The 144179-nt window shown below is 38.5% G+C and overlaps 9 protein-coding genes across 12 annotated transcripts in view; 5 read left to right on the top strand and 4 right to left on the bottom strand.

The window, feature by feature from the left end:
* The first annotated feature begins 34551 nt into the window (after positions 1 to 34551).
* On the top strand, positions 34552 to 45848 carry LOC121995771 (tRNAse Z TRZ4, mitochondrial-like). Of its 2 annotated transcripts, none has more exons than XM_042549537.1 (4): positions 34552 to 35275; positions 36006 to 36095; positions 37133 to 37178; positions 45629 to 45848. In XM_042549537.1, the coding sequence occupies exons 1-4, from the start codon at positions 35105 to 35107 to the stop codon at positions 45637 to 45639; spliced, it is 318 nt and encodes a 105-aa protein (XP_042405471.1). In that variant the 5' UTR covers positions 34552 to 35104; the 3' UTR covers positions 45640 to 45848. The 2 variants fall into 2 exon arrangements, with proteins under 2 accessions (XP_042405471.1, XP_042405470.1); XM_042549536.1 differs by lacking the exon at positions 45629 to 45848 and adding an exon at positions 37342 to 37607.
* An 11412-nt stretch (positions 45849 to 57260) lies between these two features.
* Positions 57261 to 60361, top strand: LOC121993713 (phosphatidylcholine:diacylglycerol cholinephosphotransferase 1-like). Its single transcript, XM_042548059.1, has 3 exons — positions 57261 to 57702; positions 58454 to 58591; positions 59797 to 60361. Exons 1-3 carry the CDS (start codon positions 57319 to 57321, stop codon positions 60121 to 60123), a joined length of 849 nt encoding a protein of 282 aa, XP_042403993.1. The 5' UTR covers positions 57261 to 57318; the 3' UTR covers positions 60124 to 60361.
* Positions 60362 to 62606: 2245 nt separating this feature from the next.
* LOC121995770 (probable serine/threonine protein kinase IREH1) lies at positions 62607 to 85223 on the top strand. Its single transcript, XM_042549535.1, has 18 exons — positions 62607 to 63466; positions 65331 to 65401; positions 65544 to 65726; positions 65846 to 67213; positions 68003 to 68175; positions 68345 to 68594; positions 69378 to 69470; positions 69557 to 69697; positions 69777 to 69869; positions 73073 to 73283; positions 73364 to 73449; positions 76356 to 76444; positions 81501 to 81552; positions 81646 to 81702; positions 81778 to 81951; positions 82092 to 82169; positions 84530 to 84695; positions 84772 to 85223. Exons 1-17 carry the CDS (start codon positions 62770 to 62772, stop codon positions 84611 to 84613), a joined length of 3900 nt encoding a protein of 1299 aa, XP_042405469.1. The 5' UTR covers positions 62607 to 62769; the 3' UTR covers positions 84614 to 84695; positions 84772 to 85223.
* Positions 85224 to 87768: 2545 nt separating this feature from the next.
* On the top strand, positions 87769 to 88518 carry LOC121994601 (ubiquitin domain-containing protein 7SL RNA2-like). The gene has a single exon (XM_042548582.1). It carries the CDS (start codon positions 87769 to 87771, stop codon positions 88516 to 88518), a length of 750 nt encoding a protein of 249 aa, XP_042404516.1.
* Positions 88519 to 88726: 208 nt separating this feature from the next.
* On the top strand, positions 88727 to 91246 carry LOC121993712 (ACD11 homolog protein-like). The gene is made up of 4 exons (XM_042548058.1): positions 88727 to 89212; positions 90111 to 90283; positions 90466 to 90611; positions 90953 to 91246. The coding sequence occupies exons 1-4, from the start codon at positions 88979 to 88981 to the stop codon at positions 91057 to 91059; spliced, it is 660 nt and encodes a 219-aa protein (XP_042403992.1). The 5' UTR covers positions 88727 to 88978; the 3' UTR covers positions 91060 to 91246.
* Positions 91247 to 91595: 349 nt separating this feature from the next.
* LOC121995769 (DNA repair RAD52-like protein 2, chloroplastic) lies at positions 91596 to 94084 on the bottom strand. Its single transcript, XM_042549534.1, has 4 exons — positions 93651 to 94084; positions 93404 to 93441; positions 92211 to 92302; positions 91596 to 91837 (listed from the first exon to the last, which is right to left on the bottom strand). The coding sequence occupies exons 1-4, from the start codon at positions 93944 to 93946 to the stop codon at positions 91700 to 91702; spliced, it is 564 nt and encodes a 187-aa protein (XP_042405468.1). The 5' UTR covers positions 93947 to 94084; the 3' UTR covers positions 91596 to 91699.
* A 12431-nt stretch (positions 94085 to 106515) lies between these two features.
* LOC121995767 (equilibrative nucleotide transporter 1-like) lies at positions 106516 to 110903 on the bottom strand. The gene is made up of 2 exons (XM_042549533.1): positions 110302 to 110903; positions 106516 to 107357 (listed from the first exon to the last, which is right to left on the bottom strand). The coding sequence occupies exons 1-2, from the start codon at positions 110849 to 110851 to the stop codon at positions 106627 to 106629; spliced, it is 1281 nt and encodes a 426-aa protein (XP_042405467.1). The 5' UTR covers positions 110852 to 110903; the 3' UTR covers positions 106516 to 106626.
* A 27341-nt stretch (positions 110904 to 138244) lies between these two features.
* Positions 138245 to 139697, bottom strand: LOC121995766 (two-component response regulator-like PRR37). The gene is made up of 3 exons (XM_042549532.1): positions 138966 to 139697; positions 138719 to 138865; positions 138245 to 138647 (listed from the first exon to the last, which is right to left on the bottom strand). Exons 1-3 carry the CDS (start codon positions 139311 to 139313, stop codon positions 138402 to 138404), a joined length of 741 nt encoding a protein of 246 aa, XP_042405466.1. The 5' UTR covers positions 139314 to 139697; the 3' UTR covers positions 138245 to 138401.
* Positions 139698 to 140817: 1120 nt separating this feature from the next.
* LOC121995765 overlaps positions 140818 to 144179 on the bottom strand; it is a 9971-nt gene continuing 6609 nt past the window's right edge. For 2 of the 3 annotated variants that reach the window (XR_006115905.1, XR_006115904.1), the window contains exons 7-9: positions 141782 to 144179; positions 141403 to 141689; positions 140818 to 141233 (exon numbers count right to left, since the gene is read on the bottom strand). The exon at positions 141782 to 144179 is cut by the window's right edge and continues 83 nt beyond it. The gene's annotated coding sequence lies outside the window, so the exon portion shown is untranslated. The remainder of the gene's footprint in view (positions 141234 to 141402; positions 141690 to 141781) is intronic. The other variant, XR_006115906.1, reaches the window with a different exon arrangement.

Below are 144179 nucleotides of genomic sequence, written 5' to 3'. Positions count from 1 at the left end.
AACGTCCGAGGTTAGAAGAGGAATACGGTAGAAGATCAAGAGGTTTTTTCTACAAGGTATAACTAGTAATTTTTCTTTCCGCATCATACTAGTTATTTATGGAAATAATACCAAATACAAGAGGCTTACGTTCTAGTATTTCGAATATGTTTTTCGAAGTTGTGTTCTTTTGTTTTATTTTTTCCTTGTGATTTGATTGTTCTTTTTGGTTAACCTAAAGTTATTTTAGGAAATTAAATATTAGCTTTCTATAAAAGGTTTTGTCTAGTCGGTGGTGGTTGCTCCCATATCCAAGAAGGTCATGTGCCTCGCCACGTCAGTACTGGGAACCAATTATGGAAATTAATATTTAATAGAATTAATAACTTAAAGTGATTTGGGTCGAACGTGTTAAGTTCCTCAGGAGACCCAAGTCAAAACCTAAAAGAACGAATAGATTAAGTTTTGGATCAAACGTGTTAAGTTCTGCAGGCGATCTAAAATTTAATTTAAAAGAACACATGGTAGCTAGGAAAAGGTTCAGACCTTTGTACAAAATTTTTGTACAGTGGAACCTCTAGGTTTTCCGAGTAGCAACCAACAAAAGTCTTAGCTGGAGGCACCTTCCATGGAAGTTAAAGGCGCCTTCAACAGCCTATATAAGGCTGGTTCGAGCAGATGCACCACAACACTTAATCTTCACATTCTTTCTACTGCGCGCTGCTCAAAAGACGATCCGACAAAGCCGTAACGCGACTCCGACAGTCGAAAGCCCGAAATTCCTTATTCTTAGTTGTCGCTATACTTTCAATTGTATTTAATTATTGTACTTGTAATTTCTGAATTGATTAGTGGATTGTCCATCGAAAGAAATCTCATGTGCGAGCCTTAGAGTAGAAGTCACTACAAGCTCTCAACCAAGTAAAAGAAAAGTGTTAGCGCTTGTGTTGTTTTGCTTCCGCTCTATTTCTATCTTTCGCTTCGTTATTCTGTGCTTTCCAAAAAGCGTAAAAAAGTTACGAGCGCTATTCACCCCCCTCTAGCGCATCTCGATCCTACAATTGGTATCAGAGCGGGATTGCTCTGAAATGGTACAACTACCGTTCGAGCATTTATTCGTAGCTTTTTCGTTCGTTTTTGGTAAAAATAAATTCTTACGCATTTCATTTTTTTCCCTCTAAATTTTTTGAAAAAATCCATTCTCAAATTTTCACCATTAGTTAGAATTGGTAAAATATTTCATTTAACAAAATTCGTCACAATATTTTTTTAATATTATTTTATTACTTTTTCTCGAAGTTCTTGAAACACTCTTATTTTATCTTCTCCAACACTACTAATCCAAGACTAAGTCTTTGAACAAGTTTTATTGATCTCGTCTTTAAAAGATTTTTCTAATAGCTCACCAAGAAGGGTATAGCACTGCACACCCTCCCCTCTTCTCTGACGAAGACTTCGGATACTAGAAGAGCCGAATGGAGTACCACCTGAAAACTCAAGTGGAAATATGGATAATAATCCAGACGGGATTCAAATATCCAACCCCTTCAACAGGTCGGCCCCTTCAACAGTGCCAAGGAGTTATGAGAGAAGTTGATCGAACTACATGAGAGAACATCCAACCCCAAGGCAAGTAAGCGTGGTTTGATCTAAAATAAATTATATAATATTAAAATGCAGAATGATGAGTTGGCAAGTCAACTACACGCGCAAATTCGAGACCTGCTCAACGACCTCCATGCAATCGGTCAAAAGGTGGAAAACCGTGATGTTATCAGGTATGCACTCAACGCCTTTCCGAGGAATACTTTGTGGCCATCCATGGTAGATACTTACAAAGTATCCAAGGATATATCCTTAATAAAATTAGACGAATTATTTTCAGAATTCGAATAGCATGAATATACTAATACACCCTCGGCCGAGAAAAGTATTACTCTTGTTGTAGGTACAAACAGAACAAAGAAACCAAAAGTCAAGCGTCGAACTGAACCTGAACCTAAAGATGAGTCAGATTCAGAGGATGATGATGAGATCACCGTCGAACTCGTCAACCTTGTACGAAAATTGTACAAGAAAAAGAAGGGCTTCACAAAATGGGAAATCAAAAAGGTGATTCAGTCAAAGACGACACAACCAAGCCCAAGCTCTAAAATGAAGTTTGAAGTCACCTGCTATGGCTGCAACAAGAAGGGACACATCAGTGTGAATTGTCCAAATCAGAAGGAAGTGAAGAAGCAATAAAGAAAGAAGGCGTTACAAGTAATATGGGATGAATTATCATCAAAAAACTCCGATGAAGATGTCGAACAAACACGTTTTCTTGCATTTCCTGTCCGAGAGCAAGTCGTCAAATCTGAGTCCAAGACAGAATCGGAAGCTGAATCTGAGCGAAGCCACGGATCCGTATCCGATTCAGAAGGTTCCCAAACCAAAGTAAGTATCTCTTTAATTAGATCACATAACTTGATTTCTTACCTATAGAGAAAATTAGCTAAGTCCAACCTCCGGGTCAAGTCGCACCAAGAGGAGGTCAAAGCCCTCAAGGAAGTGACTATCCCAAGCTCCTTGACAGAATCAGTTCAGACTGAAACTTTAACTCAAGTCCAAAAACTTGAGGAAGAAAATTTCAATCTGAAAAGTCAAGTCAAGGAACTGAAGGATACATTGGACTGATTCACTTTGGGTTCCAAGAATCTTGATATGATTCTTGGAAAATAAAGAGTCGTATACAATCGATCCGAGCTTTAGGGTTTTAATCCTATTTATCACTTGTGAATCAAACAAATAGGAGAATAATCCAAGCATGGGTCCCCAAGTCTAACTTGATTAATCAAGTTGGACTTGGTCAATATTGGATCCCCAAGGATCAAATCCATTACCTTGATAAGCACTATCGAGGCTATGATCTAGGGGGAGCCAATAGAAAGACCATATTCATTAGATAAACTTGCTTGATGTATTTTTTTTACTTTCTATTATTCATGCTGAGATTAAGGTAGATAAGGACTTAGGCTTGATTCACACTTGAGTAGTAAGACCTAGGATCTTCAGAAAGAAAATTAAATATTTAATTTCTTTAAAAGACTTTGTCTAGAAGTGGTGGATGATCTCATATTCAAAAAGGCCTAGTGCCTCACCACAGTCTGGAAGTCAATTATTGAAATGAGTATTTAATTAAATAATTGTTAAACCTTAGTCTAACTCAAATGTGAATAAATCCTTAGATTTTAATCTAAAGTAAAGATGAAATTAATCATCTCACAAAACAAATAAGATTCCCTGATTGATAATCTAGAAAAAGGGTGAGATGGATCTAGGTTTAAATTAGTTGACAACTTAATTAAACTTAATTAATCTTACGTAATTAAAACCAACTTTAAATTAAAATTAAAATTAAACTAACTTAAAATTAAAATTAAACTAACTTAAAATTAAGTTAAAATTAAACTAACATAAAATTAAATTAAAATTAAACTAACTTGAACTTAAATTTACATCTAAACTAATTTAAACTTAACTAAAATTAAGTTAAACTTACTTAAATTTAATTTAAACCAAACTCAAATCAAATCAACTTAAGATAAAAAATTAATCATCTCACAATCACCCATAGGTATAACATGATTGACAATCTAAACTCGGTGAGATGGAAAATTAAGGAGCAGAATTTAATCAAACTATCTTTTAATCTGTCAAAATTGGATCCAAATTAAATACTTTATGTGTAGGAACATAATGATTTGGACCAATAGATGTTGGATAGTGGATGCTCCAGACACATGACTGGAGATAGATTAAAGTTCACTAAACTAAAACTCAAGAACTTAGAGTCAGTTGCATTTGGTAATGATAGAAAACTTAAGGTAATCGGAACAAGTAATATTGAACTAAGTTCTGATTTTATTATTCAAAAAGTCCTATTAGTTGATAAATTTAACTTTAACTTACTTAATATAAGTCAACTATGTGACTTTGTTATTTAGTTACCTTTTCCAATTTTGAGTGTGTAATTAGAAATGTTGAATACCCAGAAATTACACTTAAGAGAATTAGGAAAAATAATGTTTACACAATTAACTTGCCAACCTCCTCACTAAAGTGTTTACTGATACAACAAGAGAAAACTAAGTTGTGGCACAAAAGATTGGGTCACACTCATATCAGACTCATTTCAAAAATGAGTCAAAATGACTTAGTTAGAGGTTTACCCAAATTAAAAAATTTAGAAAATTCAATTTGTAATGCTTGTTAACAAGGTAAACAAAGTAAGTCAACCCACAAACCAACAAATTTAAATCGAACCAACTCAAAACTTGAGTTCCTACATTTAGACCTATTTGATTCACATGGAGCCAAATCACTAAGTAAAAACCAATACTGTTTAGTTATAATTGATGATTACTCAATATTTACTTGGGTAAAATTTCTAAAAACCAAAGATAAAACTTTTGAAATCTTTAATAATTTTTGTAAATTAATAGAAAATGAAAAAGATACCAAAATTAAAAGAATTAGAAGTGATCATGGAGGGGAATTCGAAAATCATAAATTTACTAAATTTTGTAAAATTAATGGATATAATCATGAGTTTTCATGCCCTAGAACTCCCCAACAAAATGGACTAGTAGAATGAAAAAATAGAATGTTACAAGAAGTTGTTAGAACCATATTAAATGAATATAATCTTAGTAACCAATTTTGGGTTGAAGCAATAAACACCGCATGTTATGTTCAAAATAGAATATTAATTAATAAATTTTACAATAAAACCCCTTATGAAATATATTGTAACAAAATACCCAATCTAAATTATCTAAAAGTGTTTGGATGTAAAGTACACATATTAAACACTAAAGATTATTTAGGTAAATTTACATCAAAATCTACAACTGCCATATTTTTAGGATACTCCGCAACTAGTAGAGCCTATAGAGTCTATAATAAAGCCCCCAAGGTGTAGCACAGACTGTGGGCAAATGATATCTCTAGCGTAATGGTCAAGGGTCGATTATCAGGAACTGACGATCTGGGATTTACCTCACCATGCGTCTGACTCCTGTGTACCTGCATATACCTCCCTCCATATCCGTGGGGTCAGCACTAGGGGGCGTTAATGTAGCTGATCTACATTTTTTTATAGAGGCTATAATAAAAATATCCAAAAAATTGAAGAAACAACCAACGTAATTTTTGATGAAGAAAATGACTCACCATATTTAATCAATGAAAGTAATCATCAAAATATAAGAAAAATAGATGATGAAAAAGATAATCAATTTAGACCTAAACCTAGCGAATCAGAAGCACCAAGTGTTGACCCTAACATAAGACCATCTAAGATAAAATCTAATCACCCAGTTGATCAAATTTTGGGTAATCCAACCCTAGGAGTACAAACTAGATCATCATATAGAAACCTAAGCCAAATAGCCCTTATTTCTAAAATTGAACCCAAAACTATAGAAGAAGCCCTACCTGGCCCTAACTAGATAATTACAATGCAAGAAGAAGTAGCTCAATTTGAAAGAAACCAAGTCTGGGAACTTGCACCTAAACCCACAAATAAATCTATAATTGAAACTAAGTGGGTATTCAGAAATAAACTAGATGATAAAGATGAAATAGTAAGAAATAAGACTAGACTAGTAACTAAGGGATTCAACCAAATAGAAGGATTAGATTATGATGAAATTTTTGCACCTGTGGCTAGACTTGAATCCATCAGGATGCTGCTAGCTTATGCAGCACATAAAGGATTCAAGTTATATCAAATAGATGTAAAATTCATATTCTTAAATGGATTCATCAAAGAAGAAGTTTATGTAAATCAACCCCCAGGATTTGAAGACTTAGACCACCCAAACCATGTCTTTAGGTTAAAAAAAGCCTTATATGGACGTCCATTAACATACCTAATATCTAAGGGATTTAACCAATGCTAAATAGACCAAATCCTATTTGTTAAAACCTTAGTCAAAGACATTTTTATAGCTCAAATTTATGTAGATGACATCATCTTTGGCTCAACAAATACTAAATTCCTAAAAAAATTTACTAAAATAATGAAAAATGAATTTGAAATGAGCCTAGTAGGAGAACTTAATTTTTTTTCTTAGGTTTACAGATAAAACAAACAAAAGAAGGAATTCATATTTTTCAAACCAAATACGCTAAGGAATTAATTAAAAAATTTGGAATGGAAAATTCTAAAAATATAAATACCCCAATGGCAATTAATATTAAAATTGACTTTGACTTAGAAGGAAAACTTGTAGATTTGAAATATTATAGGAGTGCAATAGGAAGTTTATTATATCTAACTGCAAGTCGACTTGATATTTTATTTACAGTAGGTATATGTGCTAGGTACCAATCGTGTGCAAAAGAATCACACTTAACCAATATAAAAAGAATACTTAGATACATTAAGGGAACCCTAAATGTAGGACTTTAGTACCCTAGGACTAACACGTTTGACCTAGTTGGGTATTCTGATTCAGACTATGCTGGGTGCAAACTAGATAGAAAAGGTACAAGTGGTAGCAACCAACTTCTAGGTCAATGCCTAGTAAGTTGGTCCAGCAGAAAATAATACTATGTTGCCTTATCTACTACTGAAGCAGAATACATAGTCATGGGGAATGTGCATTTCAACTATTATAGATGATGCATACTTTATAAGATTATCAACTAGAATATAAAAATACAAAATTCTTAATTGATAACATAAGTTCAATAAGCTTAACCAAAAACCCAATACACCACTCAAGGAATAAACACATAGATTGTTGGTGCAATTTCCAGTAGGTCAAGGTTGACCTAGTTGACCAAGCGTAAACCTTGGTCATGGTTTTGATGTTTGACAATACAGAAAGACATGTAGACATGGACAATGCAGGTGCAGTTGTCCATGCGGAGAGATACTTGTTGGTGCAGTTAGCACTAACGGTCTAACTCAGGTTTTGATGAATGACAAATCAGGTTAAGTTAGGTTCGTTGTTATCTAACACTCTGATCGAGTGTGCAGGATAAGTCCAGCTAGGTCGACGGGCTGACCGGATAGCTGGCGAGAAGTCCAAGCGGGTCGACGGGCTGACCGGACGCTTGGCGAGAAGTCCAAGCGGGTCGACGGGCTGACCGGACGCTTGGCGAGAAGTCCAGCTAGGTCGACGGGCTGACCGGATAGCTGGCGAGAAGTCCAGACGGGTCGACGGGCTGACCGGACGTCTGGCAGGTAAGTAAGGTAAGTCACTGGAGGGGAGTGACTGTGAGGACGCGTTCCCGGGAAGGGGACATTAGGCATCGATCAGGCTTAGATCCATTTCGGATGTCTAAGTCGAGATCGTGACTAGATTCCGGTCTCGGAAAGACGGAACCTAAGTCATACTCTTTTTATCCATCTGTTGAACTTTAACTGTGCTAACAATCTGTTTTACAGGATGTATATTTGCCTCGGACTAACTTTGTTTTGCAGGAAAAGGGAGTTTTCTGGAACAAGGTGGTCCGGGCGCTCGGAGGGGATCCGGGCGCCGGGAAGGCGAATTCTATCCAGCCAAGTCGTCGCCACGTGGAGCATCTCGGTTGAGCAGCTACGTCACATTCTAGGCGCCCGGAACAGAATATAAAAGAAGCCCCAGGCAGGAGCTTCAGAATCAATCAATCAAGCTGAGAACTCTTCTACTGCTGGTCTTGCTGCTCGACGTTCAGTGCGACGCCAACAAAGCTCCGACACTACGCTCCGTTCTTTTCCCTTTTTGTCGGTATTTGTTTTCAATTTTCATTAGCATTCCCTGTACGGTTCTTTTGTAATCATCATTTCGAATTGCTAGTGATTGCCAAACGAAAGTGGTCAAGGACCACGGGCCTTCGAGTAGGAGTCGTCACAGGCTCCGAACGAAGTAAAACCATTGTGTCTATTTTACTTTTCCGCTGCGTTTATACTTGATATTTTCGAATCGATATTCACCCCCCCTCTATCGAATCTAACGGTCTTACAATACTGATCAGGGTCTGATCAGGTTGGATGAAGAAGAGTCAATTAGGTCAAGGTTGACCGGATACTTGACTGGGAAGTCCTAACTGGGATGTTAGGCAGTTCGGAAAGTCCTGGTGAGTGAAACCAGGCAGTTCGGAAAGTCCTGGTGAGTGAAGCCAGGCAGTTCGGAAAGTCCTGGTGAGTGAAACCAGGCAATTCGGAAAGTCCTGGTGAGTGAAGCCAGGCAGTTCAGAAAGTCCTGGTGAGTGAAGTCAGGCAGTCGGGAAATCCTGGTGAGTAAAGCCAGGTAAAAATCCTAGTGAGTGAAGCTAGGTGAAAGTGAAAGTCCTGGTGAGTGAAGCCAGGCAGGGGAAAGATCTAGTGAATGAAGCTAGGCAGTTTGGAAGTCCTGGTGAGTGAAGCCAGGCAGATGGAAAGTCCTGGTGAGTGAAGCCAGGCAGTTGGAAAGTCCTGGTGAGTGAAGCCAAGCAGTTGGAAAGTCCTGGTGAGTGAAGCCAGGCAAGGGAAATCCAGATAGGTCAAGGTTGACCAGACATCTGGTGAAAAGTCCAAGCAGGAAGCTTGGCACGAGAAAAGTCCAAGTATGGAGACTTGGCACGGAAAAGTCCAAGCAGGGAGCTTGGCACGGGAGAAGTCCAAGTATGGAAGCTTGGCATGGGAAATCAGAGAGGGCTCGGTAGCTCGGTAGCTCGTAGCTCGGCAGCTCGCTCTCCGGACTAGGTCAGAGAGGGCTCGGTAGCTCGTTCTCTGGACCAGATGGAGTCGGAGAGGGCTCGGTAGCTCGGTAGCTCGGTAGCCCGGTAGCTTGGTAGCTCGGTAGCTCGTAGCTCGGTGGACTAGGTCAGAGAGGGCTCGGTAGCTCGTTCTCTGGACTGGATGGAGTCGGAGAGGGCTCGGTAGCTCGTAGCTCGGTAGCTCATAGCTCGGTAGCTCGTAGCTCGGTAGCTCGGTAGCTCGGTAGCTCGTAGCTTGGCAGCTCGCTCTCCGGACTAGGTCAGAGATGACTCGGTAGCTCGTTCTCTGGACCGGATGGAGTCGGAGAGGGCTCGGTAGCTCGGTAGCTCGGTAGCCCGGTAGCTCGGTAGCTCGGTAGCTCGGTAGGTCGCTCTCCGGACTAGGTCAGAGAGGGCTCGGTAGCTCGTTCTTTGGACCGGATGGAGTCGGAGAGGGCTCGGTAGCTCGTAGCTCGGTAGCTCATTCTCTGAACCGGACGAAGTCGGAGAGGGCTCGGCAGCTCATTCTTCGGACTAGGTCAGAGACAGCTCGGTAGCTCGGTAGCTCAGTAGCTCGGTAGCTCGGTAGCTCGGCTGATCGGTCTAGTGACCGATCAGTAACCAAACAGAATGCTTCTGTGGATTATCTGATCTGTCTGGAGACCGATCAGAAAGAAAATAGAAGAAGAAGAAGGAGAAAGGCTGATCGGTCCAGGGACCGATCAGACTCCTCCTGGACCGATCAGGACATAGCCTGATCGGTCCAGGCTTAGCCTGATCGGTCCCCAAGACCGATCAGCATAGAGCTTGATCGGTCTCCATGACCGATCAGAAGAACCCTGGACCGATCAGGGTGGAGCCTGATCGGTCCAGGGCTAGCCGTTGTGACTCAACGGCTAGGTTATTTCGGGCTTTTGTGTTCTGGCCTTTTTGCTCGCAGGTTCGCAGGTTGGCTCAGGATATCAGAGGTTATAAAAGGAGATCGAGGGCTGCTACAGTTATGCTTCTTCTTCTTCTCCGAAGCTTCTGCTTCTTCTTGTTCCTGCCTCTTCTTCTTGTTGCTGCAAGTTCTTCTGCGAGCTTTGCTGAGCTCTTCGTTCCTGAAGCTTTTTGTGAGCTTCCACTCAGCTGGGACCAACTGATCAGTTGTTGTTGCTATTGTGGTTGGATCCGAGAAGCTGCTACTTCATCCAGTCGAAGAGAAGGCAAGTAAGCGAAGGTGTTTCATACATTTGTATTGTATTTTGCTACTTGCTGCTTTCTACTCCTGTATTGCTTTTGCAAAACATTGTGGCGAGGTTTCTCCACCCAGAAGGAGTGATTATTAGCCGGGTTTCCGGGGTCTCATCCACCGACGGATTGATAGGCTTCGTCCACCTTACGGACACGCCGAGGAGTAGGAGTTTCATCTCCGAACCTTGTTACATCGTCGAGTTCGAGTTTGAGGTTTGATCTTTCCTTTTTGCATTTCTATTTAGTTATTTCCGCTGCGCTAACCCTAATCGTAGGAAGAAACGAGCAATTTGGGGTCGGCTATTCACACCCCCCTCTCTAGCCGCGACCATCGATCCTAACAAGTGGTATCAGAGCAAGGTTGCTCTTCGACGGATTAACACCCGGGGGAGCACAAGCTTGAGAATGGATCAACTTGGAGAAGACGTCACGATTCCACCCTTCTACGATCGCGACGACTTCGCATTTTGGAAGGTAAGAATGAAGTACTTTCTTATGACTAACCTAGTTCATTGGAGTTGTGTGCAGGTAGGGTTTACTCATCCGGTGAATAAAGACGGAGAAACCCTAGAGAAGAAAAAGTGGACGAAGGAGCAAATCCACCAATCCACAATCAACGATGAGGTAACGAAAATTCTTGAATTTTCGTTACCTAATGACATTTTGTGTAAGGTAGGTGGATATAACAATGCCAAGGAGTTGTGGAACAACTTGGCCAAGTTCCATGAGGGAAGCTCCGCTTCAAGTCATGAAGAGGAGTCAAGTGAGCTAAGTAGCTCACTTCATGGAGGCATGAAATTAGAAGTTGAGGGCCACTCAACATCTAAGGAAGAAAAGGAGGAGAGTTCTTCTTCAAGATCGGAGCAAGAAGAAGAAGCGTCTACCTCCGGAAGGGATGAAGGAGAGAGCTCATCCTCAACCCTAGGTAACTCAAGCAATTTAAGTTCAAATAAATTGCATATAATGTGCTTTGAGTGTAGGGAATTTGGGCATTACAAGAGTAAGTGTCCAAAGAGGATTAGGAAGACTCCACCGGCGCCAAAGGTCAAGGAAGCCGGAGTCCCGATACGCAAGGGCAAGGAGCACGTGGTGTGCTTCCAATGCAAGCGAAAGGGACACTATAGGAGCCAATGTCCGAGGGGGAGGCAACCTCACAAGGACAAGAAACCAAGCACATCGATAGGGGGAGCCAAGGCAAACCCTAAGGTACCTTTTAAGGCACATTATTGCAATTCTAATAAGACACATGCTAGTAGTTTTATTGCAATTGCTAATAATGATAAGCATGTTAATTATAGGAATCAATATATGTGCTTAGGTGCTAAACATGTTAGCTTGAATAAGGACAATTCTAGAAATGCTAACCCTAAAATTAACTCATCTAAGGCTAAGGAGAACCTAGGTAGAAATCCCAAAACAACTAGACATATGCCTAGGAATACCTCAAAGATAAATGACAAATTAAAACTTGAGGTATTAGAAAAGGAAAAATCAAGTCTTGAGGTCAAGACTTGACAATTTAGAAAAGGCCCTTAAGAATTTAGAGAAGTCAACTCAAGGGTCTAAGGGTCAAAAATCAAAGCCCACTTATCATAATGTTCCATTCAATTATGGAACAAGACCTAGGGCTAAAAAGACCATCACCAAGGTCACAAGGGGAGTCACCCCTAGAGTTGATCTTGATGAGTCCCAAATGACCAAGGCTTTAAAGCCTAGGAGGGTCATTAGGAGGGTTGCTAGGGAAGTCATCCCTAGTGAATATTTAGTGAACCCAATGAGCTCCAATAGGTATTGGGTTCCTAAGAGCGTGATTCCATCACGCTAGATGGTTTAGGGTGTGCCAACCTTACTTGAATAGGTAGTTAACCTAATCATGGCAAAATGTGGCACTTTAGGAATTTTCAAGGTATAATCAAGCCTTGAAAATGAAAGGGAAAGTTATTCCTAAGGTGATTAGGGTGAGCCAACTACATTTGAGGAGTTCTCTTAGGTCAATCTAATTGGCACATAGTGATCTAAAAATCCTTAGTATATGATTTTAGGTCTAATACACTTAGGAATATGGATTTTATGGCAAAATGATCAAAAATGGCAACTAAGGCTAGAGTTAGATATTTTCTATACCTTTACATGTTATTTGCCATATATTGCTTGCCATATGCCATGTCATGACATCATACTTAATTTAGTATCATTTGAAATGTCATGATAATGCTTAGGTTATTTATATGTCATGCCTTAGTTAGAGTTTCACACTTTATGCCATGACATCATGACAATGGCACATGTTCCATTTATGATACTATTTTATGCCATGTCATCATCTTTTGCATTTAAAATCAATTAATTTGATTTAAGGACAAAAACACAATTTGATATGGAGATCAAATTGTTGTTTAGAAAATGCATGAGAACTTAACCTAAGATTCTGGCAGATACCTCCGGGAATATACTGGATCCTGAAGACTGGACAGCTGACTTGAAGAAGAAGGCGTCAATCGAAAATAAAGCAATCAACACTCTACAGTGCGAATTGACAAGAGAAGAACTAAACAGAGTCGGTCTACACAAGAACGCTAAAGAGCTGTGGGACAAGTTGATTGAGCTGCACGAGGGAACGAGCGACGCCAAGGTAACCAAACGAGACTTGCTCTTAAATAAAATTTTTAATATAAAAATGCAGGAAGGTGAAACGGCGAATCAGCTTCACGCGAGGATCAAGGACATCCTCAACGGGCTTCATGCGATAGGCCATCAGATGGAAAACAGAGACTTAATAAGGTACGCATTAAACGCTTTTCCACGTAATAGTTTGTGGGCATCAATAGTGGATGCCTACAAAATTTCTAAAAATCTCTCTAAGTTAAAGTTAGATGAACTTTTCTGTGAATTGGAATTACACGAACAAACTAATGCTGGAGCCGAGAAAGGTATAGCCTTATTTGCAGGTTCCTTCAAAGAAAAGAAAAACAAGCCTGAACTTGAAGAAGACTCCGATCAAGATTCTGAAGACGAAGAACACCTGGTGAACTTGGTAAGAAAAATGTTCACCAGGAGAAAAAGGAGCTTCAGCAAAAAGGACCTTCAAAAGATCAGTTCTCCCTCAGAACAAAAGAACGTGACTTGCTACGGATGCAATAAAAAGGGACACTACAAGAACGAATGCCCAAAACTGAAGTTCGACAAACCGAAGCCAACCAAAAAGAAGGCACTCAAAGCAACGTGGGACGACTCCTCGGACGAATCGGAAGAAGCAGAGTCACCTCGCACTGATAGCCCACGAAGCTGAAACAGAAGACGAGTCAGAAGATGAAGACGGGTCTGAACCCGAAACAAGCCACGAGTCCGTACTCGTTTCCGAAGACTCGAATGAGGTATATTTTAATTTAAACAAAATTTTTTTTAGAATTATTTCCTGTTTAAATAGTAAATTAACTAAAGTAGAAAATGAAAACAAATCACTTCTTGAGGAAAATCAAAACCTCAAGGAACAAATCAAAAATTCAAATCCAACTCAAGATCTAACACTTGAGGAGGAGAATTTATCATTAAAAAATGAGATTAACAATTTAAAAGAAATGTTAGAAAAATTCACAACAAGATCAAAAAATCTAGACTTAATCCTAAATAATCAAAAAGCATGTTATAATAAAACCGGACTAGGATATAAGTCGAATTCAAATAAAACCTTCAAATCATTAATAACCCAATATAAATCAACCAATCTAGCTTGGGTTCCGAAAGCGTGTCTGACCACGCAAGTAGGACTTAATCAATATTATATACCTAAAGAAAAAATACATTATATAAAATCGAATAAACCAAACCAAAATCCAAAATACAAACCTAAATCAAATTCAAAATCTAAACATTTTAAAAATCAACAAAATTATCACCAAGTTAACCATAACTATAAAAGAATAGACACAAACCTAAAACCAAAATCTAAATTAATGGCCAATAATTGGGGGGCTCCAGAATAGTTGGCACCTCCAAAACTAACCTACACGCAGGATAACTCAAAACAAACTAACCCGGGTAATTAGGATTAGTTAAAAGAGACCAAGTTTAACTTGACTCATAGTTGTGAGATTTTTGGATGATAGTACGTTTGGGAAGCTTGGGCATCGCATGTCTAGAAAGATATGGCTTCGATCTGGTGCATTTGGCCAAGTGGAACTGACCGAAGCTAAACGAATCCTAACCAGTTAGACCAAGATTTAGTACTAAGTTCCGTGGATAGGACTATTCGGAAAACCTCGAAAGGTTGGTTACTTCTAATGATGTCCATGTGACTCACCAAGCTTAGAAGTTTATCCGAAGAATGCCTATTTGTGGAAACCAAAGCTAAGTCTGAATCTAACATAAGCTAAACCAAAACTCTGTAATCAAACCAATTTCATCTCACAAAATCATAGGATTCCCTGATTGATAATATAGATCGGGTGAGATGAATAAGGCTTAAATTTTAAAGTTAAAAATTAATTTCAAATTTTAATTTTAAACTTAAAAATTAATTTCAAAATCTTAATTTTAAACTTAAAAATTAATTTCAAATTTTAATTTTAAACTTAAAAATTAATTTCAAATTTTAATTTTAAACTTAAAAATTAATTTCAAATTTTAATTTTAAACTTAAAAATTAATTTCAAATTTTAATTTTAAACTTAAAAATTAATTTCAAAATTTTAATTTTAAACTTAAAAATTAATTTTAAAATTTTAATTTTAAACTTAAAAATTAATTTTAAATTTTAATTTTAAACTTAAAAATTAATTTCAAAATTTTAATTTTAAACTTAAAAATTAATTTCAAAATTTTAATTTTAAACTTAAAAATTTTAATTTTAAACTTAAAAATTAATTTCAAATTTTAATTTTAAACTTAAAATTTTTAATTTTAAAACTTAAAACTAAAAGGACTAACGTTAAATCCCACTTACGGTAGGAAACCAAGTGGATTTTGGACAGTGGTTGCTCCAAACATATGACCGGAGATCACACCAAGTTCACGCAACTCACTTACAAAAGCTTAGGAACAGTTGCCTTTGAAAACAACGGCAAACTCAAGGTAATTGGTATAGGTAATATTGAATTAAAAATAGACTTTATAATTATAAATGTTTTACTTGTTGAAAATTTTAAATATAATCTTCTAAGCATAAGTCAATTGTGTGATACTAGGTATAAGGTCAAATTTCTAGCCACAGAGTGTTTAATCAAACATCTAGATAATCCCACCATAAGCCTAAAAGGTTTTAGAAAAGACAACATCTATGCCATCAACTTAACCACTTCTTCCAATAAGTGTTATTTAACACAAAAAGAAGAAACATGGTTATGGCATAGAAGAATGTCACACACCAATTTTCGAAATATAAGCAAACTAAATGGACTTGTGAGGGGTTTACCAAAATTACCTAACTTAGATTCAACCATATGTAATGCTTGTCAACAAGGCAAACAAACTAAATCCACTCACAAACAAACAAAACAACCACAAACGAACTCAATATTAGAACTTATACATTTAGACCTTTTTGACTCCCATGGAGTCAAATCCATAAATGGAAACTTATATTGTTTAGTAATTATAGATGATTATTCTAGGTTTACTTGGGTAAAATTCTTAAAACATAAAGATGAAACTTGTGAAATCTTTATAAACTTCTGCAAACAAATTGAAAATGAAAAAGGGATTAAAATCAAAAGAATCAGGAGTGACAACGGGGGAGAATTTAAAAATCACAAATTTAACAGTTTTTGCCTTAAAAATGGTTACCATCATGAATTTTCATGTCCTAAAACCCCCCAACAGAATGAGATTATAGAGAGAAAAAATAGAACCTTACTTGAAGCCTCTAGAACAATATTAAATGAGTATAACCTACCTAAATACCTTTGGGCAGAAGCTGTCAGTACAGCCTGCTATGTACAGAACAGAACAACAATAAATAAAACTCATAACAAAACCTTCTTCGAAATATTTTATAATAAACAACCCAATATAAAATATTTTAAAGTGTTTGGGTGCCCAGTTTTCATCTTAAATACAAGAGAACACTTAGGAAAATTCTCCTCTAAAATTGAAAATGGAATCTTTGTAGGATACTCCCTAAATAGTAGAGGCTATAGAATTTACAATAAGGTTACCTTAAAAATTGAAGAAACTACTAATGTAAAATTTGAAGAAACTAAACAAAACTTAGAACTTACACAATCACCTGAATTTGTTCCAGAAACCAACCAAACTCTAAGTCATGAAGAAGAGGAACAACATCAAGAAAATGAACCCCCTAGAACCATAAGAGTAAATCCCAACCATCCAACCAATCAAATAATTGGTGACCCAGACCTAAGGGTTCAAACCAGATCATCTTTTAGGAACTTGAGTCAAATCTCCTTGATTTCAAAGATAGAACCCAAAACTATAGATGAATCCCTACTAGACCCAGACTGGATTATAGTCATGCAAGAAGAACTAGCCCAATTTGAGCGTAATGAAGTTTGGGACCTAGTACCACCACCTAAGAACAAGAAAATAATAGAAACAAAATGGGTATTTAGAAACAAATTAAGTGAAACTGGGGAAATCACTAAAAATAAGGCTAGGCTAGTTGCCAAAGGGTTTAGTCAGGTTGAAGGACTTGACTATGATGAAACCTATGCCCCAGTAGCCAGATTAGAATCCATTAGAATGCTACTAAGTTATGCAGCCCATAAGGGGTTCAAACTATACCAAATGGATGTTAAGTCTGCCTTTCTTAATGGACTAATAAAAGAAGTTTATGTAGGTCAACCTCCTGGGTTTGAAAGTCTAGAACACCCTGATTATGTATTTAAGTTAAAGAAAGCATTATATGGACTTAAACAAGCACCCAGGGCATGGTATGAAAGGCTAACATCCTACTTAACATCTAAAGGATTCAAACAAGGTCAAATTGACCCAACCTTGTTTGTTAAATCATTGAATTCAAACATATTTATTGCACAAATTTATGTAGATGATATAATATTTGGTTCAACAAATTCAGATTTTTTAGAGGAATTTATTAATCTAATGGAAAAAGAATTTGAAATGAGCCTAGTAGGAAAATTAACTTATTTCTTAGGATTACAAATCAAACAAACAAATGAGGGAAATTACATTTATCAACACAAATACACTAAAGAAGTACTTAAAAAATTCGGAATGGAAAATACAAAAGAAATAAAAACACCTATGGCAGTGAACACAATCTTAGATAATGACCCAAATGGAAAATCAGTTGACCTAAAATATTATAGGAGTGCAATAGGTAGCCTACTGTACTTAACTGCAACCTGATATTTTATTTGCAGTTAGTATGTGTGCTAGATACCAAACTTGTGCTAAGGAATCCCACTTGACACAAGTTAAAAGAATTTTTAGATATCTTAAAGGAACAACAAATGTAGGAATTTGGTATCCTAGAACCAATAATTTTGAACTAATAGGGTATTCTGACTCAGATTATGCTGGATGTAAATTAGACCGCAAGAGCACAAGTGGAGGATGACAATTATTAGGTTCATCACTTGTTAGCTGGTTTAGTAGAAAGCAACATTGTGTTGCTCTATCCACAACTGAGTCAAAATACATAGCTATAGGTGAATGTGTTGCACAATTACTATGGATGATGCATACTCTAAAAGATTTCAACTTAAACATTACAAATGTAAAAGTATTAATTGACAATATAAGTTCAATTAACTTAACCAAGAACCCTGTGCATCATTCAAGAACCAAACATATTGAAGTTAGACACCACTTTATCAGGGATCATGTTACTAAAGGTGATATTGAACTCAAATACATTGAGTCCAAATCAAATTTAGCTGACATTTTCACAAAACCACTCCCTGAAAGTGAGTTTAGCAACTTACGCCGAAAATTAGGAATGTGCTCAATAGACTAAGAATTTTAAATTTCAAAATTATTTTCAAAAATCACTCTTTCAAATTATAAGTCAAATTTGGTTGTTTTCAAAACCTTCCACTTTTAGACTTTCAAAAACAGTTTTGGCCGTAGACTAGCTTGGAATCCATAGAAAGCATGCACCCATAGGGCTAGTTTTTGAGCATCTCACCAACACCTTAGGTTTACCTTGCGTGTGTTTGACAAACATAGAAAGGGGTGAGATGCATAGGCCAACTGTCTGGACTTAAGATGCTTATCTCAGTGCATCAGCATAAGTCTGGAAGTTAAATACAAATCAGATTAAGTTCATCAGTCAAGTCAAACACTGACTGCTTATAATCAACTTAATCTGACTAACCAAGTGAAAACTACTATTTTCTGATAGTTAGTTAGTAACTAATTGGTTAGACAGCTGTTTAAATTTTAGTATCAAGTTCAGGGGGAGAAATTAATTAAAATGTTATGTGTTTGAAAAATTAACTTGTGGTTGAACATCAGTTTACAAAGAGTTAAAATTTAACTAAGTATTTGAAAAACTTGGAAGTTTAATCCCACCTAATTTTCAAACCTGATTTTAAAAGTTAACTATTGAAAATTAAACTTTCCAAATTTCACTTTTATCAAATTAGCCTTAATTTTTCAAATTTAGCTTGATTAACTTTGAAAATTGTTTTCTTGAACCAAACTCAGATTTTTATAGTACCTCTACACTATGATTGTTCACCCTTGTGTCTTTTTGATGAATGCCAAAGGGGGAGGGTTACGTGGTTAAGTTAGAACAACTAAATGCCAACTTGAAAAACTAACTTAAAACCTTAAAAACCTCGAAAATCATGCTTGATTTCTGCATATATTTATCACTAACTTAACCAGGTTGTCATTCCATCAAAAAGGGGGAGATTGTTGGTGCAGTTAGCACTAACGGTCTAACTCAGGTTTTGATGAATAACAAATCAGGTTAAGTTAGGTTCGTTGTTATCTAACACTCTGATCGAGTGTGCAGGATAAGTCCAGCTAGGTCGACGGGCTGACCGGAGTGGCGAAGTCGGGTCGACAGGCTGGCCGGACGCTTGGCGAGAAGTCCAGCGGGTCGAGCTGACCGGACGCTTAGCGAGAAGTCCACTAGGTCGACGGTCTGGATAAGTCCAGACGGGTCGACGGGCTGACCGAACATCTGCGGTAAGTAAGGTAAGTCACCGGAGGGAAGTGAGGCGCGTTCCCGGGAAGGGGACATTAGGCGTCGATCAGGCTTAGATCCATTTCGGATGTCTAAGTCGAGATCGTGACTAGATTCCGGTCTCGGAAAGATGGAACCTAAGTCATACTCTTTTTATCCATCTGTTGAACTTTAACTGTGCTAACAATCTGTTTTACAGGATGTATATTTGCCTCGGACTAACTTTGTTTTACAGGAAAAGGGAGTTTTCTGGAACAAGGTGGTCCGGGCGCCCGGAGGGGATCCGGGCGCCCGGAAGGCGAATTCTATCCAGCCAAGTCGTCGCCACGTGGAGCATCTCGGTTTGAGCAGCTACGTCACATTCCAGGCACCCGGAACAGCATATAAAAGAAGCCCCAGGTAGGAGCTTCAGAATCAATAAATCAAGCTGAGAACTCTTCTACTGCTGGTCTTGCTGCTCGACGTTCAGTGCGACACCAACAAAGCTCCGACACTACGCTCCGTTCTTTTCCCTTTTTGTTGGTATTTGTTTTCAGTTTTCATTAGCATCTTTCTGTTCTTTTGTAATCATCATTTCGAATTGCTAGTGATTGCCCAATGAAAGTGGTCAAGGACCACGGGCCTTCGAGTAGGAGTCGTCACAGGCTCCGAACGAAGTAAAACCATTGTGTCTATTTTACTTTTCCGCTGCGTTTATACTCGATATTTTCGAATCGATATTCACCCCCCCTCTATCGAATCTAACGGTCTTACAATACTGATCAGGGTCTGATCAGGTTGGATGAAGAAGAGTCAAGTAAGTCAAGGTTGACCGGATACTTGACTGGGAAGTCCTAACTGGGATGTTAGGCAGTTCGGAAAGTCCTGGTGAGTGAAACCAGGCAGTTTGGAAAGTCCTGGTGAGTGAAACCAGGCAGTTCGGAAAGTCCTGGTGAGTGAAGCCAGGCAGTTCAGAAAGTCCTGGTGAGTGAAGCCAGGCAGTTCGGAAAGTCTAGGTGAGTGAAGTCAGGCAGTCGGGAAATCCTGGTGAGTAAAGCCAGGTGAAAATCCTAGTGAGTGAAGCTAGGTGAAAGTGAAAGTCCTGGTGAGTGAAGCCAGGCAGGGGAAATACCTAGTGAGTGAAACTAGGCAGTTTGGAAGTCCTGGTGAGTGAAGCCAGGCAGATGGAAAGTCCTGGTGAGTGAAGCCAGGCAGTTGGAAAGTCCTGGTGAGTGAAGCCAGGCAAGGGAAATCCAGATAGGTCAAGGTTGACCAGACATCTGGTGAAAAGTCCAAGCAGGGAGCTTGGCACGAGAAAAGTCCAAGTATGGAGACTTGGCACGGAAAAGTCCAAGCAGGGAGCTTGGCACGGGAGAAGTCCAAGTATGGAAGCTTGGCATGGGAAGTCAGAGAGGGCTCGGTAGCTCGGTAGCTCGGTAGCTCGCTCTCCGGACTAGGTCAGAGAGGGCTCGGTAGCTCGTTCTCTGGACCGGATGGAGTCGGAGAGGGCTCGGTAGCTCGGTAGCTCGGTAGCTCGGTAGCCCGGTAGCTCGGTAGCTCGGTAGCTCGGTAGCTCGTTCTCCGGACCAGGTCAGAGAGGGCTCGGGAGCTCGTTCTCTGGACCGGACGAAGTCGGAGAGGGCTCGGTAGCTCGTTCTCCGGACTAGGTCAGAGAGGGCTCGGTAGCTCGGTAGCTCGGTAGCTCGTAGCTCGGCAGCTCGCTCTCCGGACTAGGTCAGAGAGGGCTCGGTAGCTCGTTCTCTGGACCGGATGGAGTCGAAGAGGGCTCGGTAGCTCGGTAGCCCGGTAGCTCGGTAGCTCGGTAGCTCGGTTGGTCGCTCTCCGGACAAGGTCAGAGAGGGCTCGGTAGCTCGTTCTCTGGACCGGATGGAGTCGGAGAGGGCTCGGTAGCTCGTAGCTCGGTAGCTCATTCTCTGAACCGGACGAAGTCGGAGAGGGCTCGGCAGCTCGTTCTTCGGACTAGGTCAGAGACAGCTCGGTAGCTCGGTAGCTCGGTAGCTCAGTAGCTCAGTAGCTCGGTAGCTCGGTAGCTCGGCTGATCGGTCTGGTGACCGATCAGTAACCAACATAATGATGGTTGTCGTGTCGTCGACGAAGAAGAAGAAGGAAACTACGGTCATGAGGTCAAATTGAGATGATTGATCAAGGTTATTTGATCAATTTCGATGATCAGCTAAATATTTAGTTAGGTTAGTTTAAATGGTCGATTTAATTAAGAACTTATCATGGATTGATCGATTCAACTAATCTAACACAAGAATGAATATGTGGATGGCCTTAGTCCTAGACTAGTGCATATCGAGGTGGGAGTATAAAAGGAGATCGAGGGCTGCTACAGTTATGCTTCTTCTTCTTCTCCGAAGCTTCTGCTTCTTCTTGTTCCTGCCTCTTCTTCTTGTTGCTGCAAGTTCTTCTGCGAGCTTTGCTGAGCTCTTCGTTCCTAAAGCTTTTTGTGAGCTTCCACTCAGCTGGGACCAACTGATCAGTTGTTGTTGCTATTGTGGTTGGATCCGAGAAGCTGCTGCTTCATCCAGTCGAAGAGAAGGCAAGTAAGCGAAGGTGTTTCATACATTTGTATTGTATTTTGCTTCTTGCTGCTTTCTACTCCTGTATTGCTTTTGCAAAACATTGTGGCGAGGTTTCTCCACCCAGAAGGAGTGATTATTAGCCGGGTTTCTGGGGTCTCATCCACCGACGGATTGATAGGCTTCGTCCACCTTACGGACACGCCGAGGAGTAGGAGTTTCATCTCCGAACCTCGTTACATCGTCGAGTTCGAGTTTGAGGTTTGATCTTTCCTTTTTGCATTTCTATTTAGTTATTTCCGCTGCGCTAACCCTAATCGTAGGAAGAAACGAGCAATTTGGGGTCGGCTATTCACACCCCCCTCTCTAGCCGCGACCATCGATCCTAACAAGTGGTATCAGAGCAAGGTTGCTCTTCGACGGATTAACACCCGGGGGAGCACAAGCTTGAGAATGGATCAACTTGGAGAAGACGTCACGATTCCACCCTTCTACGATCGCGACGACTTCGCGTTTTGGAAGGTAAGAATGAAGTACTTTCTTATGACTAACCTAGTTCATTGGAGTTGTGTGCAGGTAGGGTTTACTCATCCGGTGAATAAAGACGGAGAAACCCTAGAGAAGAAAAAGTGGACGAAGGAACAAATCCACCAATCCACAATCAACGATGAGGTAACGAAAATTCTTGAATTTTCATTACCTAATGACATTTTGTGTAAGGTAGGTGGATATAACAATGCCAAGGAGTTGTGGAACAACTTGGCCAAGTTCCATGAGGGAAGCTCCACTTCAAGTCATGAAGAGGAGTCAAGTGAGCTAAGTAGCTCACTTCATGAAGGCATGAAATTAGAAGTTGAGGGCCACTCAACATCTAAGGAAGAAAAGGAGGAGAGTTCTTCTTCAAGATCGGAGCAAGAAGAAGAAGCGTCTACCTCCGGAAGGGATGAAGGAGAGAGCTCATCCTCAACCCTAGGTAACTCAAGCAATTTAAGTTCAAATAAATTGCATATAATGTGCTTTGAGTGTAGGGAATTTGGGCATTACAAGAGTAAGTGTCCAAAGAGGATTAGGAAGACTCCACCGGCGCCAAAGGTCAAGGAAGCCGGAGTCCCGATACGCAAGGGCAAGGAACACGTGGTGTGCTTCCAATGCAAGCGAAAGGGACACTATAGGAGCCAATGTCCGAGGGGGAGGCAACCTCACAAGGACAAGAAACCAAGCACATCGATAGGGGGAGCCAAGGCAAACCCTAAGGTACCTTTTAAGGCACATTATTGCAATTCTAATAAGACACATGCTAGTAGTTTTATTGCAATTGCTAATAATGATAAGCATGTTAATTATAGGAATCAATATATGTGCTTAGGCGCTAAACATGTTAGCTTAAATAAGGACAATTCTAGAAATGCTAACCCTAGAATTAACTCATCTAAGGCTAAGGAGAACCTAGGTAGAAATCCCAAAACAACTAGACATATGCCTAGGAATACCTCAAAGATAAATGACAAATTAAAACTTGAGGTATTAGAAAAGGAAAAATCAAGTCTTGAGGTCAAGACTTGACAATTTAGAAAAGACCCTTAAGAATTTAGAGAAGTCAACTCAAGGGTCTAAGGGTCAAAAATCAAAGCCCACTTATCATAATGTTCCATTCGATTATGGAACAAGACCTAGGGCTAGAAAGACCATCACCAAGGTCACAAGGGGAGTCACCCCTAGAGTTGATCTTGATGAGTCCCAAATGACCAAGGCTTTAAAGCCTAGGAGGGTCATTAGGAGGGTTGCTAGGGAAGTCATCCCTAGTGAATATTTAGTGAACCCAATGAGCTCCAATAGGTATTGGGTTCCTAAGAGCGTGATTCCATCACGCTAGATGGTTTAGGGTGTGCCAACCTTACTTGAATAGGTAGTTAACCTAATCATGGCAAAAGGTGGCACTTTAGGAATTTTCAAGGTATAATCAAGCCTTGAAAATGAAAGGGAAAGTTATTCCTAAGGTGATTAGGGTGAGCCAACTACATTTGAGGAGTTCTCTTAGGTCAATCTAATTGGCACATAGTGATCTAAAAATCCTTAGTATATGATTTTAGGTCTAATACACTTAGGAATATGGATTTTATGGCAAAATGATCAAAAATGGCAACTAAGGCTAGAGTTAGATATTTTCTATACCTTTACGTGTTATTTGCCATATATTGCTTGCCATATGTCATGTCATGACATCATACTTAATTTAGTATCATTTGAAATGTCATGATAATGCTTAGGTTATTTATATGTCATGCCTTAGTTAGAGTTTCACACTTTATGCCATGACATCATGACAATGGCACATGTTCCATTTATGATACTATTTTATGCCATGTCATCATCTTTTGCATTTAAAATCAATTAATTTGATTTAAGGACAAAAACACAATTTGATATGGAGATCAAATTGTTGTTTAGAAAATGCATGAGAACTTAGCCTAAGATGACCTAAACTCATATCTCACATCAAAATTGACTTGGATGTGTTTGATACACCTTAGATGTGTGTGAGATATTAGGATCATGAGTTAGGATCAAGGTGCATAGTTCTTGTACCTAGATGAGCCTAATTCGAAATTGGGGATTATAGGGAAAGCCTTTGTACAAGTCATGTACATTTAGCCCTAAGATTATGATCCTAAATTGAAGGGTTTAAAATCATTTCAAAATTGATTTGAAAAACCTTGATGAAGCTTTTCTAGTGATAGCATTCATCATTGAACAAGGGATACAAAGATGAGTTAACTTTGAGCTATTTCAAAGACTTGTGAACTTTGTATCAAGATTGAAAAATGGAAGCTATTTTCATAGAAAACTATTTTTCCTTGAAAGTATATGTTATGAGGAATGTATCCTCAAAGTTTTATAATTTCTGGAATTTTCTGGAATTTTGTAGGGGTTTCTGAATTTCGGAAGGAAATTCAGAAACTGATATCAGAGGTTGTGGACCGATCAGAAGGGAGTCTGATCGGTCCAGGCAGTTGTGGATCGGTCACTGTGACCGATCCAGGGAAGACCGATCAGGGCGTGCCAGTTTCGACTGTGCTGTCTGAAATTTCTGAAATTTCAGCAATGAAGTTGGAGTTTTGGATTTCTAAAGGGTTGAAACTCTTCAAGACATTGTTGGTGCAATGGTCAAGGGGGAGTTGACCTTTAGGGGGAGTTTTACCTATTGGTCAAGGGGAGTTGACCTTTAGGGGGAGTTGTCATGAGTGATATGGGATTATCACTAAATTGACTATTAACATTAGTATCAAGGGGGAAATTAAGGGTTTCAATGAAAGGTATGGGACTTTCATTAGGAAGAAACTCTTGACCTTGATTCAGTCTTTTTGATGTGTGTCAAAAAGGGAGAGAATGGAGAATGTCTAGAGAATGTCCAAGGAAGAACATTGGAGTTAGTGGGAGAGTTTGTTGATCACAACGAGTGAAGTTGTGAACAACGGTAACTTACTCTTCAGGGGGAGAGTTTGTTGATGTGTGCCAATAGGGGGAGAATGAAGGGTTTAAGTTAGGTCTTCATTATCTAAGAAGGAGGTTGTCTTCTTAGAAGGAGAATGTAAAGTTGTAACTTATGTTTCATTACCTAGTGGCATGAAGAAAGTTAAGGCTATTGGATTAGCCTAACTTAAAGGTATTGTCAAACATCAAAAAGGGGGAGATTGTTGGTGCAATTTCCAGTAGGTCAAGGTTGACCTAGTTGACCAAGCGTAAACCTTGGTCATGGTTTCGATATTTGACAATACAGAAAGACATGTAGACATGGACAATGCAGGTGCAGTTGTCCATGTGGAGAGATACTAATCAGGGTCTGATCAGGTAGGATGAAGAAGAGTCAAGTAGGTCAAGGTTGACCGGATACTTGACTGGGAAGTCCTAACTGGGATGTTAGGCAGTTCGGAAAGTCCTGGTGAGTGAAACCAGGCAGTTCGAAAAGTCCTGGTGAGTGAAACCAGGCAGTTCGGAAAGTCCTGGTGAGTAAAGCCAGGCAGTTCGGAAAGTCCTGGTGAGTGAAACCAGGCAGTTTGGAAAGTCCTGGTGAGTGAAGCCAGGCAGTCGGGAAATCCTGGTGAGTAAAGCCAGGTGAAAATCCTAGTGAGTAAAGCTAGGTGAAAGTGAAAGTCCTGGTGAGTGAAGCCAGGCAAGGGAAAGACCTAGTGAGTGAAGCTAGGCAGTTTGGAAGTCCTGGTGAGTGAAGCCAGGCAGATGGAAAGTCCTGGTGAGTGAAGCCAGGTAGTTGAAAAGTCCTGGTGAGTGAAGCCAGACAGTTGGAAAGTCCTTGTGAGTGAAGCCAGGCAAGGGAAATCCAGATAGGTCAAGGTTAACCAGACATCTGGTGAAAAGTCCAAGCAGGGAGCTTGGCACGAGAAAAGTCCAAGTATGGAGACTTGACACGGAAAAGTCCAAGTATGGAGACTTGACACGGAAAAGTCCAAGCAGGGAGCTTGGCACGGGAGAAGTCCAAGTATGGAAGCTTGGCATGGGAAGTCAGAGAGGGCTCGGTAGCTCGGTAGCTCGGTAGCTCGTAGCTCAGCAGCTCGCTCTCCGGACTAGGTCAGAGAGGGCTCGGTAGCTCGTTCTCTGGACCGGATGGAGTCGGAGAGGGCTCGGTAGCTTAGTAGCTCGGTAGCCCGGTAGCTCGGTAGCTCGATAGCTCGTAGCTCGGCAGCTCGCTCTCCGGACTAGGTCAGAGAGGGCTCGGTAGCTCGTTCTCTGGACCGGATGGAGTCGGAGAGGGCTCGGTAGCTCGGTAGCTCGGCAGCTCGCTCTCCGGACTAGGTCAGAGAGGGATCGGTAGCTCGTTCTCTGGACCGGATGGAGTCGGAGAGGGCTCGGTAGCTCGGTAGCTTGGTAGCCCGGTAGCTCGGTAGCTCATTCTCCGGACTAGGTCAGAGAGGGCTCGGTAGCTCGTTCTCTGGACCGGATGGAGTCGGGGAGGGCTCGGTAGCTCGGTAGCTCGGTAGCTCATTCTCTGGACCGGACGAAGTCGGAGAGGGCTCGGCAGCTCGTTCTCCGGACTAGGTCAGAGAGGGCTCGGTAGCTCGGTAGCTCGGCTGATAGGTCTGGTGACCGATCGGCAAGACAAATGTAATGCTTGGATTATCGATCGGTGCAGACCGATCGAGCAAGCGAAGAAGAAGAAGGAGAAAGGCTGATCGGTCCAGGGACCGACCGATCCCCTTCCGGTCCTTCTCGCGATGCTCGTCTCTGATCGGTCCCAAGACCGATCAGCATAGAGCCCGATCGGTCTCCATGACCGTCGGAAGAACTCTGGACCGATCGGGTGGAGCTGATCGGTCGAGGACTCAGCGCTGGGTTATTCGAACTTCGTATTCGGCCTTTTTGCTCGCGAGTTCGCAGTTGGCTCGGGATATCGAGAGGTTATAAAAGGAGATCGAGGGCTGCTATACGCTTCTTCTTCTTCTCAAAACGGCTTCTTCTTGTTCTGCCTCTTCTTCTTGCTGCTGCAAGTTCTTCTGCGAGCTTTGAGCTCTTCGTTCCTGAAGCTTTTGTGAGCTTCCACTCCGGGACCAACCGATCGTTGTTGTTCTTTGTTGTGGTTGGATCAGAAGGCTTTCATCCATCGAAGAGAAGGCAAATGTGAAGGTGTTTCATACATTTGTATTGTATTTTGCTTCTTGCTGCTTTCTACTCCTGTATTGCTTTTGCAAAACATTGTGGCGAGGTTTCTCCACCCAGAAGGAGTGATTATTAGCCGGGTTTCCGGGGTCTCATCCACCGACGGATTGATAGGCTTCGTCCACCTTACGGACACGCCGAGGAGTAGGAGTTTCATCTCCGAACCTCGTTACATCGTCGAGTTCAAGTTTGAGGTTTGATCTTTCCTTTTTGCGTTTCTATTTAGTTATTTCCGTTGCGCTAACCCTAATCGTAGGAAGAAACGAGCAATTTGAGGTCGGCTATTCACACCCCCCCCTCTCTAGCCACGACCATCGATCCTAACATAGATGTTAAACACTACTTTGTAAGGGATCATATAGCTAGGGGTGATATTGTACTTGACTATATTGAGTCCAAATCAAACCTAGCAGATATTTTCACAAAATCCTTACCTGAACTTGAGTTCAGCACACTTAAAAGATAATTAGGTATGTGCACAGTAAAATAGATTTTAAAGTTTTTTAAAATCACTCCTTTTATTAAGTTTTTTCAAAACCATGTTTCAAATTTCTAGGAAAATTATTTTCATAACTCTCAGTTTTACTAGTATTTTCAAAAGTTTGGAAATAGTTTAGGATTTTCCCCTTAGAAAATATGTACCCCTAGGTTTCAGCTAGAGTATCTCACAAGCACAATAGGAATACCTTGCTTGTGTATGACAAACACTTAAAATGATGTGAGATGCATAGGGTACTGCCTGGACTTCAGAATACTTATGTTTGTGCATCAACATAAGTTTGGGCAATAAATACCAAAACTAAATTAATCAAATTAAGTTATTCATGGTTAGTCAAACTAACTTGACCACTTATTTAATTTTACTAACCAAGTGAAAGCTACTACCTCATGGTAAAACAGCTAGTAGCTAAAGGTTAGACATTTTGTTAGGAGAGAAAAATGTTTATATTGAAGTTTTTTTTTACTTTAAACACTCATGCTTGGGCTCTAGGACACTAAAATTTTTTTGGCATTAATCCAGGGGGAATGAAAATTTAAAATTTAAAAAAAAAAATTTAAGTTAAACTCTTTTCTTTGAAAAGTTAAAGTTTTTTTTTAAAGTTAAACTATTTTCTTTAAAAAGTTAAAGTTTTTTTAAAGTTAAACTCTTTTATTTGAAAAGTAGAAGTTTTTTAATTTTCAAAGTTAAACATCCTTTTTAAAATGTTAAAATTTTTTAATTTCAAAATTGTTTCTCTCTTCTTTGGAAACTTCAAACTAAGCTTCTCCATCTTTTAAAGCTAACTAAGGTTTTATCAAAATCTTTTTAAACTAAGTGTTATAAAGCTTAATATAGACTAAGTGTTTTATTCTTCAAAACTTAGTGTTTTTCAAAACTTTTAAAATCTTTGTCTGTTTAAAAGTATTTTCAACTCTCTCAAAAGTATTTTTGATATATGTCTGATACGGGTTATGATAGGTCTGCCTGGCGAGTGAAAGAGGGGTTTAGTGTTAGGACCTTCGGATGCGGCTAGAGAGGGGGGGTGTGAATAGCCGACCCCAAATTCTCGTTTCTTCCTACAATTTGAGTTAGCCCAGCGGAAATAAAAAGTAGAAACGAAAATGGAGAAGATCAAACCTCAAACATGACGATATAACGAGGTTCGGAGATGATACTCCTACTCCTCGGCGTGTCCGTAAGGTGGATGAATCCTATCAATCCGTCGGTGGATGAGACCCCGGAAAATCGGCTAATGAAAACTCCTTTTGGGTGGAGAAACCTCGCCACAATTTTCTCTTGCAACAGCAAGATCAGAGTACAAGAAATACAGCAAGAAGCCAAGAACAATATGAATGTAAAAACACTGGTTTGCTTGCCTTCTCGTCGACTGTTGATGAAGCAGCAACTTCACGGATGCCAACCACAGCAGCAACTGATCAGTTAGAAACCCAGCCAAGGGAAGCTCACACGAAGCTTCAGCAATGGAGAACTCAGCAAAGCTCAGATCGCAAGGAACAAGAACAAGTCCTCTCTTCCCTGTAGTGTCCCTCTTATATGAACCTGCGAAGAAGAAGACACAGAAAGAAATCTAGCCGTTGTGACTCAACGGCTAGACCTGGACCGATCAGGCTCCACCCTGATCGATCCAGGAAGGATCTGATCGGTCAGGGGGCCGATCAGGCCCTACGCTGATCGGTCCCCAGACCGATCCTAACTCTCACAGAGAGTTAGTTGCGATCCCTGATCGGTCTGTGGACCGATCAGGCCCTAGGCTGATCGGTCCACAAACCGATCCCCTCTCCTTTCTCCAAAGACCGAACGCTACTGTTTGGTTACTGATCGGTCTGGCGACTGATCAGATAACCACAGTGTATCACTGGATCGGTCAGCAGACCGATCCAGATACCCATAGTATCACTGGATCGGTCAGCAGACCAATCCAATTTCCCAGCCTTAAACCTAAAGCCTTCCTGATCTAGAGAACGAGCTATCGAGCCCTCTCTGACCTAGTCCGGAGAATGAGCTACCGAGCCTTCTCCAACTTCATCCGGTCTAGAGAACGAGCTACCGAGCCCTCTCTGACCTAGTCCGGAGAACGAGCTACCGAGCCCTCTCTGACCTAGTCCGAGAACGAGCTACCGAGCCCTCTCCGACTCCATCCAGTTCAGAGAACGAGCTATCGAGCCCTCTCTGACCTAGTCCAGAGAACGAGCTACCGAGCCCTCTCTGACCTAGTTCGGAGAACGAGCTACCGAGCCCTCTCCGACTCCATCCAGTCCAGAGAACGAGCTACCTAGCCCTCTCCGACCTCCCATGCCAAGCTTCCATACTTGGACTTTTCCCGTGCCAAGCTCCCTGCTTGGACTTTTCCGTGCCAAGTCTCCATACTTGGACTTTTCCCGTGCCAAGCTCCCTGCTTGGACTTTTCCGTGCCAAGTCTCCATACTTGGACTTTTCCCGTGCCAAGTCTCCATACTTGGACTTTTCCCGTGCCAAGTTCCTGCTTGGACTTTTCCGTGCCAAGTCTCCATACTTGGACTTTTCCCGTGCCAAGCTCCATACAAGTCTCCATACTTGGACTTTTCCCGTATCAGGTCAACTCAAGTCGGGTCAACCAGGTCAACCTTGACCAAAGGTTGCACCCACAATCCCCCAAGTTCCTATTCTTGTCAAACATCAAAATACAACTTCTCTATTCTTGTCAAACATCAAAATATACCTCGAATCAGGTCAACTCGAGTCGGGTCACCCAGGTCAACCTTGACCTAAGGTTGCACCAACATTTAGGTCAAGAAAGATAGGAGGAGTATGTGGCCGGTCGAGTGAAGGTCGGGTGAGCACCCACGTGCTCATATATGCTCGGTCGGGCAAAGCTCACCCGAGCATAAAGGCATTTAGCCTTATATATTATTTTCAACATATTACCGACCAACCGAAGGTCGAGCGAGCACCCATGTGCTCATATATGCTCGGCCGAGTAAAGTTTGCCCGAGCATAAAGACATTTAGCCTTGTATATGATTCTCAGCATATTATCGCCCGACTAAATGCCGAGCAAGCACGCACGTGCTCATATATGCTCGACCGGGCAAAGCCCTTCCAAGAATAAAGGTATTTAGCCTTATATATGATTTTCAACATGTTACCGACCGACCGAAGGCCGAGTGAGCACCCACGTTCTCATATAAGCTCAGCCGGGCAAAGTCCGCCTGAGCATAAAGGTATTTAGCCTTATATATAATTCTCAGCATGTTACCGGCCGACCAAAGACCGAGTGAGCACTCATGTGCTCATAGACGCTCAGCCGGGCAAAGCCCGCCCAAGCGTAAAGACCCTTAATCTTATGTATGACCTCTAGTATATTATCGGCTGACCAAAGGCCGAGCGAGAACCCACATGCTCATATATGCTCGATCGAGCAAAGCCCCACCGAGCATAAAGGCATGACTCTCAACATGTTACCGGCTAACCGAAGGTCGAGCGAGCACCCATGTGTTCATCTATGCCCGGTCGGACAAAGTCCGCCGGAGCATAAAGGTACTTAGTTTTATATATGATTCTTAGCAAGCAGGTACCAATGAGCTCATATATGCAGCTGGCCTTAACGGCCGACCGAGACATGACCAACAAGAGATATTCTTAACATGTACGACCGACTTGAATGACCGATCGAGACACAGCCAACATATGATATTCTTATTATAAATGTGATTGGTTTAAAGGACCAGCTGAAAATATAATAGCCTAGCAGATTTGGCGAGAAATATCTTGTATAAGCTTCTTTAATTACAATGGCATGCCCCTCATCACAAATATAAGTCACAAACGACAAAAGAGGTACATCTGGGGTACAAAAAAGATTCCTTAAAGGATTATTGAATGAAGTACATAAGATGACTTCATCTCCTAACAAACCCTAACAAACCAAGAACTACTTCACGACTACGAAAGTCACATTAGGTAGTATAAAAAGAGGGATCCTCTCCGTAGGCAAGGTACGCAAGTTCTAACATCTAAACTCTGTTTCACTTCAATTACTGTTCTTCTTCTTTTCTTCCACCTTTGAGAGAGAACCTGACTTGAGCGTCGGAGGACCTAGCCAAGGATCCCCACCCTAGTCGTGGGCCACTAACGCTTTGTTGGTTTGTCTTGTTGTGCATAGGATTGCGAAGGGCTTCTTCCAGATCTCTAGGAGGTTATTTTCATCAGGATCACGGAGGACTTCTTCCAGATCTCTAGGAGGTTATCTTCATCAGGTATCGTTGTTCATCAGAGCCAACGCTCGTCTTTGCATATTTCAGACAAGATCAATGTCAAAGGGGGAGAGAAGCTAAAGTTAAGAAAAAAGGATAAACTTAAGGAGGAGCTAATAGACAAAATTAACTTATTCTAGATTCTGCATGTCTTTAGACTTTACATTTTTGTTCATACTTATTGCTATATATTTTACTTAACTTTGAATTGTGTTGTCATAATCAAAAAGAGAGAGATTATTGGTGTGGGTAGCATCAGATGATCGAACCTGTGTTTTGATAATGGCAAAGGGTTTAAAGTTAAGTTATTTTGTGATCTAACAAGTGTTGAACCAAGTGTGCAGGAAAGTCCGCAAAAGTCCTAGTGATTCTAGGCAGGTGGAAAATCCTAGGGCGTGGTAACCCTTGGTTCTAGGGGGTGGAAAATCTTGGCGGGTTGAGCACTTTGGGCAAAACCCTAGAGTTAGGGACTCTAGGTGAAAATCTTGGTGGTCGCGAACTAGATGGAAGACTGGACGGATCGGGGATCGGACGTCCAGCAGAAAAGTCCTGAAGACTCAGACGTTGAGCAAAAGTTCAGTCAGTCTGGAGGACCGATCTAACAAAAGGTAAACTATCCTGAGAGGAGTAAATGAGGGCACGTTCCCCGATGAGGGAACAGTAGGTGTCGGTTCGACCTACAGTTTCAGTGAAACTCAAAGTTAGAACTGGACAATCCGGAGACTATCAAAATAATTTATTATTTTATATTTTATTATGTTAACTCTATTTTACATGGTATGTTTGGTATTTTGGACTAACGTATCTTGCAGGAAGTGAAAAGGACTTAAAAGGCTCGGATGAATAGTATCTGAGGCGCCTCCGGGGTTGTTGGAGGCACCTCGGGTGGTTTAGATGAAGGCTCCATTCAACAAGGCACGAAGGCGCCTTCAAGGAGCTTAAAGGCGCCTTGGATGCTGGGTGAAAGGAGCCTTCCATGGAGCTTGAAGGTGACTTCGAAGAGATAGAGTTCGTAGAAAGCAGACCTTATCGGCGATCAAAGCTATGGGGATAAAGTCTTAGCTGGAGGCGCCTTCCATGGAGGTTATAGGCGCCTTCAACAACCTATATAAGGCTGGTTCAAGCAGATGCACCATAACTCTTGATCTTCGCATTCTTTCTACTGCACGCTGCTTAAAAGACGATCTGATGAAGCCGTAACGTGACTCCGACAATCGGAAGCCTGAAATTCCTTGTTCTTAGTTGTCGGTATACTTTCAATTATACTTTAATTATTGTACTTGTAATTTCTGAATTGATTAGTGGATTGCCCATCGAAAGTAATATCACGTGCGGGCCTTAGAGTAGAAGTCGCTATAGACTCCGAATCAAGTAAAAGAAAAGTGTTAGTGCTTGTGTTGTTTTGCTTCTGCTCTATTTCTATCTTACGCTTCGCTACTCTGTACTTTCCAAAAAGCGTGAAAAAGCCACGAGCGCTATTCATCCCCCTCGATCCTATAGTAAAGATGTTAAGGAGGGGGGGGGGGGGGGGGGGGGAATAGCCTTTTTTAAAAATTGCGAACTAAAGCAAAGTTACCTAGCAGAATAATAAAAGAAGGAAACAAGAAGGAAGAGGGCAAACCAAGCACTAACACAAGTGATTTTTTACTTGGTTCAGAGCATCTGATGACTCCTACTACAAGGCCCGCACTCGTCGAGTGCTTTCATTGAGCAATCCACTAATAGTTCGAATGGTTACAAATTAAGTACAGGAACTATATATGAAAATTACCGATAACAAAGAAAACTAAGTAAAGTTGAAGTCCGGTTGTCGGTGGAGCGTTGTAGCATCGTCGGAGCCTTTTTGAAGTAGCGCATGAGAATAAAAGTTGTAGCAGTTGGTGTTGTGAAGCTCTTGGTCGAAGGTCTTTATATAGGCTCATTCTGGGCACTTAGACCATGACGGTCGACGTGGCTCTGCTAGTCGACGAGCTCCACCTCAGCTTCTGGATGAGTTTTCGGGTTCGGGCGCCTGGATCGACTCTGGATGCCCAGATTGCTTAGGTGCCCACGGCACCCGCCCGGGCGAGCTAGTCCTAGCGCCCGGACTCCCCTTTTCTTCAGCAATTTCTTCCCTGCAAAAAGTGGCATTCCAAGCAATAGAAAATATATTTACCCTGCAAAACAGAGTTAGCACAACACAATAAAATAAGAGTACACTACAACAAATATGACTTTCCGCAGTGCATCATCAACGGCGCGCGGTTAGAGTGCATTGTTAATAATAGTTGTTACAGTGCGCCCAATTATGTGCGCTGCACATAGTATAATATTTATACAAACGACGACATGCAGAAAAAGTACACTGTTAATAAACTTTTCTACAACGTGCAGAGTGCATTGTTAAAATTTAATATTAACGACATACAAAATGCACTATTAATATTAGTATACTAATATTAATGACTGCATGTAAAAAATATACGCTGTCAATAATATTATTTATAACGTTATTAACATAAAATATTAATCATCTTTAGTTTTTTTTTATTTTTAAATCTTAAAATTCTTAGTCGAATTCTTCGGCCAAATCCCTAAAGCCACCCACGACTCCCTCTTCGTCAAAATTTTTCTATCGCGAGCCTTACTCCCTCTCCGCCGAAATCCTTCCTCTCTGCCGAAACCTTCCGCGCTCCGCCTCCCTCTCTGCCTCCGTGCTCTTCCTCCCTCTCTACCTCCGTGCTTCGCCTTCATCTCTGTCGTACTCCGCCTTCCTTGCTCCGCTCATCATTGCCCAAAATCGCCGCAGGATAGCTACACCCTCGCACTCCACAAGGCCCTTATGTTCTTCAATGCCTAGCGATGCGAGTCCTCATAGATGGCCTCTTCGGAAAAAAAGGTTTTAACTGTATAAAAAATGTTCCTTTGCCCCTGATTTCTTTTGTAGCAAGGCTGATTCCCAAACACAACAATGTATTATGGAGGGGGAACTTTGGCTTGAGTGATGGCTTCTCCAATCATAAGTATGGGAAGAGTCTCATCCGTGGATTCTACGATGTCGGTGACGCCATCCAAGGTCAGACCTTTTATGAGGCAGAAGCCATGGAGGATGTGGCTAAGGCAGCGGCGGAGTTCTCAACCAGAGGTGGTGGGCGAGCATGCTAAGCGAACAGAGAAACCAGGGGAAAGTGTCGGAGATGGAGGAGAAGAAAGAAATATTAGAGTTTAACAAGAGACATGCGGAGGGGAGGGACAAGATCGATAAACAGAAGAACTTTCAACTAAAGATCCAGAAATTGAATCCTGTTAACACAATTTGCTACGTTCAGGTAAAAAATCTAATTTTTTCGTATCTTTTTTCTATCCAAGAACACTTAGGTTGTCTCAAACTATTGCTTCAAATAGGTTAAATCCCTCTTTTGAACCATTTATGCAATTGTGTAACTGAATTTTGAAGAGGAATGCATTATGCATAGTGGCTGTAATTGTAGTGTACCTCTATTGTTAAAAGTTTTTATTTGGTCCATTTGAATCAATTTACATTAAATCATCTTAACTTTAGACCCTATGATACCGTATTTGATGGCTTGTAATTTGTGTGGATTTTCTTAAACGATTTGTTTTGTAAGTGACAAACATTTTAGGTGCTGATTATATTCAAATTACATATATATGATATCATTATAGATTAATATTGATAGGTATATTTTGTATGTTTTGTGTCATGTGATTAAAATATTATTTTCCATCTAGTAGTGTGAATTAGATGTGTTAAAGAAATATACTTCATTGTATATATGATTCTCATTTTCATCAATATAATTTTTTAAAAAATATTATATATGCCTCCACATATTGCATATGCACTATGTAGTGGGTCTATTGCATATTGCTTGTATATGCCTTTGACTCGAGAGAAAAAATGTATATTTTGTCATGTATGGAACTATGTCTCCTCCTTACTGAGATATATTATTTTACAAATATAATGTATATCCATTTTACTTTTAAGTCTCAACTCTTTTGAAATTAGTTGCATGTTGGTGTTTTTTATTGTAGATCTTTGGAATTGGCATGGACACACGAGATACTTTGCTATCAGTCTTGTTATTTTTTGACAGACAAAGGTTCATCTTCAATGCTGCGGAGGTATGATAATCCTAAATGTAATAGTTAAACCTATTTGTGCTTCTAGTCCTTAAGTTAATAATAATTTGAGTGATCTTACAACATGTGATAATGATAACAATTAAAAAGGGATACTTCTGCTTAGAAGATAAAAGGAATTTTATAACTGAAAACTTGCTCATATAATCACTATGTTGTTGTATTTCTAATTAGTCTACTTCTACTGGTAAAAGGAATTTTATACTTCTACTTAGTCTTGTTATATTTCTAATTTCTGTGATTCTATACTTGTGTATTATGGAATAGCAACGCTATGTTGTTGCTTTATTTCCATTTCCTGTGGGACCGACATTAGGGGGCTGCTAAGGTAACGGATCTACCTTTTTTATTTCCATTTCCTACCATGAATACAAATAGAGGTAAGTAAATTTAGGAGAGGGCAAATTAAAAGAATAAATGCATACAGTTTTAACTTTTTAACATATCTGAACTTTGGAAGCATTCAAGAAAGTGATTAAGAAAAAATGGTTGATGATTAAATGAGATTAAGAAAGTTGTTTGTGCTTAGGAATTAGAAAGAGTATGGAACTTGAGAGGTGAGCAGAGGTCAAGGGTGTGCCTACTTAGGTGGGAAGGAGTTAAAGTATTGGAGAGAGAGGAAAAGCAATTAAATTTCCTTATCTATTGGGTTGAAGAAGAAAAAGTAAGAAGGAATGGAGCAACTTGGATCTCCTTTCCCTATTTCTGTTTCCATCCAAAAGTAGATCGAAGGGGAAATTTGCTAAGAAAGGTAGGCAACTCTTTTTCATGCTTCCTGCATGTATTCTAGTTTTAGTTTCAGCTCACAGGAATACTATCTGAGAGTTCTTATGGAGAAGGTGGATTGATAAATCTTGTGTAGAAATTTGCTAATCCTCATTCTCTTTCCATTGCATTTTATTCTTTTTTCTTGCATTATACTTTTGTTCTCTATATATTTATAATGCTTGGTAATTATTTCTTGTTTATGTTTGTGTTTTTATTGCTCATGTTAATAACTTACCTGTCTTTCTTTGTAGTTGGGGGCATCAAGCCGATCAGACTTTAATTGTAAAAGAACGGAAGGTTAGTGAGTGCCCCTCTCTGTCAAAATCTTTTTCTGTTATGTTATCAATGTGTTTCCAACTCCCTTTGTTTCAGAATAAGGAAATTATCGTTTGATTCTTTTCATACACATGAATCAATGGTTGGTTATTTAATGTTAACTTATGTCATTTGATTCATGTAGGACTAGTCTCATGAATGTTAGCTTGTGAGAACAAAGTGGTCTATTAATGTTGGACTATTTTATGTATTCCAATACAAGAGAGTTAGAAGAACCAACACAACAATCAGAAATCAATTATGTGGACTTTGAACTACTTACACTATTTCAGAGAGGCATAAAAGGAGAGAAAAGGCTTGCTGCTCATAATTTGTTTATCTTATCAACCTGTAACACAATTATTCTTATTGGAAAGAAAAATTATATGATATTTATTTATTTTATTTTTATATGCCTGTAACACAATTATTCCTTTAGTGATAAGTGTATGATATTGATAATTATATGTGTGATATATATATTTTTTATTTTATATGCAACTAATCGCAGCGCGCGGTTGTGCGTTATGAATGATATTAACTACAGCGCGCAGCTGCGCGCTGCAAATGCAATTTACCGCAACGTGCAGTTGCATGCTGCAAGTTCAATTTACCGCAGCACGTGGTCGCGCGCTGCGAATGTAATTTACCGCAACACGCGGCCACGCGCTGCGAATGTGTTTTAACTTTTAACAGCATGAAGTTGTGCAGCATGTGATGTGCGCTGCAGATAGCATAACTGCATGCTGCAACAAGTCATTTTTGTTGTAGTGGTAGTAATTAGATCATGTCTCCCCGAGATCAGGATCTAATCAAGGTCTTAACTTAGTTTCCCAAATAGACCTAAACTGGACCGACGCCTACAGTTCCCTCAACAGAAAATGCGTCCTCACTGAATCTCTCCTTCAGTTGCTTACCTTTATTTATCAACTGTAGTCACCTGACTTGTCTTTGAACCACTAGGTCTTCCCGCCAGTTGTCAGGTCCATAGATTCAACTGGATTTCGGTCAGTTGTCAGGTCCCGCAGACTCAACCAGACTTCCCGCCAGATATCGGGCCCCATGGATCTAATTGGATTTTAGCCTAGTGGCAAGGCCTTCAGACTAGTCAACTCCTGCACACTTGGTAAGATAATTAAACCACAAAACACTCTAACTTTAAATCCCTTATCATTCATTAAAATCTGAATTAGATCATTAATGCAAATTGCACCAACATAGACTTCACCTTTGCCAATATCACACTTGGTCTTTCCTTGCACATGTCACATGCATACTTAACATCGCATATCAAATTTAGATGCAAACCCTAACTTAAACCCTTTGCCCAAACATCAAAATCTAATGGTACACCGATTACTCCAACAATTATAACTGCAATGAAGAAAGACACAACAAAGATAACTGCCCTACACTGAAGGACAAAGGAGCAAGAAAATATAAACATAAGAACCTCAAAGCAACAAGGGACGAGTCATCCTCAGAAGAGTCTGAGCATGAGGAGTATGCCAGAATAGCACTGATGGCAAGTTATCAATAATTGAGCTTCGATGAAGGAGGAGCGATTTATGAAGAAAGCAACAATGAAGGAGGAGAATCAAACTACGAATCTAACACCACGGTAAGTGTGGTATGACTTCTACCTCTTGAACAGTTATATGATGGTATTAAATGTATGTCAAGATCATTGTTCAAATTAAGGTCTAAGTATGTTAAATTAAAAAAGGATAACCTTGATCTAAAAATTAAATTAGTAACATCTTGTCCGTTAGAACATTTTGATAAAGTTCAAACAAAAAATAGAAAACTAAAAGAGCAAATAGATTTGTTGAAAATGGACTCTGCATGCTTTAATTTGAATTTCTCACAAATTTCGTATTCTAGAAATATTAGAGGGCTTAATTGGAATTTTAGATATTATAGGGACCAAATTATAAAAGTAGATAGAAATTACATTCCTAAAAAATAATTGATAAATCTAGTAGATAGAAACTTATTTTGGGTTCTCAAATCATATTTAGTCTTAGTAAATTGATTTATGCATACAAAATAATAAAATAAAATCTAGTTTAATTTTATTATTGTTTGCAAAATTGATTATTTTATATACCTTATATTTATTTTTTGTATTGCATTTTTTTAATTAAAAATAAAGACATTATCTACTTATAGAAATATTTTTGAAATTTTTTGACCATTATATTATTTTTTTTCAAAAATGGAATTTTAACAGTTAAAAAACATTTTCAAATTTTGATTTTCAAAATCATAATTTTTCTGTGATAATGAATTATGTTTTATGTTTGAATAAAAATTTAAGAGTTTTTTCAACAATTATATAATTTTTTATGAATTTTTTTATCAACAAAGGAAATTCTAAAATTAAAAATATTTTGAAGATTAATTTTGTAGAACTTGATTTTTTTTTAGAAAATTATTGTTGTATTATGAATATTGAGAAAAATCGGCCAGATTTTTATGACTCAAAAATTATTTTTAAATATTTAATTTTGAAAATAAATTTATCTATTTAAAAATATTTATTGTCATTCAAATAAAATATTTTGTCCATGAAAATTTTTAATATGTTTTTTTCAAGACTTTAAAATAAAATTTAAATTATTTTTACCAAAACTGTGGATTAATCGATAAACTTTATTTTATTTGAAAATTAATTTCGATAAAAATAGATATAACTCAAAACTCTATCAAGAAGCCCTAGAAAAAGTTTTTTTCACTAATATATTTTTGATGTGATTAAAGGGGGAGAAATTTAGGGATTAAGTTTGGGGGAGGTGGTATAAACTTTTTCTTAATTTAATTGCAAATTTTTATACTAAATTACAAATTTATTTGTTTAAATTATTTTATTATTTGTTATAACTATAACTTAACTTGGGTTGATGCACATAAAAAGGGGAAGATTATAAGTACCTGTGATAAGTTTTGATGTAATCAATCGAATTAAGTTAGGCTCTGCGATTTGATGTCTTGTGTCTAAGTGTGCATGGACTTAGGAATACAAGAAGTAAAGCGGAAAATGCAATGAGCGAGAAGGATGACAAGAGGAGCGAGTCGATGGGCTCAGTGCTTTCGAGGGATGAGGAGCTGCGGAAGAATACATCGACAGACGAGAAGGACGAGCACGACTCTTCCGAGGGACGAAAAGCCAGGGAGGAAAACTTCTCAAGGAGAAAATAGAAGTTAAGTTCGGGTGAGCTCAACTTTGGAAAACTGAAAGATCACCCATGCAATCAGACAAAGTCAACATCAGAAGTTGACTTCGTTCGGGCGCCTGGACTTGCTCCAAGCGTCTGGACAGTCCCGACCACATCAACGAGCAGTTGTAGTAAGGATCAGAACTAGAGTCCAAGTCAGTAGACTCTAGGTGCCCGGACCAGGTCCAAGTGCCCGAGAAGCGATAATCTTTAGATAAAGAAGCCATTGCGTAGTGGATTGGATCAACCCAGTCTAGGTGCTCGGACCAGGTCCAGATGCCCAGAAGGTGCCATGTCAGCCAACAGCTAATCTCTACCAATGGGCTATAAATAAAGCCCTGGTCCTCGAAGTTTAATAACACACTTTGTACTTTTACTTTGTAATTCGGTTTTCATCTTGTTTGTGCTTAACTGTTGTAAGATGCTACTCTGCTTTCAACAAAGGAGATTTTAGTAAACTTTCATCGCCTTGGATTAACAACCTCCATGTTTGTAACCAAGTAAATACTTCTGCCTCTTTTTTACTTTTGTTTATGTTTTTATTTTGAACTAACATGTGTTCTTTACTAATATAAAATACCATAAATAGCGAATAATGATAAGGGAATTTTTCAAAAAATTTTGAATTTTTTCTGAAATTTTTTGGAGACCGTAAGGTGTAGGTTACGGGGATCAATTATGGATCCCGGGAAAGCCTGTTTAAGTTACCCCATTTAAGCGAGGAAAAGTTTGATTTCTTTTACTTTTTGTTTTTGTTTTTCTTTCTTTTATTTTTCTCCGCCGTTTCCTTCTCCCCTCACACATGCCCTAACCAGCGCCGTAAACCGCCGCACTCCCTCGTGATTTAAGCGTCACCGATCTCTTCCTCTTCTCCTTCTTCCTCCTCGAGCCCTAGATCCTCCCTCACTCTCTAGCGCCGGCCAAGCTTCCGTTTCCCCATCTCTTCCTCCATTTCCGGCCGAGCAGCGCCGAAAGTTTCCCTTTCTCTCCCGTCGCCCCGGTTGCAACGGTCGACACCGGTCGCCAGCCGTTGATCCCTTAGTCTTAGCGTCGCCGCCCTTCCCCTCTTCGGATCTGCGCACTGACGTCGACCGCCATGCCCTAGTCTTCCTTCTCGCCGCGAGCCACAATGTTGAGTGCGTCCCCTCTGCTCTAGGTCGCCAACCCCGACGCCCTTGTCACGCCTACTAGCACTGTCACCGACCACCAAGTCCGACCCAGCGCCGCCGTCGACCTTGTGCCCTAGCGTCATGCCCTAGATTTCTTCTTGTTGTCGGATCCAAACAAGACAGCAGTGAGGTGAGCAGCTTATCTTTGTTGTTTCTATGTATTAGATCACTGGTTGTAGTACTCTTTCTATTTGAGGTTGGGTTACAGATTCAATCAGTAGCACTTGAACCTCTTAAATCACGGCAAGTGCTGATTTTTGGATATTTTGATTTAGGGATCAGTAATTCCAGGTAGTTATGGCCAGAAATTTTGGCAGTAGGTTCCTCAGGATTGGAGCAGCTGCTTACTTTGAAATTCAGCAGGAAACAACCCTTCACCCGCAGCAAGAACGACTGTGAATTGAGGTAAGGTGTAGGGTTTTGATCTTGTTGTTGATGATTGATAGATAGGTTAATAACTAATGTTAACCTAGGTATATGTATTGAATTAGGGATAAAATTGGATTACTAGATGGTTAGATTGATCAGGGTTTTATCCTAATTTAGCCTTAAGGATTTTATTTAGCTATACATTTGAGTTAGCTAAATAAAATATATTTATATTGGTGACACAGGACTTTGACGCGAGACGAGCATCTCAACGTCGGATTTAGACTAGATTGGATTTTTTGATTGGAGGCAAGTACCTTGACTTATCTTTTGATATGTCATGTTGATATGCTTAGTAGATTTTAACAAGTAGTGATAATTATGTTTTATATTTGCATCGGTATGTCATTATCCATTACCTGTGCATGTTTTGATTGTTACTTGTTTAGCATTCATGTTTATACCCTTCAGATTATTTATGATCATAGAGGTAATGACATATCATGTCTTTTGATATACCGGACTAGGTTTTTTTATCATACCTGACATGTGTACCTTAGATCTTCGGATTTGACCCATTGACGCTAGGGTACACATTATATATATATATATATATATATATATATATATAGGTTCAGGATATTGTCATGCTTAGTGTCATGCATCATCTCGTATGATTGCATGCTGCGCGATTGTCGGCTCCATTGTTGTTGAGCACATCGCCAGTTACATGGATCTGCACACACCACCACTCATGGGTTAGTGGTATATCAGGTAGGGTGTGTGACAGCTATACTCTATAAGGCTCCGCTGGTCCACTCTTGGGGAGTGGTGACGCAGCGTGGTAGCCGGCAGACAGGTTGCTCTGTTAGGCTCCGCTGAGTAGTGGTGACGCGGCGTGGTAGCCGACATGACAGATTTGCTCTGTTTGGCTCCGTTGGTCCGCTCATGGGTAGTGTGACGCAGCGTGGTAGCCAGCAGGGATCCCTCTTCCGGATTGTCTCAGAGAGATGAGAGCATTGAGCTCCCCCACTTATGATTTGGGATAGGAGGATAGGTGTACTCCGACAACATCCCGTCCACTCGGTCACTCATCAGGAGCAGTGACGGCAGAGTGCACGGTTGCCACAACCCTACCCTCTCGGTCTTACCATCGTGTGTGAGACGACTGACTGGAGAGTAGGGGTAACTAGGACTGTAAAATACGGTACCCAAATAATAATTAAATAATAAGATTATTTGGGAAATAATCTTAACAGAATTTTTTTGGAATTTTTGGAAATTTTTCTGGATTTAATCGGAGCCCATATGACGAGTCTAAGAGGGGTGGATCGGTTAAGCTAGTTAAAGCCTGTTTGGAATACCCAGAGGTGGGAGTTGATTGAGAAACCAATCTAGGGTTTAATTGGAAAGCACCTAAGTTATAAATTCGAATTTCCCCGTGCCCTAGCTTCTCTCAACGCCGATCCTCTTCCCTAGCCCTCTCCCTCTCGCGACTCACCTCCCTCGCCGAGCTCAACCGACCCTCCTCGCGCGAACGCCAAGACGCCGTCGGCCCTCCTCCTCCCGCGAGCATCCGGACGCCGACGGCCTCTCCTCTTCCTCCCTGAGCCGTACGCCGCCCGGTCTTTTTTTTCCTCTCCCGAGCCGCACCGCCGAGCCCTCCTTTACTCTGGCAAGATTCTTCTCCTCCTCGTGCGAGCACCTCAGACACCACCCCTGCCCTAGCGTCGGTCGCCCGATCCACTGCCACCTCCGGCCACAACAAAAGCTATCCAGCAAGTTCATTCTCTATGTAGTTGCGAGATATGTGAGGTATGGTATAGAAATCTAGAAGAGGTTGAAATCCTTATTTATGAAGTTCATATGATTGAATCGATCGTGATTCATTTTTATCCAGTGTTGTGCTTGATTTAGTTCGACGTTTCTGTGTCGTTCTTGATCCGGAGGGTGTTCTTTTTTAGGGTGCTTTGGAATTGTGATTTTTGTGAAAGTTCTTGATGGATGGTGGCGTTAATGGGAGTTCCGTGTGGATCTGGGTTATTGATTGAATTCAACGATGCTGGTTTTATGATTCTGCATTGCTAGGATGTTGCGGATTTGGGTTTTCAATGTTGCCTATGTTTTATTCCATGAGGTTCTGTGCTGAATTGTTCGGAGAGTTTGTCATTGTGATTAGAAGGAATAAGTTTAAGTGTGGTAGTAGATGTTTTCATTGTTTCCTTAGGGTGCTTAGAGGTCTTCACTGTTCGCTTCTGGTACTTTGATGTTTTTCATTGATACCCTATGATATATGGCAAGTATATGCATTACTTGGAGTTTGAATTGTTGCCGAGTTTGTTTCTTTTGATGTTTCTTGGTCTTCTTGGCAGATTGGGTATTCGTAGCTTGAATTTGATGAAGTCTTTTATATTGGCAGATTTCCTTTATTTCCTTTATATATAAAGAATTATAGATTGAATTGAGTTAGCGGTGAGCTTGTGGTCTGATCTAGTAGGTTGAAGTATGAACCCAATATGTTTTTTCTCTGCTCTTGGTATTGGCTCTTGAAAGGTAGTTGGGAATTTTGATAGATTTGGGTGAATCGAGGTTCACAATTGGATTAGGATTTTTCCCTAATTAAGTTGAGTTTCGGTTTAGCTAGTGTCGTTATGAAATTAGCTAAATTATACATCACGTACTTTGCAGGACGTTGATTGAAGACGGTTGACATGATCTACATTTAAGGCGGGTATTTCTTGCTTTGTTCCTTTTAGTACTTTGACCTTGGTGCATGAACTATTGTTGATAAGAAATTATTTTTACCTTGACTGCACTCTTATTTTCCTGCGCTTGATACTTCCACGCAATCTTTGAGAAATTCGTTTCCATATCTATACAGTCTCTTTTTGTTGTCCATGATCAGTAGCAGACGTTAGATACCATGTTTGTATGCTTTGACTGTTGTTTATTTATGTACTATATATAGTACTAGAATGTACCCCATTCGATATATATATATATATACGACGTATTACGCTAACCGTAATTATCTCCATTACTCGATCTCGCGATCCCGCCTCGAGAGAGGGAAGCCGGTCAGTTTCTCACCTCGAGTGGTAGCTAGAGTACGAGCAGCAGGGACCCCGTCGCAGATGTAGCTAGTTAGCTACTATGCAACTGTCCCCTCGGCCATTCGTGTGAGTGGTAGCTGGAGTGGTGTACAGTCTGTCACTGACCCGACCTCTCAACCATACAGGGGTCATGGTGCGGAGAGGTGGGCAGGAGTGACCATCCGTGCATACGCGGTTGTTATTATATTTGTTTTGGCTGTTATTGTCTATGTATGCTGTTATTGCTTACTTACTGCTGTTGTTCACGTATGCTGATATGTTTACTTGTGTTGAGACATATTCTCATTGTAGATGTTTAGTCATTGGAATTTGTATATACCTTGCATATTACCTCTGTAGTATGAGCAGTACTGCAGCAGATTAGTACCAGTTCTGACCTACTATACATAGCCTAGTTTCAGGTATGAGCATTTATTTTGGTTCTAATATAGTATCTGCTATTTCTCTTATGAGACTGTATACTGTTGACACTCTCTACTTATATGTTATGTTCATGCACTATCTTATCTTTGCCCGCTGAGTTCCAATACTCACCACCCCACAAAATGATTTTCTTTCGCCAGGTAACAGGTAGATGAGTCATGGATGCTTGGAGAGATGTCGGCTGCTAGTCCTGGGTCCTACGTCACACTCGAGGATAGTTTTCGTTTTGGTTTTATTATCGTTTGGGGTGGTATATTGATTTTGTGTATTTGATTTTTCAATAAGTCGATGTGAGTTTTGGGTCAAGTCTGTAATGACAGGTATTTTGTTAGTATCGTTGTTAGTTTTATGTTCGTACCACTTTATGTCTTCCGCTGCTGTGTGTTTATTTTGTTCCAGCCATGTCGACTTATTAAACTGCGTGGTTGTGTTTATTTCATTTTTGTCCAGCCGGGTAGGCTGAGTATATTAAACTGCGTGTTATATTGTTTATATTTTGTATATATATTCCAGTCGAGTGTGGCTGAGGTATATTGATGATGTAGTAATGCTTCAGATTGTCACCCGTACAGGGGAGATGCTGCCGAAATTTCTTCGGACAGGGACTCCTCTGGGGCGTGACAAGGACATGTCATTAGCATCATACACATTTATGCATTTACTGATTGTGTTTGCTGCACTTATATGCTGCATTTGGATGGATGCATATGTTTGACATGCATACAGGATTTATGATACTCTCGGTCTAACGACATGACTATTCTGATAGGAGGCCCTGGTGAGTACAGTTCCCTTTAGCATTTTTTATTGTGCATTTCTAGCTTTTGTCCAGGAGACTGTACTCCATAGTTATTACATTTGTTATAGTTTATTATACATGTCAACTAGGTATCTGCTGATTTGTTGAACTCACCCCCGTGGATACTATCTCTTTCAGGTACCAGGTTGTTTATAGAGTCGCTTGGAGTATCCTGTCTGCTGGTCCCCATGTCACATCAGAAGACTTGTCTCTATTTTTGTTTATTTTTATTTTGGTATATGAATTTGTGTATTTATCTTTGTGTTCTGATTTTATTTTTGGAGTGTTGTTTTATTGTGTGGTGTAAACCTAGCCGACTAACAGTCTTTGTTTTTAGTTTATATGTGTTGTCCATTATATTTCTGCTGTGTTTGGTTTTGGTACAGCCAAGTGGGCTGCTAGATTTACATATAACTGCGTGGTTGTGTCTTTATTGTATCAGCCAAGTAGGCTGCATATAAACTGCATGGTTGTGTGTATATTCCAGCCGCCTATGGCTGAGGTATATTGTGTAATGGTTCAGATTGTCACCCGTACAGAGGAGATGCTGCCAGAATTTCCTCTGCCAAGGACTCCTTTAGGGCGTGACAATTTATTGGTATCAGAGCCAGGTTTACGAGTCTTATTTCCTGTGTTTCGGATTGCATGTTTTGTTTTCTCGATGTGACTTTTTTTCAGATTTTAGGAACAGGCAATGGCAGGACATCTCCAAGTTATAGGAGGTATGTTAATATATTGTTATCATATATTTCTGTTAGGGTATGCATTGTTGACTATGATAGTTATGACATGTATTAGCACTTTGTATTTAGTATATGTCTGGTTGTTGTAGCACATATTACATGTGATGGGTTAGCCACTGATCATGGTTGACCCTAATAGAGATCAAGGACTACAGTCTCTGGTGATGATTTTTCATATTATACCACTAGTAGTTTTAGCTTATGTTAGTACTAGTTGGTTAGGAGATGGAGGTACATGCCAGCCTTTGCTATTATTAGCTGGGTAGTGGATGGTACCTACATATTCATGTTGACTTAGCCAGTAGAATACCATTTTATCTTAGTTAATTTCATCAGTAGATAATTGATTTACTCTTGTTAGATCGGTCAGTAGAAGTCTGATTTACATTTGTTGATTTGGGTAGTCATGGATCGATATACCTTAGTTGCTTGTCGATGATTAATGTATTCTTGATTAGTTAGCAGATGACCGATTTAGTTTTGTTGGTCCGATCAGTAGGGGATTGTCATACTCTATTTTTAGAGGTTTGAATCTTTGGATTATTTGTGCTTAGTTAGGTATCTAGAGCACATTTGATTAATGGCTTGTAGTGACATGGAAAAGACATTGTCGATTTGGTCAGTCTATAGAGGATCGATGTATCCTACTCCATGGGTACTTTAATTTTAGATTGTATGCACCTAGTTGGATAACTTAGAAGGTAGCATAGGGAATGTCAGGTTGATTGGGTTAAATATGCTGATTATTCCTATCTATGTTGCGTGTACATATGATTGTTATGTGTTGTAGGAGTCCTGTGATAGACTGTCCATTTGCAAGTAGTATTTGTATACCTGTTTCGATATGGTTATTGTAGGTTCCTTGTGGATTATAGCTATGTAGTTCGGTGTATGTGTCTGATTGTATTATTGGAGGTATCATCACGATTAAATCTATGTTATGGTATGTGCACATGTGTTTGGTGTATTATGAGAGGTATCTTGTTGATTATATTTGTTCTATGTGTACACTCATGTCTATTATGATTTGTTGGAAGTATTACGTTGATTATACTCTTGGCATAGGTGTATATATGTTAGGTGAGTGGTGTTTGAGGTGTATTGACGATTATACCTACGTTGATATATGCACACGGGTTTGGTATGCATTGTTGGAGGTATCACGCTGATTTATACCTATGTTATGAGTGTGTTGGGTGTGCACTAATTGGAGGATTATGTCGATCATATCTATGTTGTGTGTACACGTGTGCCAAGTGTATTGTTGGTGGCATCAGGATGGTTCTACCTATGTTGAATGTAGGATGTTGAGTGTCTACATTATGTCATTTGTTGTATTACCCTGTCAACTAATTCTCCTATTGGTGGGTGACCCACTAAGGTGTTGATAGAGTTGACGATGGATTTGATTTGCTTACTAGGTTGTTATACCCCTGGCTGCCCACAGTGATATGTGGTAGAGTGATCTCGTGCAGTCTCTAGTTGGATAGTTAGATGTCTGGGTCACTTATGGGATGTTTGTGGTGGAGCGTTGCTCCCACATATTATGGATTGTTTGTGGTGGAGCGTTGCTCCCACATATTTTATATTGTTTGTGGTGGAGCGTTGCTCCCACATATTTTGGATTGTGGTGATGGAGCGCTGCTCCCATATAGGTTGCCTTGTTGGTGGTAAAGCGTTGCTTCCACATATGTAATATTTTTTATGACGGAGTATTGCTCTCACATTAGATGATCTATTTTTGGTGATTTGTAGTTAGTGATCAGATTTCAGACTTGTTATCGAGGAAACTCATTAACTTGACGTTTTATGGTGGTAAGCTCTAGATATTGAAAGGAGATGGGTCAATTCTATATGATCTCTCCCAATATGATTTTGAAATGGAAGATACATCTGTGTATGGTTTGCAAGATGACTTTTAGCTAAGCAGTTATTTCAGGGTTCTGGACAGGCTTTAGATGAATTGTTATGGAGTGATGAGTTGAATCATGGTAAAGTAGTGATCTATTTCTGATCCGAGGATAATCACGTACACCATCTTCACATAATTCTAGAGATGTTTCGACGGAAACATTTACATTTGAAGTTCACGTGATTAGAAGCCTGCGAGATCAGCTTCTAGGAGCTAAAGCGGAGATTAGTGTCGTCTCCAGTTTTGATTTTACTTTCTGGAGATGATGGATTCGTACTCTATATCGATGCTTCTCTACAGGGGTTTGGGCACTGTTTTGATGCAGCATGGTGGAGTAGTCTTCTATGCTTCTCGTCAGTTGAAGGAGCATGAGAAGAACTACCCTGTACATGATCTGGAGCTATCTGCCATCATCTTTGCTTTAAAGATTTGGCGGCATCATCTGTATGATATTATTACCTTTGAGATTCTTATGGACCATAAGAGTCTCAAATATCTGTTCACTCAGAAGGAACTTAATCTCTGACAGAGGAGATGGATGAAGTTCCTGAAGGATTATGATTGTACCATTAGCCACCACCCGGGGAAAGCTAATATGGTTGCTGATGTACTCAGCAGGAAGTCCAGAGGGACTTTATCTTGCCACTGAGTTGTGGCCACAGACTTGATTGAGGGATTCTCCGAATTGGTCCTTGAGGAGCAGGGACGGACAGAGCAGAGTATTCTAGTTACCATGGTTGCTCAATTGTCGATCAGGATGAGGATTTGGGAGGCTCAGGTCGGATATTAGTATTTACAGTCCATTGGCAGCCAGATAGCTTCCGAGCAGCAGACCGAGTTTACCCAAGATGAAGAAGGTATTATATATTTATGAGGTCGCTTATGCGTACCTCCATCTCATCCGATTAGGGAGGAGCTACTTCAGGAGGCTCATCGCTCCAGATTTGCTAACCACCCAGGCGGTACCCATATGTACCGAGATTTGAGGCGTTCTTATTGGTGGAACGACATGAAGAAAGACATCGTGGAGTTCGTTGCTGGATGTCTTGTCTGTCAGCAGGTGAAGGCTGAGCACCAGAGACCTACCGGATTACTTCAACAGATTCCTATTCCTTAGTGGAAATCGGAACACATTACCATGGACTTTGTAGTGGGTTTGCCTAGGACACGACGAGGCTATGACGCGATTTGGGTAATCGTTGATCGATTAACCAAATATGCGCATTTCTTAGCGATTCAGAGGATTGATTCCCTAGATCGATTGGCAGATCTGTATTGTCGGGAGGTCATTAGATTACATGGTGTCCCTTTGACTATTATTTCGGATAGAGACCCCCGGTTCATGTCTCGTTTCTGGCAGAGTCTGCAGCAGGCCTTGGGCACTCGGCTTTGTTTCAGTACAGCTTTCCATCCGCAGACAGATGGACAGTCAGAGCGAACCATTCAGACTCTAGAGGACTTGCTGATGTCATGTGTATTGGATTTCGGAGGCAGTTGGGAGGACTATTTGCCATAGGTAGAGTTTGCCTACAACAACAGCTTTCATTCGGCTATTCACAGAGCACCGTTTGAAGCGTTGTATGGTAGGCCTTGTCGGACACCCACCCTCTGGGATGAGGTGGGGAAGCCCCAGTTGTTAGGACCTCGTAGAGCTCAGCATGAGGCAAAGTTGGTCCGTACTATCAGACGGAGGATGTCAGAGGCGCAGGACCGCCAGAAGAGTTATGTAGATCGGAGATGCAGACCCCTGGAGTTCTCTACAAGCGACCATGTATTTCTGCGAGTTTCACCCATGAAAGGGGTGAAGAGATTTGGCTTCAGAGGTAAGCTAGCTCCGCGGTACATTGGCCCTTTCCAGATCCTGGAGAGGATTGGAGCAGTAGCTTATCATCTGACACTACCACTGTCCCTAGCAGGTGTCCACGACGTATTTTGCGTATCTATGTTGAGGAGATACATACCCAACCTGACATACGTGCTGACAGATATCTTAGTTCCCGTTCAGCCTGACGTCACTTATGAGAAGGTTTCGGTATGACTTTTGGACCGGAAAGAGCTCCAGTTGCGTAACAAGACTATCCGGCTGGTTAAAGTCGGATGGCAGCATCATTTGGACGAGGAGGCTACCTGGGAGATCGAGGACACGATCCGAACTCGTTATCCTCATCTTTTCACTTGAGGTATGTAAGTTATGGTTTCGTTCAGCATTTATACTATTTAACTTTTGCTAGTACTTGCTGATGGTAGATAACGAAATTTGGGGACCAAATTTTTATTAGTGGGAGAGAATGTAAAATACCAAAAATGGCGAATAATGATAAGGGAATTTTTCAGAATTTTTAGAAATTTTTTTGGAATTTTTCGGAGACCGTAAGGTGTAGGTTACGGGGATCAATTATGGGTCCCGGTAAAGTCTGTTTAGGTTACCCCATTTAAGCGAGAAAAAGTTTGATTTCTTTTCCTTTTTGTTTTTCTTTTTCTTTCTTTTATTTTTGTCTGTCGTTTCCTTCTCCCCTCATGCGTGCCCTAACCAGCGCCGCAAACCGCCGCACTCCCTCGCGATTTAAGCCTCAATGATCTCTTCCTCTTCTCCTTCTTCCTCCTCGAGCCCTAGATCCTCCCTCACTCTCTAGAGTCGGCCAAGCTTTCGTTTCCCCATCTCTTCCTCCATTTCCGGTCGAGCAGCGCCGAAAGTTTCCCTTTCTCTCGCGTCGCCCCAGTTGCAACGACCGACACCGGTCGCCAACCGCCGATCCCTTAGCCTTAGCGTCGTCGCCCTTCCCCTCTTCTAATCTGCGCACTGACGCTGACCACCGTGCCCTAGTCTTCCTTCTCGCCGTGAGCCACAGTGTTGAGCGCGTCCCCTCTGCTCTAGGTCGCCAACCCCGACACCCTCGTCGCACCTACTAGCACTGTCGCCGCCCACCAGGTCCGACCCAGCACCGCCGTTGACCTTGTGCCCTAGCGTCATGCCCTAGATTTCTTCTTGCTGCCGGATCCAAACAAGACAGCAGTGAGGTGAGCAGCTTATCTTTGTTGTTTCTATGTATTAGATCACTGGTTGTAGTACTCTTTCGATTTGAGGTTGGGTTACAGATTCAATCAGTAGCACTTGAACCTCTTGGATCACGGCAAGTGCTGATTTTTGGATATTTTGATTTAAGGATCAGTAATTCCAGGTAGTTGTGGCCAGAAATTTTGGCAGTAGGTTCCTCAGGATTGGAGCAGCTGCTTACGTTGAAATTCAGCAGCAAACAACCCTTCACCCGCATCAAGAACGGCTGTGAATTGAGGTAAGGTATAGGGTTTTGATCTTGTTATTGATGATTGATAGATAGGTTAATAACTAATGTTAACCTAAGTATATGTATTGAATTAGGGATAAAATTGGATTACTAAATGGTTAGATTGATCAGGGTTTTACTCTAATTTAGCCTTAAGAATTTTATTTAGCTATACATTTGAGTTAGCTAAATAAAATATATTTATATTGGTGACACAGGACTTTGACACGAGACGAGCATCTCGACGTCAAATTTGGACTAGATTGGATTTTCCGATTGGAGGCAAGTACCTTGACTTATCTTTTGATATGTCACGTCGATATGCTTAGTAGATTTTAACAAGTAGTGATTGATAATTATGTTTTATATCTGCATCGGTATGTCATTATCCATTACCTGTGCATGTTTTGATTGTTACTTATTTAGCATTCATGTTTATACCCTTCAGATTATTTATGATCATAGAGGTAATGACATACCATGCATTTTGATATACCAGACTAGGTTTTTTTATCATACCTGACATGTGTATCTTAGATCTTCGGATTTGACCCATTAACGCTAGGGTACACATTATATATATATATATATATATATATATATATATATATATATATATATATTGGTTCAGGATATTGTCATGCTTAGTGTCATGCATCATCTCGCATGATTACATGCTGCGCGATTGTAGGCTCCATTGTTGTTGAGCACATCGCCAGTTACATGGATCTGCACACACCACCACTCATGGGTCAGTGGTATATCAGGCAGGGTGTGTGGCAGCTATACTTTGTTAGGCTTCGCTGGTCCACTCTTGGGGAGTGGTGACGCAGCGTGGTAGCCGGCATGACAGATTTGCTCTGTTTGGCTCCGTTGGTCTGCTCATGGGTAGTGTGACGCAACGTGGTAGCCGGCAGGGATCCCTCTTCTGGATTGTCTCAGAGAGATGAGAGCATTGAGCTCCCCCACTTATGATTTGGGGTAGGAGGATAGGTGTACTCCGACAGCATCCCGTCCACTCGGTCACTCATCAGGAGCAGTGACGGCAGAGTACACGGTTGTCACAGCCCTACCCACTCGGTCTCACCATCGTGTGTGAGACGGTTGACTGGAGAGTAGTGGTGACCAGAACATGTCATTGGCATCATACACATTTATACATTTACTGATTGTGTTTGCTGCACTTATATGCTGCATTTGGATAGATGCATATGTTTGACATGCATACAGGATTTATGATACTCTCGGTCTGACGACCTGACTATTCTGATAGGGGGCCCTGGTGAGTACAGTTCCTTTTAGCCTTTTTTATTGTAACATTTCCAGCTTTTGTCCAAGAGACTGTACTCCATAGTTATTACATTTGTTATAGTTTATTATACATGTCAACTAGGTATCTGCTGAGTTGTTGAACTCACCCCCGTGGACACTATCTTTTTCAGGTACCAGGTTATTTATGGAGTCGCTTGGAGTATCCTGCTTGCTGGTCCCCACGTCACATCAGAAGACCTGTCTCCGCTTTTGTTTATTTTTATTTTGGTATATGAAATTTGTCTATTTATCTTTATGTTCCGGTTTTGTTTTTGGAGTGTTGTTTTGTTGTGTGGTGTAAGCCTCGCCGGCTAGTAGTCTTAGTTTTTAGTTTGTATGTGTTATCCATTATATTTCTGTTATGTTTGGTTTTGGTACAGCCGAGTGGGATGTTAGATTTACATATAACTACGTGGTTGTGTCTTTATTGTATCATCCAAGTATGCTGCATATAAACTGCGTGGTTGTGTGTATATTCCAGCCGCCTGTGGCTGAGGTATATTGTGTATGTAGAAATGTTTCAGATTGTCACCCGTACAAGGGAGATGCTGCCAGAATTTCCTTTGGCAGGGACTCCTTTGGGGCGTGACTGCTAAGCTTAGAAGCAAGAGAAGTACTAACCTTATTTTTGGGTTATTCATCCTCCTCTAGTTAGTCTACCAGGACCAACAGAGAGTATACTTGTTCACTAAATTGGACGCTACACTCTAGTGATAATATAAGAAATAATCAATATCAAATCATCTAAAGTTAACACAAAATCCAACTTCTCATATGCCACAGTAGCTATAGTAAAATACAGTTACAATGTTATGAAAATTAATCCATTTTACCGAGCAATTACTACAAGAAAATATTTATTCAAAAACACTCAAAAGAAAATAGTTTTTTCCCAAAACTATTATTTTTTTACCTTTTAATAGTGGTTTTTTGGAGCCTACAATAACGTTTTTTAAAAACTATTATCTATTTGTATTTTTTTGGTGCTATGACAATGATTTTTGAAGGTAACGATAAAAATCATTGTCTATTTGCACTTTTTTTTAAAGGCTACAAGAACGATTTTTGAAAACTATTATCTGTGTGTATTTTTTTTTTAATTTTTCCCCATCAGCATTTTTTTCTTTCGCTATTTTTTCCCCTTAGTAGTTTTTTTTGATACTACATTTTTCTTTCCCTCACCCAAATTTTTACGCCAAAACCCAAAATTCCTTTCCTTCCCGAACCCGCCCCTCTCTGCCTGCGATCTCTTCACGTGGGTTGTTCGCCTGTTCGCCTGTTCGCCTGTTCGCCCGTTCACGGATATCCACCCATGAACAAAAGTTGCGTTGAATCCCCCAATGCCGGCTCTCTGCGACGACGAAGAGCAGTAGGGGAGGAAAGTGGTGATGATGGAGGAATCGAAGAAAAGAAAGTTTAAAGAATATTCCATCAATGGACACGTTTCTGACCTCGATTCCAGCTCTCAGATCCGCTTTCTTCTTGCCCCTTAGAAAAGACCAGCTCGTTGATCTCTAGTGCCATCACTGGGAAGAGGAACACCAACGATGACGATAGTAATAAGCCGGGCCAGGTGGTGGCACTGTCAGCGCTGATGAATAAGCGGGCCAAGAAGATGGTGAGGGATACAGAAAATGTTGATTTGGGGAAAAAAGAAGGTGACCTTGTTCTTTGGCTCGTAGACTGGCACCGTCGAGAGGTTCGTGAAGGTTACGTTTTTAAGCTTTTGGTCCTTTCTCACTCCACATTCCTTGAAACTAGAGATATAATTTCCTTAGAGTTCCTCTAAAACTCAATTTTTTGAGCAAACCTGGGTGGACAAGGGCAATGCGAGGTACAAGAAGGTTATCGATTTGGCGAGTCTCACGAGTTCAATTTACGATTCCAAGTAATTTGCAAAATTTTGTGCAACTTTATTGTTCTTAGAAATTTTGTGCGACTTATCTTTGAGCATTAAGTCAAGAAGAATGCTAGAGCAAATGCTTGAATCCCTAAATTATCTTGCTGTAAAGATTTTTGTAATTTTCACACAAAAAATTGCACATCGCAGACCTCTTATTAACATAGACATCGCATGCAATGTATTAATATTTCAAGAAGTTGGTCACTGCAATGATGCAGACATTGATGCAAGGACAACCTCAACAATCAACATCGTCCGTACCCATCCCTCCAATCAAAATGCAGGGAGAATGAAGAAAAAGAACAATGATTAGGGTTTCTGGAAGTCTAGGTGTGTCTATGCGCACTTGTGTCTACAGGAGCATGCGACCTTTTATATTGTTGTAGTTGTGCCTTGACGTTCTCCACATATTCTGAGATTTTTGCTTATATTACCTACGTTTCTTGGAATAAATGGATATGTTTTTCCACATTTTCTCAAGAAAACGGCTATGTTATTGATATCTTTCGTAAGCAACGACTCCACGTCTCATCCATGGAGTAAAGAATGGTACGGATATAAAGATTACTCGGAGCTGAGAGTGGCACGGAGTCAGGGATAAACCAAAGTCGAACGCTAAGTCAGAAGTCAACCAAAATCAGAAGTGATAAATCAGAAGTGATACGGAGTTGAGAAATTGTCTTCTGTTAACTTTAACCACCACTTCATAATTAATTTTTCCTCGAGCACGTGATATTAGTTGATTATTTCTCCTATCACGGATTTTTGAAGCACAGATCTCTTGGACCACTTTTTTGTGGTCCAGGGGATGCGCCACTTGTATTTGCGGTCAAATTGTGGCCGTGATCCGGTCGCAAATTGTTGTGATCCCTTTCTGGGTTCATTGTCCCTATCAGATTATAATTTTTGTTCGGAGTGGATGATCAAAAGTCATCCGAAGACTTTCGATGATGGATAATTGGTCAGATTATTGGGTGACGAGCCAGGTTGTTTTTTTTTTTTTTTTTTTTTTTGACGTGTTTGCGTGCTTCTGTTGTCTAGTTGCCGAGTAGGTTGTCAAATTGGCACCTACCAATTTGAATTCTGAACGTATTAACAAGAAGTAAATCTATATTTTTTATGTCTTAGCTTTTAAGCCATTCGATTAATTGAATTTTTATTTTCAAATGTTCTGCGACGTCAAGACGAGGAGTTTTGCAACTTCTGGCGTTGTAATAAGAGCTGCCACTCTCGTTCCTTGTGTGGGGTCAGCCGGTCAGGCCGATCTGTCGTTAGATGTTAGCTGGCTTAATATTATTTTTTATCAGTTCTTTTCTATATATATTAAATCGAGATTAGTTTTTTAGTCCATTTTTAATAAATTAAGCGATGAATTATTTATAATTATAATTGGATTGTAATATTAATCGGGTGATAATTAATTATAATCTCTTTTTAAGTTTATCATTTTTAATTATGATTAAATTATGATTATAATTATAAATACTCCATCAATACATTTATGCCTATTAAATCCGGTTGTTGGTAGGGGCCCGCGGATGTAGGCTTCCGTTTCCTGTTGCACGCCATTAAATGGTTCATCTGGACAACCAGCGAGCTGGACTCATTTCAGAAAGCTACATGTCTGGCATCTTTAACGCAGTTTTTAAGAGGTTTTGATTTTCTAAGCCACTCTGACGCGAAAATCGTTGGAGACGTCCTAGTTGTTTTGTCGGGCCGAGCAACGTCACTCAGTCCATCTCTGGGGTCTAATCATCCGCCTCACGCTTACCCCAGCTCCTTTTACCGTGTCCCCACCGGGCCACGCTATTAAAAGCCTCCGCGGCTTCTTCTGTAGAAGTAAACACCGCCGACCAATCGCCTGCGCGAGGCCCAACCATGACGGCCGAGAGCGGCGTGCGCAGCACCACCCAGCTCCGCGTCCGGAGGCGGACCGCCAACACCGCTAGGGTCACCCTCGGCATCGCCCACCATGAGAACGCTCACCACCGCAAGGCGCCTTCGCCGCTGCCGCTCTTTCCCTCCCACGGCCCGTTTTTCGCCCGGTGGTCGGTTCTCGGTGTGGCCGGCGCCTTGCGGCGCCATCTCCTGCCGTGCTCCTTCACGATCTTGCTCTTGGTCTTCATGGGCGTGGAGTATACTATTCCCATGGTACCTTCCTCTTCTCCGCCGCTGGATTTGGGGTTCGCCCTCACGAAGCCGCTCAATGCCGCGCTCGCCGCGGCGCCCGCCCTCAACACCGCGCTCGCCGCCCTCAATACGGTGAGTATGCGATTGATGCTGCTTTCTCCTCCTTTCCTCTCATTTCTTGCGCCTTACAAGTAGCGCGCTGACTTTCATTGGCCAGATCTTAACCAATCATCATTAGGGTATGCAGAAAATTTGCGCTTCAAGGTCCACCTTGTTGCAGATCCTTGAAATGCCCTCCGTTTTTGGAATTTTCTCTTCTGTGCTATCTCATAGTCATAAACATCGGTTTTCTTTTGGTTCAAATTCTTTCTCAATCTTCCTCCATTGGCTGGAAAGGTGCTGATTCTCAACCTAAATAGTAAAGTTACAGCTCCAAAACGTCTTATGCTTGCTTACCTAAGAAGAGCACAAGAAGCTTAATTTTAGGATTGGAGGCATTCCACTAGGAATTCTGAGTGCTGGAAATTAGAAAGCTATATTGATTCAAAAACTCCTAGTTTGAGTCACAATCCCACAACTTTTAGCTTTCTCTCAGTTCATAATTAACTGATGACTTGGTGAAACTAATATAAAGAACATAGCTGCTCCAGCATTGATTATGATTAGTTGCTTTCATAGTTCACTCACTATACATTGAACAAGTATCATGGTAATGTGAAATAGTATCACAGGAATTTTCATTGCATTCATTCCCATAATCATTTCTACTGAAAAATGAGAAGGTTGTAGTAGCTAGGAATAGGTTTCTTTGTTCAAAGATGTGCAACCAAGCCAGTATGTTGCTATCTGACAAATTTGATTTTGCAATTTCTGCCTTTTTCAGGTGTTCGTGGGCATGCAAACTTTCTACATATTATGGACATTCCTGGTGGAGGGAAGGCCACGCCCTATCATTGCAGCTCTCTTTATGTTCCCATGCAGGGGATTCCTAGGCTGCTCCACCCAGTTACCACTCCCTCAGGTACATTGCACATTGCTATATCACAACCCAAAATTTGAGGAAGGGCATCTATGGAAGCTTACTTTCACAAGAGTTCTAAGCTTTTTCCTATTGATCATTTCCTACCAATTTACTAGTAAAATCTTGAATTGGATCATTGTGATAAGCATTACTACCAGTTAGAAAAGTTACCATCTCTGACTGTTTGTGGATATTTACTCCTTAGTGGATTTCTCATTTAACAATGGAACCGATCAAGAAAACAGTTGGAAGAATAGAATAGGAAACATGAATTCTGTTTTTGTTGTTAGTGTTGAGTTAGATATCTAGTGGTAGAGGTCACCAACATAAAACGTCGCCCCATCAAGGCGGCTGCGGTATTACAGTTGAAATATATAAATCCAACACTAAGTCAACAAACAGAAAATAATTGTTAGGTGTCTCGACGGGTGTGGTGCAATGATAAAACATTTAGGGAAACAAATTAGAGGGATCGGAGTTCTAATCCCACTAGGAACGAATACTCTGAAGGTCAACCTCTGAGTTTGCATAAGTTGTGTTTCAGATTTATCTGATAGGCGAACTAGAGGGAAAGCTGTCTACCAACATGATTAGTTGGGTGAGCAAGTCTAGACACCTGAACAAAAAAAGGAAATGATTGCTAGGTGCATTTTCTATAAAGTAAAGCAGTAATGTACAATAAATGAGCCAAAAATAATAGAAACTAACAAATATGGAGGGTTCTAATTTTTCAATTCAATCCTGAGGCATCTGACAATACGGTTTGTTCTTCGTATTTGAGCCAAACTTAATGGAACAAAATTTTAATTCGATATTAATTAGAAAGTTTTTTAAGAATCATAATTTTAATTCTGATTCTTCATCCTCTGAGTGACCTAGAGGTCACATATATAGAATAAGATTGCATACAACATATCCTTTTCCCAGGACCCCGCATTAACGAGAGCTTTGTGGATCGGGCTATTTGCTATTGATTAGTGTTTATTCGTGTTCTTATAGTGAATTTTCAATATAAAAACAAATACCATCTTTTTTTTTTTTTTTTTTTTTTGCAGAAATGATTTATTCTTCAAATGTCTTATTTCTATCTCTTGATTTTCAGTCATAGAAATCTAACAAGAAATCAAAATCAAAGTATCATTTTGGTGGAGTGTTAATTCTTCAATTTCTAGCTAATTACGAATTGAATTATGTAAACGCTGCAGGGCTTTTTGGGCTCCGGTGTGGACTTCCCCGTAGGCAATGTCTCCTTCTTCCTCTTCTTCTCTGGTCATGTTGCCGGCGCCGTGATCGCGTCGCTTGACATGAGGCGCACACAGCGGCACAAGATGGCGTGGGCCTTCGACGCCCTCAACCTGCTCCAGAGTGTGCGCCTACTGGCTTCGCGCGGTCACTACACCATTGACTTGGCTGTCGGCGTCGGTGCTGGATTTGTGGCGGATGTTCTCGCCGGCAAGTACGAGGTGCTCAAGTGGAAGCCCGACCGGCAGCGGGCATCCTGCAGTTGCAGGTGCAGCTGTCGCACTTGGTGACCGCGATGCATGGTAATGTCATTTTCTCTTCGCATCCTATCTGGTCTCCTTTGACTGTTCTCTTAATTAGCTGCTTTTACCAGTCCTGCCAGCTAAATATTTACAGTCGATTAGCTAGTTCTATTTTTTTTTAACATAATCAATTAGCTCTTTTTAGTTTAATTAGCTAATTAAGTTGTTGAAATATTTTGACTTGTATTAAAATAATTTTCATTAAGATTGGAATAGTTTTAAATAAAATTGTTTAGAGTAATTTGATTAAAAATTGCTTAATGTTGTATTAGATTTTGATCAAAATTGGTATAATAATATTAGAGTTGTTTTGATTTAGTTGGAACAACTTTAACTAACATTTGATAGTTTTAATCAATATTAGAACAGTTGTGATCGAAGTAGTTTTAATAATATTACAGTATTTTTGATAAATATTAAAGTGATTTTGATTAATATTAAAATAATTTTGGCTTTATCAATATGTGAGCCATTTTAATTAAAATTATTATAATATGATCCATATTTTTTTTTTTTTGTAAGTGTAGGGATTTGACTTTGAGCCTCAATTCGCATGCATTAAAATATACATTATATATTATATTACTATTTAGCGATATCCTTTTTTTCCCCTTTTGTTATTAGTTTAACTTTTTAATTAATCTTTATTTTTAAGTTAATTTATTGAGCATAGCTAAAATATAAAATCCGAAAGGATGATTTACAAAATGATTAAATGAGCACTCATCATTTAAATACTTTCCTTATGTGTTAGTCATTATTCCAAAGGTTAGTAGCCATCCGTGATTTACCTTCTCCGTATTGGTCCTGAGATGGATTGACAGGAGCGCTGGGGGCGAGCGTATTCGCCTTTTGTCACAATGATATGAACATCTCATCCGCTCGTGATTTACCTCTTTCGTGTTGGTTTTGGGATGGGTTGACGAGGGCACTAGGGACGAACGTATTCGTTTTTTACCACAATGATATGAGCATCTCATTTCTAATTAAAGTCCAATGGACCCTTCTTAAATGATTTTATCTTGAAAATAGTTCTTATCTAGTAATATTGTGGCATCAATCGGTAGTTGATACAAAGTATAAAAATTATTCAATAATTATTATAATGTGTAAAAGTTATTCCATAGTTATTTGGTAACTACTACAATATGTATAAGTTATCTAGTATAAGGTTTACATTGTGCAGAAGGAAGTTATCCGTAGTTGTTACAACATATAGAAACTATTTAGTATATTCTATAACATGTTTAGATGAGTTTAGGATTTGTGATTTATGATATCCGAACATTGTTATATCAAAATATTGATTACTAATTTAGTCAAAATTATTTAAACATCATCAAAATTTAATTTTAAGACCGTTGTAAAGTTATTAACTAACTGCTACCATCTTAAAACTCTTTAACTTATGCTAAATAAGTTGTAGTAGTTATTGGATTTGTTTCTATACATTATAAGTTATTGGTAATTTTTACACGTTAGTTATTGAGCAGTTTTTATGTGGCGTAAATTTTAAATTTTAAATTTATTTTAAATATATTATAATAGCTATTAAATAACTTTTATATACTCTAGTACTTATAAAAATGCTGGATCAAGAGATATTTTTAAAATAAAATTCTCACGGGAGGTCTCATTTATTTATTTGTTTATTTTTTTACGTCCTTTGAATTTTTTTTTTTCCATAAGAGAAGAGAATGACGGATAAGTTTTCTCTCTCACACCCACCCTTTCTGAAAATGTCTTTCTATCATTTCATTCAACAACTTAAAAAGGCTAATAATTTGGATAATTGGATGCATAAAATGTGAGAAAGTTTTTAAATTGTGACCAAAAAAATTGTTTATGCACTTTGATTAATATGAGGAAAAAGAGTGATTTTTGATTAAAAAAATTAGGGATATCTTTGTGGTTAATCTCAATTAATAAATGAGAGATTAATTAGTTCAATATCACCCTTTTAAATCAAGAAGCTTATCGATTGGATTATGTTAAATGAGTCGTAGTGTCGTCCACGTATCAAATGAGACCATCCATGAGGATTTGCATCTTCGTAAACTTATGAAATTAATCTTTTAAAGCGTAATAAAACATCTATAATTAATAGACTTTAGAGGATAGAAGTAAAAATTATTGAAAAAATTTATATGGCGGAATTGTTTTTCCTATTTACTTGGTAATAAAAGATGAATTATTATTATTTTTTATTAGATGGGAATCCATCTGTAAATCAATTCTTGTTTTCTTTAGGATTTTCTTTTCTCCCAACATTTTTTCGACCGTCAATTCTTTCCCCCTTTCGGAGTAAACAGCGAACAAGGATAAAATCCAGACAAAATCCCTTGTGATTCAAGTTATATAGTTCTTTAGAAAGCGAGCGCTGAAAATTCAAAAATTCCACGATAGGGAAACTCCCCCCACCTGGACACGTGTACCGCCCGTTGTCGATGGCGGAACAAAATGGCCTGGTCGTAACAGTCCACCTCGTCTTAGTCCAACTCTAACCTAATTCCCCAAGTCTCCCATTCCCAACTAGTTCATCCCCTTCTTCTTCATCCTCCTTCTCCTTCTCCATTGCCGACGCCCTCCTCGCTCTCGCAGCAGTGAGACGAGGCGAGGCGACGTGACTGGGCGATGGTGTTCAAGGCGCGCTTCTTCTCGTCAAAGAAGTCCGATTCTTCCTCCAGCCCCGACGGATCCAACAGCCCCGGTGGCTCCGCCTTCAACTCCCCCTCCTCCGCCAGATCCGATAAGAAGAAATCTAAATCCCCCTCCACGGTCCCCTCCCATACCCTCATCCGCGACGCCGTCGAGAAGCACCACCTGCAGCAGCAGCTGCACAAGAAGGAGGATAAGGATGGCAAGGGGTCCAAGGAGAAGGAGGTTGCCAATTCCCTCTCACCAAAACCTTCCCCTCCGACTGCCACCTCCGCCCCAACCAAGCTCCGCCGAATGCAGGCGACGGTGGCCGTGGAGGCCAAGGACGCAACCGGAACGCCGCCTGTCGCATCCTTCTCCCCGATCCTGGCTTCCTCGCTTGGACTTAACCGGATCAAGACTAGATCCGGGCCGTTGCCGCAGGAGGGCTTCCGTGGAGAGCATAGGATTTCTGGCATCGGGAGTAGCAACTTGTCCAGAGGCGCTGGGTTTAGTTCGATTCCTGGAGGAAAGAACATTGGCGATAGTAGTAGCAGGTCGAAGAAGGATGGAAGGACCTTAGGCAAGGCCGCCGAGTCGTCTACTAGCTCTTGGGTTGATCGTAACGCAAGCGGGATGAATCAGTGGTCAACAGTCAGTGCAGATGCTTCGTTTGAGCGGCAGAGTAACATTGGTAACTTTTTGCTGCTCTCATGACTGTGTGTGTAGCGTGCACATTGGTTGTTGATATGAAAAATTTCTTGTCGTGGATGGTAAATTAAGTCGTGAATTTGTTAGTTTCATTTTCTTTATTCTAATTGCATGGAATTAACCAATAAATGAACCTTGGCTAAAATTCAATTTTATACATTTGCCAACGCATCTTCAATGTTTAAACACCCCATACTGCTTTCTTTTTTTGTAAACAAGAAGGGTATCACATAAACTGAATGTAATTTCCTTATGAAATATCCTAAATCACAAAAATTAAGTTTGTCGTGAATTAAAGGGATTTTGTTAAGCCAAAAAGATATGCATAATGTTTTCTTCAACAAAAAGTATATCCAAAATTAATGCATGATTTAGCTGGTAGCCACTTGGATCAAATTAATCAGCATTATATCTTATCTTAAAGCCCGTATATAGGCTTCTTTCCTTTAGATTTTGTGACTTCTCTGGTTGAGTACCACATTAGTATGGCTCTATGCTTTCTCTTTTGCCATCTGCTCGGGAATTGAAGAGATCTTATTTCCATTCAGCCTAAAATCATCTAGTACATTGAAAAGTAATGAATCTGTGACCAGAGCACCTTAAGAGAAATATTTTCTTGTTTAGAGAATAAGTAGCTAATGTACTCATTAAAGTATTAGTAAAAAATACAAATTGATTCACTATTTTGTATATAATGTTTCTTATGAGAGTCAAAAAGGGGTTCGTTCTAAGATTTTCTTTTATTTATCACTTGCTTTGTGTATTCTTGAACAACAATTCGTTCTTTATTCCTTTGTTATATGTTTTATTTTCTTCACTTTTTAAGTGATATTTTTCTTCTTAGTCTTAACGGGATGCAAATGTTGTTGGTTGGCATATGAATTGCTATCAACTTAATTTCTTTTGATGATCAGTCATTTTCACTATGGTCTGACAAGCATGGTCGGAGATTCTTTATTCTCTTCAATTGTTAGGGACAAATTGTAGTTAGCCAGTTGTATTTATGCTATAGTTTCATATAAACAGTACCTTGTTTCTGTCTATTGTACTATCTACTTTTTAGTGTTTGTGAAACTTTTAGATTTTTAAATATTGGCTGTTGTATGCTTTACCTTGTTGCTTTTGGTGTTCTATTTCAGCGATTTTCTTTGGAGATTTTTTATTCCTACTTTTTGTTGAATGCTAACTCGCTGATATAATCTTTATTTTCTGATTAAAAGTGGGTACTGGAACCAAAAACTGAGAGATCAATTTGGACCATATAATTTTTTTTTTTGATTTGGTCATTTGGAAATTGTATATCAGTTCAAGTTCTTTTGCTTTTTGTTTATTGAGTCTTCTGAACTAAAAAAAAATCAAACCAAATTGTGTCTATATAAACACGTACTATGATATTGTAATACATATAGATGGTCTCAAGAATTTGTTGTACCAATTATACTGCAGCTGTGGAATTTTTTTCTAGCTTATGCAAAAAAAATTATGTTTGTTATCTTTTTCTCAGAGTTTGTTATTGTGGGTATAGCAGCGATTATGTTGATATTTGTGGGCGCCTATCAGGTTGTGATGTATACACGAGTTATTTCACATGATCCTTTTAAATTCAGAAAACAGGAACTAGAAATATGTAAATGTATTAATTTTTATCCTTCCAAGAAAATCAAACCATACTATGCCCACCAAATGCTGCTACATGAGCTGGTTTTCATCTGACACTGTGCTGCTTGCTCAAGTTTACTAGCCTAATATTTATATATTTATGAACCTTAGGAAACTTGCAAGACTGTCTACTGAGGTAGCAGTAGATTTCTACTATATTAATAAACTTACATAATTTTTCTTTGTAGGCGAAGTTAATGTATCACGGGGTAAATACGATGATTTGAAAAGCAATGCTACATTTGCCTCAGAAGTGGAGGTAGACATCACAGTTGCATGTAGTATTTAATCTGGAGACAGTTATTCAATTTAAAGAAATAGGATCATATTTTATTGCCATGTATCTTTTGACAATTTCTTATCAAGGAGCCAATAATAATTTCAATCACCTGCCCATACAGTCCCGATATGATGCTTGTGAAACGCCAAAGGAATCAGAATCTCCTCGCTTTAAAGAAATAATGCAGGCTACCAGTGCACCAAGAAAGAAGCCTGGAGATGTGAAAAGTTTTTCCCATGAGCTAAGCTCCAAAGGAGTACGCCCATTTCCATTTTGGAAGCCTCGAAGTACATACAACTTAAAGGTGAACCCTGTACTTGAATTCCTTTTCAGGCTTATTGTGGCAATGGTTTTCTCTTATGAATTTTGAGTTTTTGGATACGATAATTGACTATTTTGCCTTGTGATTTCTGTCCCTTTCAGGAAGTTTTGAAAGTTATTCAGGTGAAATTTGAGAAAGCAAAGGAGGAAGTGAACTCAGATCTGGCAATTTTTGCTGGTGACTTGGTTAGTATAATGGAGAAAAATCTAGAAAATCATCCTGAGTGGAAAGAAATTTTGGAGGATTTGTTGATACTTGCTCGGAGCTGTTGTGTTATGACACCTGGTGAATTCTGGCTTCAATGTGAAGGCATAGTTCAGGATTTGGATGACCGTCGCCAAGAGCTTACCTCAGGAATGCTTAAGAAACTACATACACACATACTTTTTATCCTTACTAGATGCACAAGGTTGCTACAATTTCACAAGGAACATGGGTTTCCTGAGGATGGGATGATTATGGATCCAGGATCAAAAATCATGCATTCTGCTGAAGTAGCATCTGTCCCTCCCAAAGATGGTAAATATAACAGGTCTGAAAAGAACTCTGCAGAGGCAGCTGTTTCAAGGAAGTCCCATAGTCAAGAGCAACATAATTTAAAATGGAAAAGAAGCCAAGAGATAAAGCCTGTTGATTTCTTCTCAGAAGATATAGCAAAGGATGATCCATTTTCTACCAGGGAGCGAATATCTTCTTGGAAGCCTCTACCTTCACCGGCAACAAAGAACCAGAAAGAGTTTAACCCAATGGTTGAGAAATCACTCAATGCTAAAACTGACTCCTTAAATTCAGAAAGGTCTTTAGATGAAAGGTTGATCATGTCTAGCACACCTGAGCCAGATACAGTAAACCCTGTTGATGTGCCCAGGCCTAAATCTAATTCTTCCAAGCATCAACACCCAGTTTCATGGGGCTGGGCTGATCAGCAGAGTATTTCTGAAGAGGGATCAATTATGTGTCGCATTTGTGAGGAGTATGTTCCTACTTTATATGTGGAAGAACACTCAAAGGTATGTACTGTTGCTGATAGATGTGACCAGAAAGGTTTGAGTGTTGATGAGCGTCTCATTAGAATAGCTGAAACATTAGAGAAGATGATAGACTCTTATGGTCAAAAAGATGTACATAATATCAATGGGAGCCCAGATGTTGCAAAAGTTTCTAATTCAAGTGTAACTGAAGAATCTGATATTCCTTCTCCAAAACTATGTGACTGGTCACGGTTAGGTTCAGCTGATTTGTTTGATTGTCTTCATGAGTCTGAGAATCCTCTTCTATTTGATGACCTGAAAAATCTCCCATCAATGACTTGCAAGACCCGTCCTAGTGCAAAATCTGATCAGGGAATGGCTACTTCATCAGCTGGCAGCATGACCCCACGATCCCCTTTAATGACACCGAGGGCTACTCATATAGACATGCTTTTGACCGGGAAGAATGCTGTTTCTGAGGGTGATGATCTTCCGCAGGTGGTTATTGCTTGATTGAATGTATAGGCTCTGGTTTCTGCACGTCAGCAGCCACTCTTGAGTTCTTTCTATTAGTGATTAACTAATTTATGAAATCTCCTTTTGTATGCCCATGGTTTTTGAAATTGATAAACACATGAACAAACAAATACACAGTTGACTGCTTCATATTTGGTGTTTAAGTGGGTTTTTTTTGTCCTTAACCTTTTTGAATTCTTGCTATGCCGATTTTTGCATGGAAGTCATGCATTAATTATTATTACAACGAGATTTAATTGCTAGTTAATTGTTTACGTTTGTGAATCTACTTGCATGACAAAGTCATTTTAGGAAAAGGTGTTGTCTTAATGTCTCACCGTGTTGATGCTTAATGTAGAATTTAGATGCCACCTGTTGATTATTTGTTTAATTTTATGCTGCTTTCAGTTCCTAGGAATTTTATATTCCATTTGCAAGTTACTGCTGCTTTGGGCATGCAATTTATCCTCATATAATTAAAGTAAAATATTGTATCTCTATTTGAATAGTTTTGCAAAATAAGATTAATTGTTGTTGATGGGGAATTATGTTTGAAGGATTGACAAATTTTTCTATAAACTTTGTTAAAATACTTATTGGGCAAGGATTGATTACTACAAATTTCAAAAGTAGATCTTTGTAACTCCTACAAAATTCTTTAAATGTTTCCTAGTCATAGTTTCTCCAATTGCATGCCATTATTACTAACATGTTGTTTATTGTTAATCATCTCATTTATCGTGGATGCTGAATTTTCCTAAATTGGTGTAGATGAATGAACTTGCTGATATTGCTCGCTGCATAGCGAATGCTTCAGCAGATGGAGAAGGGTCCTTGAATTATTTAGTTTCTTGTTTAGAAGACCTACAAGAAGTTATGAATCGGCGTAAGCTTGAGGCACTTACTGTGCAAACTTTTGGAACACGTATTGAGAAGCTCCATCGGTAAGTGGATCTTTGCATCACACTATCAGCCATTCCCTCACATTTTAGTTTATATGTTGGTTCTTAGAACTTGAAATTTTGGAGTTAATTCCACTAGCTTACTTCTCGCCTGTTACTTTTCCATGTCCTGCGATCATATGACTATTTTCATCCATGTGCTGTCCTACAGTGAGAAGTGCTTACAGCTTTGTGATTCAGTAGCTTCACTTGATATGGAAAAGGCTGATGTGTTAAGTACTGTGATGGATGAGGAAGATGATGTAGTTCGGAGTTTACGAGCAAGTCCTGTTCATCATCATGCCAGCAAGGATAGAACTTCTATTGATGATTTTGAAATCATCAAGCCCATCAGTCGTGGAGCTTATGGCCGGGTTTTCTTGTCCAAGAAAAGAACTACAGGAGATCTCTTTGCAATAAAGGTACTTACTATTGTTGATTCTTAAATATGCCACATTTCTTGAGCTTTGCTAGTGTTTTTAGATGTTTGGACTTGTTTGTTGCTCTGGAGAATTTGTTCTATCATTATCAGCATTCCATATCCTTATTTTGACCTCCTTATTGAATATTTTCCAGCTTTAATATTTTATCAGTTAGGAATGTGTCATTAGATCCATCAATCACATGCACCTTTAGGCAGCCAGTCAAATTGAGTACTGATGGTCCATGCCAATAAATTTGTTGGGACACAGTTCATGTAGGTAGTCATATCAAAGTGTTTCTTGTCTTCTTTTTTTTTCTCCAAATGTTCTAATTCACGTGCTGGTTAATGTTGTTTAAAACTAGCATAATTTGTAGGGTGGTTGTGATGTATGATGATAAAATATGCACCTTCAGTCCTTCACATATATATGTAATGTTTCTGTGTCATGTCTCATGGTCCTCATATCGCATGATATAAACTGTTTTGCACAAACCAACCCAAGACGGCTAAACAATTATGAAAGAATAACTGAGCGGCCATTTGGATGAGTAAACAAGGACATAATTGGTTGGCGACATAGGATTCAAATTTGTGACTAGGCATGAGAATTTCACCTCCTTCAGTGATTTTGGCTACATTTCTCAGATTGACCCCCTTGCCTTGCACAATATTAAGTGGAAACCTTGTTCTTATGGTGTTTTTATCCAATTCCAAATGGTTGGGTCAAACTTGTTTTGATGGATGATGACTTGGTAGTTGTTTTTCATATGGCCTTTTTCAGGTCTTAAAAAAAGCAGATATGATACGCAAAAATGCTGTTGAGAGTATATTGGCTGAACGGAATATTCTAATTTCAGTTCGCAATCCTTTTGTGGTAAGCTATTTTTTTTTTTTTAAATTTTCCTGTTCATAAGTGGAACATTTAATAGCTTTCTGTGATTGGATTGCTTGTTATCCTAGGTTCGATTTTTCTATTCTTTCACCTCTCGGGAGAATTTGTATCTTGTGATGGAATACTTGAACGGTGGAGATCTATACTCGTTATTGAGAAATTTAGGTTGCTTGGATGATGACGTTGCTCGTGTTTACATAGCAGAAGTAGTATGTGCTTGACATTTCTTCTCACAATATTTCTTACTTTGTTTTCTATCCTTATCTAATTGGGGGTACAATTCTGCAGGTGCTTGCATTGGAATACTTGCACTCATTACATGTGGTGCATCGTGATCTGAAGCCAGATAATCTATTGATTGCTCGTGATGGCCATATTAAGGTATTGAAGTTCTATGTGTCCATTGATCATGAAATCACTATAAGAATTGATTGTTCTTGGAAAAACTATTCTCCCCTATAAATTTCTATGAAATTAGTATGCTTCTTAACTATTTCGTATTCCACTACAAGGAACAAATGTTCCTACTCTATTCTCCCGATAATATTTATTTGTATTCTATTCAATTCTCCAAGAAAAATATATTTTAAATAAGCATGTTGGTTTAAACATGTTAGGGAAGCTAGGTGGATATGGTAGGCTAACAACACTCTTTATTCTTTCCATATATACTTAGTGATTTAAATGGTCTAGTGTATGGGTGTGAACCGAATCTAGCTAAATAATATGAAAATATTGATATTTGAGTTCGAGCGAACTTTAATTCGAGCATATTCGAATTATAATTCGAAATTACTTAAATTCGAGTTCGGTTTGAATTATTCAAATCTTAATTTGAGCAAATTTAAATTTAAATTATGTAAAAATAATCAGAGTTTGATTCGAGTTTGGCTTGAAAAAATTATTGAATATGTTTGAGTTCGGCTTGAATTCGATAATTTCGAATACAAATCAAATATTTTTCTAGCCAACTTCAAAAGCTCGTGAACGGACTTGATTCATTTGCATCCCTAGTCTAGTGTTTCGAGTAAATTGGGTGGTGTGATTGATCGAATGTCGAGTTGATTAGGTGGATCGATGAATCAGGTGAGCGGGACAAAAGGATGGGACAGGCGATAATCAATTATTCGAAGGGATATTTTATCCGCGTGTCGATTTATTCTTTGTCAATTACTTATATCTGTCTTCCAAATCGACTATAAGAATTATAATCGGGTTAGCAAGCCAAAAAGATGGGATAGGCTAAAAGAATGATGACCAATTACCCGAACAAATATTCTATCTGTGAAGATCTATTCTTTGTCAATTATTTATATCTTTCTTGTAAGATCGAACTCAGCCGACCCCACCTAGTGGGGTTTGTTGATGTATGATTGAACTCGATGTTAGAGGGGGGTGGGGTGAATAACGTTACAAATTTAATGAACAGATAATAAATAAAAACAATTGAATCAATATAGTAGCACAGTGGAAATAAAGATTACTTAGCTTAATTCAATCAAGTAAGACAAAATAACGTAAGCATACACTGGATTTAGCTAACAATTAAGCATGCAAGCAATGGATCAATCAAAATAGAAATGTAGACACACGCAACCGTTATAAAAATGTGATACTTATTTCTATTTTTTTCCTTTCCAGAAAGTCTCTAACGGTGGAAAAGCCTTACAGAAAAGAATCTAAGAAGTTAAACACAAATACAAAAATATGGCAAATACAAACAAAATGAAAATGTTAAGTGTTGTCGATCAGAAATGAAGCGCAAGTTACAGCGTGTCGCAATATAGAAGATGAAAAAACACTAGTAGCATGAGAACAAGAGTGAATTCTGTGTAGATGAGTGATTTCAAAGCTCTACCTCGAAGCTCTTTTTTTATAGCATTTGCCTGATCGCCTGGAGGCTCCTTGATAGGTGCTGATGTGGTTGTAACTTTTATCCGTTAGTTAACATTAACGAAGCTCTCTGGTTGTCCCCACATCTCCACCAAAATTTAAGGATTGTTGGAGAGAGACTAGGTCAGATAGGTTACCCTGTTTATTTGCCCTAAGTCTTGATCTATTTTTTTCCAGGGAGTCTCACCTGTATTGAACCTTTGCCTCAGCTATTCTTCAGGAATTCTGGTAGTGTGCCTTCCTTACTTATCCTACACAGGACTTATTCGACCAATAATTCTGCTAGTCCTTACTTTAAAAAGAACTGAGGAAGTTTTATGAGAGCAAGCGGTAGTTTAGAACAAGGCAGAGCCTTCTTGGACCTAGTAAAAAGTTTAGTTCTTCATACTTAAATGGTTTATATTAAACATAGATAGGGACAAATATTACAAGCCTTGCTATATTGGAAAATTAGATAGTAGTAAAAATAATATGAGATTACATAGGGGAATTTAGACAAGCGGAAATTACATGCAGAAACTTACAAACTCGGTTCTTGCATATTTATCACTATACCCAAGTTTTGGAGATGTAACGGTTTTTGCTGAGATGTTACAGTCGGACCTGCAATGCGTTCTTTCCGGGGAACAACCTGGCATTAGCACAATAGTTTAATAGATCAATTCATTGAACATTTGCCATAGTTTAATGCTGGCTGACAATCTAACGCAACCTCCTCCTTTATTCGGGTTTGGGGCCGGCCATGACTGGAGTAAATAAAATTATTTTTAATAAATTAGTAATTGATATGATTATTAAAAGTAGAGAATCTAAGCAAAGGAAAATTATGAGTAAAAACTATTTGAATTCAGCTTGGTATGCTTTAATGTGCACTGAAACATGTTAAATATTGAGATGGTATAATATGTTAAAATTTAGTTTAATTATTTAATTTCTATACTTATTTTTATAAGTAAATAACTTAAGTGGGATAGGTAAAAAGGAAATAAAATTCATCTAAATTCATCTCCGCATACGCTTCAATGCATGCTACGGCGTGCTTAGTGGCAGCACACAATGTTGTCAAAAATATAACATTGTTGACAAACTAAAACTACGACATAGAATAATATTTTAAGCCTTCCCCCCAAATATGTAGTTGTCTTCTCTTTTTCCTTTATTTTCCCAACTTTTTCATCATCTTTCTCTACCTCCAACTCCAATTCGTCATTGACATTTCTGTCAAACACTGAAACTCCAGCATAACTTGAGATTTCAAACATTGATATATACTTTTACTTAACGGTAAGACATTAGTCTGTGTTTGTTATAGTTTTGAGTCGTTTCTCTGAAATTTATAAATGACTCCAAAATTGTTATATTTTTGTGTTTGGAAGTAAACAAGCTCGGTGAGAGAACATCAAAGAGGTAGAATGTATCAGTCCCAAACCATGCCTTTTACCTGTTATGTTCTACTCGTGCTGACTTTTGTTCAAACCTGGAATATTAAATTTTATAATTAAAATATGCAATTGTATAATTTTGAAAGGATAAATATTTTGCCCCAAAGTTAAATAAACACCTAAATACCATTTGACATAATTATTTCTATATTCATTTCTGTTTCTTTATTTTATCATATGATTGAGCATTTCATGTTTCATTCTCTTTGATATTTCTACTATTTTTCTGATTATTCTATATCTTCACAGTTGACCGACTTTGGTCTTTCCAAGGTTGGTCTTATTAACAGCACGGATGATCTATCTGGGCCTGCTGTTAGTGGGACATCATTATATGGTGAAGATGAACCCCAGGTTTCTGTGTCTGAGCAATTGAACCAGCGTGATTCTCGCAAGAAACGGTCTGCTGTTGGCACACCTGACTATTTAGCACCAGAAATACTTCTAGGAACAGGACACGGTTTGTATATCCTATCTAATTTTTTTTTAATCTTAAATCATGTTATTTCACATCACTTAATAATAGTATTATCTCTGTAGGTGCTAGTGCAGATTGGTGGTCTGTTGGTGCCATTCTCTTTGAGCTTATTGTTGGAATTCCACCATTCAATGCAGCGCATCCACAGGTTTTTAAATTAAGATCCTTGCAGTATTAAAGCTCTTTAAGACATGATGCTAGCAAAATTATAATAATCCTATCATGGAAGAATTTTGATCTTAAAGGCTCATGAATAAGAACTTCCATCATAACCATACCAACAAGTGTTAATTGCTGTTCGCCAATCTCCTCCGTCACTGTCCTCCAAATCTATTCTCCACCAGAAAACTCATTAAAACTATTTCCTTTATGTTTCCTGTTGGTCATTTACATGCTTCACCATATCTGCTATGGCTTCAAATATATTTAGATGTGTCCAATTATATATTTTACTAATCATTTTTATAATGTTCAGTAAGTTTGTCTCTAGCTGGACACTTGGCTCATGTTGTTTTTATGATTAATTAATTGGGTTATTAGATAATATTTATACCATGAATTTGGTAAAATTTCATGTTCGTCTGCACTTTTTTTTTTGGCACAATGCATTACCTTTAGACTTTCAAAAATATCACTTTTAATTTTCTAATTTCATTTCAGTTTGGCTCCATGCTCAACCTTTTCAGGCTAGCCAATTGTCAATGACACATGATGTTGCTTTGATGGAATGTCAAATTATAATGATTAAAACTCTGCATTTCAAATAGTCACGATGTTGTGCCTTCTTAGTTTCCGGGGCATCTAAGGATCGAGTCCCAACTTTAACGAATTAACGGATGAATTTCTCTTAATGAATGGTTGACCTAAGAACACTGGGCTGATAATAATAATAATAATAATAATAATAAGTTGTTTTTTTTGAGGGGGTGGGGGTGGAGGAGTAGATATTGGGGAGGTGTGTTTTGAGAAAATGGATAAATATGAGTGGTGGAATGAGATCTTTGCTATGAGTTTTTATGAGGTAAGCACAAACATCGTGTTGACAACATGAAATTGTCATCATGAGCTTTCATCACGTAATAGCATCAACATGTTGTCCCTAATCTTGGATAAAAGGATGTAGAATAGGAATGCATGCTGAATTATGTCAAAAACCTTTTGGATATGTATCTAAATTCTAAAACACATGTTGAATGATGGTACAGAATTCATGCAGTTGCAACCCTATGACTCCAATGAGTTGTTGGAACATCTTTTAGTAGTGTTCAAGTATGACATTTTTTTTATTGCTAGTCTGATTTGTATAATGACTTGGAAAGTAGGACTATGTTCTTCTTCCTCACATTATTTATTAGACTAGTGCCTGAAAAGGTCCTTAAATTTACATGTTAAAACAAGTGTAAGATAGATAACTAATGGCAATGAACCATGAGACAGAGCAAAGCTGATTATATGCTCTGTTACATACAGTCAATTTCCCTTGCTCGACTGACTTATCACTGCCAGAAAGAATTTTTTAGCAGTTGAAAATTGATTCATTTGAACTCTGCTTTTACTGTAATATGGAAATTCGAAATATTGGTTGCTTGTGTAACGTTTTCATCCTTAATGTGCAGAACTTGATTCTTGTCATTGTGATAGTGTACTTCATCTGGCATTTTTATAGATTTTTATTCTAAATGCGCAGAATTTAGCAAACTTCATCATGCTAGTTGGTTCATCTGGTTTTTTTTATAGATTAAATGTAGATAGCATTACTACTAATATTCTTTGCGTACACGTGTCAGTTTCTTCGGCTTGCAAGTTGTCTATGCATTAAATTTCGGAGCCAGTTAAAACATGATACTTATGTACTTCTATGAATGTGGATCATATAAGGTTTGAAACGTGAAAAGTTGTAACTATATTATTTTCACAATTATTGTTAAAAATTGTAGGTAGTACCATAGTTTAAAATCTTGACCCATGTCGAAGTTTTGGTCCCGAATCGAAACAATACAGTTTTAGTACCGTATCGTGCTATACCGATATGGTTTCCATATTTTTTTAATATAAAATATATTAATTAAAAATATAAAATTTAAATCTAAATCTATATATGAATTTGATAACCTGCACACCCGCTTGTCCACGATGAGCATGGGTGACTGAGTGCGTGGGGCGACTAGAAGTGCACTTATTTTAGGTTCTCGGATCGCCTGTCGCGCATGGTCAGGTGTGCAGGCTAGTATGTCTCTCTCTTTCTCTCTCTCTATATAATTAATATCTGTGCGGGAGTTGATTGAAGTTATCTCTACTATAGCTGAGAATTGATTGAAATTATTATCCCAAAGTTATTTAATTAACCTAAGTTAAAGTTGTTTTGCGCGGGGTCGTGCATGTTGCGACGAGTTTGCTGCTGCAGCCGGGCCCACGCGATGAATCCGTTGTCGTTGAAGGACCCGCGTGGTGCCTCTGTGGCCGCCATAGAGTTCACAAGAAGCCTCAGCGGCTCCTTAGGGTGTGTTGGCACCGGAGGCATGCCAATGCCGGTTTCGATCGGCAGGCGGAACTAAATGTATTGGATGAAAAGACATGAGATTTTAAACCATGGGTAGTACCCTACCTCTTTCATTATTGAACGAGCTAGCAAGTCCACTTATTTATGTTACGCTACTTTGTTCCGCGCAACTAATGATCTAGTTTTCTCTAATCAAACTTAATCTTATACATGAACTTTTTGTAACTGCAAATGGTTGTTTAAATTGATATCAGATATCATAAATAAACAATTCATCTTCTTAACTGGCATAAGTTATGATTGGTTTTCATGATTTCATCTTGTCCAATATCTTCAACATGTGACAATGACAATGTACCTTCAGATGACTATGCTTATTTATTTGTTTAAGTGAACTGGTGTGTAATAATGAATTTTTTTGTGCTATGTAATAGCTTGGATGACTTGAACAGTTGCTCAAAAATAATCTCAAAATATTAGGTTGTCTGCTTCATTTTCTCATGTTTATTTAGTGAGAATTACCAAATATTCTCTTGGTTTCTTGACGCTTGCAGAAAATTTTTGACAATATTTTGAATCGTAAAATACCTTGGCCCCGAGTACCTGAAGAGATGAGTTGTGAGGCATATGATCTTATTGACAAGTAAGATTTGCACAATGTACACTGTTAATTATTTAATCTGCTATTTTGATAAGGATTTCTTTCAGTAAACTCGTATACTATTAGCTGCACTGTGATCTTTGCCCCTCCCTATCATCGTTGTTTTGGTTTGTTTGTTGCCACACTTGAATGGGGAAAATTATCCATATATGGAGAAAGCTTTTAATTTTTCGATTCCTATTTTTTTTCTTTAAAAGCATATTGACTCAAATTTTTTTTTTCAATTTAGCCTTTATTTACTTCTCTACTACATGCTTTTTGTTTTTTGTTTTTTTTCCTTTTTACACTCATAGATTAATGGTTGGGATATGTTGAATTGCGAGTTCAAGTCCTATTACTGTTTCTAAAACTTACAAAATGAGCTTAAGTTCTCTAGAATGGATGCCAAAAAGAGTTCCATATAGTGCAGAGCACTTCAAACTGCTCCATGGTTGAATTCTCTCGAATGTTCAAATCTATTTTATGCCACCAACCCGTTTGTGCTCCAACTCAGCAGTGAAAGTGTAATCTTACTGCCTATTCTTACCCAATACCCATTGCATTGATCTGTTTTACATTTTTCTTTTATGATTGTTATTGCTTTTAATTGAAATTGTTTATATTGGGCGTCATGAACCAAGGTATATGTAATGGCTTACTTCATAATGCATGGTACAAGAAATAATGTAAACCAAGTTTAGAAAATATCTATTGCAAGCATGTTTTTCCTATGATGTTAGATCAAATCGAAATGCAAACCAATCGCGATAGTTTCAATATAAAGGGTATACCATTTTATTGAAGTTGCATAAAGATTGTCCCATCTTTATTTATCTATATCATTGGATCTCTTGTCGTAAACTGAAGGTGATTGGCACAACGTTGATACGAGAGAGAGAGAGAGAGAGAGAGAGAGAGAGAGAGATCTAACTAATTAAAAGATTAGAGAAATTAAATTTTAGAACTCTTGGGAAACAATTTTCAAAATTGGTTTTTCTATAAATTAATTTTAGTTTTTTAAAATTCCAAATTGAAATTTAATTAACTCGATTAGTCCGCCCCTCAAATTCAATTGCATAAATTGACTCTTAATTTGGTCTTAATTGGCCTCTAGCATGATATCAAGTCCTAGCTTCAGCGAATTAACGGATAATTTTTCCTTAATAGGCCGTTGACCTAAGAACACTGGCTGATGGGCCATCCGTTGCAAGCGCTTCCGATTCACCCTAGTAGTCGTGGGAAATTCCTGTAGGGCCGGGTTGATTACCCTCAGGATTAGTCGGAGTAAGCTAGATATCTGATGCCAAACTAAAAATCCAGAGTACGACTACTTCAAAGGTAGGAAGTAGCTAGTTCCACAAAAGTTCTTTCACATAGTTACCATGCAGTTCAATTTTTTATCATTTTATATGATGAATTACACTTAGGTCTTAGATTAGTGTATCTATTAAAAGGATATGTTTCATACAACCATGACCTATGGGAAGGAATACCAAGTTGATAACTCTTCTCAACTCATTTTATTATGCATAGATTTCTTGACCTGGTCACTCATTGAATTAAGTGATATACTCTCCCATTACCCTGTTACCGGAGTTGATGACATGGAGGCTATCAACATAGCCAATCATGTGTGTATATACAACTTTTTCAAAGGCCCACTCACAAGCGTCAAGGGATCTTGATTTTCTTATGAGATGACCATAGTTGTGAAAAGCTCACGCCTGGCTGCGCCAAGGCACAAGGCGCAGCTAGGCGCACCATTTACACTTGGGCATTGACCCCGGTGTAGTCTTGAATGAAGCACGCTTAAGCGCGCGCCTTTTTGAGAGATTCAAGGCATGATTTTCCTAGTTTTATTGAAGTTTTATTTTTTTTTTTAAAAAAATCAAACTCATACCTTAATTACCCTTTAAATTAATTATGTTGCATTAACTTGCATGCATGCGATACATTTTTCTTGCTCGACTCTTCCACTCCCCTAGAAAATGAACATCAACCTCCCTTAGTCCCTCGCAAACTTATTTCATTAAATTTCTTTTGCATGACTCTTCGTTTCCCCTTAAAAATAGCATCCCCCCCCCCCCCTCCCCCCTCCCTTATCAAACGTGAACTCTTCTCTCGCCTACAACATCAACATTGGTCTTTTAGCTACATTTTCTTGCTTTTATCCTTTTGTTTTGTCATAATGGTATATTGTTTCCTCACATATTTAAGTTTATATGCTTTCTTATCAGTTTTGTTTTTTCTCTCTCATATAATCAAATTGTAAATTAGTTCAGAATTTACATTTTAATGATTTTGTTTTTTTGTTCCTCACAAATTCAAATTGTAAATTAGTTTAGAATTTTTGTTCCATTGATTTTGATTTTTTTTTTAATTTGAAGTTTGATTTTGATTATGAAGATAAACTACTTCAATATTTGAAGGTTAGTGAATTTTATATTTACATTATTGTTTAATAGTTTGTGAAATATTTGAATTTTGTTAGTGAAATATTTTGGTAGAAATTCCCTATATATGTTTGAATTGTAAAAATTTATATCCAAATGTCTTACTTCGGTAAGGCGTGTGTCTCACCTTGTGCCAAGCGCCTTAGACCCCACAACACCTATGCGCTTTTGGGCGCTTCACGCCTCACATAGTCATTGAGATGACGATAGTGATCTCTAGTTCTTTTATTATCCTTTATCTTCCTCTACCATCTGATTGTGTTGAAGACACTATCACTAACCGTAAGCTTTGTATATGTACAGATGGGAATAAAGGACAATTCAATGTCCAATATTCTCTTCTAAGAAAATATGAGTTTTCCTCTCTTAAGAGAGATTGCATTCTCTCCTATGTTGATGGTGCTAGTTATCCTCCCTCGTGTAGTCTTCTCTTTGCCGTTGACAATTGGTATCAAAGCCATTGGATAGGTGGCTCATCTCCACCTCTCAAAGATCCTTATAGGCTGCAACCCAAATAGAGGGAAAGAAAGGGGAAAGCAACAAGGTTCCTTTATCTACGTTCATAGAATAAAAAAGTAAAGAGAAAGAAGGGAACAGTTTGGAGCTCCTTTTCCCTTTGGTTTCTGTCCAAAAATAGATGGAACATAGAAGCTTTCCAAAGTGGTGAAAAGGCTATCTGACTTCATGTCTTGGGAACAAACAAAAGTAGGTCTAATTTTGCCATCTTCTCTTATTTGGCCTTTCCTCCTCTCTTCTAAAGTAGATAAAACAGATAAAACCTCTCTCTACTTTCCGGCTGCTATTCCTCTCCCTAGTTTTTTTTCCCTTTGTTTCCCCTCTTCATCCACTCTAGTGGACATACCACCTTATGGCTCTTTGTCTGTTCCGAGGGAAGGGAAGTGAAATAAATTCCATGGTGGAAGTGACAAGAAGAAATTGAGTGGAAACATTAGGAATTGTATGCTTATTACTTGTTAGGGAAAGAATAGGAACGAAAGAAGATAAAAAAATATAAAATTCTATAATCATCCTCTTCCTTAGCACTAGACCTTGAGCTTTTGAATTACACCGACTTTCACTTTAAGCTATTGTGACCATGAGCTTATTATTGTATGGCTCTTTTTGTCTGTTCCGAGGGAAGGGAAGTGGAAATAAATTCCATGGTGGAAGTGACAAGAAGAAATTGAGTGGAAACATTAGGAATTGTATGCTTATTACTTGTTAGGGAAAGAATAGGAATGAAAGAAGATAAAATTCTATAATTATCCTCTTCCTTAGCACTAGACCTTGAGCTTTTGAATTACACCGACTTTCACTTTAAGCTATTGTGACCTCCAATGCAGTCTCTTACTAGAATTGCTTGTTCTTGAGTGGATACTAATTAATTGGAATTGAGATTAAGAAAGAACCAACAATTGATTAGTGTAGAAGTTAGCTTCTCCATTCTCCATACTGATCAGCTTCCTAAGCAAGATTATTTAACAGCTAGCAAGCAATTGGCATATATTTGATTTTGGCTTCAATTGACTTTCTAAAATTACTATTTGAAAGATTGTCAATTTGTTCTCTATTATGAACCACTTTGATGAATTTTTGAAACGAGAATCATATTGAATCATGAATTTTATGGGATCAAATAAGAAAAATATATGTAAAAAATTATTTTATCTATAATAGTTTTATATCTCCATTGATGACAATGTACAAACTATACATTATTTTTTCTTTCATTTCATTAAGAATTGTATTGTTTTATATATCAAACATAATATATCATGGATATGATTTGTGACTTGTTGTGATTCCAACAAGGATGACTATAGGCATATATTTGGAGGCAAACATTTCATATGGGAGAGGATTATAAGATTTTAAACATTTAAATTGATCTTGGAACACTTTGAAATGTGCCGAAGTGTGTCAACTATCAAGATGATACATTACTGAAATTGAGCCTTTCTAAGCGGAGACCGAAACTTTGGCATGAAATAATTCTGTAAATTTATTGGGTGTAAGAATTAATTATAGGATGAATAAGGATACGACAAAAGTTACTCATATAATTAATATTAGTTATTCAATATTTTTTCAAGAATACATATTATTTTCTTTTAATAATATTGTTCAAATTTATTATTTATGTATTGGATAGTGTCACTAAATAAAATAAGAAAACGTACTTGATTGTTGAATATAGAAATTAAAATTTCCAAATGTATTTTTTTTCAAGACTATTCTATTGCAATATATGATTTTTCTCCACATCACTAAGGCTTTGTTTGGTTTTGGTTACAGGAGCAGTTCACACCACACTTTAGTGTTTTTATTTCTGTAATTTCATTTCTAATAATTTTCTTAATAATGTTTTTCTTTTTTGAAAAGGTCAAGCATTATATAAGAAATTTAATGAAAAAATCTTTTTTAGATTTTTTATTTTCAATTATCTAATGATTCTTTTCTAGAAAACAGTAAATTAGATAATTGTTCGTGAGCAAAAGAGTTCAATTGCTTGTTACATATTTCATTAGGAAACATTATCTTTAATTACCGCAAAGGTTAGTAGATATTTAGGACGCAATTATTCATGATTGCTGTCAAATTTCCAGATTATTGACTGAAGATCCTCATCAAAGACTCGGAGCGAGAGGCGCATCAGAAGTAAGTGTATTGACATTGCTACTAACAATGGGTGCATCTCATATATGGTGAGCTTGATGGTCTTAATTTTTATGTGAAAATGCACTCTTCCAGGTGAAGGAACATATGTTTTTTAAGGATATCAATTGGGACACACTAGCGAGACAGAAGGTGATGCACTTGCTGTTATTCTGTTTGCCTTATTATATAATTTAATATATCCACTAATGCTGCAACTTTCTTCAGGCTGCATTTGTTCCTTCATCTGATAATGCACTAGATACCAGCTATTTCACTAGTCGTTATTCTTGGAATCCTTCAGATGAACAGATATATGAAGCCAGTGAATTTGAAGAGTCTAGTGATAATGGAAGTATAAGTGGAAACAGTAGTTGTACAAGCAACAATCGTGATGAACTGGTATAGAACTTGTAACATTTCATACTTGCTCACTGGTCCCTAATCAATTGTATTGACATTTTGATAAATTTATAGTTTATATTAGAATATTCAATTTTGTTTGTCTGTTGATTTCTTCATCTGTGAATTATCTTAATCAGGGCGATGAATGTGGAGGAATTGCTGAATTTGATCCCAACTCGTCCGTTAATTATTCATTTAGTAACTTCTCTTTCAAGGTAATTTTAGATAATTATATGCTTTCTTCTTGTGTTGGCTCTTTTTATTTTTTAAAGTTCATGGCGTTGCAAGTACTAAGAGCATTCTTTGGGGTTTCTTAAAAAAGTATTGATAATGGAAAATAGCACAGACAACATTGTAAAGATTTTATCCTGCATTATTCCGAAATGATATGCTAATCATTGATGATTATTGGCATCAGTGTTAATAAAGACAAGATCAAAGATACAGAGCTTTTAACATCAGTAACTTCAGTGCAAATGTAGAATCAAACTTATCACTGGATCCCCAAACACTTGCTGTACAAGGAAAAAGTTGTTGTAGACCATCATAAGCAATCTTTTTTTATTGATCTTCCTTTTCACTTGGAAAAGCTTTTAAATTTTACAAGTGGATATGTGACTTTCTAACCTTTCACTTCGTGTATGAGTTTGAATTTGGCATTTATTTGCATCAAATTTAGAATTCAGTAAGCTTTAATGGAGTTTCTCTTGCAACATGTTAGTTAGCCTATATGTCAATCCTAGTAATAGTTGACATGCATCAATGCCATACATGGATTTACATGGCAAGCACATTAATTGTTCATCACGAAGGGAAAAGTAACCTACGTACCTACCACTGGGCCTTTCATTTGTGGGTAAGCTGCTAGAATAAAATGCTCAACCAACTTATTGATTTGGGATAATAAATAAGATTATTTCATCAGTTGTAAAACTAATCAGGTAATAATAGGATAATTATTTTCCTGCGAGAGAACACCAGTAATTCTAAAACCATTTTTTTAAAAGATAAATTTCAAATTAAAGCATGTCTACCTTTTCCCTTGGTCTAGTGCTTGTGACTATTTCTAAAATTCCAAACCTCCTCCTAGCATGTGATTGATTTTATTAAATACTAATATAATATATTTATATATACTGAACTCAGTTTGGAGGCTGAAATTTTTTCCTGGCATATACAATTGCAAAACTTGCTTCATGTATCATATTTAACAGAACTTACACCATAGGTATTTTATTTTAATTAGCATGTTGAGTATGTTAGTTATGTGAGGCTCTGGAATTTAGTCATGGTTGGTTGGTTGAAAAGAAATTTCACATTTCTTGTAGTGGAATCATGATTTCATAGATGACTTGCTAAGTAGAGAGGCAGTTATATCGATAAGGCTTGACTGTAATTCACTTGTATTTCTGGCCAATATACATGTGGTGTGTTCTTGGTCCATTGGTTTGGTCATCTGTTTAGCTGAAGAAGTTTTTCCTAACCTATATTGATCCAGCTCAATTGCAAATGTGATGAAGCCATGCAAGCTTGTTTTGAAAAAAAAAAAACAGGTCTAGGTAATTTTTTTATAAATAAATTGAGGCCAGTCCAGTGATTGGTTTTTTATATTCCTTTGATCAAGTATTTTTAAATGTGGAAGGTTCAACAGTTTTGGTATGCTGTCCAATATTTCCACTGGCATGTGAAAATTTTGCCATGGCATTCATGCCATGAATTATGAATTAGTTCCAGATCAATTTAGGTTTGAATTTTGCACACTTGAACTTCATCAAAAACCTGATTTTTCACATGTTCGACATAATTTTTTCCCATGTATACCTTCACTTTTGTTGATATCATCAAAACTATTTCCTCTACCATCTTGCTGGAATTGGTCAATAGACTCAACACTGCTGTAAAACTCTGTAGTAACATAATGGTGGCATTTTCTATGATTTTTCTTTGGCTTTTATGGGTCAAAGAATTGATGTATACCATTGCTATTCAAACTGAATGTTTTATTTCTCCAAGACCAAAATCATCTGAAAATTTTCATGATGTACAAGCCCTTTAGTTGCCAGAATTTGTCAACTAAAATTACTGCTAATTTGCAGCTTTTTAGACCAATGTGTTGGCTGACAGCATGCCAATAATCAATCAGTCTTGCTCAGACAACAATAATGTTTTTAGTAGGAATCTTGTTGGTTTGTTGGCTGTGCTATTATTAGAGCCAGGACTGACGTTTTTCCTAAGAAAATGGATGTAGAAGCTTTGTCCATGTTTAGAAAGTTCATCCTGTATCAATGTCCACTACTTGGATCTTATCTTTATACAAGGCTGTTTCTCTATTCTCCAGTACTAGTGCTTTGTGGAATTTCTCATACAAGTAGCTAATATGTTTAACTTAACCCTTCATTTTAATCTGGATTTTATCTTTGTTTGCAGAAATTTGACATTAAGTTTTTGTGTGGATGATACAATAGTCGACATTTATATACTTTCGCAAAGAATTGTTGCTTAACTTACATAGACATGCTTTTTGACCTTTGCATTTCTGTTAACTTGATTCTGATATCTCCTCTTTGGTGATTAGAATCTGTCGCAGCTTGCATCAATCAACTATGATATTCTCAGCAAGGGTTTCAAGGAAGATCCTCGAACCAAACCTGAAACTTAAGTTGGCCTTTTGAATGTTGTTTGATCGAAACATTTTTCTGAAAGAAAAAAAATACTTAATCTCTCATGTACATCTTGTAAATGTAAGAGAAAAATATTTTATAATTCTTTTTTTTTTTAAATTTCTTCCAGCTGATTCTAGTTCTTGTTCTTTTCCAGATTACAGTCTCAGGAACAACTGCAGGATGGTGCCTTTCACCATCCTGCTGCTGCAGTGGCTGCCTACGATATCAGTGTAGCAAAGAATCCTTTTTTGATTCTGTATGACTCGTTCTCCACCAGAATAGCTTTGCCAATGAGAACATCCTTCCGACGATATCGTCATTTATCATCAAGATATCGCAGATATTCCCTTGGATCGATAATGTCTCCACCTAGGCATGATGCTTTCTTCTGCCTCTTCGCAAGGTATGCAAAGGGGGGAATAGAGCCCTGTAATAGGGAGTGAGAAGGGTGAAGACTGGCCCTCTAATGGTTTAATGGACCACATTTATGCACCCTTGCAAGAAAATGAGATCACAAGCCTTCTGGCTTATTTCAGTCCTTGTTCGTCCATGTATACCACAATATGTATGTCACATTTTTCATGTTAATGCATTCGATTTTGTGCATGTTGTCCTTGTGCCTGCATCACTGGATGTATGAGTTATCAGATAAAAGGTTATAAATTAGATTATTAGTTAGATTACTCAATATAAGGGTTGAGTATATCAGATAAATAAGTTTGAATATTAATTGGATTGTTTTCATAAGTAGGGTTTGTCACAGTTGAGTGAAGTTTTCAAATTTATTTAATGCTTGATTATGTTCTTATTTTATTTCTCCGAAACTTCTAATTGAAACTTTTAATTTTAACATGTGTATTTTTTATAATACTATTTGTATCTATTTACTTTTGATATTTTATACATTTTGAAACGTTAAATTATCTAAGCTTAATAAGTTTTATTTGGATCAATAATCTGTTTAAATTATAAAATTAATTTTATTTCTAGTTGTCTGGTAAAGTTTAATTTCAGCTTGATAAACTTTTTCATTAGCTTCTTTGCCCTCATGGCTGGGCCAAATAGTTTAGTTTATATAGTGGTGTTGTCCTAGATAAGTCGGATTGATTCTCAACTGATGGGCGAAATACTCAGTTGGTTGTCTTCCTTTACATATGTTATTGTTGTTGCTCCCTTCAGAAGTAGGGAGCCATCTTAGTGACACCCTCAAGTTTTTTTTTTGCACATTATAAAACTAGCTATGGGTAAAATTACGCATTTTAATATTTCTTACTATATATATAGCATTTTTCTGATCATATAATAGGTTTATTTATATGAATTTTTATTTATTTTAGAATATTAAATTATCTTAAAATCTACATGCAAAGTTTCAATTTTACCATCCGTCCCTAAGATAGATAATATTTTTTCATCTTTCTAATCCATATCAAATCACTGTTTGTGCACAAATTTTGAGACATTATTACAAAATATAAACATAAAAGATAAAAAAAAAAATCATTCGTCCAAAAGAGATATCATACCTTCTAAATTTAGCACCATTTAAATTATCTATATATAATTTTTAGATTCATGATAAAATATAGGTACAATCATACAAATAGTTAGCGCATGAGGTGTTACCACAATGAGATCTGGGGATTGAATCTTTGTCGAGGTAAATACCTCTCTTATGTATTAGTCACTATTCCAAAGACTAGTAGCCGCTCGTGATTTACCTCTTTCGTGTTGGCCTTGGGACGGGTTGGCGGGGGCGCTGGGGACGAGCGTATTCACTTTTTTACCATAAAAAAGATATTTATAATCAGGTATAATTCTTTCTAAATTCAACATAATTTCCGTGTAGACATTTTTTAGGGACATGATAAAATATAGGTAAAAAAAATCTATAACGTATAATTCTTATTAAATTCAACATTATTTAAACTAAAATATAGTATATTTTCTATCTAATTGAACACTATCTATAATATATCGATCAACATCATCAATAGAAATGAATATATAGTATATATAATTATATAATATAACTCGGCATGTCCGAGCATGTCTTCCCTATGCCTTTGGTCACTTGCACTAATGACTAGTAATCAACTGTGATTTATCTCCTTCATGTTAGCTTAGGGACGAGTTGGCGGAGTACTGGGGCGAGCGAATCATCTTTTTATCACATAATCTACTTTATTATGTATAAAATATTTAAAATTAAGTATATATGTAGTTTAATTAGGTATAATTGTATAAAATTACGCAAAGATAATTGATTAAGTAAATTGATATAACGAAGGAGTTGAAATAAATATTTTATGATATAGGTACCGATGGTAAAGTTAAAACTTTGTACGAAAGTTTTAGGGCAATTTACTGATACTTAATTTGCTACAAGTAAACTTTACTCATATAAAACAGTATGGAGGTTAAAGTAAATTTACATTGTTAATGTTATAATTATTTTAGATTGCATTGCAGTCAAATTGTTTTGTTTTATTTGGAAGCATTTACAAATAATATAGATTAAGTAATCCAAGTGAAAGAAAATCAAGCTAATGAAGAAGTTTCTGATTTTTTTTAATATTATAGAGATAGAAGAATGCTTTTAAAATTGAAATAAACTATTTTTTTACAAAATAATATTACACATTTGAACCCCTAAATATTGACAAAAAAATCTTTCTAATTCTTTGAAGGGATGAAAATCCTTCTGTCCCATTCTTTCACTCTTCGACTTTCCTTTCTAAGAAACGTCGATACTTTCCATCTCTCTGTTTTTTCTTCTACTTTCCATTTTTTCAGTTTCCTATTTAAGATTTGAGACATTTATTAAGAAATTGAGGAGAAGGGAAGAAGTATTTTCCAATTTTATTTTAATTAAATTGAACCTCCAGCAATTTGAATAAATAAATCAATTTTTAAGAGAAAGGGAAAGAAAATCTTTCTTTTTCCCTTTTTCTTGAAAATCTCTTTATTATTCTCTTTCCAATTAACCACTTTATTCTTCTCCTTTTTCTATATTCACTGAATTTAATTTCCATTATTTCACTTTCCAAAACTTGTTTCTTTCCTTTTTCCTCATATCAATTTTCTCTATTTCATCTGTGTATAAATTGGAGTAAATTTATTCACAGGCCAAAGGCAAACATTTCATCTCATGGATTTGATCTTTGAGACTTCCACAAGCAAACACTTCTCCATTGAGGTTGGTTTCTTTGACACGGTCCTTGAGATCAAAGAGAAGGTAAACAAGGATCATGGCTACCCTATCTCCAACCAAAAGCTCTACTTCAGAGGCCAAGAGTTGATCGACGACCGCAACATCGAGCAATGTGGGATCCTCCAAAACTCCTTGATCTACCTCATGCTCGCCGAGGCCGACACCCATACTCTAATCAAGGTCATCGTCAACGAACCGTTATCGAAGCAACAAAGTGCTTTCGAGGCCTATGCTAATGAAACAGTGGCTAACTTCAAGCACCGCATCCGTGTCTTTGAAGCCATCCCAACGAGTAGATTCGTGGTGTTCTACGGTGGCAACGAGTTACACGAACATCGAAGATTGGAGGAGTATGGGATCACCGATAGCTTGATAGTGAATCTCGTGATGAGGCCCTACGTGTCTTCGACGTTGAGCTCCAACAAGCTAAAGGTGATGGTGCGACTGAGGGCCGATGGCACGGAGAAAATTCCCGTGGAGGTGAATGCACTAGACAATGTGAGTGCACTGAGGAGGGAAATCCGGAGGTTGGAGCTCGAGACCGACATAATTTTGCCGCCACACGGATATTTTTTCATCCATAAGGAGAATGCTATGGAGGAAGAGAAATCTTTCGTGTGGCACAATGTGAAGGACGGCGATACAATTGTAGTTTTCGATGGATTTGAACTCAAACTCAATCTATAAATCTTGTTTATCATTTGTTCTTCAAAGTTTAGTCAATGACAATCTCAATGATTTTTCATACATGGGCATTTTTGTCCACCATGGAAAAAGGACCCATATGTAAATATGAAAGAATAGAGAGTTTATATGAATTATATTTGACTATTAATTTAAATATTAATATATTTACAAAGACTTCCCTAGGAATTATTAAATCGAGAGACGGGGACAAAGCTCATATTTCTATTTCTTTACAACAGAAGGGCATCCGCTTCCCGCGGATTCCTCTTCCGCCGCTCCTCCGATGCTTTCTAGGGTTTCCTAATCTTTTGCGGCTTCTTCTCCTCCTTCTTCACCGCCCTTTTACCTCCCTCACCTCTCAGGGACAGAAGGAAGAAGGACTCTCTTCGTTGATTTCGCAGTGCGTTGTGGATCGTTGATGGCCGATACGAGTTTCTTTGGCATTCGTTGATTGTTGATCATGGGGGAGGAAACGCCCTCGGATCCGGCGTTGGAGGTGGGGGCTGCGGCCGCGAGGCCGCTCGCCGTGGTGGCGGCCGCCTTTGAGGATATATCTAGGATGATCGATGGCGATGGCGAGGGCCCCTGCGACCTCCGCCTCGCTCCCTTCTCCAGCGCCTGCTCCCTCGTCACCGTCCTCTTCGGCTGCCTTGGCTTCGCCTTCAAGTTTGCCGAGTTGGAGTACTCTTCCAAGGTTAGTTCGTTTCTATTCCAACTTATTTTCGTTTAGATCTGGCGCAAAGTGGTTTCTAAATTGATTTGAGAATCAACTTGCGACATCTTTCTGCTTAAAATTTCCCTTAGCACATTACCCAACTTTCATGAGCCCTAAAAAAGATCTTAGCACTGGTCTACTATATGGATTAATGGATTAGTCTATTTTGATAGACCCTATCTGCAGAGTCCATCATAATCTACCAATTTGAAGCTAAGCTCTCAAGAATGATGGAATGCTTGATTGTTGTCTTAGATAATTATTAGGAATACAATCAAAGTTTCATATTGAAAATACACAGAAAATATCATACATTTAAAAGATAAAAAATATGCCCATTGATATGATATTTTTTAGATAGAGTCTAAAAATAAATATACGAGGATCTAGTATAAAGTAGACAATATCATATTATTGTGAAGCTATATAAATTGTTTTTGTCCTAACGTACTCATTGTGAGTATGAACTAGAGATTCTTCTGCATGTGTTTTGCTCGTTGAATTCTAAATTGAGCTAAACAATCTTGAAAACTTAGGGTGTGTTTGATTTACACATGTTCCATTTTCATTTTCTAGAAAACGGATGTTTTCTAGAAATTAGAAAATGACTTTTCGTCCTTTTCTATTTTTTCAGAAAATACTATCTATTTTTTTTAGAAAACAAGCATGAAAAATGTAAATCAAACATGATTTTTCAAAAATACGTATTTTTCAAAAAATGAAAATGAAAAACATGCAAATCAAACACACCCTTAATTTCCAGAAGTTGAGGCACTGTAAGTTGTCTCTACTCTCTTGACAGAATCAGTAAATTGTAAATAAAGATCATTTTTTTTCCCTTCAGATATTAATCCCTTGTTCATGTCGATATTCTCAGGTAAATGACTTGATAGAAGCATCAAATACCTATGATACCTTGAGCAGTATTCTCGAACATGATATTGCAAACGACAGCGTCAGGAAGCAAGGTAGCCATTCCCGTAACCTTCGCAGAGTCCGGCTCGGTCTCGATCTCATCAAAGCCTTATTTGAGCAATATCTTTCATCGAGGTATGTTTCTCTCGTTTTCAAGAAACATCACATTTCTGCCGAGAATCATACGTCACTGGTTTCCTATAAGTTTAGTCCTTAACTTTATATCATTCCTCTCATTTCGACGGTTTACTAAATCCATTCATATTTAAAAAAAAAAAACATTGTGGTCGTTTGAGCTAATTAGATAGTATTTTCAGTGATTGCTCATTAAAAGAAGCTGCCTCAACTGCTTATGATCAAGTGTGTGCACCATTTCATGCCTGGACAATCAGAAAGGCAGTTGGCGCTGGGATGTATGCTCTTCCAACAAGGGATCAATTGCTGTTGAGACTAAATGAAACCGGTGAGTATATGACGTAACAAAATAAATAAATAAATATGTTATCTTAACCGTCTTCCAGTGTTCCTCATGGATATGAAAGAAGGTAAATATAAATATATAGGTGTTAAGATAAATTTCAGGTCGTTAGTGTTTAAGAATTGATCTTTGATTATTACATCAGAGATGTCATGCGTCCACCATCTGCTCTACGTCTTAGACTCATGGGACCGTATATGATGGATAACTAATGCTATGAAATCTTACCACATAAAGAAGATCCACTTCGAGCATCCCTTATTCTCTGATAGATTTGTTTCCTGCATTTCACTTAAATTCTGCATTTCACTGGATGGGTCCTGCAGATGCTTCCGTGAAGAAGGAAATGGAAAAATACATCGACTCAAGCCGACCGGTCATTGAATATATTGACAATCTCTTCCTTTCAAGAAACATCACACTGGACTGGTAATTCATCATTCTTTCCAAAACCTTGTTTATTGGGCAATCAAAGAGATGCTAAAGCATCTTTGTTATTATTTCTTAGAACTTATTATTTTTTTGGTCTATTGATGTGTAGTAACTATTAATAGGAAATTCATTGTAAAGCTTTGATTATTTAGTTGTGGAAAATCATTTTTGCTAGGAATTGGCAATGCAACAAACTGATTATTCTTAAAATAAAGCAATAAATAATTATTTCTTATAAATTTAAAACACTAGATATTCTATTTTCAATTCTGCAATCAAACATATGAATAGAAATTTCATAGGAATTCATATCAAATATATCAAATGTAATAACTATTTTCATGAGCCACAAACAATGAGTGCAGAAATCAATTTGCTGAAAGGTAAAAAAGTGAGAAGAAAAATAACAATTGGTTGTGGCAAAACTAAAGGTTACCATGTCAAGATTGAATTGAATGCATTGGCAGTATTTTTAATTAAAAACCCAATGAATTGTGGATGGATTACCGATCAAACAACTAAGAAGACCACGAAAGATTAATCTCAACATCCTGAATTAAATGCATATGTATTTCACAATGAAATCACTGCAAGATTATTTGGAACACTCAAAAAGTAGCATGGGCCTTATCCTACCAAGACTAATCCTCGTGATATAAATACAAACCAAAACCAAACCTAGCACACGCTTTGCAGAAGGCCAATTCTTCAGCGGCTGCAACAGGATCTTCGAACTGGGCATCATTCAGTGAAACTGTCCCACTCGACTCACGGTGAGCCTGCAAGCTAAATGTTGTCAAGTTCATAAAAAATAGAGTAGCTCATCTAGTTATCAAACGTCAGAAAAGAATATAAGATAAATTTGCAATTTAGCTGGAGCTGGCTGTCAATAGGCTAGAAATGTGATGTTAAACAAGGGTCAATGACTTGTTTAAAGAGAAAAATATAAGATAAATTTGCAATTTAGCTGGAGCTGGCTGTCAATAGGCTAGAAATGTGATGTTAAACAAGGGTCAATGACTTGTTTAAAGAGATTTTTCTGTGGTCGTGTAAGAAAAAGAATTCTATCATCTCCTGATCATTTGCTATGTTTAATAAATAAAGCATGAAGAAAGATAAGATTGCACTTGACAGTTGACACAAAACAGATACCTCTCCGTCTGATCCTCTTATGGTAACTCGGTATACTACTGTCACAGTTCCATTGTCTGAGAATACAACATCACGTACTTCACCACACCAGCCTACAGAAAGTAGTGCAATAAGGAATCAGAAAAGAAGTAATTGGAGTTCATGCCAATCTGACAAATATCTAAGCTGATGATTTAACTTAAACTTGAAAAAATAGCCAATTCTAAATCAAAAATATTTTATAATCATACAAAGGCTCTCCATAACTTATATGAAAATAGTTTTCCAATAGTCTTTGAAAGAAAACAGTCATTGAAATCCAAATGAAATTTATATTCAAACAGATTCTCTTCTAAGACAGATGAGTTCTGTGATAAGAATCAGGACACCAGTCAAACAACCAAAATGACAGACACATTATGCCTGGACTCAAAGACGCTGGAATTTTCATCGACAAAATTAGCTGCTGCTGAAATTTGATGACCAAAAAATAGGCATATTGAAAACCATCAGCATTCAGATGTCTGCCACAAAATGTCAGGAAACCAATCAACTATGTTACTTGGACCTGAATATTATTATCCGAATATGAGTGTGGATTCAAGCGTCCAACACAACTATTTTGTGTAATCAATAGAGATATTGGGTGTTCGCTTGTAGCATCAGTAAGCAATGACAGAAATGCCATTCCTAAACTTTAGAATAATGAATTTTCAACCCTAACCCATTATCAGATCAACATATGACTCTCTTATTCAAGGTCATTGAAGATTAAGAATTGTGGCAATCATTAGCTTTTATTGTTAAAAAAGTTGAATCTATTAAGATAGGTGTAAAGGACAGAGGAAAACCAAAGGAAAATTCCTCTTACAAAGTAAGAAATAATTGAACTAATTTGAGTAGTTTTAGTGATATAATTATTTATAGAGTATAGAGCTCAATGGAGAAATAAGAAGAATAAAAATTGTGACAACAACAACAAACAAACTGTGAATCCCAACTACATGGGATCATCTAAATGTTAGGTTAAAGCTACAGTGATAATCTAATACTCTTTTCCCTATGTTATAAGCCACAACTTCTTCAATCAAGAAATGAAACAAACCAGATTAACAACCATTTCTTTGAATCAATATAGTCACTTGAATTTGGACTACCCCAGATATATATGCATGCCCTTGGGTACCTACATAAATCAATAAATAGAGTTTTACCTGGAGCATAAAAGCTCAGCATTCTGTTCGTATGGTACCTACAAAAGCAAGAACAACCGAAGGAAGAATCAGATATCTAGATTCTATAGTAGTTAATTCAACAAAGAAAAGTATAAACTGACACACAAAAAAAAGACGATGCTGAAGGAAAACATGGTACTGAGATTTGGACACTTCCACTTTGAATCTGAATCTTAGAAGAGTTCCATTCATTCGGGATAGTAGAAAGAAGCAACTAGTGCCTCACCAGGGGATCGAGTTGTGGTCGGCATCGATGATCTTGTCCGGCACTCTCTTGTTGAGGTCCCTCAGGATCTCGTTAAGGGGGCGCGTGAGGGAATAAGGGACAGCATCAAGAGACACCACGTAGTTAGTGTTGGGCACTCCGGCATAGCCTCCGCCTCCAGCGACGTTATTCTCCATCGCCATAGCCACCGCCTTCCGTTGCCTCGTCCGTGCCGGGCAGAGGAATCGCGCCTCCTTCCAGGAGGCGGCGGGGAGGGCAGATCGGAGCAAGAGTAAGCCGGCGCAGGCGGCCTCCATCAAATGCGACAATGGATCGTGATCCCCAGCGGCGATCCGGGATGGAAAGAGAAAGAGTGATAAAAGGAGCCTGGTAGGTATCGGGGTGTACCGTACCTACCAAGCTACCTACCCGCCACCAAGCTGTTCCGCTCACCTAACCAAAGACTGTTCTATATTTCTTTTATTTCTTGCCATATATATCTACACCCGCATTTTTTTGCATTTTACTAAACCACTGAAATACATTATAATATTATCTAAATCATACTCAGTTTTGATAATATCTAAATAGTTATCTCTTTAATTAAAAAAAACTCTGAATTATTTTAAATTAAAAATAATATATTTCTATAAACTTCCTCAGCTTTTGAATCTAAATTGACATTAATTGGATAGCACATTTTTTAAATTTTTTTTTACTTATTGATGTGATGATAACGAGGGTTCCATTCTACTGTTACGGTAGAGATTAAAGGAGATTAAGAGACATCGACCAATCTGGCAAAACAGGCCTCGATTGGGGAGAAGGCCTTGACCCGTCGTCGACTTTGACATGGGGAGCATTCAAACAATCGACGCTCAAGGGAGAACGACGCGCAGAAGCCAAGCCGAGCCGAGCGGCGCCGAGCGGCTATCCCGTTGGGCCAGATAGCAAGGTCTGAGATCGACAGAATTTAACTTCGGTCGAGCGACCACCCCGCTCGACCTAGCAGCAGAATCGACATCAGCCGAGCACGCGGACAGTGGACTTCCGGCCGAACGACTATCCCGCTCGGCCCAGCAACAAAGCACGCAGACAGTGGAATTCCGACCGAGTGGCTATCCCGCTCAGCCCAGCAATAGATAACACGCGGACGTCAGAATTCTGGCCGAGCGGCTATTCCGCTCGGCCAAGTGACAGACACAGTAGGATATCTTTTGACATCCTTTTGGGAGCTAGTGTCGCTGATAGGCAGCATGGTCAGACAGAGGATCGTACGGCGGAAGCTTCCACTGTCACTTCAGAAATATGTTTGGCCCGTTGAGGTACTGTGTCAGGGACACTTTACTGGCAAGTCTTTTCAGGGAAAATTTTGAGACGCATGCTCGTCTTGGGAAGCATGCGCGCGCGCTACAGGAGCTCTATATAAAGGGGGGTCCAAGCATCGACGGAGGTATGCGATATTTACTATTGCGCTACAGTCTTCTTGTTGCTTCGCTTACTACTTCTTCTTCTTCCTTGAAGACTGACTTGAGCGTCGGAGGGCCGTCGCCGGGGATCCTTTCCATGACTCGGCACTGACGTCAGTTGTGTTGCAGGTTGGAGCGAAGTCCACAGGAGGTCAGCGGGAGCGCCACATCCCCAGCATTCATTTCATCGACTTTCAGACAGGATCATACGCCATCTGTGAGAACGTCACCTGCATCCGAGTCGAGAAGATGGAAGACACTAGACGACTCACTACCGTGACGCTTACTCAGGAGGAGCTTGAGATGCTCGTTCAAGCCCGAGCATCAAAAATGATCAAGCAAAAACAACAACAAGCGTTAGCCGATCGACTAGCGCTGCAGCTTGCAACATCGGCAACTGATAGGCGAGCGAGGCAAGAAAACCGAGCTGAGCAACACTTCGTATGGGGACAGAATTGAAGGTCGACCGGCACACAGGGGGAAGCGCCACCCGCGTCGATCCCCTTTCATCGAGTTTTGTTCCAAACCCCCTCGGAGATAGCCCAAGCGCATTAGGAGCAGGGATCATCTTCAAATGATGCTCCCGTTCAGGATGCACGGAAAGGCAAAGCGCCCCGAAGCAACACGTCTCCCGAATGGATCAACCGGTAGTTCTCAGAAGAGATCTTACAAGACCTTCTGCCCCGACACTACACCCCGCTGGCGATCGGGGCATACAACGAGTTGACCAACCCAGATGATCATCTGGATTAATTCGATAACGAAGCGACGCTGCATCAATAAACGAACGGAGTGAAGTGTCGTGTCTTCCTCACGACTCTCTCTGGATCGGCATAGCACTGGTTTAGATGATTGCCGGACGACTCGATACGAAGCTTCAAGGATTTTTGAGTTGTGTTCCAGCATCACTTCGTCAGCAGCCGATGCTACCAGAAGACAAGCGTCAGCCTCTTTGCCCTGAAGCAAGAGCCCAAGGAAGCGCTTCGAGTGTACATTCAACACTTCAATCAAGTGGCCATGAACATCCCCTCTGTCTCGTCCAAAATGATGATGAATGCCTTCACCCAGGGGCTTGCCGAGAGAGATTTTTTTCGGTCACTCATCAGGAAGCTGTCCAGGGACTTTGACCACATGCTCAAGAAGGCCAACAAATATATCAATGTGGAAGAAGCCCAAGCGGTCAAAAGAAAAGAGGCGCCAACCAAGCATTCGACACCGACCATCAAGCAGCCATCAGCCACCCAAGGGGCCGAGGGCTGAAGGAGCATGGCCGCACTAGGAGACCAGGGCACATGTCGTATAGCATGTGGCGTTCGACCGACCTAAGGCGTCGAAGGGCAAGGTATAGACGCTTATATTTTGCTCATTCCACTAGTCGGCGACGCATAACACGTGGGACTATCAAGGACATCAATCGTCAACCGACGGACCCCAAGAGGATACCGCCGCCGATCACCTTCTCCCGATCGACGATAGAGACACAGATTCGCTGAGCGACGGGAGGATGACAAAAGGGCGTCCGAACGCCATCACCAACATCAACGGAGGGGGGACACTGATCCCGCCCGAGTCTCAGCCGAGTGAAATAGGCCATTCAATTGGGAAGAAGAAAACAGGAACAACGCTTCCCCGAGGAGAGATAGGCATGATCGCCGGAGGGTCGACCGACGGTGACTCTAACCAAGCCAGGAAGTCACACGCTAGGCGGTTTGAGATCCACGCCGTGGTATGCAGCAAGGAGAAGGTCGAATGCCCCTAGATCAGCTTCGGCCCTAGAGACTTGGAGGGAGTAGAGATCCCTCATTATGATGCTCTGATCATTCGAGCGGTGATCGCCAACTACACCATTCATCGGACCTTCATCGACACGGGGAGTTCGGTGAATATCATCTTCAAGAAGGCATTCGATTAGCTGCAGATTGATCGAAGCGAGTTGCTGCCCATAGCGACCCCACTTTACGGATTCACAGGCAATGAAGTTTTGCCGATCGGCCAAGCAAGGTTAACTATCTCGCTGGGAGAAGAGCCGTTGAGGAGGGCCCAGACCACCAACTTCATAGTGGTAGACACACCATCAGCCTATAACATCATCTTGGACCGACCGGCCCTCAATGAGTTCCGGGCGGTAGTATCAACTTACTGCCAGAAGATAAAGTTCCCAGTGGATAATCAAGTGGGTGAGGTCAAAGGCAACCAACTAGTTGCTCGGCGCTGCTATGTGGAGATGGTCAAGACCGAGGCAAAAGCTGCTCGGAAGGCCCTGCGACTGGAGGTAAACGCAATCACTGAAAACCCCCTACCTTGGTATACGAAGAAAAGGAAGAGGTCCAGATCCACCCCAGTAGAGCAGAGGCAACAATCTTTATCGCCGCCGACCTGGAGGAGGAGAAGAACGCAGAGTTGGTCACCTGCCTTAAACAAAATCACAATATATTCGCCTGGTCGACCCATGAGCTTCCCGACATCTCCCCGAGCGTCTCTCAGTAAAAGCTTCATGTCCGATCGGACGCTCGGTCGATGAAGCAAAGGAAAAGGGATTTCAGCGTGAAGCAGAACGTGATCATCCGGGTGGAGATAAAGAAGCTACTGGAGGCCGGCCATATCAAGGAAGTTCAATTCCCAAGCTAGCTAGCTAATGTTGTGCTAGTCTCCAAACTGAGTAACAAATGGCGGGTCTGCATCGACTTCCATGATCTAAACAAGGCGTGCCTGAAGGACTTCTATCCATTGCCCATGATAGACCAAATGGTGGACTCGACGGTGGGTTGCGAGCTGATCTGCATGCTCGACGTGTATCAAGGGTACCACCAAGTGTCGTTCGCCTCGAGGACCAGGAAAAGGTCAGCTTCATTACGACCGATGGAACATACTGCTACAACGTCATGTCGTTCGAACTGAAGAATGTCGAAGCCACCTACTAGATGCTAATGAACAAAGTATTCTGACGACAGATCGGTCGTAATATGGAGGTATACGTCGACGACATACTGATTAAATCCCTCCGAGCTACTGACCTATGCATAGATATCAATGAGACTTGTCGGACGCTGAGGACATATGGAATAAAGCTGAACCCGAGCAAGTGTCTGTTCGACGCGAAGAGTGGCCGCTTCCTGGGCTACATAGCCACCGAGCGGGGCATCGAAGCCAATCCGAGCAAGGTCCAAGCTTTGCAAGACATGCCTCCGCCTCGAAACTTGAAGGAAGCTAAGAGGCTGACCGATCGGATCACGGCGCTATCTAGGTTTATATTCAAGTTGTCCGATCGGAGCCTGCCATTCTTCAAGGTGCTTCGCCAGGCCACGAAATTCCAATGGGATGCTGAGTGTGACTTAGCGCTGGAGGATCTGAAGGAGTATCTGAACTCACTTCCTGTATTAGCCAAGCAAGTTGTGGGTGAGCCACTGTTGATTTATTTGTCATCCAACAAACATGCTATTGGATCAGCTCTGGTTAGGCAGAACGGCCAAGATCAGTAGCCTGTATATTTTCTGAGCCATATATTGAAGGATGTTGAATCTCGCTACACCAGTCTAAAAAAACTAGCATACGCTTTGATTCTAGTCACTCGGAGGCTTCGTCCGTACTTCCTAGCGCACACGATCATCGTGCTGACTAACAACACCCTAGGATGAGTCCTTCTCAACCCAGAGGCATCGAGGAGGCTAATCAAATGGACGATCGAGCTGAGCAAGTTCGACATTCAATATTAACCCCGAGCGACGATCAAGGCTCAAGTCTTGACAGATTTCATCATAGAAGTTCAAAGTGACGAGCCGATAGCAACATGGAAGATATATGTGGACGGCTTGCCCACTAGGCAGACTAGCGGGATTTGGCATATTGCTTATCTCACCACGGGAGGACAGGATGCAGTTGTCCGTTCGGCTGGACTACCGAGCCACTAATAACGAAGCAGAGTATGAGGCGTTAATAGCCGGTCTACAGGCAGCTTGACACGTGGGAACAGTTAAAGTCTTCATCCACTCGGACTCCCAGCTCGCTACCCAACAGTTATCCGGGACATTCGAGATAAGCAACACACGACTGAGGCTCTATGCAGAGGCTTTCGAGAAGCTGAAGACCAACTTTCAGGAGGTCATTATGCAGAAGATCCCCCGATCGGAGAACTAGGCAGCGGATGAGTTAGCGAAATTAGACAGTTCATTGACGTTGATCGTCATAGATCAGCCAATCGAGCAAGTCTCACTCATGACACACATCGATCGGATGGAGGGAATAACCTTCCCGAACGACTGGAGGACGGTCCTAACAGAGTTCTTGCGGTCGGGAGCTGCACCAGTTGATCCGAAGGAAGCCCGTTTATTGAAGAAGAGGGTCAAACGGTTCACCTTGATCGGTGACCAACTTTACAAGAGAGCAGTCTCCATGCCCCTCCTTAAGTGCGTCGGAGCGGAAGATGTCGAGTACATCCTGAAGGAGGTGCATCAAGGCTTTTGCGACGGTCATCCAGGCGGCCGTGCATTAGCCTGAAAGATAGTCCTGGCTGTATATTTTTGGCTGACCTTCCAAGAGGATGTCGCTCGGACGGTGGCCACCTGCCTGTCCTGCCAAAAGTATCACAACATGATGCACCAACCAACCGAGGAAATAAAAGCGTCCATGGTATTATGCTCATTCGACCAATGGGGCATGGACGTCGTTGGGCCTTTTCCCATGGCGACCGGTCAGCGGAAATTTCTGCTCATTACGATGGACTACTTCTCGAAGTGGGTATAAGCCGAGCCACTTGCAAGAATCACCGAGCATATGGTCATCAAATTTATTTGGCAAAATATTATTTTCTGGTTCAGCATCCCACGTCGACTCGTGTCCAACAATGGAAGACAGTTCACCGATCGGGAGCTTAGATAATGGTGTGAAGGCTATGGCGTCCAATAAGCCTTCACCTCGGTGGCCTACCCTCAGGGTAATGGGCAAGTTGAAGTCGTCAATTGGGAGATCCTTAGAGTCTTACGAGCTCGGCTCGACCACGTTCGAGGCAGCTGTGTCAACGAGCTCCCCAGTGTGTTGTGGGTTCTCCGCACGACTCCAAAGGAGGCAATAGGCGTAACCCGATTCCATTTGATGTACGACGGTTAGGCAGTTGTCCCCGTGGAAGTCGGAGTAGAATTCAATCGGGTGCAGCTCTATGATGAAGGGAACGCCGAACGGAGGTTAATGGAGCTCGACTTGGTGGATGAAACGCTGGCAAAAGCTGCAGTGTGGTTAACAGCGTACCAACAACGAATGAAACAGAACTACAACCGGCAAGTGATCCCGAGATCCTTACAGGTCGGGGATCTCGTCGGGAAGAAAGTGAAGCCAGTTGGCGACATCACTAAACTAGAGGCACCATGGGCAGGACCGTTCAAGGTCGTGCAGAAGCTCCGTTCGGGCGTCTACTATCTGGAGGACGAAGAGGGAAGGCAGCTCGAGAGGCCATGGAGTGTGAATCATCTTCAACCCTACATGGTTGGATAAGAGGTGCACGAGTGAATACTATGTACTGTATTTCTTATATGTCTCTCGAGCGTAGGGCAAAAGTTGAATAAAAAAGCAAAGACCTCTTGAAGTACATCTTTCTCAAATTGTCGAGCGACGACGTTAAACTCTTGTCTCCATCGACTGTTGAGCGACAACCTTAAACACTTGTCTCCATCAACGGTCGAGCAGCAACCTTAAACGGATGTCTCCATCAACAGTCGAGCGGCGACCTTAAACCCTTGTCTCCATCGATGGTCAAACGCCCACCTTAAACGCGTGTCTCCATCAACGGTCGGGCAACAACCTTAAACCTTTGTCTCCATCGACGGTCGAGCGGTGACCTTAAACGTGTGTCTCCATCAACGGTCGAGCGACAACCTTAAACTCTTGTCTCCATCGACGGTTGAGCGGCGATATTAAATGCGTGTCTCCATCAACGGTCGAGCGGCAACTTTAAACGCGTGTCTCCATCAACGATCGAGCGGTGACCTTAAACCCTTGTCTCCATCGACGGTCGAGTGACGATCTTAAATGCGTGTCTACAATGGTTGATGTCTATATCAAATCGTCGAGCAGCGATGTTAAACGCGGGTCTACATCAAATCATCGAGCGACAACGTTAAACGCGGGTCTATATCAAATCGTCGAGCTGCGACGTTAAACGCGTGTCTTCATCAACGATCGAGTGACGACCTTAAACTCAAGTCTTTGCATATTCTTCAACAACGGTCGAGTGACGACCTAAAACCCGGGTCTTCATCAACAATCGAACGACGACTATAAACCCTTGAGTCAGAGACTCCCGTGCCGATCGATCAGGTTTGAGTTATATTAGAGCTATGAGCTTTAGAAGTTGAGTAGCGACTATAAAACCTTGAGTCAGAGACTCCCGTGCCGATCGGCGGGTTTGAGTTATATTAGAGCCACGGGCTCTAGAAGTTGAGCGGCGACTATAAACCTTTGAGTCAGCGACTCCCGTGCTGATCGGCTGGGTTTGAGTTGTATTTGGGCCACGGGCTCAGCATTAGAAACTCTCATGTTGACCAGTCGAGGTCGAGTGATCTTCACTGGCCACGAACCAGCTTATCAGAGCATCTATCTCCTCCATTCAGGGTCGAGTGGTCTTCCCTGGTCTCGAACCAGTACGGGATTCCTTGTCTCCCCCGTTTGGGGTCGAGCATTCTACGAAAACTCAGTGAGCGGGCGAGCGTCGATGAATAGCCGACCGTGAACTTGGGCTATTCAAAAGCTCGAAGTCTTCAGAATATAGCGACCATTCAACGCTATCCTTTAAAATACTCCTAGGGTCGTGCGAGAGATAATAGAATCATGGACTCTAAATACCAAAGGGGTCGATTGACTAACAGAATAATTATGAACAAGGTCATGAGCTATTGCAAATAATCAAAAGCAGTTGGAAAACATACAAGGAGGTAAAGCTTGTTCGAATGGACAAGCATACATTTAAACTTCAAAAATTTTACATCTTACAGGGACGCTCAGCCTCACTCAGGAACGCTCGACCTCACTCAAGATAGTCCAGACCATCGTCAGGCAGCGCAATAGTGAGCTAGTCTCAACTTATAACATTATCGGTCAGAGTGTCCGACAGATAGCCTTCCGCGCGGAGCTGGTCGATCATCCCATCAATGGCCAGGTGGAACAGGCGGAGGGCTCAGTCAGCGACTCTATCATTAAAAGCATCCGAGCGGATGTAGGCTTGCTTCCTGGCCTCAAACCTACTCGACTCGACTTCCTGATAGATCCTCAGGGCTGCTTGGGAGGCCTCCAGCTCATCCTTCGCGATTTTTAGCTCGTCGTCTTTGGCGGATAGCTAGCCTCGAAGCATCGTTTCTTCAGCCGATCGGCTATGCCGCTCGGCGACTAGGAAGTCCTCAGCTTCCTTAAGCTTTTGGGCTTCTCTAGAGCAGCCCACAGCTTGGCCACCTCGGCGTCTGTATGTTCCTGAGCGGCGGAGGATTAGTCGCTCGACACCTTTAATTACTTCACCTCCTCTTCTAAAAATGTGAGTCTGTGACACATGGCCAAGCTCTCTACCTAGTACTGCGGACGAGCAAGAAAAGGTCAGTGTCGATCGGAGGTAATGTAAAAGGTACAATACATGGAATACTTACCCCAGTGGACATCTGGGTGTGGTTGTTCGCGAGCACACCCGGAGGCATCATCACCGCACGAGCTTGTGTGCCCTCTTAGATCTTAGCGAGCGACCCCTGGATGATGATTTGATGCTCGGGGCCTCACGGCGCTCAACTTGCTATATTCTTCGATGGGCAGGTGGAGGATCGCCGTGATATGGTGCTGGCCGCTCGGGGCCGATTGAGCTAAGGTCGCTCGGCCAGATGGTCGGAAAGAGGACGCTGGATGGATGCTGGACTTTTTTACCTTTGAAGGCCTCGAAGGTGGTGACATGAAGGCCAATGACGGCACGACAAGAGTCTCCTACGACAGATCAACCAAGGAGGGAGTCCGATCAGACGACACAGAGGCCGCCGTTTCTTGAATCAGAGTCGGGGTCAAAGTTTCGACCCGCTCGGCAGACCGCGCACCTGAGGTAACGGAGCGCGATGAGGGCTTTGCTCGGCGCCTCTTGCGCCGGTTCAGTGGTACATCGGAGGAGACCGAGCCCGATGGCTCCTCAACCAAGATGATCAGACGCCGCTCGGATGGAGGCTGTGAGCCCGCGGCTGCTTCTCTGCTCGGCGCATGGCTGTCCTCGCCTCCGCTCACCAAGATGGGTGTCGCACCACTCTCATCTGCGGCTCGCCAGTTCTTCAACAGCTGTCGCATTGATCGCGACATCCTTGAGCTTCGCCCTGCTGGCTAGACGTGCTCGCAACATGACTTTTGATGCAAAAGAGAAAGAGAAATCAGTTAGCATCAAAGGAAGAATTGAAGGAGCTTCATACCTAGGTTGGTCGGCAGCCGAGTGCGGATCGGGCTTAAGCCAAAAATATAAAAGACGCCTTCTAGAAGTAATTTGTGGATGTCGTACTTTTGACCGACCAACATTGAAGCTGCGTTCAGGTAGTCCGATCGGCTCTTGTAGCTTTTCAAGGGAGGCTGAGGTGCCACTTCAGCTGCCAGTGGGTCGGGAAGTTTGGCCGCTTGGGAAGGCGCATGGAGAAAAAATTTTCTTTCCAGTGTTTGTTGGAGGTCGGCATCTTGTCGAAGAAAACTAGACCGACTTGAGACTGGAAGAGGAAAGTCCCCAGATCGGACAGTTTGGGATAATAAAAATAGTGGAAGACCCGGGAAGGAAGGGGGATGTCGTGCAGATGAAACAAAATAACGACACCACACAGCAGTCGGAAGGAGTTCGTCACAAGTTAAGTAAGGAAAATGTAAAAATATTTGCAAACTGTGGAAATGAAGGGATGAAGGGGGAACCGTAAACCGACAATAAACTGATCCTGGAAGAAATAGATACAGCCGGTCGGTGGAGAATTGGACCGATCAGAGGGAGAAGGAAAATCGATCTGATGATCGGAAGGAATGTCGTAGACATCTCTCAAGCTCTCAGTGTTGCCTCCATCGAACCTAGACTCCATGGATATGTACCAGAGTCCAGGGATGGAGGTAGATGGCTGCGAAAAACTCGCCATCGCAAAAACAAAAAGGCGGTCGAAGAATAAAAAGGTTGTTGGAATACTGCCGAAACAAAAAGAAAGGCCGAAAAGCACGAAGGCAGGGGCGATTGGAAGGAATCTTACTAGAAAGAAGGTCGTTGGAGAACGAAGGACGCACATGAACAGTAAGAAGATCGCTGGAGGACGAGGAATGTGTGCCAGAAGCACTCGAGGAAGACTGCGAAGGAAGCGACGCGACGGGCTTATAAACTTCAGGTATAGCCGACCGGAGCCGTCTGATCTAGGTCACGGAAACCAAGGCAGCAATCGGGCAATTGAATTTGAACCGCCAAACATCACAGCACGCCTGTCATGTCAGGCGTGCGGTGACATCGAGTGTGACACATGGCACCTCGCCACAGGTCAGCATTTAATGACGGCATGGAAGCGTGCTCGGCCTTAATGTGCAAAGATTTGCATGATTTTTAAGAAATTTGAGTGATGTCAGCCTGACTCGCGCTCGCCTAAGATAGCCCAAGGAAAGATTTCACAAGTGCAAACCTTCGTCGTGCCGATCGGATCGAGGGAGCTTACCTATAGTCGAACGACAAACTTCAACAAGCCGACTGGCAGGTGAAGTCTCCTCTTGAGTAGAAACCACACAGTGTCAAAGGCCGATCGGGAGAAAATCTGCTCACACAATTGTCCAGTCAGTCGGACTTACAGCTTCCTTCGACTAGACTTAAGGGGGAGGCTTGTGATGCGTTGATGATGAGGGGCCCTACCCTGCTTTCATGGTGGAGGTTAAAGGAGGTCAAAGTCAAGACGATCAACGCGTAAGAGGCATCGGCTGGTCGGGCGAAACAGGCCCCGATCGGAGAGAAGGCCCCAACCCGTTGTCGACTCCGACACGGGGAGCATTCAAACAACTGACGCTCAAGGGAGAATGACGCGCAGAAGCCGAGCCAAGCGGCTACCCCGCTCGGTCAGACATGACATCGACAGAATTTAACTTCGACTGAGCGGCCACCCCGCTCAGCCTAACAGCAGAATCGACATCAGCTGAGCACGCGAACAGTGGACTTCCAGCCGAGCGGCTATCCCGCTCGACCCAGCAATAGAGCATGCGGACAGTGGAATTCCGACCGAGCGGTTATCCTGTTCGGCCTAGTAACAGATAACATGCGGACGGCGGAATTCCGACCGAGAGGCTATTCCGCTTGGCCAAGCAACATACACAACAGGATATCTTTTGATATTCTTTTGGGAGCTAGTGTCGTTGACAGACGGCATGGTTAGACAGAGGATCGTACGACGGAAGTTTCCACTGTCACTTCAGAGATATGCTCGGCCCGTTGAGGTATTGTGTCAGGGACACTTTACTGACAGGTCTTTTCAGGGAAGCTTTGAGATGCGTGCTTTCTTTGAGATGCGTGCTTGCCTTGGAAAACGTGCACATGCGCTACAGGAGCTCTATATAAGGGGGGAGGGTCCAAGGATCGGCAGAGGTATGCGATATTTACTGTTGTGTTACAGTTTTCTTGTTGCTCTCCTTACTGCTTCTTCTTCTTCTTCTTCACCGGAGACTGACTTGAGCGTCGGAGGGTCATCGTCGGGGACCCCTTTCCTGGCTCGGCACTGACGTTAGTTGTATTGTAGGTTGAAGCAAAGTTCACAGAAAGTCAACGAGAGCGCCACATCTCTAATATCCATTTCATCGACTTTCAGACAAGATCACTTATCATTTTCAATGAGCTTATCAATATGAGAGAATAGATCTATTAAGGGGGTTTTCAGGAGTTTTAAGTGCATCGGTCATTTTCGGATGAAATTAGTTTATTAACTTGCATAGAGCGTGATGTTTTTTAAATTAGGAGAGTTCTAGAAATTGATTAGTAGTATTGGTTAATGAATGTCATCTAAATTTTATAATAAATTTATGATAAATTTTATCAGATTTTTATAAGATTAAAAATTTATTATTCTTAATTTATACTATTAAATTTAGATCTGAAAATATAAATACATAAAAAAAAATAAAAAATCTAAGTATTTAAGAAATATGATCGATAGAGTAAGAAAAGTTTTTAGGAAATATGATCGTAGTGATTTAAATAATATCGAAACTTGTAAAATACCGTTTTCTTTCTTTATTCGACGATTTTTTTTCTTATATATATATATATATATTCGGCTGAAATTCATCCTCTTCGTTATTTCTCTGCCACTGCATCACACCATTGGAGACAAAATGAATTCTATTTTTGATTAAAAGACTAAGCACAAATAATGTCATTACAAACATCATTTATATATATATATATATATATATATATATATATATATATATATATTTGCCAACTTTATGATAAAGCTTAATCTTGTTCAAACAAGGAGATTAACAATAATGGATGCAAGTCTTTACATGATGCATTTTACAGGAGCAAGTGCAGCTTAAATGACCCAGAACCACGAAACAATTGAGCCAATAGCCAAGCCAATCACTAAGAACAGCACAATCACAATCCCTGCGGTCTCAGAATGCTGTATTGGCACAGATTTGGGTGCAAGTATCATCAACACCGAGCTCAAGTACCCATTCGTGAGACCCAAAAGACATGTCAAGATTGCAACTGGAACCTCGGTGCGGAAGAATTTCGGGCCGTGTAAGCAACCAAGGAACAGCGGGTAGAACAGAAGCCTCACGATGCAAGAAACAACTGCAATATTCTCATTCTCCAGAAGGTAGAATGCGGTCAGCGACTTCCCGACCAAATCAAACACATTGTATCCAGCAATGAGTATAATTGGGTACCAGTCTTTCAGAGTCTCAGAATGGACGTCTTCGGTAATATATCCAGGGAAAATGGAGAGTGTGACGAGATATATGAGCAGGATCCCGAAACCAGACCATTTGATCCTTCCAACAATGTGCCACAGTGTTGATCTCCATACAGAACCAACCATAGGGCCTTTCTGGCTCTTCTCTTTTTGCATAGCTTGATGTTTGATGGCTTTGTAGTACTGGACGACCGGAAGCCTGTCGGCTATATTGTAGCAAGTGATACAGACGACCATCATAATAATACTCACGATGAAGTATAAATTGGCACTTTGTCTCAATCCATGAGCATCTTGAGGATAAATTGACTTAGTGAACACTCTCATAGCTGAAACAAGTACCCCTGTGCATTCATGGTATCAAAAGTTGGATCTTTGTTAAGAATCTCAAAGAATAAAGTAGAAGATGTGGATAAACTTGTGTATTTTATTCAACTATTAGAAGGGACAAAGATCCATCCATAAGTTTGAATACAGGTCTACAAGTGAATTTGCCCTGCTTGCGTTTTCTCTCTTTGTAAAACGTACCTGATTTCCATGTTGCAGGTTAGTTGTTACTCCTGTAGCTCAGATAACTAGAATCTGTCTTCTTTACCAGCTTAATATTTATCTATGTTTTCTTCTATCTGCATGTATTTTGCTAGAAGAATAATCTTTACTCACTACATGTCGAAGTTGAGATAAAACCTATGCCTATTTTTTAGCATTCACATAGTTGTCTACCTATTACTTTAACATGTCTAGTTTCCAAGAAAATCAAATGGCCAAGGCATTGCGCTACATTATCTGGATTAGCTAGTATCTTCTGTATAGGACTATACCATGCTATCTTGAGAAGCATACATACATAAATCAGAGATAATAGATATGACTGATCTTATCCTTGCATCATATTTAGGTCAAGCAAGATACAAACAGGCACACAACCAACTTTGTATAAAATATAAGATTTTTTTTTTTTGATTGCATTTCGCCAACGTTGGCTTCTAAGATCCTTTCTGTCAACAAGGCTTCATTCAAGTCACAAGATGTGATCCTATCTAATGGCGTGGCTTCTTCTCATGCCAAAAAACCCATGTTTGTCGCCCTCAATGAAGCTTCTACCTGCATTACGACATCTTCAAACCCCTTCTATGACTATGATCTAATCTCTCATGCAGATTTGTAAGTGTTAGCCCTGAGAGCTAATCATGAGATGATTGATATGAGACTTTTGTATCATATTCTAATAATATACAACATTTTGTGTTTATTATATTTATGTTATATTTGTGCAAATATGAATAAATATAATAATGTCCTAGAGTGATAGGTTATGTTCTATAGCATATCAATTATTTGAATTGATTGTGAGAGACTATAGATATATAGAACACTACTCTCAATTATTTCTAATCAAGTATTAATATTCAAAAACAATATTTATACATTGAGACTAGTATGTAGGTTAACTACTCACAAGTCATATAAGATATCAAATTAACATACGACTATATATTAGAGAATATGTACTGAATTGACCGTAATGTTTAATAAATTGTTATATGAGTGTCACAAATATTTTCATAGTGACTATTAATATAATCAGCCTTTGACCAAGTCACTTCCCTACATAAAGAGTTGCGTACTGCAGTATCGACTAACATCACCTGTAATAAAGAAGTTATGCAGAGAGATGTGAGTGATGTAAATGAAATTTGTCCTTTCCATATAACGGAAGTGATGTGACCCCCTTGATTAAGTAGGACTATTAAAATATATGGTCATGCTCAAATAAGTCAGTATGAGATATTGAACTTATTTGGTTAAATAAGACTACTTAGACATCAAGAAATACATAAATTGATAAGAGGATGACATGACCTATAACTCGTAAATCAATCTAGATATCATGGATAAAAGGGCTAAATTATATAATAAAATATTCATAGACAGGTTAGATCGAATCTATAACATTCTTGTCATTTGAGTAACCATGCTGCATTGCTAGATGTCAGTCATTGCTTGTGTTTTTAAAATGTGATTTTAGAGTAAGTGTCAACATTACGAGAACTTATTTTGCCACACACGAGGGCGCATCAATTTGGGGTTTATTTTATTTTAGTATGACTAAAATAAAGTGAGCCTATGTTTTAAGTCTGAAATTTGTTTAATATCTTAAACTTGTTAGATTAATGAGTTAATCTAATTGGATCTTATTGAATTATTAGGTTAATCTAATTGGATCTTAAACTTGTTGGATTATTTGTTTAAGTTTATTTCAAACCAACCCAAACCAAATGAAGCTCACGTTTTATAGTGGGTTGTAATTTGAAGATCGTTTTATTAGATAAGACTTTTGAGTTGAGTAGGTTGCAACATGTCTTATCTAATAAGATCATGTGAGAACACGTCTTATTTGATACAATCATGTAAGACTACATCTTATTTGATAAGATTGTGTTAACCCTAAAAGTTAGGGTTTGATCTCAACTTTTATACACACACACGGTAGCTAGCACTACGTATGCGAGAGAGAGATATTATGGTGACTCCAATTGTGATTGTGAGACGGACGGCGACTATGCTCTTGTGGATACCACTAGAGGTGCGAACGTATTGATCGTAGATCGGCCGACTCTCCAAATTTGCAAAAAGGATCTGCAAATCTAGAGGTAACATTCTACACCAAAAATTAATTAGAATTCGCATGAATCTTCTTCTTCCGCTATGTCTGAGTTTAATTTTGCTCCGGAACCCAACATTATTTCCCCAATGTCAAGTTGATTTTTCCAGTCACCAAATCTAAACGTCGAAACCTCAAAGCCAAGCTTTCCTATGGATTTCCTCAATCCAGAGCCCTCTAGCTGCCTACTCTTTCACACACATCTTAGTAGCAGTGACATTTTCATCTTTGCAATCACAACATTAAGTTTGCACTAGTAGATCACCAGCCCTAATCAACTGAGAGCCAATGATCACACCCCTCCCTGGTACAGTAGATTGTCTTCAATCCATCAGAATATTCTTCTCCTAATGCTAAGCACCACCACCAATCTTCACTTCTTGCATATCGTTTGTTCTCCAAGGGATTAAAAAAAAAAAATTGACCTTAGTTCCTACTTGTTCTTGTCCATGTGATTCCTAGATAGTTGCCACATGCCTATCCCATCAATGACGATTCAATTATTTAATTACGGAAAAAAGAAGAAACATGCTTCCTTCTGTGCGACTTTACTAATTTTCTCATGGTCGAAAACTTTACTAATTATTAACAAGAAACAATCAGATCTGAGAATTGACCAATACCTGAAGCGGCAGTGCCGGCGACGACCGCCTGCATGTACCTCTCAGGGAGCTCGCCAGCCGATCCGATAATTCCACCTTGGACGAGGGCGTCGGCTATGCCGGAGAGGACCACGGCACCGACGGTGACATCATATGCTCCATAAATACCCCTCACACCCTTGACGTATGCGGCGTCCATGATCGGAACGACGAGGAGAGAGACGACGAAGAGACCGAGGCCAGCGTTGATGCGCAGCGGGGCGCTTGACGAGTAGGCCCAACCGACGATGAGGAGGAGGGGCAGGAGGCAACTGAGCATGTAGGCGACGGAGAAGACGCGATCGACAGGAGCCGCCGGGTAGAGGTAGGAGAAGTAGTCGACGGCGGTGATGAAGGCGTTCCACGGAAGGAGGAACCCCGCCCCCAGGGTGAAGTACACCGCGTACGCCAAGTGGAACGCATCCTTCGGAGCGGAGGAAGCGACCGCCTCCGCCAAGTATGGCGTCGGCGACTCCTCGTCGCCGGCCGCCGCCAGGAGGCCTGCGCTTTCGTCCTTCCCCTCTCCTCCCATCCTCTCTGTCTCTCTCCCGCTGTCCGATGACTTGGAAGATGGAATACAAGTCCACAATATCTGCAAGACTTCAACTTTCCATCTACACCACTATCAAAGCACATATCAACCGTCCATTTTCTCCATCACCGTCATCAGGTTGAGATCTCTATTTTTTTTTATTTAGCGATAATTCAGGTATCCACTTATTACCAAGGGCATTCAAAATGCATATAGTATTAAAGACATCTCAATACCATTCATACATAAAACGTTATTGGGATGGATCTAATGATTAATGTATAAAGTATTATCATCATGAAATCTGAAATTCAGATGATGATAAAATTAAGATAAATATTTTCTTTATGTGTTAATTATCATTCCAAAGGCTAGCAGCTGCATATGATTTATTTCCTCCGTATTGATCTTGGGACGAATTGACGGAACGTATTCAATCTTAACATTAACGGGGCATGTTTTTTTTTTGGGGCTGCTGTAGCATTAATGAGTACAAATTTAAAAAAATAAAAAAATAACATGTTACCATTAATGGAAATACGGATGCTCTCGTATATCTTTTATATTAAACATCATGAGGTGTTATAATACCTTTATTGGATGTGTTCAAGTAATATGGGGCCCATCCCATATGTTTATTATTTTAAAAATTTATTTATTAAAAAAATATAAATTTTAAAATTAAAAATTAAATATGGATTGGGTGGTCCACAAACATCTATTTTATTTAATAAATATATTTAAAAAAATTAATATTATTTTTGAAAAAAGTAAAATTATTTTATAAAAATAAGATTAATAATAATAATAATAATTTAAATATTTTAAAATATATTTAAAATATATTTATTTAATATGAGATAATTTTAAGATAATAAAATGGACTATGTGATCCAATGTTAAAAGTAATGTGGATAAAAAAGATATATTATTATAATAAATATATAGCAATGAATAATATATTATTTTGATGAGAAGATATTATTATAATAATGATGTATTATGGAGATTCTAATATGGAAGATGACATCCTCCACACAAATTACCAATAAGTTTTTTATTAGAATATTAAAATAATGGTCCATGTACATATAAATATTCTAATTTAAAGCTATTATATTAGATTAAAGTATTAAAATAAATTAATTTAGTTAGGGATGGAAAGGGGATTTATCTGCCCCCTATTAAACTCATTTTGTTTGGAGTGAATTTAAATCTGGTCAAATGAATTATAAAATGTGTTTAAAATTGTTGATCGGATTTAGAAATGGGTTTAGGATGAATTACAAGTTTCAATGAGCCTACCTTGAATCTATCCCTATAATAATAATAATAATATTATTATTATTATTATTAAATGTTAACCTTTAAAAGATTGTCCAGTTTGTTTTGTTATTTTCGGTCTTAATTTTAGGATTGAAGTAATTTTATTATATTATGATGTGTTTAATAATTAAACTTATAATTGTGATTTTTTTATTATGCATTTCTATTATGCATTTTTATTTTTTGGTAAAAATGATATAAATTGCTATAGTGTGGCTGGTGATGTATATTTTTGGTTTTTGTTCATAACTTATTGATTTGTATTTTTTCTTTTAAGTTTAGTAGGTTGGTGGATTCAATCCCTTACGGATTCATCGGATTTTGAGTGGGGTGAAGGTGGGGTGTGTTGAAAAATTAGATAAGGTGGGTTTGGTTGGATTCTATTTTTTTTTTTTTTACTGATGAGGTAAGTTTTGGATATGATTAAATTCGGTCTGAATCCACCCTGTTGTCATCATTAAATTTAATATATGAAAAATATTATAAATAAAGTATTTTTATATTAATTATTTGATTAACTTTGTTAAAAAAATTGATCAAAATTAGTATAAATTTTTTATATGTCTCTATTGATGCTCAAATTTGAATTGACTAAAATCTTTAATATTTATTATTTATACCACAGGCTCATTTTCGAATCAATCACCTCATTTCATTAGAAGTGTGAAATTTTCATCAAAATTAGATTATTTTTTTTAGGAAAAAACAAAACTCTTTGTCGCATTAATTTCTCCTTTAAACCAAATTAGGGCTTTACAGGAGGGGAGGTTTAAGATGGCTCCTACCAACCAATTAAGGGATTTAAACAAAATATTATTGATTTAGAAAAATTAATTTTAATATTTTAAGTAACTCTAATTATTTAAATATATAGAGGGTTCTAAAAAAATTTTGAGATACATTTCAAATCATAAACTCTAAAAACAAAAGTTAAAAATAATTTATAATACAAACATTTCGTGATGGGGGTGATGACTATGTAGTGATGCTGATAGGTGCTGCATACCTTACGCGACATCACTTAATATAATTTTTTTTGTTGATTTTTTTAGATTTAATGCTACACTCTAATCCCTAAATTTTAAAGATAAAATTCTTAAATAGTTAATCCGAAGCTTAAAAAAACTCTAAAAAAGAAAAAGAAAAAAACGTTACGCATTATGCAGTCGCATAAGAGAAGAAAGACTGAATCTTATGATTGAAGAATCAGCAAAATCACTTCTATAATGAAGACATAATTATATACATTTAGAATTAATCATATCTAGCTTTAGACGTTTAATAAGAAAGAGCATAGGAGTCAAAGTCTTCCTAGTACTATATGAAACTAGGTTTTCATATGATGAAAAAGCAGTCATAGGAGTTATTGAAGTAGACATGAACAATAATTTAGGTATCACCTATTTTTGCCCAAACTTCAATATGACCATTTCAGATTTTATTAAGCACATTAAAATCTTAATCCAAGCCAAAGGCTACAAAAGCTTCCAAAGACATAATGTCTAGATTGACATAATTTTCTCAGGAAAAATCATGACTCAAATAAATAATAATTTTAAGATACAAATTAATAACATCATTGAAGCTCTTATAACAAAAGGAATTATTTCCTAAAATCAAGAGATTCATTGTCTAAAACCCTAGCATGACTAGATTGAGATATCAATCTTGTAAATCAAACATAAACTCTTTAATCTACAGATTCAATTATGTATAAAGATCGGTATGACGCTTTGATTGTTAGGTTTAATGACTATAAATCATCAATTTCACAAAATGAAGAAAATAAAAACTGTCAATTAATGTGTATAGAAAAAACAGAGGATGAAACTTTCCTAGAAATTGAACAAACTAGACAAATGTTGCGACAACGAGGAAAGAAACACCTACAATTAGCTAACCAACTCTTATATTCAAACAATGATATGAATTGTATGTGGCAACAAGAGCGACAATAGGATTTTTTTGATGATTTAAATGAATTCTTATACCTGCCCGCATAAATGACAACTTATCTAACCTCAAAAGAAATAACTGAACTTGAGGAATTTGAGAAGAAATAGCAAAAACTTGACAATGACTTGGAATTATACTTTCATGAAGAACAAAATATAATTGCTAGAAAACAACCTAATAAATTAAACTTTATGAACCCAACAGAATCTACTACTACATCTACCACGTCTATACCACTAATAATCCAGTATCCAGAAAGTTCTATGAAAACTATGAATTAAGGGCATGCCCACCCATCAAGAACAGAAATAACTTCATATACAAATAATAATCTCTTACTTCGAACTATAGTAAAAGGAAGGTCACCAGAAATTACTTATTTTCAAAGAAATTCAGTACTTGTAAATATAACTGAGTGTGATAACCCCCTGATGTATGATACCTATCTAGAACAATTGATTGTCTCTGTTAGGAGAGATTACTAAGCCAGACATGAACTTGACATAGAAATGGATAAAGCGATGATGAGTATAGGAAAAAATTACTTAGGTGACGTAGTTAGAGCTATATGGTAAGCCTACAAGGTAAAATTTCTAGAAGAAATAGCTCGTATAGAAGCATCGGGAAATAACATCTTAAACTTTTGTTATACCATCCATAGACTTTTAACAACCAGAAATACTAATACAAGATTAGATATACAACAAAGGGAAGCAATGACAGACTTAGAACAACTTTAACTATTTAGTTGAAACTGGATTAAACCTTTCTGTAATGATTTCCTAGCACTTACTACAGTCTTAGGAAATATTGTAATCGGGAATTAGGCGAAAGATTTTTCAGTAAATTATCAGGAAACTTAGGCAAATAAATTCACAAAGTATGGGCAGGCTTAAAAATAGCACCCCAATATAATAAATAGGAGTTCAAATCCAACATATCATTTTCATACTTAAGGAAAAATGTGTTGGTTCTAGTGCGGCCGACAAGAGGGAGTGGATTACCTGAAATGACAAAAATACCCTTTCTCGAAGCTTTCAACTTTAAATAAGATAAATACTTTAAAAAACAAAACTAAATAGTGTAAAAAGAGTACAAGACAAAAAAGGGTTTACTTGATTTGCAACTAGAGAGGTTGTTAATCCAAGGCTAATGAAACTCAAGTAATAGACTCCTTTAACACAGGTCTGAGGTGGAGAAGCCTCGTACAGAACATTGAAACTACAAAACTTGAAACAGAGTAGAAAATTGAAGTACATATCTCGAGCACTAAGCCTCCTTTTATAGGCTCACTGGTTGAAATGACCGTTTGATGACGTAGCATGCTTTGGCCGCCTGGACCCGATCCAGGTGCCCCTAGCTGGTTGCCTCGATCTGTTTTGCAATGATAAAGGGATAAGCCTTTATCTACTCATGGGTGCCCGGACTGCTGTTGACGTGGACCTAGCGATGATCCACAACAATGGGTGCCTCTACGACACCAAAGTGGTCTGGGCTCCTTAACCTGGTCCAGGAGCTTGGATAAGTCAACTCAAGTTGGCTTTGTCCGGTCTTCCATTCCGGTCGCTTGAGTAATTTTTCCCCATCTGGAGTTGAGCTCATCCGAACCCAACTCTAGCCTTCTCTCCTCGACCAATCTTCCATTTCGGCTTCTCGTCCATCGGAAGTGCAGTGTGCGTCCTTCTCGCTCCATCGGCGTACTCTTCCACAGCTTCTCGTCCCTCAGATTCACCAAGTCCATCAACTCGATTCCCGTGTCATTCTTCTCATCTGCCACGTCTTCTGCTTGACTTCTTGTGTTCTTAAGTTCCTGCACACTTAGACACAAGGGTCAGAACACCACAGGACCTAATTTAACTCGGTTGATCACATCAAAACTTACTCGGGGTACTTACGATCTCTTTTTTTATGTGCATTAATCCAAGATAAAGTTAGGGTAAAATAGACATAATAAATTTTTTTTTTGACATGAACTGACATGAGTAATGCAATTAAGTACAACTTAACATATTACAAATAAGTCCTAAATTCACTCCTCTAATTTTTCCCCTTTAATCATAGTAAAAATAGGAATTTAAATTGAAAATAAATTTCTAAGGGATACATAAACAGTGACTAATACTTAAAAAGTTGTGGAAATTATTTTTTTGAAAATCTAAATTTTTATAATTTAAAAATTAGTTTTTTGAAAAAATAATTTTAAAATAATTTTTCTTAGTTGAAAATTTTTAAAAATTTCTATCACTATTAAACAAAATAATCCAAAAGTGTAAGAAAATTTTCATGAATAAAAAAATTAATATTAGCAAAAATAAATTATTTTATATAGAGAGATGTAATTTTTCAAAAAAGAAATTTAAAAATAGATTTTGAGCTTGAAATTTTTTAAACTTTTTCTAAATATGTAAAATAGAAAGTATATATGTAGAAAAAATAAATTTTCTAAGATTTAATTTTAAAAAAAATAATATTAAAAATTAATATTCTAATAAAAAATTTGTAGAAATTTAACTAATTATCAGAAAATTTCTAAATTATTTATTCTAATAAAGATTATGCTGTCTTATCATTGAAAAAATTTTGAATAAAAATACTAATAGTAAGTTTGTTAAAAAAAATTATTTGTCTAAGGAAAGCAATTTCAATCTAATAAAACAATTAAATTTAAAAGGAATTTAACTAGGCATGATTTTAGAATCTAATATAGGTTCCTAACTATTTGATTTATAAGATATTTTTTAGGGATAAATTTTTGTAAAACCTTTACAATTTGACCTTATGGTATCTAAAATACCAATTAAGCCTACCATAATTTCTCAAATTTAAATTTTGAAATGAACTTGAATTTAAGCATGCATCATTCTTTTTCAATAACTCTATTTGTTCTTTTAATTCTTCATTTTTATTTTTTAATTTGTCAAAATATTCTAATCGACAAGATTTTGCTAAATTTACTTTTAATTCTAAATTTTCCTTTTTATAATCTTTCATTTTAGTTTCTAATTGACAAGATTTTTTATTTAGTATTTTAATAAATTTGAATAATTTATCAAGAGGTAGAGATCATACCTTGTCGATCTCATTATCCGACACTCCCCCTTCATTGATGCTTTCCTCTGAAGTAGCTTCCCCTTCGTTGATACTCTCGATGCTCATTTCGGATGAGCTTGCTTTATCATTTTGTTGGTGACTTGCCATTAGTGCAAGTCCGACGTAGGTTTCAATCTCCGACTCTGATGACGACATTTCGTCCCACGTCGTCTTTAGGTTCCCGTGCTTCGTCCGAGTTGTCTTTTGTTCTTCAGTTTTAGGTCGTTGTCCTTGATGTACCATTCTTCTTGATAATTATAGCACCACACCTTTCGTTTACTTGGTGAATGTATCTTAGTTCGTGACTTATAAAACTTGTTAGAGTTAAGGAATTTACCAAACTTTCTTACGATAAATGTAGCCTTGTTTCCGTCGAGTGATGTGTCTGAATCTAGTTCACCTTCAGGTTAGCCTTTAGTGCTAGGTTATGAGTTGTCTTTTCTTCTTTATATCTTAAGCTTGCACATATCGATTCATGAAGTTTAAAAGTAGAAAATAAATTTTTTAATATACTAACCTCAAGGTCCTTAGAGATGAAAAATGAATCAACAATGGATGCCCACTCGGGTGTTCTTGGCAATGCATTTAAAGCGTACTTTAATGAATCCTGATTTGTTATCATTTCACCGAGACTTATGAGTCACATGATCAGCTCCTTGATCCTTGAGTATAGGTGTGTGACTGTTTCATCTTCTTCCATTTGAAAGTTGTTGATTTGGTTTGGGATCAGGTCCCGTCTTGCGAGTTTCACCTCTGAGGTCCATTTGTGTAGCTCCAAGAACTTCTCCCAGAGCTCTTTGGCTGACTCATAGGTTCCGATCCGGTTGACTTCTTGTGGTGATAAAACACTCGGCAGATGGAATTCTACCATGTTGTTTGCCACAAAGTCAGCTTGCTCTTTCTTTGTCCATAGATATTCTTCTTTGTCAGCTCCTTGCTGATTTTTAGGTGCTATAAAATCATATTTCATAATTAATAATAAATTGAAATCTATTTTGAAGAATGCCTCCATCTTCTTTTTTCATGTCGCGAACTTCCCCTCGAATTTAGGTGGATAGATGTTTGGTACAACCATTTCTTGTACTTTGGTTGACGGTTAGTCCTTCTGAAGTATTCTCACTTTAATACCACTTGTTGGTCTTGGTGCGGCCAGCAAGAGGGGTTGAATTACTTGAAATGACAAAATACCTTTTCTCGAAGCTTTCAACTTTAGATAAGACAAACATTTTAAAAAATAAAACAAAATAGCATAAAAAGAGTACGAGACAAAAAGGGTTTACTTGATTTGTAACTAGAAGGTTGCTAATCTAAGGCTAATGAAGCTCAAGTAGTAGACTCCTTTTTTAATACAGGTCGGAGGCGGAGAAGTCTCATACAAAATGTTGAAAGTATAGAACTTGAAAACAGAGTAGAAAATCGAAATATAGAAAGTGTTGTCCTAAATCTCGAGCAGCATGTTTACTTTTATAAGCTCACTAGTTGAAGTGACCGTTTGATGATGTGGCATGCTCCGAGTGCTCAGACCCAATCCGGGTGCCCCCAGCTAGTCGCTTCTATCTGCTTCACAACGGTAAAGGGATAAGCATTTATCCACTCTCGAGCGCCTGAACACGCTCCGAGTGCCCAGATCATTGCGAATGTGGACCCAGCGATGATCCATAGCAACAGACGCCTCTTTGGTACCAAAGTGGTATGGACGCTCAGACCAGCTCTGGGCACCTGGATTTGGCCTAGGCACCCCGATAAGTCAACTCAGGTTGACTTTGTTCCGTCTTCCGCTCTGGTCGCTTAGGTGATTTTTTGACCATCTAGAGTTGAGCCCGCCCAAACTCAACTCCGGCTTTCTCTCCTCAAGCAGTCTTCCTCTCTGGCTTCTCATCCCTCGGAAGGGTCACGCGCTTCCTTCTAGCTCCACCGATGTACTCTTTCACAGCTTCTCGTCCCTCGGATGTACGAAGCCCGTCAACTCCATTCTTGTGCCATCCTTCTTGTCCGCTGCATCTTCCACTCGACTTCTTGTGTTTCTAAATTCCTACACACTTCACAAGGATTAGAATACCACAGGACCTAACTTAATCCGGTTGATTACGTCAAAACTTACCCGGGGTACTTATAAAATGTACTTATATAAAAATAACTTTAAAATCATCAATACGGTTTCTGAAGTCAAATATATACTCTGCAACAATATAGATTGAACCAATATAGGTGCAAATAGAGAAGAAGGCCAACAATGGCAACCCTTCGCTTAAATCCAAATTCAACCCTAGAAAGACCTACTATTTAACTTAAAAATAACCTATTTGTGATGTCCGATTGGTTGATTGTGTTGAGGTTCGATTTCTTCCCGTGATGTTTTTGCTTCAGCTTGGGATGTTTTCTGGACTTCCGCAAAGGATTTTGGGCGATTAAGATAGTATTGGGTTTTGTTCGGTTTCTTCTCAATAGTTTGAGATTCTGGATCAAGATCTTAATGATTTCTACTGGATTTGATGATGTTTTGCTCCTTCTTATTACTCTCGAAAGTTTTGGATAGATTGTTGGTGGATTAAGTCTTGATTGATAAAGCTTTTGCTTCTTCCTATCGTTTCTGAAATTTATGGACAAATTTTTGGTAGGTTAAGCTTTAGATGATGAAATTTTGCTTCTTCTTGTTGCTTCTGAAATCTTGAACAGATTTTTGTTATTTTAGGCTTTGATTGATGATGCTCTTACTTATCCTTACCGTGCCCGAAATTCTGGCCATGTTGTTGGTGTGTTAAGCCGTGTTCAATGAAGTTCTTGGTTTTCCTAATTGGTTCTGCTATGTGAACAAACTTTGATGTAATAGAATGTGAACAATAACATTTTTACTGCTACTCATGGTTTTCAGAATTTTGGTCAAATTTGGTGGGCTGGTCGAACTGTAGTTTGAATTTGTGGTCGTTCTTCTTCTCCATGACACCTTAGAATCCAGGAATAGAATTTGGTGCTTGAGACTAGATTTCAATGAGGCTTTGTTTCCTTTTTGTTGTCGTGCCTTTTGTCAACTCGGGAGGTTTTGATTTAATTTCGATGTTGCGCTGTTTTCCTTCATGTTGGTTGAATTTTCTGGCATAGAATTGAAAGGCAGATTTATAGACGGTGATCAATTTTTTTTGGATGTTAAGCTAGTTGCTTTTGTTAATGGAATTTCCGAGATAGATTACGGTGGAATGGGAATGAGTAAGTTTTAAATAATTGTTCTATTATTGTTTTCTCTAAATTTGTAGCGCTATGCACCTTGAATTGTGAAGTATGATATGTATAAATTATGTTTTCTTATATGATGAGCAGGATGAGTATGGACATATGTGGTGACAGTATGAGATAGGTTGTCCGGGATGAGCTCTGAGGAGGGCCTTCCAAACAAGAATACTGATGAAATGTATGTGAGCTTCGGCTATATGATTTTAAGTTATCCTAGACTGTACCCCTATAGTTCATGATCATGGACCAAATAAATGGCTCAAATACTAGTTACCACATGTGTGTCATATTCACCCTTACTTGTGGTGTAAGCTCTTCCACTTATTGTGCATTCTCTATTACATGTTTAAGTTTATGTTCCATAATTACTAGCTGTCGTTCCTGCTATATTACAAATATCATATACTTCATACTAGAATGTTCTTGCTGAGTTCATAGATTCACGATATACACGATGCAGGTGAGGAAGATATCGCCAAGGATGTGATAGGGAATATAGGGACGGAGTAGATGAGGAGGCGGGATGGTAACATACTATCCGGAAACCTTTAGGAGTGCTATGAATGCTTTTATGTTTTTGAGACCTTTCTTGATATGTATGAGAAGAGGTGTTGGTATTTCCATTTTTCTTTTGCTAAAACTCCTTAAAACGTGAAGCTTCTATTGTGTCGAGTCTAGTGGCTAGCATATGAGGTGCTGCCACCATGAGGTCTGGGGTTCGAATCTCGGCAAAGCCTAGGTAAATGTCTCCCTTATGTGTTAGTCACTATTCCAAAGGCTAGTAGCCATCCGTGATTTACCTTCTCCGTGTTGGCCCTGGGATGGGTTGGCGAGGGCATTGGGGGTGAGCGTATTCGCCTTTTGCCACCACGAGTTTGGTGGTTCATATGTGATGGGATTCGTATTATAGTTCCTCAACAGCCAAGGGTTTAGAGGTTGCTATTTGATTGAACGTTGGTCTCCATTTTGATTGGTAAATGTCGAAAAATTTTGTTACGAGTCCCTAGCTTGTGAGGAAAGTCAAAGGACTTTTCAAGAAGCCTTACTTAAATAAAGATAAATATGTTAGGAGATTTAAACTAAAGAAAACATATGCTAATACTATAACTTGCTTTGCGTATAATGAACTAGGACATCTATCTTCTGCATATCCAAATAGAAAAATACCTATATGTAAGAGAGGCTAAATTAGTCTCTTGTACTAATATGGACCTAATAGAAATATAAAAGAATGTATCTGATACCTCCTCTATCTACTCTATAATTTATATAGAAGATAACTACTTTATCTGATTATAGACTTATCAACTCATTCCTAGACGCCCCATATGCCTTGACAAAAAAATACAAAATCCCTAATGAGACATTTTATCCTAAAATTGAGGACTTAATAAAACAATGGGAGGACTTGGACCTAGATAACATGAACCTTATGTTTACACAGTCCATACTGTTGGGTTGTAAGGTTACAAATATAGTCCTACATTAAAAACACATGAAAAAGATTATGGATTTATAAAAAAAAGATATCTCTATTGCTATGAAGTCTTTTGGATAGAGCCCAAGAGTAAAGCTATGAGGGCTTAGGCCTAAAGTGGATAATATCATACTATTATGGAGATATCTATATTTCTTTTGGTCATAACAATCGGCATCAGAGCGAGGTCGCTCTTCACTAGACTAATCGTTGGAAGAAACATGAGCCAGAGCCATGATCTAAGATCGAACCATGTGGGTGAAATTTGAACAAAGTAGGGGAGACCCTGAGTAGATCAATGACTTGATGCTTGAGGGGAGACACTGAGCAGGTCAAGAGTAGCCTATTGCTCGAGGAGAGGTCCTAAGCAGGTCAAGAGTGACCCGATGGTTAAGGGAGTACCCTGTGGTCCATTGTTTGAAGGGGGGATTGTTGGGTTGTAAGGTTACAAACATAGTTCCACATTGAAAATACATGGGAAAGATCATGAGTTTATAAGAAAAAGATATCTCCATTGGTATAATCCCTTTTGGGTAGAGCTCAAGAGCAAAGCCATGAGGGCTTAGACCTAAAGTGGACAATATTATACCATTATGGAGATATCTATTTTTTTTTAGTCCTAACACATAACATAGACTATTTTACTAAAACCTGACTTGCCAGAAGGTTCCCATAAATGGACCCTAAAAATAGGAACATATAATGTTCCTTATTTCTTATGTGGGTTTTATTAGCCATAGAAAAAAGAGGAACATGTAAGATCTGCATGAGACAAATCTGTAACATATGCTTACAATAAATGTTTTAACATCCATATACCTACTACTTAACAAGTACGAAGGAGTACAAGAAATGTGCTTCTTGAAACAAGAGTGTCAGGTTTAGAAACTTGACTCAATCTACTAGAAGCTGAGTTAGTAAATCTCAAGCAATCCTCTCACCCTATAGCTAGCAATCGAAGCAAAGGAATTACGATAAATGAACCAACATTGGATGCTGAATTAATTTTCATAAAAATTTCCAGTATCTACAATACTGGACGAACTACTGATATTAGAATTTGTTGTCTAGTCAACATACACAGACATAAATTTATACTACATGTCTTTTTTGATAGTGGAATCACTAATTCAACAATTAATGAAACCACTATACTCTCAATCATACATCCAAAACTTATTAAAATGACCACTAACCCATTGGTTAGTACTAGTTTGATGGCCAACAATTATCCTGTCACAAGTTTGTCACTAATACTCACTTAAGGTTTTATACTAATTGTGATGAATTTGGTCCTCTCTCACTCTACCCAAACTTTGGATTCAACCTCTTCCACAACCTAATATCTACTTAATTTTGAGACTTAATTTTCTCATTGCTCAGGATTGAGCATTGTTCCTTACAAAATACTATGTTATTTTTTCTCTATTCTTATCGTTTCTCCAATTGTTTCTGACTACCCTTCTACCATCTAGAAGCGTGGTGATACACTTACAACCCAAAGGCCCATGCCTATTCCCACCATCACTAATAAAGATATATCTTCAACATCTACCACTATTACTGATAATGATATATGCCACTGTATAGATAAGACTTCTTGCAAAGGTTCCTGTTTATTAACACAGGAACTATCATGTGCATTAACATTCCACGAACTATAGTAAAACTAATAATATTTGGTTGTACAAGCCTTTATAAAAATGAAATTTTTATAGAAGATTATAGGAACTTAGACTTAGACCTTCCAGAAAATTTACTTTCTTCCATATAGCCCACAGGGTGTAGTGTAGACGGTAGATACATAACATCTCTGGAGTAATAGTCAGAGGTTGATTCTCAGGAACTGACGACCTGGGGTTTACCCCACTATGCACCTATGCTTGTGTACCTGCATGTACCTCCCTTCATATCCGTGGGGCCGACACTAGGGGGCCGCTAAGGTAACAGATCTATCTTTTTTTAATATCTCGATTAGAAAAGTAGTAATAATAGGTGAGAATCTTACCAAATATTGGTAATGAGATAAGATATACTATAAATTAGCAATAATAAACCTAGGCATTACCATAAAAGCCCAAGACTTAAGATACACCAATTGGGAAGTAGAAGAATGCACAATGCATGTCAAACAATTACTAGCTTTTGGAGTAATCCAAAGATCTGTTGGTGCAGGGAGCACCAGATGATCGAACCTATATTTTGATTATGGCAAAGGAGTTTAAAGTTAAGTTGTCTTGTGATCTAACAAGTGTGACTAAGTTTGCAGAAAAGTTCTAAATGATCTTAGGTAAAGAAAAAGTCCTAGCTGCGGTTAGGCAATAAAGTCCTGGTCCAAGGGACTGGGCAAAGTCTTGGCCGGTCGAGGAATTTAGGCAAAATCCTAAAGTTGAGGGCTCTAGATGAAAATCCTAGGGGTTACGAACACCAGGTGGAATACTGGACGAGTCGTAAATCGGACGTTTAGCATGAAGTTCTGAAGTCTCAGACGCTAAGCAAAAGTCCAGATAGTCTGGAGGACCGATTTAGCAAAAGGTAAACTCTCCTGAGAGGAGTAGGTGAGGACGCATTCTTTGAAGAGGGAACAGTAGACGTCGATTCGACCTAGAGTTTTAGTGAAACTTAAAGTCAGAACTGAACAGTTCGAAGGCTGTCAAATCTTATCATTCTTTACATATTATTTGTCTTTTATTCTAACTCTATTTTGCAGGAATACTAATACTTTGCAGGTTAGAATTTTGGTTTATTCGGTCGACCGAATGTTCAGATCGGTAGACCGAACCCACAAGCAAATAGGTCAGATTCTAGCTCTGGATGAAAGTTTTGCCCAAGGGATCGGTCGACTGAACATCGGGTTCAGTCGACTGAATGGTGGATAAACTTCAGACCAGGTTGATCAGACTAGATAAGCAGAGAAGTGTTGAGGGTTTAATCGACTGAACAGCGGGATCAATCGACCGAATAAAGATCTTACCCAGAGCGACAACATCTAGACCACAAGCCGGGTGGATTCAGCGGGTTCAGTCGACTGATCAGGGGGATCAGTCGATCGATTAGTGTTGAGTCAAACATTGATCCCGATATCAGTGGATCTAGATCACGTCTAACTTGGCTATAAAAGAGGTTTGACCAGCAGCTTTGAAACAATTCATTCAGAACAACTTCAGCTCCTTCACATGCTCCAGAAACAATTCGACAATGCCCAAACGATGTTTTGATGACGATCATGCTAGAAGATCAAATTCTCCGAGTCATCAGTAACAAGTTTCTTTTTATGCAATACTTGTATGCTAATCTAAACTTGTAAAGATTCTTCGATATTATAGTGGTTGTTCAACGATCGCAGATCTTGGAGTAAGAGTCATCACATGCTCCGAACCAAGTATATCCTTGGTGTCCTTGTTCTTTGTTTCTTACTTTCCGCTGCCTATTGTGTTTTACGAAAAATGAATGTGAAAGTCATGAGGGCTATTCATTTTCCCTCAAGTACAACTATCCTACAATTGGTATCAGAGACATACCACTTTGAATTGGTGAAACCACCAATCGAGCAGGGGTTCCTTTTTACAATTGGTATGCGCCTTTCGTTTATTCCCTCTAATTTTTTTACTTCATTGAAAAATTCTCATTTTTTTCATTTTTAATTTTTTACCATTAGTCAGAATTAGTAAAATATCTCATTTGATAAAATTTGTCATAATATTATTTTATTATTATTTTCTCAAAATTTGTGCAATACTACTCGAGTAATTTCTTTATCTCCCGCACTACTAATCTAAGACTAAGTCTTGGGACAAGTTTCTGCATTTTATTATGTGCAAGATTTACTTTTTCAAATGACCTACTAAGAAGGTTATAGCACCACACGCCCACCACTCTTCTCCGAGGAAGATTTCGGCTACTAGAAGAGTCGAATGGAGTATCACCTCAAAACACAAGTTGAGATATGGATCATCATCCAAACCAGCTTCGTACTTCCACTCAACAGTAATGGAAAACAGTATCCTGTGAAAATTGGGACCAAAGCATAATGAAGAAAATCGAAGCCGATGCAAAGGCAACCCAAACTCTTTAATTAATGTGGTTTAACCAAAGAGGAGTTGAACTGGGTCAACCCCTTCAATAACGCCAAAGAATTATGGAAAAAGCTAATCGAGCTATATGAGAGCACCTCCGACACTAAGTAAGCAAACGAGACTTAATATTAAATAAATTATATAATATTAAAATATAGGATGGTGAAACGACAAGTTAACTCCACGCCCGGATTCAAGACCTGCTTAATGAACTACACGCGATTGGCCAGAAGGTAGAGAATTGTGATATAATATGGTACGCATTAAATATTTTTTCGAGAAATACCATGTGGGCATCGATGATAGATGCTTACAAAGTATCCAAGGATCTTTCTTTAATTAGGATAGACAAGTTTTTTTTCCAGAATTTGAATTACACGATCAGACTAATGCACTTCCAGCCAAATAAGGCATTGCATTGGTTGCAGGTACAAGCAAGACCAAGGAGTCTAGGAACAAGCGCCGTATCGAACCAGAGTTTGAAGATGAATCGGATTCAGAAGATGACGACAAAATCACCTCCGAGCTTGTTAACCTCATACAAAAACTATACAAGAAAAAGAAGGACTTCACAAGATGCGAGATCAAGAAGGTGATCCAGTCAAGAACAACACAACCAAGTACAAACGTAAAGGCCAAGTTTGAAGTCACCTGCTATGACTGTAACAAGAAGAGACACATCAAAGTGAACTGTCCAAACCAGAAGGAAACGAAAAGGCAGTGGAAGAAAAAGGGGCTACAGGTAACGTGGGATGAATCTTCATCAGAAGATTTCGATGAAGATCTCTAACCAACAAGCTTCCTCGCACTTCCTGCTCGAGAACAAGTCATCAAATACGAGTCCGAGGCAGAATCAAAAGCTGAGTCTGAGCGAAGCCATGGATCTATATCTAATTCAGAAGGTTCCCAATCATCTATAAGTATCTCGTTAATTAGATCGCATAATCTAATTTCATACCTATCTAGAAAATTGGCTAAATTCAATCTCTAGGTCAAGTCACTCCAAGAGGATGTCAAAGCGCTCAAGGAAGTAACTAACCCAAGCTCCTTGACCGAATCTGTTGAAGCTAGAACTTCAACTCAAGTTCAACAATTTGAGAAAGAAAATTCTAATGTGAAAAGTCAAGTCAAGGAACTTAGGGACTCATTGGAACGATTTACTTTGGGTTCTACGAACCTTGATCTAATTCTTGGAAAACAAAGGGATTTATACAACCAATCCGAACTTGGGTATAAGACCAAACATAAATTTAAATATTATTTGTCTCTTGTTAATCAAACAACTAGAAAAGTAGTCCAAGCATAAGCCCCAAAGTCTAACTTGGTTAATCAAGTTGGACTTGATCAGTATTGGATCCCCAAGGATCAAATCCACTACCTTGATATACCGTATCGAGGTTATGATCCAGGGGGAGCCAATAAAAATACTATCTTTATTATTAAATAAATTTATTTGATGTTTGATTTACCACTTTCCTTATACATGCTTAGATTAGAATAGATAAGGACTTAGACTTGATCAACACTTGTTTAGTTAGACCAAGGATTCTTAGAAAAAAATAAATATTCAATTTCTTTAAAAGGCTTGTCTAGAAGTAATTGTTGCTCCAATAACTAAGAAGGCCTAGGGTCTCGTCACAACTTAGAAGCCAATTATTGAAATGAAAGTCTGATTGACTAACTATTAAACCTTAGCCTAACTCCAATGCAAATTAATCCTTATAAATTTATCTAAATTGAAGATAAAGTTAACCATCTCACAAAACAGATAAGGTTTCCTGATTGACAATCTAGAAAAGGGGTGAAATGTATTTAGGTTTAGAATTAGTTAATCAAACCTAACTAAACTTAAATTTAACCAAACTTAAACCTAATTTAATCTTCAGACCTTAATCTCATATGTTAATTAATTTTAAAATCATAATTAATTTTTAAATTTTAATTAATTTAAAAATATTAATTAATCTCAAATATTAATTAACTTTCAAATCATAGTTAATTTTTAAATTTTAATTAATTTAAAAATATTAATTAACTTTCAAATCATAATTAATTTTTAAATTTTAATTAATTTTTAAATTTAATTTATTTTAAAATCTTAATTAATCTAAATCTTAATTAATTTTTAAATCATAATTAATTTTCAAACTTAATTATTCAAACTTATATTTTTAAAATTTAAATTTAATTTTGTTATATTTTTAAATTCAAATTTAATTATTCAAACTTATATTTTTAAATTTAGAATTAAATATTATTTTCAAAATTCAGACTTAATTATTTTTAAAATTCAGACTTAAATATTTTAAAATTTAAACTTAATTACTTTAAAATTTAAACTTAATTACTTTCAAATTCAAACTTAAATATTTTGAAGTTTAAAATTATTTTTTTTTTTTCAAATTTAGAAATTATGTTTTCAAACTTAAAATCAACTTCAAAATTAAAATTAACTCCATCTCACACAAACTCATAAACTTAATATGTGTGATAATTTAGAAAGGGTGAGATGGAAAAAGAGAAAAATAAATAATTATTTTAAATATGTTCTTAATCCTATTTTTTCTCTCATACTTGGAATCTAGGATCCTCAAATTTAAATAATTTACTTAAAAACTTTTGGACATTAATTAAGGAGGAGAAAAAGGGAGTTAAGTTAAATATTTTTAAAGTATTTTTTAAAAAGGGAGTTAAGTTTTTTTAAATTATTTTTGAAAAGAAACCTTAAATATATTTTTTTTTGAAAAAGCAGCTTAAAAATTTTTAAAAAATAAGTTTAAATATTTTTTTATATGGTAAAAAAAATAAATAAATAAAAAGTTAAATATTTTATTAAAGTTGAAGTATTTTTAAAATTTTTAAAGTTAAATATTAAAAAAGTTAAAGTTTTTTTTTTCTCAAGTTAAATTTTCCAAAGTTTAGTTTTCCTAGTTAAAGAATTTTTCAAAAAGAAAGTAAGTACTTTTCAGAAAATAAGTTACTTCTTCAAAGTTAAGTTTTCTTTAAAATTCTTTTTTTTTTAAAAAAAAAACTAAGTGTTTATCTAAGTAACTTTCAAAGAAATCCTTTTCAAATCTAAATATTTAGCTAAGTTTTTTTTTTTAAAAGAAACTCTTTTAAAACTAAATATTTTTTTTTTAAAAAAAAGGTTAAGTGACCCGTTCAAGGAGAGCTTAAGGGAAAAAGATTAAAAGTTATCTTCTCAATTTAAAGTTCTTTTTTACTTTTGCTCTCTCTAACTTAGTAGTCTTTTTGATATATGTGAAAGGGGGAGAGAAAGGATAAAGTTAAGTTCAACATAATTTTTTAATTAAGTGAGAGCATAAGGGAGAGTTTTTTTAAAAAAAAATTTGTCAAATTGTTTTACTTATGCTCATGCTCAAATTCCTTATATTACATTAATTTTTGTTATACTTTACTTAACTTTGAACAGGTTGTAATAATAAAAAAGGGAAAGATTGTTGGCGCAGGGAGCACCAGACGATCAAACCTCTATTTTGATTATGGCAAAGAGGTTCAAAGTTAAGTTGTCTTGTCATCTAACAAGTGTGACTGAGTTTGCAGAAAATTTCTAAGTGATCTTAGGCAAAGAAAAGTCCTAGTTGAGGCTAGATAGGTGGGAAATCCTAGTTGCAGTTAGGTAATGAAGTCCTGGTCCGGGGGACTGGGCAAAGTCTTGATGGGTCGAGAACTTTGGGTGAAATCCTAGGGTCAAGGACCCTAGGTAAAATTCCTAGGGTCGCAGACACTAGGCGGAAGACTGGACGGGTCTGGGATCAAACATCCAACATGAAGCCCAAATGTCTCAAACGTTGAGCAAAAATTCAAACGGTCTGGAGGATCGATCCGGAAAAAGATAAACTCTCCTGAGAGGAGTAGATGATGACACATTCCCCGAAGAGGGAATAGTAGGCGCCAGTCCGACTTAGAGTTTCTGGGAAACTCAAAGTCAGGACCGAACAGTCCGAAGACTATCAAATCTTATCATTCTTTATATGTTATTTGTCTTTTATTCTAACTCTATTTTGCAAGAATACTAACACTTTGCAGATTAGAATTTTGGCTTGTTCGGTCGACCGAACATCCTGATTAGTTGACCAAACCCCCAAGCAAACAGATCAAATTCTAGCTCGTGATGAAAGTTACGCCCAAGGGATCAGTAGACTGAACATCGGGTGCAGTCAACCGAACGGTGGATAAACTTCAGACTAGGTTATTCGGAGAAGATAAGTCGAGGAGCATCGAGGGTTCAGTCGACAGAATGACGGGATCAGCCGATCGAACAAAAATCTTACCCAGAGCGACAGCATCTAGACGGAAAGTCGGGTGGATTTAGCATATTTAGTCAATCGATCAAGGGAATCGGTCGATCGATCAGTGTCGAGTCAAACACTAGTCCTGATATCAGTGGATCTGGATCACGCCCAACTTGGCTATAAAAAGGGGTTTGGCCAGTAGCTTTGAAACAATTCATTCAGAATAGCTTCAGCTCCTGTGCGCGCTCCGGAAACAATTTGATAATGCCCAAACACTGTTTCAACGATGATCACGCCAGAAGATCAAATTCTCCAAGTCATCAATAACAAGTTTCTTTTTATGCAATACTTGTATGCTTCAACTTTGTAATCTAAACTTGTAAAGATTCTTCGATACTATAGTGGTTGCCCAACAAAAGCGATTAACGATTGCAGGTCTTAGAGTAGGAGTTATTACAAGTTCTGAACCAAGTAAATCCTTGGTGTCCTTGTTCTTTGTTTCTTACTATCCGCTGCCTATTCTATGTTTTGCGAAAAAGGAATGTGAAAGTGACGAGCGCTATTCATCCCCTCTAGTGCAACGATCCTACAAGATTTACTTCTAGGCATAGAAGTCTAGCTTTTATAGTAAATAAAGGATCTGAATAAAAATACGGATAATCTAGAATGATTTTTAACTACAAAAGACTTAATAATAATTGTCAAGAAGACAGATATAAGATACCTAACAAAGATTAACTTCTAAAAAAAATACAAAACTTAAAATAGCACTCAAAATTCTAATGAAGTCAAGATTTTGGCAAGTTAAGATGCATCCTCATTATATACAATAGACGACATTTTCATGTCCAAAAGGACACTTTGAATGGTTAGTCATGCCATTTGGATTTAAGATAGTACCTCAAATCTTCTAAAGAAAAATGGATGATATATTTAGAGATATCTCTTTATTCACATATGTGTATATGACATCTTAGTTTTCTCAAAAACAAAAAATGAACATTACGCTCATCTCCATGTGATTTTTAACCTATTTGAAAAACATGACCTTATAGTATGCCTTAAAAAGATGAAACTATCCATTAAACATATTGAATTTCTAGCTAGGACCAGAAATCGAACAAGGAAAAATTTTGCTTCATCCTTATATTACTTCCAAAACCTTGACTTTCCTAAAAAAAATGGAAGACACAAAGACATTTAGAGCTTTCTTAGGACTTCTAAATTATGCCCGATAGTATCTAAAAGATATTTAAAAAATTAGTGAACCATTATACAACAAGACGTTAAATATAGGATAAAAATATTTTAACCAACAAGACATAGAACTAGTGAGATAAATCAAATCAATGGTTAAAAGTATTCTAGTCTTAACACTTCCACTAGACACTGATTACTTGGTGATAAAAATAGATGAATGTGAATTAGGATGAGAGGGAGTATTATTTAGAAAAACCTTAAAATATGATCATAAAACCATGGAAGTTTTATGTAGATATGTTTCAAGAAAATACAAAGAGAAATGACATTTGACTTCGCAAGAAATTACCATTAGAACTAACTGTGAAACAATTGTACTATATAGTCAGCAAACAAAAGGATTAATAAAAACTTTAAACACCAAAAGATGACTTAAATTTACAGACACAATTATAAACAAAGGATTAAAAATCAATTGGGAACATATTAAGGGAATAAACAATTCCCTAGCAGATATTTTATCTATACTTTTACATTAAGTTTCACTCAATATTTTAGGATTATGGATAGAAAAAAGAAGGCACAAACTTTTGCCACAAAGACCATGAGGTTTGGCAACCAGGACTTACAACAATTCACACAATATGTGAACTAGTTCCACTTCCCATCAAAGAAAAACTTGACCATATACAAAACCGTCTACTTGATAATATCTGGAACATCACTACAATACCAAGAAGTTTTAGTTACAAAATTACTATGATCAATGTATTATCCAATTAATTTTTGACAATAATCCAAAGACCCATGGGCAAGAAATTCTCTTATTAAGTAGTATTTTCCGGAACACAAGCCGGAGTCTACCATGATTGAGACTAAGTCAACCTAGCAATACAAGGATGTGAACATCCCTCTTACAAAGGCTTTTACTCTCTTGAAGAAGCTTTCACTTCTGCCAGGGCCAGTCTAGGTCCTAGATATTTCATCAGTACATTATTAAACACAGAGAAAAAAAATTTCCAATGGCAACTATTTAGACAGATAAAACATATGCTCAAGTTGTTGTTGAGTATGAGCTTAGAACAATAGACAAATAGCCTTTAGGCCTAATCTATAGGTCCAATTACTTGACTTTAGCACAACTTAAAGGCAAAGCGGTTAGTACATCAAGGCAACGAACTTCAAAATCTATACTATTGAGCTTTCCCAATAACATTCCTGAAGACATTAATGCATATGTTTATAGCTTGACAGAAAAATCAACATTGGTGCGTTTGGTTTGCACCGTTTTCATTTTCATTTTCTGGAAAACGCACGTTTTCTAGAAAACAGAAAACGACTTTTTGTCATTCTCTGTTTTTCTAGAAAACGATAGTCAATTTTTTAGAAAACACGCGCGAAAACGCAAACCAAACACCGTTTTTCAGAAAACGCGCGTTTTCCAGAAAATGAAAATGGAAACGCGCGTACCAAACGCCCCCTAAACTTTTCTAGACTTTTATGAGTTACTCAAAATCCTACATACAAATCCACCATAAGGTATGACCATAGTTTATGAAATCAAGTTCACTTATAAACTTAAGTACCAAAAACTTCCAAAACATGTGACTAGACCATGAATTATGATTGTCCATGCCATTTACTTTACTCTTTCAGAAGAGCAAATATTAATTATAAGAAATAAGTTCTGTAGAACTTTTGGGGAAAATTAATTATCCCCTTTATTCTAATGGACTATGTACTTCTATATAAACTTAGGGTTTATGATTTGGACTATATAAAAGACTTTCATAAGAAATTAGGTGATATCTTGGCTTAGGCCCTTGAAGAAGAAACTTTTGTCATTTGTACCTTTGACAGTTCTCCTCTGGAATGAATAAATTTAAAAATTGAGCTAGCTAAACACCTGATTAAAATAGATATTCATGAAATAAATAGACTCCAATTAGACACATCAGAATATTCGTTTACCTCAAATCTAGAATGGACAACACTCGTTGACCATGCTGATCAACTAAAGCACTGTGAGATTCTATCCAGGGAAACAATTAGTTTTGGGATCAAGATCATAACCCCTCATAATATCTTCTAGCTGGGGAAACATATATAGAGAAGATCTATTGTCCCACAGATATGGGTACACAATTCTTTCCTTCCAACTTTACCATTTAACATAAGACTTTGTACCAACACTGCAGGAAGAAAAATGCAAAACGGATAGGAAAGAAAACAGTTAGCTCAGCCAGATGTGTTATAGCATATTTAGATGCTCAAAACAGAGATGATACTAAGGTCCCGACCACCAGCTCCAGAGCCCCGTCACTATACTCCATTAGAGAACAAAACTTGGATAATATGCTAGAACCCTGAAGAAGGCGTAAGCAATGATGTCATGATACTAACAACGTAAGCCATGCCCACATGGAGTATTATTTTCCACCGACAACATTACCCAGTAATATACAACTTTACTCATGAGTAGAGAGTGTAAGAGTGAAAGAGTGCAAGTGTATTTTTTGTTTTTTTGTAAGTATCTCCTATAATGTCCTTGTAATTTTCTTATGTAAGATTGTACCTAGCTTATAATTTCCTTATGTAAGTTTATAACTAGCTAAGTTATCTTGTATGATTTTAATTTCCTAGTTTGTATGTTTTCCTATAAAAATCCTATGACAACTTAATAAAAAGGCTCTGTTTTCATCTTCTTGTCTTCCAAAGTTAGGAACTATCTCATGGTTTAAACTTGTAAAACATGTACTGATTAAGTTGGGCAACAAGAGCTACTGAAAGCTTGTTATAAGACCTACAGAAGTTAGGGTAAAACTTGAACAATAAGACATAACTGATGAGAAGCAAAAATAAGAAAAATATCTTTTCAAAAAACCTAGTTTTAGTAATTACTATTTGAGATTACTATTCATAATCATTGTTTAAGATTATTGTTCACAATTACTATTTAAGATTACTATTCACTTTTTTTTTACTGTTTATAATTACTGTTTAAGATTTAACATGTAAAAATCACACAAGTCTTCGACACAAAGCATGTAAAAATCACATAACTCTTCAACATGAACCACGTAAAAATCACATAATTCTTCAACACGAAGCACGTAAAATTGTTTAAGATTTAACACGTAAAACCACATAACTCTTCGATACGAAGCACGTAGAAATCTTATATCATCTTGTGAGAACCATGTGTAATTTTTTTTATTTCTTTAGCTTTAATATGACCAACCCTAAACCCTAATATATATATATATATATATATAAGTAAGTGTTATAGGGATGAGCCAAAATTTGGTTAAATTGAATAAATTGATTAAATTGATTAAATTTAAAAATTCAGTTCTGTTTATTTGAATTTTTTTTTCGAAAATTGATTAATTTGGTTCAGGTTTAATTTTAAAGTTTCTTATTCGGTTAAATCGAATAGACCGAATTTTTAAACCAAATCAAATTTTTAGATCCGAAATTTTAGATCGAACTAAATTTTTATTAAGTCAGACTAAATTTTTAGAAAAATCAATTTATTTGGTTTTATCAAAAATTTAGTTCGGTTTATTTGATTTTTAATCAAAAATTAATTCAATTCGATTTGTTTCAAAAAAATCAGTTCATTCAATTCAGTTCGATTCGATTTTAATAGAATACTTACCCATAACTAAGGTCTAAAGACTTTTTAATTTGCTACACTTGATTAAGAATAAGTCATATGTATTTTATTTTGGATATTTGTTTTTGTTGCTTAATTAATTAATTTGATCTTGTTTGTAAAATGTGTGCGATCGAGATTGCTTCATTATTACTTAATTGACTTAGAACGTGAGAGATTTCTATAAAGTTGAGTATTCTGATTTTCTTTAAAAAATTCATAACAAAATCAATCATAAATTTAATTATAACTATAATGTATTCCAATTTATTTACTTGGGAATAAAAATCAATCATAATTTTTACTTATATTTTATAACTATAATGTATAACTAAATCAATCATAAAATCTTATAACAAAATCAATCATAAATAGAAGAAATATTAATTTAAAGTTAGATATGTTATATTATTTGAGCCAGCTATGTTTTTAAATTCCTCTCTGCCTGACTGATAGAAAGAAATGCTTCCACGATCATGGCGCAACCAGTAAGATATAGCATATTTAAAGGGAATATCATGGTTCAATCTTTTATACTGAGATTGAATTTAATGAAAAATTTTAGAATGGACGACCGTGGGTGGAAATATCCATGGATGAAAAAAGTCCATGAGTCTACCTTCACAAATGCTCCTGTAATTTATTCGGAAGATATTAATGAAAAATTTTTATAGAATCAAATCGATCATATTTATAATTAATTGGATTATAAAAATTAAATACATGGCTTAAAAAATAGAAAAATAAGATGACCTAGTTATTTGGGTAAACCTCCCAAGGATTTACTAAGTTGGTTGGTCATTGAGAAATCTTTTTCGATGCTTAATGCATTTAAATAAAATAAGGAAATTCTAATTAAAATATGTATAGGAACTTTATACATATTTATTTTATCCAAAATTATTGGTAAATAGAACAAAGAACAGTGCAAAGAAGAATTCTTGGGGAAAAAAAAAAGCTAGAAAAAGATTCTAAATTTTAAAAGAAGCTTTATATGAAGTACTATCACAATACAGTCCTTTACATGACATCAACATTATCATATGTACTCCTTGGCTTGATTCCATCCTTCAAACACAAGAGCCCTCAAATCAATTGATTTAGAACCTTCATTTGCTTTCAAGCTAAGTAATTAATTGTTCTTTACAAGATACCAACTCATGCAAGTGCTAATTAATGAGAAATCTCAAACTAGGAGAAATTAGTTAATTAACTAATTAATGGTAGTTGCAAACTAATGATGACATCTTGGTCAAAGAATCTATTGTTCCTAGGCATTAAGGACATTCAAGGGGTGGCTTCCTTAGTTGATTATAGTTTTTCACTCATAGTGGTCATGAAAGTTGTTTTGAATGATTTCATGATTTATAATTTCAACTCTTCTTCTACAAGTTGATGATCTTCCCTAAATTTGCCTATTAGACAAATCCAGAAGTCGACCTCTAAAATATTCATTCCTAATGAAATTTGAATTATGATCCTTTTAGCACCGGTGGAAGCATCATCAATGTGTTGATTCGTGGACAAGATGATTGACCATGTGTGTGCATTTTTATCCATATCACAAGCAATAAATTGAACACTCCACTCCTCACTAACTAGGTTTACTATCCCACTAATTCCTTGTCGGAACACAAATTAAATAAACCTCCTCATCATTATGTAGCCCTCAATTTTGGTTAGAATTGAAAGAAAAAAATAAGGCAACAAGGACATCACCAAGTCGTGTCATTTGCTTGCGAGTGTGAGCCTACAACAAGCTCCATCCTTGCAAAATATCATCGAGTAAAGATGTCCATATAGGCCCTAATTTATTTAACATATGCTAATCATGTCATTATGCTTAGTATGGCTAATAATTATCTTTTGTTTCCTTCTAAAAAGAAAAATTGAAGAATAGGTAGTTTTCTTGCACACACTCTACTTATAGTAATATTACTATGTACTAAAGGCCGACAAGGAATCACTCTAAGTTTCTTCTCTTCCTTTTAGGACATGTAGCCTTTGCTTAAAGTTAATATTCCAAATTTAATGACGTATTAGTATAATCTCCATCCCTTATATTAATCATTTTTATTCTCTTTCCATCAAGCTAAATTATGGGGCTTCTTTGATAGATTGTCACTTACATAGTAAGGAGAATCAAAGTGGTGGAAAGCATAAATATACTTGAGGAAATCTTATCCATTAGGGCATTAGTGGTCAAGTTAGGTTTTTGTTATTATTTTTGAGATTTAGTTGAGCACAAAACATATATACCTACACACTAATTGTTCAAGAATGTTGTCAAAGATTCGGGATAAAAAAAAATTATCATCCTCGTGCGACCTCTAACTCTTTCAAACAAGAACCTTTTGTGTTCTTTTTCTTGTCATACTCTAATTTTCTTAATCATCGTTTTAGATTTTGTACCATCTTCGAACTTTCAACACGAAAGAAACCAACGATCGATCAAATAGAGGGAGTGTTCTTGTTGGACGACATGGGAACATTAGTAGATGGAGCAACAAGGTTCAAGGTGAGAGTTATAGCCGGTTATCAACAAGAGCTAGTGTAATCGGTGGCTTTGAAAGTTATGAGACCTAGCTAGTCGGGTGGCTTCAATCCACTAGCAATCATGGTGTCTCATATATATAATCAATGAGCTACACCATGGACTATCACGGAGACTTACAATTCTCAATTCTTTTACAATGCGCGCTCCTAAATGGAGATGAACCCTTCATGTCGACTTATCGGTGCTCCAAACTTAATGAGATGGGTACACTCAGAACACTAACATTTCACCAAAAGATTGAGCACTCGTATTGAACTTACGCTTTGTGTTCATCACTCACCGGGTGAATGAAAAGCCTCCACACAATGGTGTATTGGTGTGAGAGAACCTTCATATCATGGTTACAACAAGAACATGATGATTTAAGGTTGATTTAGGAGTTTATTTTATTAAGATATTATACTTAAACCTAGTGGTCAAACCATAGTTCTTATTTTACACATAAGGCCAGATAAAAGAAACAAGGTATATAGCCAAGTAAGTCTGTCTGTCTAAAATTAGCACTAATCATCACTAGATTTTGTCCAAGTCGACGCCAAAGAGGACCACGAACACAAAATGTTAGGGCATGGCAGTAACTTGAATTTTACTTGGGGAATAAGAACTTGTTAAGAAAACAGTGCTAGCTCAAGAACAGAGCAATCATATTCTAGATTGATCGCAGTTGAAATGACTGGTAAATAATCTACTGTTGAGTGTGCGATTTTATCCGTTCCGGTTAATTAGCTAGGAGAGAATGTTCATGGCGAAGACGTCGGCGGCGGCGAGGTTCACGAGGACGTCGCCGTCGTAGTAGAGGTCCTCGTCGTCGTCCGTCGCCAGGATCTGGCTCCACCACTCGCCGCCGAGTCCGTAGCTCTGGTTCATCCCGGAGCTGCTCGCTGCCGCCAACTCCGCCTCCGTCTCGCCGTTCCGGGCGAAGCGGCCCCGCACGCGCGGCCGGCTGTCGGCGAGCGTCTTCCTGCAGGCGTACTGAAACGCCAAATGGATGCGAGTTAAGATTAAAGGGGGGAATGATGTCGATAGAGGAGGATTGGGTATACAGTGATCTTCTTGTGGAAGTTCCTTTGATTTCGCTTGCTCCGGTAGCGCTCAATCCTTTCCTTCCTCTCCTCGGCACTGTATTTTCCGACTCTCCCCGAAGCGCCGCCGCCTTCCTGGCCGTAGTTCTCCGGCGAACCGTGCTTCCTCTGCCATCACAATATATGGAATGAGCCGAAAGAGCGGAACTTGATCGTGGGAAACGATCCAAAATGAGATTTTTAGCAGGAAAGGTGGGAACTTGCTGACCTGGAGATCGCCGGCGCTGAGCACCCGCCTAACTGGGGCAGCGTGGAAGTTGAGGTAGTCGCTTGAGGATGACGGCGGGGAGGAGTACGACGGGGGAGGAGGCGGGTGGTGGTGGATGGTTGGATCCGGAGCGTAGAGGTGGAGGGGAAGCGACTGAGAGCTGCTGCTCCGGCGGAGGTCGTAGTACTCGGCAGGTGGGCGTGGGAAGGAGGAGGGGAAGGGGAGGAGGCCTCCATTGGCGTCGTGGTAGAACTCACAAGGGGCGGTCGGTGAGCCAAAGGAGGGACAGTTCTGGTAGTGGAGGAGGCTGCCGTCGACGTCGTAGGACGAGGAAAAGGAAAGGGACATAGCGGATTAATTGTGGAGCTGAGTCGTGGGCAGAGAGCGAGGAGCTTCGCTTAGGCTTTTAATGAAGGCTGAAGCAGGGGTATCGAAGGGGCCCACTTGGCATCGACAAGGAGAGTGGCGGGTTGACCAAGGTGGGCCCCTCAGAAGCTGAGTTGGCTGGAATCCTGTCGGCTCACTGCTGAGTTGCGTAGGGTGCCTCCACTTGAACTCCATCAGATTCAGAAGTCAACTGATGGTTGACTAGGAGTCCAATTTTCATGTCCTTTTTCTCACAAGAGCTTTGAATTGCTTCCGAAGTCAACCGATATTTGACTCGGAATGCATTTTTCATGTCCCCATAAAATACTTAGCACATAGATATTCAGACTTTACCCGCCATTATTAACCAGCAAACTGTACTACAGTTTTTAAAAATAAACTTAATATTTTAAAATGTAAACAAATATGCAAATGAAACACTAGCGATGCTATTGTGACATTGCCAGCTGTGAAGAATGTGAGCTGACTTTAACATTTAATTATTTGAAAAAGAAGAAAAATGGACATGGAGGAGGAATCAAGGAATTAAATCATGAAAATTGTGCCAATTTCCAATGAATAAGATTCTATGAAGATAACTCCAGGTAGGGGAAAAGGAGGGTTGTTGCCACCTACCAATTACTACTAAGCATGCATTCACATCTAGAAATTTAGTAAGAATTTATTCTCATCCTTAATATCCTCTTTTTCCCCCATTATATGGGAGATATTATTATCATTAAATTAAGCTAAATGATTTTTTTTTTTTTAAAAAATTGCTTTTTAATTTGGATTTGTTGACATTTAAGTGTTAGAATGGAACTAATTCTAGTCCTGATGACATGACTATGAAATCCTTTTGTAGCAAGGGGAAAAAAGGATTCATCTTCTTGACTGACTTTGCAGATCAAACCAAATTAAATATGTCAATGTTTAGAAATCGAACCTGATCTTGTTCAAGAACCCAAACAACTATGTTAAAACCAAACCACCGATTTACTCATGGGTCAAGCTTCCAAAAACACTGCCAGCAAGCATGAACAAATTTCTTGGACGCAAGGGACAAGCATGTTCTTAAGCCAAATCTATCCTCCCCGCGCATCTACAGAAGCATGATGCCGCCACTGCATGAACCAGAACCACCACTAAGATTGTTAGGGAGTACGCCATTTCTCTCGTAAGACAGTGGACATAACTCGATCAACACCAAAGATGCTCCCCTATCAGAAAGTCAACTCCCCCAATCCTTGATAAGACCCGACTGATATAGTCAACTCGCCAAAGACTCCACATTCATCTCTACTCATGCCTTAACGTGGCCCACAAATTTCTCACCACCGGGAAAATCACAACAGTTGGGGAATCCTTAGCCTGTTGCCCTCCACTTCACTGCAATCATAAACAAGAACTTTTGATCGAGCACACTTTCACGTGCATCAACCACTACAAATGTCCATTCTATTCAAACCGAATCCTCCAAAATAAATGAACCAATCAAACTGTGTTGGAACTTCATAACAAGTACCGTTCTGAAACAAAGCAGAGCATAATATGCGTGAAGTTTTGATCAGCCATCAGAAATTGTTCGATAAATAAGGTTAGCCAGCTATGGCATATAATCAAGAGATGGCCATGACATAATCAGCTCATATAAGAGCATGTGTCACACAACAATATACCAAGATCATAAGATCAAAAAGTATGTCTCAGAACATCCATGCCACCTTTTGACTCTAGAGCACTGATAGATAGTCCAGTTTAGTGCCCTCCAATGATGGGGGATTCCTACTTTGCAAGAAGGTGATGGATTCTGCTGTTCCATTCCCTATTTGAAACCATAACTCATGGCCTGGAAACAGATAAGATCAGCTACATATTTTCAAACTCTCTGATCACAGCTTCCTATGCAAAAGAGAGAAAAACACCAAAGCTACTAATCTCATTCAGATGTATACTCTCCTACTAGACCGAAAAGAAAATGATTCATACAACCAACAAAATTTAGAATAAAAAAATACCCAACAACAGATAACTTGCACTGGGTGTACCAGTTACCAAGAACTTAGGTTACCTTGCATCAGATAACAGGTGGAGTTGAAGCAAACAGGATATGATTGCGGACCCAGATGAAACGTTTCCAGTGCAGATTATTCAGTCACACCAGAGGGCCCACTTAATTTAAAGAATATTTGAAGATAATGCATCACGTGTTTCTTCCTGGCTCTATTGCACATCAAAGCTACTCAAATTGCAGTTGACTAAATTTGTATGGACCTACCACTTTTCCCATGAACAGAACCTCATGTAGTGATCAGGCAACTTTCCCTGCTTATGATTCCACTAGGCTAATCATTTCACCTGCAGTAGCATATCGAACCTAATCACTTAACCTTTCCATTGCAAGAAAACTTTGAAATTAGATTGGAAAATGGCCAGATCTTCAATCATACCCTTAAAAAAATATTTTGCCTGGACCAAGATTAATATCCACTAACCAGGTTCATGGAGCATATTTCTGAGGCTTCTGTAGAAGAAATTGATTGGTCTTTGAATTTGGCTGCCCGTAAAGGGATTAGGATAATAAAGTTGTAAAAGAAATGCCAATGTCGTTCCAGTCATCTATTGGCAAACGTATGCACAGGAAGAGGCTTGTGCTCTTTAGATTGTAGATTAATACATAAAAGAATCAGTAGGATCTAAGCCAATCAAACACAATCACCAGATATTCCATGCATGATACACAAGGACAACACAAAAGGGTTAGTATCACACTGACATAACACAATTCAGCAAACCAACTTGAAGTGGTCATGACCAACCCAACATGATAAAGCCCATGCACACCCAAGGATTTCACAGCTGGCAATGATAAGTTGACTCTTCCCATGCAAAAGGTTAGAGAATGCGCATGAATAAATTATCGTGAAATATAATCACGAAGGGAACAGATATATTGGTGAAATGAAATCATTAACGCTCACAAGATGCATCGTAAGAACTTGCTAGACCATCTCACTGTTATCTAAAGCTGATTGAAGCTCGTATCATCATCAATGGGCACATAGACAAGAAATCAGTTAAACTGACTAAATGCAATAATGCTGAGATTCATGCAGATAGGAATTACATTATTTAACTTGTTAGCTGATGATGGGCATCTTTAGTTGCAGAGCATGCAATCTAACTTTCTTGCCCAATTTTGCTTTGGTTGATTGATAGCAGCTATAATATTGAGATTTTGCAGACAGGAATTACATAATCTAACTTGTTAGCTCATGATGAACATCTTAAATTACAGTGCATGCAATCTAACGTTCTTGTGCAACTTTGCTTTGGTTGATTGGCAGCAGCATATATAAGTAGGATACTAAGATACCATCTATTCCTTGGTAGTTGAAGCTTTACCATCAGAAGGTCGACAGGTGACCTAGTTGCACTACTAAACCCAAGTGGAAATGCAATTATTGTAAGGTGACGCTGAACTTGCAGAATGCATTTGGGTGCTTAAGCTATTTGGCAATGAAATCCAAAATAAGTGCAGAATGTCACCTGATATGATAGAAGGGACTTGTAAAAAGTTCAAAGAGATGTTTCTTTGGTAGTGCTGCAAATATTGAACCACTTGATGAGCAAAGACTAAAATTCATTGATAACACCATTTAATATTGACTTGCAGTTTCCAACAAAAGGAATCTCCAATTTGTGTTAAAGTGGAAAATCATTACAATACTCCAAGCTTACAGAAATTTTGTGATTTTGTCAAAAAATTTTGGTGATTCATCTCAACCTCAAAAGCATATTTGTCTTGGAAAATGAATTATGAAAAGAATGGAAAGGGAGTTAGCAAAGATTTTTTGACAAATATTCTGCATCAATTATTAGATCTAGGTCCCACGGAAAACTAATTCTTTGGTCAAAGCCAAATATGCCCTCTGTTGGAGTAAGGTAGTGTGCTCATAATCCTGATTACCAAAAGTTGTTACCGGTCTTAGTGCAAGACAAGCATTTGAGTTACACATGAAGTCTCATAATCTCAATGCATGACCGATGCAACAAACCTAAGCATTCTAGCTGAAAGTTGCCCTCAGCTAATTATCTTAATGCGCTAGTTCCAAAATAATCCTCGAATTGGTTTATGGAATAATAAAATTGAATGATACTGAATTAAAGGGCACTCAGGAGACAAACTTTTATGATGCACATGGCTCCATCCCAAATTGCATTTCCCTCCCTCAATACACACAATGTCATACTCCATTGCAACAAGGAAAGTTTATCTATTCAATATGATTAGACAAACTTATACAAGAAATTTAAAAATAATAATAATAATAAAACAAGAAAAGTTGATAAAGTTTAGTGAAACTCCAGTGCTCAGCCAGAGTCAGGAAGTCAGTCAGCAGGACCAAGCATAGGCCAAGATAACATGCTACAAGCATGGTGGCCAAGCCAAGAAGCAAAAGAATACAAGACCTTAACTGTTTAGACTATGACTAAGTAGCAATTACCATATTAAGTTTCTCATATTTAGACCAAGCAATGTAAAAGAAGTTCATGTTGTGTTGTGTTGATATTATTAGACACGACAGAATCTCATATGAAGTCCCAGCCAACTTCAATATATTTAACTCGTTCATGCTACACTAGATTGCCTGCAATGAGTAAGGGTACACATGAGTGGCCTGTGTGTGGTCGCAGACAGAAATGAAGAGGCAGATACATGAGTCACAGGAACATGAAGCATCCAGGCAAAGGCATTGAAGAAGAGAGGCAATGTGGCAATCAAAGAGGTGTGATCAAACAGCACGGTATAGATAATACAATTTAAGAAATACACATTATTTAAGG

The sequence above is a fragment of the Zingiber officinale genome, chromosome 6A, assembly GCF_018446385.1.
Source record: "Zingiber officinale cultivar Zhangliang chromosome 6A, Zo_v1.1, whole genome shotgun sequence".
NCBI classification, from domain to species: domain Eukaryota; kingdom Viridiplantae; phylum Streptophyta; class Magnoliopsida; order Zingiberales; family Zingiberaceae; genus Zingiber; species Zingiber officinale.
This window is presented reverse-complemented; position numbering and strand designations above follow the sequence as displayed.

Bases quoted from the DNA above. Each gene is read 5' to 3' on its own strand.
- LOC121994601 (XM_042548582.1), top strand. From the start codon at position 87,769: ATGGATTTGATCTTTGAGACTTCCACAAGCAAACACTTCTCCATTGAG.
- LOC121995766 (XM_042549532.1), bottom strand. From the start codon at position 139,313: ATGTCCCTTTCCTTTTCCTCGTCCTACGACGTCGACGGCAGCCTCCTC. The intron at 138,866-138,965 runs GTCAGCAAGTTC...TTGTGATGGCAG, and splicing joins TCAGCGCCGGCGATCTCCAG to AGGAAGCACGGTTCGCCGGA. The intron at 138,648-138,718 runs GTATACCCAATC...TTGGCGTTTCAG, and splicing joins ACTTCCACAAGAAGATCACT to TACGCCTGCAGGAAGACGCT.
- LOC121993712 (XM_042548058.1), top strand. From the start codon at position 88,979: ATGGGGGAGGAAACGCCCTCGGATCCGGCGTTGGAGGTGGGGGCTGCG. The intron at 90,284-90,465 runs GTATGTTTCTCT...TAGTATTTTCAG, and splicing joins GAGCAATATCTTTCATCGAG to TGATTGCTCATTAAAAGAAG. The intron at 90,612-90,952 runs GTGAGTATATGA...TGGGTCCTGCAG, and splicing joins GTTGAGACTAAATGAAACCG to ATGCTTCCGTGAAGAAGGAA.
- LOC121995769 (XM_042549534.1), bottom strand. From the start codon at position 93,946: ATGGAGGCCGCCTGCGCCGGCTTACTCTTGCTCCGATCTGCCCTCCCC. The intron at 92,303-93,403 runs GTAAAACTCTAT...TACTTTCTGTAG, and splicing joins GCTGAGCTTTTATGCTCCAG to GCTGGTGTGGTGAAGTACGT. The intron at 91,838-92,210 runs GTATCTGTTTTG...TTTAGCTTGCAG, and splicing joins TAAGAGGATCAGACGGAGAG to GCTCACCGTGAGTCGAGTGG.
- LOC121995767 (XM_042549533.1), bottom strand. From the start codon at position 110,851: ATGGGAGGAGAGGGGAAGGACGAAAGCGCAGGCCTCCTGGCGGCGGCC. The intron at 107,358-110,301 runs GTATTGGTCAAT...ATGAATGCACAG, and splicing joins CGCCGGCACTGCCGCTTCAG to GGGTACTTGTTTCAGCTATG.
- LOC121995771 (XM_042549536.1), top strand. From the start codon at position 35,105: ATGCTAAGCGAACAGAGAAACCAGGGGAAAGTGTCGGAGATGGAGGAG. The intron at 35,276-36,005 runs GTAAAAAATCTA...TTTTTATTGTAG, and splicing joins ACACAATTTGCTACGTTCAG to ATCTTTGGAATTGGCATGGA. The intron at 36,096-37,132 runs GTATGATAATCC...CTTTCTTTGTAG, and splicing joins TCATCTTCAATGCTGCGGAG to TTGGGGGCATCAAGCCGATC.
- LOC121995770 (XM_042549535.1), top strand. From the start codon at position 62,770: ATGGTGTTCAAGGCGCGCTTCTTCTCGTCAAAGAAGTCCGATTCTTCC. The intron at 63,467-65,330 runs GTAACTTTTTGC...TTTTCTTTGTAG, and splicing joins TGAGCGGCAGAGTAACATTG to GCGAAGTTAATGTATCACGG. The intron at 81,952-82,091 runs GTATAGAACTTG...TATCTTAATCAG, and splicing joins GCAACAATCGTGATGAACTG to GGCGATGAATGTGGAGGAAT.
- LOC121993713 (XM_042548059.1), top strand. From the start codon at position 57,319: ATGACGGCCGAGAGCGGCGTGCGCAGCACCACCCAGCTCCGCGTCCGG. The intron at 57,703-58,453 runs GTGAGTATGCGA...TGCCTTTTTCAG, and splicing joins CGCTCGCCGCCCTCAATACG to GTGTTCGTGGGCATGCAAAC. The intron at 58,592-59,796 runs GTACATTGCACA...TAAACGCTGCAG, and splicing joins CCCAGTTACCACTCCCTCAG to GGCTTTTTGGGCTCCGGTGT.